At 42.2% G+C, this 127,250-nt stretch overlaps 1 protein-coding gene across 4 annotated transcripts; it reads left to right on the top strand.

Moving 5' to 3' along the window:
* Positions 1-7,071: 7,071 nt before the first annotated feature.
* Positions 7,072-44,074, top strand: LOC147624047 (uncharacterized). 4 transcript variants are annotated; one of them, XR_015269246.1, is made up of 19 exons: positions 7,072-7,392; positions 7,828-7,856; positions 8,511-8,622; positions 9,657-9,754; positions 10,719-10,815; positions 11,022-11,111; positions 11,227-11,289; positions 12,387-12,461; positions 39,611-39,676; positions 39,785-39,862; positions 41,901-42,008; positions 42,103-42,180; positions 42,415-42,534; positions 42,645-42,688; positions 42,867-42,924; positions 43,031-43,153; positions 43,259-43,336; positions 43,432-43,572; positions 43,659-44,074. XR_015269246.1 is itself a non-coding variant. In XM_086820713.1 (19 exons), exons 2-19 carry the CDS (start codon positions 7,357-7,359, stop codon positions 43,465-43,467), a joined length of 1,389 nt encoding a protein of 462 aa, XP_086676839.1. In that variant the 5' UTR covers positions 7,165-7,243; positions 7,326-7,356; the 3' UTR covers positions 43,468-44,074. The 4 variants fall into 4 exon arrangements, 2 of the variants coding, with proteins under 2 accessions (XP_086676838.1, XP_086676839.1); XM_086820713.1 differs by having other exon boundaries at positions 7,165-7,243; positions 7,326-7,392; positions 43,432-44,074; XR_015269247.1 differs by having other exon boundaries at positions 43,036-43,153; positions 43,432-44,039.
* Positions 44,075-127,250: the final 83,176 nt, after the last annotated feature.

The raw sequence follows: 127,250 nt of genomic DNA, 5'->3' as shown, positions 1-127,250 counted from the left end.
AATTCTCGAGAAACTACTTGAAGTGTTGCGGAAACTCCTCTATGTCCCATGAATGGTGGTTGGTGCATCTCTTCCAAGACAAGTTGTCTATAAAGTTTAGTAACACATAATCTTTTCTCAAAGAAAAGATAGCCATCATTAGGAGAATAATTTCCTTGAGGAGTCCAATTGTTTTCACGCAATTTGATCCATATCTCAGAAAAATCTGGATCTATTTCATAAGTTTCTTTCATAAGTACAAATGGTTCACTTTCAATAGCGGAAATGTTGTTGATATGTGGTCTTCTCCTTAAAGCATCGGCAACAACATTTTCCTTTCTAGGTTGGTATTGAATCATGGGTTGGAAACTTTGTATGAAAGATGCCCATTTGATGTGCCTATCTGAAATAAGGGGTTGCGAAAGCAAATGCCTAATGCTTTGTTGATCAGTCTTGATAAGAAATTCTGAACCCATTAGGTAATGCTTCCAAATCTTCAAGGCATGCACAACTGCTGCTAATTCCTTGTCATATGTACTATAATTTGTCAGCAGGTTTTAGCTTTCGACTTTCATAGGCAATAGGATGGTTGTCTTGCATAAGCACATCACCAAAACCTTTGCCACTAGCATCAGTTACTACCACAAAGAATGGTCTTTGAAAGTCAGGTAGAGTAAGAACTGGTGCATGAGTTAATGCATCCTCCCTTGAGTACTAGAAAAGATTTATCTTGACTTTCGGTCCAATGGAAAAATGTAGTTTTCTTGAGAAGTTCCATCAAAGGATGTGCAATATAAGCGAAATTCTTAACAAACTTCCTATAGTAACTACATAGACCTAGAAAAGATCTAAGGTCATGAATGTCTCGAGGTGTAGGCCAAGAGGCTATACACCTCGAGGTGTAGGCCAAGAGGCTATACACTCAATCTTCTTAGGATCCACACGGATTCCTTCAGCTGACACTATATGGCCTAAGTATTCAATCTCTTTTTGAAAGAAAGAACTCTTTTCAGGATTGACATACAATTCATTTTCTCTCAAAAGGTTAAACACTTGCTCCAAGTGTTGCTCATGCTCTTGACGATTCTCACTGAAAACAAGAATATCATCAAAGAACACCACAACAAAGCTTTGAAACTTTAGGAAAATGCGATTCATCATACGATTGAATGTAGCTGGAGCATTGGTCAAACCAAATGGCAGTCTGGGTTCTAAATGCAGACTCAGTCATGCATAAAGACGTTTGAACCTCTAAGCTTATCAAATAAGTCATCTACCTTAGGGATACGGTATCTGTTCTTGACAGTGATTTTGTTCAATGCTCGGTAGTCAACACACATTCGGAAAGTTCCATTCTTCTTCTTAAGAAGAAGGACTGGAGCTCCAAAGGGTGAACTACTAGGTCTAATAAGGCCTCTTTCTAACAAATCCTCGATTTGTATTTGGATTTCTTTTTGCTCTAAATTATTGACTCTATAAGGAGCTTTACAAGGTGGAGAGTTGCCTGGCAATAAGTCAATACTATGGTCTTCAGGCCTAGACTTAGGTAATCCTGGAGGTAAATCTTCCATAAAACAATCCCTAAATTTGGAGATATAAGGATCAAGTTTTGGACTTTTGGATGTGTTAAACTCAGCGCTAAGCTGGTTAACCCAAACCATATAAGTCTTCTCCCTTTTCCTAAGAGCTCGCTTTGCTTGAGTATGACTCAATAAAGGGCTCGTCTCTCCTTTCACTAGACATTGGAGGAAAATATTTTCATTGTCCTTCTTTACACAAATGCTACGTGTATCATAGTCTATAATAGGGTTGTACAAATGTCTCCAAGGCATACCCAATATTACATCTATGCCTTGTAAAGGTGCAACTAAGAAATCCCTTTTTTCTGTTAAGGAATTGATGCTTAAAGTTAAACCTTTCACCTCTTGCATGCAATTATACTTGGTTCCAGTAAATGCAGCTTTAACTCTATAATGTGTAGGTGAAGGTTGAATGTTTAAAGCTCTAATTGCCTTTTCAGAAATAAAGTCATGAGTGCTACCATCGTCATGCAAAACAATAACTTCATGCTCATTAATTTTTCCTTTTATTTTGAGTAGCGAATGAGCTTGAGGCTTACCTTCTGCTTCTGAATAGTTGGGGTCAGAGTTACCCTCTTGCTTGAGCGATTCATCTTCATTATCGTCCCCTTCAAGCATATTGACTCGTGCCGCAGGTGTCGGATTCTTTGCACGTTCTGGGCAATTTGGTGCTATATGTCCTTCTTTATGACATCGAAAACATTTGATTGGAGGACCTTTGGGCTTGCCACCGTTGACTTTATTTGAATTTGATTCGTCTTTGACTATCTCCTTGCCTTTGTCAAACCCTAGCTTATGAAAATTTCTTGAAGCATGAAAAGGTTTAGAAAAAGGTTTAGAAAGTGAGAGAGGTCTAAACATATTCACATCGGCCCTAATTGTAGACTTAAGGCCCGAAATGAATTTCCTCTTTTGGTCCTTCTCATTGACTTTCTCCACAACTTGTACCTGTAGTAATGTATTCCAAAACTTCTCCACATACTGAGACATGCTTTCTTTTTCAAGTTGATGCAATGTATCCCATTGATGCCTAGCTTTAGATTTAAATTGTGAAGGTAAGAAATGCTTTTTCACTAGCCTTTGAAACCTTTTCCATGAATCCGGTTTGTCACGTCCTTGCTTGATGACGCTCCACCATAAAGCTGCGCTATCCACCATGTGATTAACCGCACATTTGATCTTGTCCTTCTCGAAAAATTTCTCCCCCGAAAAGTAGTCAGAGAGTAGTCATCCAATTGACTAAGCCATGCCAAAAGGACTCGAGCATCTTTCTTGCCATCATAATTCTGAAATGAAAAAGCTTTACGACTGATTTTAGAATTTTTCCGTGAATTTTGTGCTTGAAGTGTAACATTGACAGCTCTTCTTATGATGTCGTCTTCGTCATCATAAGAAGGCAAAGAGTCACGCTTACGTCTTCGACTCGTGAGCTATCGCTCCAATTCAATTTGCATCTCTCTCTCTTCTACAATTTGTTATTGTAGAGATTGGAGTTGCTCTTGAATTGAAGGTAAAATAGGAAAATTTGCCATAGTGCTCATGCAAACAATGTAAATAAGTAAAATTGATATTATTTGATGTATGTAAATAAACCAAATGATTGTACTTATCTCAATTCCGAGTGATTTAGGAGACTTGGGCTAGTCGAAATGCTGAAGAAATAATTTTTTGCACCTTGAACACTGCTCAAACAATTCTGAAAACTTGGCCAAACCTCTGTAATAATTTTTGAGAATTTTTAGAATTTTTTTCAGAAATTATTTTAGAATTTTCTGGCATTTATTAGGCAATTTTAAGCCTCTTTAAGCCTTAAAAAATCAAAGTTCTGCACCCCCAAAATCTAAAAATTGAAAACCTTGGTTTCCTGGAAAAATTATATTTGTATGGTGTGAAACCTTAGGTAGAGAGTTGATGTTGACCACCTAGGGAATGGAAAAAGTGGAATTTAATTAAGCTTTTAATTTAGCTTAATTAACTATGTTAAGCTCTTTTTGTGAGCTTATGGCTTGGAAAGCACACGGCGATTATTTCTGCCCGTTAGGCTACAGTTTGGCGCATAGCTTTGGCTTCTTTTTGATTAATTAACAAAGCTAGTTGCTCATAGAACATGCAGACCGTCAATTATAGGATTTTTGCAGCTTGAACCTCTTCTAATTCTGAGCAGGGCAGGTGAGGTTTTTAGCCATGGGGAATCCATCTGTACGGTCAGATCTGAAATTCATGGAGCCTTTTACAAAACCACTTTTTGGTGAAGAAGGGTGGTTTTGCAGGTGGTGAGTGGATTTGAGAAGTAGAGCTAGTTTGAAAATTTGAATTTTTGGTCAAAGACCTCCAACAGCTCCTTCTGTCCACCGGTTAAAAACCTGCAACTTTCTTGAGAGTTGTGTTGATGAAGACCTTTCCCACCTTTCCACAAATCTCCTAGCCCAAGCTTTGATACCACTGAAAACTTAATCGTTTTCTAGGATAGCTTGTGGAACACTTGAGAAATTCAACACAAATTCAACCATGAAAACACATGCTTTGCAGGTTTCAACAAAATCAAATAAATTGAACAAAAGCATAGCAAACATAATACTTAGCTCCAAGACAAACATGCTGGGTGCAATCTTCCCCCCCCTTATGCGTGGCCTTTCCCCACACAAGAGTATTTTTATTAGCTTTCAACCAAAAATAGGCCATAGCCCCCAAAAATATACAAAGTGTGCTTTTTGAGAGCACGACACTCTTTCACAACAAAAATAGAGTGTCCCAAAAATTGAGGCTAGGGTAAAGCCTTTAGGCTTTAATAAATTCAACATTATAAATGTATTTTTCCCAATGTATCAAAATGGAAAAATCAACTACTAAGGTTATAAGCTACGCTTGTAAAAATAAATATGATGCGCATAAGAAACATTCTCCTCGACATTATTCATCAATCCTCGTAATCTTCATCACCTAAAAATATAAGCCCAATTAATAATTAAATTAATCCCACAAATATTAAACAGGCACAAACCATCACCAACTCATGACTACCAGGCGTAAGTACCCCAGGAATCACCCTGCCATACAAACCTAACTGAAATAATCATAGACGGCCCCAAGCATACGTCATATACCGCACGTATTAATATTTATAGTGGTGTCACCCACGATATTAACCTAGCCGGCATGACGCAAGAGGCGTCCCCAAATTACTCAAGAGGGAAAAATAATATTCTTAAAGAGAACTTAAAATATATTCTCATGACAAACAGTCTAGTCAGCAGTCCACCTTCACCGTATTGCTCTATAGCCATGGGTGATGCATTAATTGAAGAGAATACATCCATTGTGATTTCGTGCTAATAGCAGTCAAACACAAGGTACCTCTGGACATGTATCTCATTTTGCAGATACCATCCTTATTGCTTCCACATTACCTGAAGAGCCACCACCTATTTTTTATGCATTGGAGGAAAATAATTGGGTTACAATCATGCATTTTGCCTTCTGTTATTGACATTCAGTAGATTCAGTAGAAATTGGCCTTGATGATTTGCTCGTGACGTATAACATGCATTTGCAGTTATAGACATTGGGCCTTTGCATTATTATTTGGGTATCCAGTTTATACCACTTGTTGAGGGGGCCATCCTGCTATCTCAAAGAAGCTTTTGATGCTGCCCCTTCTTAGCGAACCGTCGGATGCTTTTTATCTCTATGCAGTACCCCTCTTGTTATAATTGAGTAGCTTTCAGCATTGCCCCATCTTTGGCATTGGCAAGTAGTGAAGCAACAATGCGTTTTCTTTATGCTTATCCACCTACACTGACAACTATTGGGCAGTGTTCTGACACTAAGGTGTCCAACAATGGTAACTGTTTTTGACAGTAGCCACTTCACATTGTGAAGCTGAGTAGAGAGTAGCATTCACAGCTATTGAGGAATGTGTATGGCTCCACCGTCTATTGGTAGATCTTGGCATTAGGCAGTGTTTGCTACCACCATTTTCATTGATAGCGGTCAGAGCACATTAGGTGTCTTGCAGAATCCAATATTTCATGCATGGACACAACACATTCAGGTGCATTATCATTATATCAAGAAAGGCTCCATGTAGGAGAGATTGCCTTGATCTATGTGCCTACACATGATAATGTAGTAGATGGGCTTACTAAGTCTCTTTCTAGGGTAGTCTACTACACCCTGTACATGTTCACACCATTCACTTCGGGGGGGTTTGTTAGCCTTGGAAGTCCTTGGTGTGAACATCCCTACACACGAGCACCTTTTACCTTGTGGTGGTAGGGGTTTTTCCCCAATGTGAACACATTCTTGTGTGTTAGCCACATCAGCCCCCTAGGGCTAGGTTTATTTGTACTCTTGTACTCCGCTCATTTCATATCATTATCATTGAGTACTTCCGGCTATCGCGTCTTGTCTCTCTCGCTCTCTGAGCTCTTGTATGACTATGTGTGCGTGTGTGTTTGTGTGAGTGTGTAAAGCATCTTCTCCTTCATCCAACATGTGTGACAATGGTATCAGAGTAAAGATTTGGCACATGTAAATCAAAACGGTATCTCTAGTGTTTCTCTTTGGGATGTACACCAATGCAAGTCTCAGGAGTGTAAGGAGGTTTGTTCCCACAACCTTCTTCAAAGCATTGAAGATACATAAACTCCCAGCTCTCTATCTTAAAATTGAAACACATCCTCCCTAGCTCTCTAGTCCCTCCCTTTCACATTAGTCCACAACGAGCCATATATTAACCACATGAGCAATATATTGGTCCACAATGAGCCGTATATTAACCATGACGAGCTTTGTGTTGACTCTTGTTATTGATGCTGAAATAGCATTGATGGGGTGGGGTGGAAGGGCATTAAGGTTGCTGCTATGCATAACTGTGGAGTTGGTGGTGTGGGTTGCATTTAGGTTGGTGCCTTACAATTGGGTATAACTGCAATGAATGGGTGAAAAGAGTTCAGCCAATGGGCACAAACATATGCAAGGCTTTTTTACCATACTACATGTGAAGGTATTAACTTTTAACCCTTCATGAACCTTGCACTAGTACTTTGTGTAGAGAAATGTTGAGAATCGATGCGAGTTGGACCCCAAAACCACGCTGTTAGAGAATGATTTGTTATTGAAATTGTTTGTAAATCCACATTAGCATAGGCTATGTATGTCTGTAGTGTGTATGTGAGTGATTAATTATCTATAATGCTTTATATTGTCCAAGGTGGAGTGACATTGGAGTTTGGTAGATACTCTAGTTTATTTATTGATTTATTTAACACACACTCTTTCTTTCACCCCTTTGTGGAGGAACACACACTCTTTCTTCACCCCTTTGCGAACCCACGTTTGGGGGCCACCTTATTCACCCGGCTATTGTCTCCGCCCCTCCGTAGATGCTCTCTACTTGCATGCTTTGATATGCAACCCTTAAAAAAATAACTTTTAAACCTTTAAAATATGAGAAAAGTTGGTCGTCCCAAGAGCGTTTAAAAAGAAGAAAAAATACACATTTGAATTGCAACGTTCCCATTTAAATCCGTGAACAGGTCGTTTATCAATGAGAAGGACAAGGCTGGTGTAAAGCTGACTGGTGTGAAGCCGGCTATTGCTGTCTCCCCCACCCTCCTCCGTCCTCCAACGACAGTGCAGGTCATGGCTGTGCTTTGATTGCCGAGCTAACCTTTGATCCGGCGACACTTCATCTCTGTCCCTCTCTCCGCATGCCATCGGCGTTACTCTCCCTCTCGCATGCCGGAGAGTAGCACTCCAAACGCGCTTTTCTGGTGCATCATCTTCATTCCAACCCATGGGATTCACTGAATTCGGCGAACGAGAGCTCCTGGTAATCTTCTCTCTAAGTCTCGTGCCCCTGTGTGTGTGTGTGTTGGGGGGCGGGTTTTCTCATCCATGGTGGAACATTCCTGTGTCGCATGCTTTTGCCCTCACTTCTCTTCGTGGAAAGCAGCACTGCCTCTGTCAACCGTGCTTTCACAAGTGCTGCAACCTGGTTTCCTGTTTTCTGTGCTAACTGTCAAACAGAAGGATTATTATGCGCAATTTGCTGCCATCCACACACTGCAAGGGAAAATTGAAAACTTTTTTTTTTTTGTTGTTGTTCTATATCTAGTCCATGAGTCCATTTAAGGCTGGACATGGCTGCTGCCTTTTTTCTAGGGTTTAGACCAAATTCAATGCTGCCTTTTTTCTGTGTAATGGCACAAATTAATTGCTTTTACTTTCTCTGTATCCTGCTGATAGAAATCTTGCATTTTTGTAGCCTTCCATGGAGACAGGCTTCTTGAATGGGTGAGCATTCTCTCAGTCACTTCCACCATTTTGTTTGAAATAACAATGTGTCAAAGAAGAACATGCATGGAACTATAGGAGGAGAATGCCATGCTTGCTTGACTGAACAGTTCTGGAAGGTTACATCTTAAGCATTACTCTACGTTGAATGCTATTAAAGCTTGCAAAAGTAGACAAGATTAAAACAAGTGAAGAGAACCTTTTTTTGAGAGTGTAATGCATTTATTAAGTGATAGGAACATATGGTGAGGTTTGAACTCCGGTACCCACTGAGAGATTCAACCTGTTACCAACTGGGCTACATGGCTGGGGATTAGTAACGACTGACTTAAGAGATTTTTAACTCCGCTACATTTCAACCATACATCCGAATTTCAGATGAAAGTGTGTCATGGCAAAAGCAAAATCGGAGAGATCGTCTAGTAAATTTAACAGCTGTCCTGTGATTTATCTCAATTTAATAAATTTTGAAAAAGCACAGCTTCATAGAGGTACTTGAATTAGTAAATTAATGCACTTAAATGAGAGAAGAATCAGAGGGTTTGACTAGTGCCAGTCCATCCCTTGGGCATAAGTCACACTTATGGTGCACTTGCTTCCAAATTTAATCCATCTATGCATGCCTCTAATTGGGTCCTGTTGCGTTCTGTGCAGGGAGTTTGCCTTTGCAGATGTCAATAATCTGGATCACTGTATCAAGTACCTTAATCAGTCTCTCGTGACGTTCGGTTTTCCTGCATCACTTGATTTGGTTTCCAACAATCCTGTAAGTCTCATTAGGTTCACTGTTATCGTTGCCAATTCTGCTGTTTTTAAATTTTTAAGTATCTGCAGTTGATTCTAGTTTCAAATTGAGAACTTGCTTCACGACAGCGTGCTCGAAGACAGTCATGTTTCTGCATAAATATTTAACATCAGATTGCTTAGGATTGAGATCGGCCATGTTTATAGTCTTTGCCATTCTGCCAGATTTCATTTGAAGTCTTTGTCTAAGTTGCACCCTGCTGGTTTGTATTAATTCTTTCACTCCAAAACGGTGCGAAGGCCCATGAGTTACCGTGCGTTCTCTGTCTAGTGCTAGCCTTCATCATGGCTGAGACTGCCCTTGGAGAAGTGATAGAAGCTCTGAAGATTTGTCTACTTTGATGACATATCTACAAGCAGGAACCTGCACCTACTCTTGGGTGTTGATGACGTGAGTGGCAATGTCCATAGCACATAGTCTATGCTAATGCATGATGGAATTGATGATATGAAGCTTTTTGAGTTTACTTTCATGCAGTCAAGGTGGCACTTTGGTTTTTGTTAAGTTTGGGAAATTACCTGAACTTTCCATTGGTTTATGAATATAGGCAGTTAGATTAGTTGGTGTGGTTTATTTAATACCACTTGAGCCATGTCTGTAGCCTTCAAATCTTACTCTCTTGCATAAGTGCCCTTTTTCCTCTTGAGTGTGTCATGCATGCCTATTTAGTGATAGTCAATATCACGTGCAGCCGCTGCAGCCAGCAGGGTTTTGACTCTCATGGAGACTTGACTCTCCATGAGAGTCAAGTCTCCCCTAACACAGCTGGGGGGACTGCCTGACTGGATTTTAAACTGGAAAATAAGACAGTCGGCATCACTGATGTCATTGATGATGAGATATAGTAGTTCTGATATTGATGAGCATAAAGGGAAACCGGATAAGCGGTTAGGAATTGTAATGTCATCTTCAGTCTTGGTACTTTTTTAAGGGTTGCAAAACTTGTGGCTTAAAACATCCAATTATTTCGACAAGAGTTATTTATGTCAGTGCAGGCTTCTGTTGTGCGCACTTGCAATTGCATATATGCTCTATTGCAACAGCGGCAAAAAGATATTGAGTTCAGAGAGTCCTCCAATGAGCAGAGGCAAAGGTGATAAGTTTTGTTCTGGTTTTTAAATCTCTCTTTTTTTTGTTGATGTCCATATGCACAGTACCATGTAACATGAAATCAATAAAACTAAAAATTGATAACTACTACAACCTGCTCATAAGTCTCAGCCATAAGTACCTCCTCATTAAGAAAATGGACAATAACCCATCTCGTAGATATAATCATGTTAGCTTTGGTCATGAGCCTCAGCTATAAGCTCCTCATCCTCCTCCTCTTCCTCTGGAGAGGATTTAACAGTGGAAGACATTAACAACACAACAAATTCCTAACCTAAGAATGGATATTTTGTGGGAATACATGAGAATAAACAGTTGTTTAACAAACTGGTTATGACTCAAGAGTAACAGGCTGAAGTGACGAGCAAAGCTGTTGTGATGATTTATCTTATTCACATAAGAGGGAGGCATGGATGTGGATGTCCAGTGTGCCTTTGCAAGCTGTCACTTGATAATACGCTCTTGCTTGGCAAACTTTTGTGATATCCTTCAATACGAGTTCCTCTTGTTGCTGTAGTTGAGCAGACTTTCAATGAGGGAATATTGACTATAGGTGATGCTAAGCTGGCCAATGAGGATACTCAACTTGTGCGATGAGATTTGTATGAAGTGATAACGGTAGAACTGATTTTTTTACCATGCTCAGTGTGCTCAATGTGTAGCTGGAGAAGTCAAGCTCGAAGTTTTGGCTGATCTCTTGCCTACTAGAGAGAGTGTGGAAGGCCATGCTAGTGAGGAAAATGTTTTATCTGGAAATTTATTGAGCTAAATTCATGGGGTGACTTTATACTTTGGGTGTGTAACCTTGGCATGTAGGCTCTCAAGGCTTACTGGATTTGTTCCCTATGTCAACATGAGAACTCAGACAGTGTGCCTTTCTATCATAGGCAGAGTGTACTGTTGAATTATCTTTATGGTAAATAACTATTAGTAGCAACACAATACAGGTTTCTTTCGGATATGGCTCGGTTGGAGGCCAAGGTGGAGCGTTTGGATGGTCAGCTTTCTTCGAAGGAACGTGAACTAGCTGCTCTCACTCGGGCAGTAGGTTTTATGACTTTATGCAAACTATATTTTTCATTGTATATTCAAGTAGAAGTAAACTTTAGAGCTATGTGTTCTTGACACCTTGGACAGTTATTGAAGTTCCTTGTGACAATCTGACATGCATTTTGGGATCCAAAACTTATACTGGAATTCTTATGTGCAATCCTCATCTTCCACTTGTGATAATGTTGGGCATGAAATAGGAACAAAAAGCAACAGCTGCATTTAAAGCTCAGATTGAAAAATTACAGCAGGAGCGCGATGAGTTTCAGCGTATGGTCATTGGAAACCAGGTACACTTACACATTGTGCTTTATGTTAAGAAATTATCACAGCTATATGTCACTCACCCTTATCCCATCTCATGTGCTTACTGCTAAAGGCATCCTGAAATGTTTTTGTGAACAGCAAGTACGAACACAGCAAATTCATGAAATGAAGAAAAAGGAAAAGGACTATATCAAGCTTCAGGTAATCCTATTGGAATCTTTCTCTCTTTCTGTATAGATCCTTAAATGTTGTGAAGCCATGCGGTGTATATGTTCTCTCAAAGGTGTTGTAACTATCTCAACTTTAAGTCATAGTTGCTTTAGAGTTTGTTATGATTAGAATGCTCACCTATGCATAACAGATTGATGCATGGAAGGGATTGGTGTGCTTAATCTTCAGGCTTTCATTTTGATTGTTACAGTTTGCAGGTATAACATGAGGCCTTTAATTGTAGCTGTAGGTCGATGTTTAAGTCAAAGGCTTGTCTGAGTTTACTCATGTGGTGTTAAAAATACCTTGGTAATAACAGTTTGGCATTGACAAACGATCTTATTATAGTTTTTGTTCCTAGAATCCCGGTGTTTCATGAGTTTTAACACCGAAGCTTACTGAGATTGTGAGATGAGGTGACACGACATTTTGCTTGAATCTGATCACCATAGGACCTGGTCATATTGGCTAAATCTTTCCAGGTGTACTAAGACCTGCTTTCTTCTTTGCCCCGTGGGTAGTTTATCATGCTGCTGATAAGCTTTAGAGCTTATATATAAAGTGATGCATGCAACTGGGATAAGTTGCAACCTGACAACAATGTCATGCTCTTGATGCTTGCTGTTTCATGCTCATGACTGATGAATATTGAAGTATACTTCATGGTGAGCTTTGAAGATCTTCACTGACAATGGTTTTTGAAGACTCAGTCACCGCTGTTTTCCAATGACTGCTGTAAATATGCTACGGAAAGGTTGACCATTCATGTAGTTCTCATCTCATTATTAGGTGGTTGTGCTGTTAAGGCAAGGCGATTACATGACAAATGATCTGTAAAGTTTTAGGGATTTTTTTGGTGTCTAAACAGCAATTTGTTCTTATTACTTCAAGTTTTCAGTAATAGTAGGCTAGATCTTCAGTATTGGGAGACTTAAAACCTTTTTTTTGCATGAATTAGGTGGTAAGCTTTCCTGCTATAGATTAAATCAATGAAAAATTTTGAACTTGATAATGTTGTTACTTTCTATTTGTTGTTAAGACATGCATAAGAAATATTTTATTTATTTGGGCAAAGTTTTGGTGGACAGGAGAAGCTGAACCAAGTTCTGATGGAGAAAAAAAAAGAGTCAAAGTCGGGGATGGAAATCATGAACTTGCTACAGGTGTGTCTGACCACACAAGTGGGGAGATATCAATTTGCATGCTTGCACAACATGCATGCGGGTGCAAGGGCATGCAGTGGTGTTGTTTTATCGGTCTAATATAAGAGCTTAAAGATTTATGAGACCAAAGTTGCTACTTTCTAAAATAATTGTGACACGTAAAATTAAATAAATGAACTTATTCAGGAACTTTGAAATGTGAAGGTTTGGGCTTAAAAAGTCAAAGGCGAGAAGGATGGTGTGCATGATTTAAACGAGACACGCTGGATTTGCAATGGTGTGTGATCTTGGTATAATACTTTATATGAAACCTAGACTATTGAAGGCAAATGCACACTTATGGTAGTGCTACGTGTGAATAGGACCTAACCAAGGGCACTTTTTCCCATGTGGTTTTCCCCCTGGATATCCAGGGTGAAAGGACACTCTATGTGGGACACAGTAAGAAGGATTGCACTAAGTGGTAGGCTGAAAAGTTTGCCAAGGCACCCACTTCCACGGTCGCGACCATAGCATCCACATCCACATTTCCACCATCAGCCTCTAATGCCGTTCAGGTATTGCCAACTTTGAATCCGGTGCCCCTAGTGGTATTTGATGAGAAGCAGTAGGGTGAGTTTGAGGGACAGAAGAAGGCTCTCATCCGTGCCTATGGCACTACGAAGGGACAATGTAACTGCTCCCTACAGGAGGCCTACAAATCGGAAGACAAAGTACACTTTTTTAGATCACTTAACTAATACAAACAATGGACATTATTAGTAACATTAAAACTGAAAATGACAAAGAACACTTGACACCATCGCTGGGGCCGGAAAGGGCCGGCCCCCCCTCAATACAGTTTGTATTTCTTGGAGTATTACCATTGTCTTTCATGCTATTTTTGTATGGATGCTAGATATTTCTTATTTTATATACATACATACATACATAGTAAAAAACGTGAACGTACTTAAAGTACTTATCTTGATGCATACTTTATGTAACCTTACCATACCGCACCGTACCTAAAGTACTCAACCACTATGGTCTCATGGATAAGACAAGATCTTGATCATACATGGGTGGCAGCAAACATGCTCCCGTCCATATGGCACAATAATGGTCACACACGGGTGGCACAAAACTGGTTCCTGTCCATGTGACACCAGATAACTAACCCTTTCACATGGGACATTGGCTTGGCCACATGTGAACATGGTACAAATCTGGCCGCTCTATGGAGTGACAATCCCATAGAAGTGGCTCCAAAAATGGAGATGGACCAAATGGTGATAGACAACTGCCCAATCCTCTTCGACATGGGCAGCTTTGAGGATGCCATCTCTTTGTAGTTGGCAAACAACATGAGTTGTACCTCTTTGTAGTTGGCAAACAAAATGAGTTGTACCTCGGTTCCTTATCATTTAGATGTGGACGGATTTACACCTGGTCTACGTACACATCTCTCAGAAAGCTTAGCAGTATGAATTTCAAGTTCAAAAGGCAACATTCCAGAGGGATTTCATTGTCTCCTCTCTTTTAGGGTATGACATAATTCTTGGGATCTAGTGGTTTAGAACATTCTTGATTGGAGGTAGGTCCACTTTCACTATTTTTTGAGCCCATAAAGATTTCGTGGCATACCACTCATTTCCCACATTCGGGCCCAAAGAGCCATAAGAAAAGGAGCAGAGTGTGCATTGATTTATGTCCTCCCTGAGTCTAATACTGTTTAGACAACACCCATATTGGAGTAGAGGATCGTTGGTCTCTTGTCTCAATACAAAGACATTATGTTGCGAGACGACCTCCCACCCAATTGTTGGAGAATGCACATGCGGAAGCATAAACAAGACGAGAGAGAGTAGAGCAAGCTTGTGGACAAGATCACCTTTTATATTCTTGAAGCTTTACAATGGCAATAGGCCAGCAAGAGAATGTTGAACTTGTGCAAGGGATTGGATGAAAAGTGAGGAATGGGGAGGACTCCTTATATAGTGAATATATGAACTAGAAGACTACGCTAAAATAGGTCGACCAGCTCATGACCTACTACATAGGGAGAAAATACATAAAATTTCAAATAATAGGTACAACCCCAAAACACTGAGATGTATAAATTCTAACACCTCCTCTTCAGCTCATAGTGCAAGATTCGGAAGAAGATAAGCCGATGAAGATGCAACCATGGACCCTCCAGCACCGCGAATACTGGAATCACCTCGGAGAGAGCACCCACCAACTTGTTTCCTCAAAAAATACCACCACAAATAGCAAGGAACTTTGCGTGGCCATGAATTCCTACACAAGTGTGTAGTGAACTCCAAGAATAGATGAAGAGCTGCAAGACACACCGTGCCCATAATCCCCAACAGTGGATGGAAAACACGTAACGTCCCAAAAGCCTTGAACAATTCGGTCTCCATGCACCAGTAAGTGGAGTGGTAATCAGCCCCCCTCAAACCCACAAGCCTCCTCTAGCTAGAAGCACATGGGGGGGAACTGCATGTGTACTAGAGAAGTACACCATCTGGGTCCTCCTGAGCCGGAAGTGCCCTGGGAGCCCTAGAAGTGGTACTAGAAGAATCTGAGTCATTAGCTTGTATATGATCATTTCCCGTCTTTGAAAACTTGGTCCTAGCCTAGGCTGTACCTTTGGGCTTGCAATCCTTGGCCAAATGAACCTGTTGTTAAGAAGAGGAGCAATGACACAATCCTGTCTGTTGCATTGTAACAAGTGCTTGATCTTGTTCACTAGGAGGGAAACTTACCTGCTCTTGAGAAACAAGAATAGATGCCTCCTCCAAGAGGGAACCCATATCCACAAGCAGGTTCAGAAGAGGAGCAATGACACAATCCTGTTTGTTGCATTGTAACAAGTGCTTGATCTTGTTCACTAGGAGGGAAACTTACCTGCTCTTGAGAAACAAGAATAGATGCCTCCTCCAAGAGGGAACCCATATCCACAGCAACAAATTACACAAATCTCAACTCTCCAAGAAAACTCCTCTCAAGTGCTTTCCAACAAAGTGAGGCTCCAAAACCAATCAGCCCCCTCTCAAACCTGAGAGAGGAGGAGGTTGGACAGCAGCAAAACAGTCTAAGAAACCACCGGGAACCTCCTACCGGAAGGGCAGGGACTCGTGGAGGAAGAAGGAGATGTACAGCCACTTGTCTGGCAACTCCACATGCAAGAAGCTCACCTCAACCGATGCAGAAAATAGAAAACGCAGCCAAGAACTCCACAACCTGCGTCTGAAGTGCAAAACGCAGCCTGTAGGCCTGGCCGACAGCAGCAAGAGGGCTGACTGGACCAGAAAACGCAGCCACTGAATGGGACTGATCTGCAGCCAGGAGGGGCTATGACAGAAAACACAAGGCAGAGAAGAGATGGTGGGCAGATTTGCAGTAGATGGAGCAGCCTGAACCTAAGTGAGTGATACCATGTTGGAGAATGCACAGGCGGAAGCATAAACAAGACGAGAGAGTAGAGGGAGCTTGTGGGCAAGATCACCTTTTATATTAGCTTGAAGCTTTACAATGGCAATTGGTCAGCAAGAGAATGTTGAACTTGTGCAAGGGATTGGATGAAAAGTGAGCAATGGGGAGGACTCCTTATATAGTGAATATATGACTTGGCCGACTGCCCTAAAACATGCTGACCAGCTCACGACCTAGTACATAGGGAGAAAATACATAAAATACCAAATAATAGGTACAACCCCAAAACAATGAGATGCATAAATTCTAACACCAATCTCCCACTCAATAGACTTGCGGGCCATCGAATAGAGTCGGTTCTTGGTTCAGAGCCTCCTAGAAAGTTCCCCTATTGCCTTTCCAAGGCATTGGAGTGCGAGCTGGAACATTGGTTATCCTAGGTACTCCAGGCTAGATTTATCCGGCTTTCCTCCTCCCCATTTTCCGCTCCCATCCTATTTATCCAAAAGAAGGATAAGACCGCACGCTTATGTGTGAATTAGGGCGCAGATAGATCTTAAGAGCGGGTACCATTAGGTTCAGATCTGTGAGGTTGACATTCCAAAAACCACCCTTAGGACCGAGCGAGGCCACTATGAGTTTGTGGTGATGCCTTTTGGACTCACCAATGCACCAGCAACGTTCAATAAGATGATGTCTCGGGTTTTTCGGGATCTCATTGGCAAAGTGGTCTATGTTGATGACCTCTTGGCTTTGAGATTTGGCAGACCCCTCAGGGAATTTTCTTTTCTCAACAGCAGTACACACGAGAGATTCTTGATAGGTTTCAGATGACTGGGTGTAGACCAGTATCTTCTCCTTTGGATACTAGTGAGAAACTCTCTCTTCTTGATGCTTCGCCAGGGATTGATTTGGGACAGTATCGGGTTCTTGTTGGTTGTTTGGTATGGTTGACCTACTCTCGATTGGAGATTTGTTTCATAGTCAGCTTATTGAGGTTTTTCACATCCAAGCCCAATCAACAGCATTGGCGGTGTGCTCTTAGGGTGCTTTAGTACTTTGGATTTTGGCATATTTTATGGCTAGGTGTGCAGTCTTCTTGGATGGACTGATTCAGATTGGGCTGGAGATTCGGATACTCGGCGTTCAACCATTGGTTGTGTTTTCTCACTTGGGTTGGGAGCCATTTCATGGAGCAATAAAAAGCAACCTACTGTGGCACTTTCCTCTATAGAGGTTGAGTATTGAGCAGCTTGCTATGTTGCATGTGAGGCGATTTGGTTGTAGAGATTATTGGGAGAACTTGGTTTTCCTCCTTCTGGATCTACTGTTCTTTGGTGTGATAATCAGAGTTGCATCGCCATCACCAAGAACCGTGTGTTTCATGCTCGTATGAAACACATTGAGATCCAGTATCACTATGTTTGTGAACGGGTTCTTGCGGGAGATTTGCGTTTGGAGTACTGTTCTTCAACAGAGAATGCAGCAGATTTGTTCACCAAGCCGGTGTCTCAAGCGTCCTTGGCTCCTCATCTTCGGCTTCTTGGCCTCTTGCAGCCGGCCCACTCTCCCAAGGATTGAGTGGGGTCGTGTGCTAAGCACGCATTGTGAGAGCGAGTGCCCAACGGTTGGCCTGGGCATCCGAAAGAGGGGGTTCCGAATCAACGACTAGTGGAGTCTCTCCTCATCAGAAGTCAGAAGCAATTGGGTTAGGATGGCTTCTGGTGACCCCAATCTCTGATCAAACTAGCTACAAATGTGTCCTGGAAGGAGGAGTTGAGGCCACTAGTGGCGGCCTCCGTGAAGATCCACCCCACACTAGGGGTCCAGGGTCCACCAGGAGCTAGGGTGTGGGCCAAATTTCGAGCACAAAGGAAAGCCTTTCAGCGCTCACCCCCTAGCTGAAGGCCTCAAATGAGCGGCTTGCCTGGAAGGGCTCTGCTTTGAATAGCTATGGGTACCATGATGGAACTTTGCTGAAGCTATTGTGGAAGAGTTATTAAACTCCACCTGGGTGTAGTGGTGCCCAAGAAAATGAGTATAGGTGATTTTTTCGAGCTCGTCAATGAGGGTTTCCTGGAGAAAATCTGGAATCTGAGCATGTGTTGGGCGGTTTCCCACGAGCTTGCAAACCAATGAAGAGGCCACGAGGGAGGAAACCATTGGTGCCAAGAGCTAGAGATCCGCTTTTGAAAATGGGCAAGGGGCGATAGCCTCGGGCGGGGATGATGGAGAGGCTATACCACAGTATCCTCTTGAGGGAGTGAAGACTAGAGGAAGCCGACACTTGCTGAAACAGGAACTACTCATATGCAAAACAAATGGGGAGGTGCAGAAGAGGATAGGGCTCGGAAAAAAGGAAAAACACGAAGCCAACTAGGACGGAGGAAGGTGTGGCACAAGGGTAGTGAGAGAAGGCGGCTGGGCAAAAGGAAAAATTAAAAATAGATAAACAAAAATAAAGACAGCCAATAGTGGGTGGGGAGGGAAGAAAGGAATGCGGGTGGTGATGAAGGTGTCCTGGTGGGCAAGGGGGCGGAAGGCAAGAGGCTTGCGAGGAGGGCCTAAGAAGAGGCGGAATGGATGGAGGAGGGAAAGGTGGGTTGGCGGCAACGATGAAGGACAAAAGGGTGGGTCTCAGGAGAAGGCGGACTTGAAGCTGAAGGAAGGTGAAGGTAGGGGGGATGCATGAATGATGGGAGGCAGGGGTGCGAGGGAGGCGACAAGATGACGAAGGGGGGGTTGTCGGGAGGAGAACTCATGAAACATTATTCAGCTCCGTAGTCCATTCCACATGCTTGTACTTATTGTACTTGCATTTCTCCACCTCTTTAGTGTCACATGCACTTTGCACTGTAGTGCATGGTGACAAGATGGCTCATCATCAGTGCTTCATTGTACAGCAGTGGATATGCCGTGGTCCCATTGTAGTCCTCAATCCAAGATATGTCAGGCTCGAGCTACATAGGTCATTCCTCAGCCTTAGAGTGTCAGTCAGTCAATCAAGTCCCTTAACCCACTTGGAGAGAATCATTCATGCATGTAGAGTCAATAGAAACCTTATGGTTTGCATTGGAAAGCATTCTGCATTTGCATAGCATTCATCCCATATGCATATACATCATTGCAGAAGCATTAGAATATTATTTAGCATTATTCCACATTTTTACCATTTTTATGAGCATTATTATCATTATTCCAACATTTATCACATAAGAACAAGTCGTGTAGCATTTATGATGCAGTCGGCCAGCTATGTAGCCAGCCGACCAGCATCCAGCCCATATAAATAGCATCGTTTTGCTTCATCCCATATCATCTCATCATTGAATCATAAGCGATTCATCTATCAGCCTTGGGAGCATCCTCGCTTGAGCATACACGCCTTCATCAGCATAAAACGCATCAACTACAATCAGCCAAGGAGGAAAGCGCTTCAGCCCTTCGTTTTTCAGCCTACAGAAGATTTCAGCATTCATCCATGTCATCGTTTGCTCCAGCCATCAAGGTGAAGGTAAACGCAGCATGTTCATTCATTCATAGTGCATATACTCAGCCTAGAACAGTCCCAAAGCAGCCCGTCTCTCAGCCATAGTTTGCAGCCTTCCTACATTCCCTTGGAAGAGTGCATTGGCATCGCAATTGGTCATCATTGGTGTTTCTACACAGTTCAGCCCAATTGTTGGTCTTCCGAAGGTCGTGTTTGGCTTATCTACAGTCCAAAGTGTCACGTGCATCCCGCACTTGGATGCCATGTAGACATTTCTGTACAAAAGGTGCAGGACCTAGGATGGTGAACTGGTCCCATGTGAGCCCAGTTTGGGACGAGTCAACCAGGGATCCATCTCAGGTGTCTGAGGTCAGGTGCACATTGTCCTGCACAGGAGTCTAAGGTCAGGTGTGCACTGTCCTGCACATGAAACAGTGCCAGTCCACGCTGTGAGTCTCCCTCTAGAATGATGTCAGTGACTCTGTGTATCGGGTATGGTACCGGATGCCAGATCACTGAGTAGTTAGTGTTTATGGACAAGGGGCCAGCCCATAGGGCTACCCCGGATCTTAGTGTGGGCATGGGAATGGTGTGGAACCACCCCCATGAGGGCCAAGAAGGCCCAGGCTGAACCCACCAGCCATGGAAGGGCTGTAGGACTGCCCTAGGGCAAGAATAAGGCAAACTCCAGGAGTAGGGCGAGTATGGGGCAGCCCATACAGGCTGCCCAGCCCTTGGGATGTGTGCAAAAGGCTTGCCGAGTCATTGGAATGCAGGCGCATCACCTCCCAGCTAGCTAGGAATAAAACGCAGCATTTATGGGATTTATTTTAGCATTTATTGCTGAATTTGCATAAGTCGTGGGAGTTTTATGCTGGCCGCCTGGATGTATGCTGGCCGACTGCTCATGAGGAGTAGTATAAAAGGCTTAGCCCACAATCCCATTCATTCATCTCATTATTCACCAAGAGCTCAAGAAAATCAAGGGCTATACAAGCCAAGGGAGTTGCTAAGCAAAGGGGTGGAGAACTGAAGGTCAAGGGCAGGGATTTCCCAGCCAAGAAAGGTCAAGAATTCTGTATTTTCTTTTCAGATTCACATCATTCTAATAAAGCAAATACACCATCCGTGGTGGGGGCCCTATAGAGGGTAATTGGGACCCAATACTATGTCCTCTCCCTCTCTCTCTCTCTCTCTCTCTCTCTCTCTCTCTCTCTCTCTCTCTCTCTCTATTTTCTGCACATCTCCTTTCAGTTTCTGCGTTAATTTCCGTCGCGAAAAGAGTGTTGAATTCTGAGTATTGAAGTTACCGATTCTTCTCGAAAGCTTCCGCATGTTACAGTGGTATTAGAGCCTACTTCAAGTACAAAGATTCAGCAAAGAAACCAGAATTTTTTCTCGCTCGTGTGGTTTTTAGACGCCGGTGGACTACCCCTTTCGAAGTGACTCCTGTCCCTCGAAGGACGGTTGGTTTTTAGCCTCTAGAAGCCTCCGGACGTCTCCCACACAGATAGTGGATGGTCAGATTGCGTTCCGGAAAGGAAGTGCATTTTCCTGCTATGGCGAGCTTCGACGACGAGAGAGACCAAGAACCATGGGACCAGAGTGCACCAGGCAGCCTAGTGTAACTTGGTTGACCACAATGCTAATCAATACACTTAAATACACTAAGATTTGAAGGACACTCGCTCATATACAAGAAGTAAATTGCTGAATTGACAAGAGACACACAATGAGCCGGAACGGCCGGCCCCTCCCTTGAGTAAATTGTATTACTATTGGAGAAATTCAATACATAGCTTCACGGGCATCCATTGCCAAATCCTCCATGCCAATGCATATGAAATTCAGCATTTAGAAAACAATGGTATGTCGATGTAGATCTCCAAGGAGCTGCCTTGATGCCCGGCCCGACTTCAGTGCCCATATTCTCTACCATTGGCTCTATGTTCTACCAAGCAAGGTAGCAACATCTTCAAGAGCACATAGGACAAGAGAAATACTACACAGGGCGGCTAAACAAGGAGTCCTGCCCTTCTACTGAGTAAGTAATGACAACACATTGTCCAATTAGCTTACCAGTCTTCATAGAAGTTGTTGCAAGCGGAAGCCTTCGCGTTGGAAGCTTTAGAAGTGTTGATATCTTCGATTTGCCGCAATCCTTCGCGACAAAAGTCTTCAAGAGGATGAAGGGAACCCTGGGAAAGCTTCTTCTATGGTTCAACTTGAGAAAGGAAGGCTGAAATTAGGGTTTTCAGCAAAAAGACCAGAAATTACAGCAAAAATGAGAGCTGTTTTGCTGAATTTCAGTCATTGGGAGTGAGTAGGAGAGTGATTAGCACTTGGAAACACTCTTGGAAGCTTGGAAAACACCCTAGCAATTTGGGTATGGCTATGGAGAGCTTGGAAATGGAGAGAGATGGTGGAAAAACAGAGTTTTCAGCCTCCCAAAATCCTCATGAAGAGAAAACACGAATTTTCTCTTAATAAGTAAGTGAATTGGGGTCCAATCAGGTGAAGGGACATGGAGAGATGCCCATTTATGAGTAAAAGGGGAGGATCAGGTCCTGGACATTGAGTCTTGTCCGCCTCGGGACTTCAGTGAGTGTGAACTTGGAAGCGGTCATAATTTATAAGTGACTTTTGGGCGCCCAAACTTTAATGAAATGGGAACGCACTCACTTATAAATATTGGTCAAGTCCTAAGGGCTATTTGAGCCTAGATTGGGAAATACTTACCACCTATTCACATGCCACACAACCATGTCAGCAGACAGTTTCACACGCACGGTTCACGGGCGGGCGTCCCCTTACCCGGAACTACACATAGGTCATGCAGGCATGAAAACAGCATGCAATTTCATTTGCAGGCAAGCACATAAAGATGCTATGCAATGCAGCATTGGCATGAGCAATTTCCGTTCATGAAACCATATAAGACCAGGCGTTTCCAGGCAAGTATATGCGATACCAAACCCAGTGGAAAGCCAATCCTCTAGGCGTTTCCGGGCATGTACACAAAGGCACAAGTCCCAGCGGAAAGCCAAGTCCTCCAGATATTCCGGGCATGATAACGTCAAGTCCCAGCGGAATATCATATCCAACTATACAGCATGACACGTGGCATAGGCACATTCCATAAGCCATGGACACCAATCCAATATGTACATAGTGTGAAAGCAAGAGTGAACCATTCGGGTGGCCAAATGGTGACATTCCCCCCCGCTTCTAAACAGTTGTCCGCAACTGAAATGCATCCAAATATGTTTGAAGTACATGCGGGCAATCTTTGAAGAACTCTTCATCTACCCATTTAGCATCAATGGAAAGATAGTTCTTAAACTTCACAAGGTAACGCCTCACAACTTTGCATGCAGCAAGCTTGCGTTCCTTGTGATACACAATCTGCTCTGGCTGCAAGATCTCCTCAAGCTCATCCACTTGTGGTGGATCCTCAATGACCATTTCACTGGACTCCGGCCCTACATACTTGCGAAGGAGACTCACATGAAAAGCATTGTGTATGTGCCAATGACTAGGTAATGCCAATCTGAAAGCCACTTCATTGATCTTCTCGATCACTCGAAAAGGTCCGTAGTACCTGGTTGCAAGCTTAGGATATGCACCCTCTTTGCCAGGCCTCTTTGCAAGTCTTGCTTTCGCAAGTTTCAGCAATGCCCAATCATTCTCTTTAACATCCAATTGCCTTCTATGCTTGTCGGCAGCCTTTTTATGCTTGTCTTGTGACCTTGCAATGGCTGTCCGCACCTGAGCAAAAGCAATATCCAAGTCTCTTACATACTCATCAGCTGCAAATATCTCATCCTTTGTGCGAAGGATGGGTGGCAAAACCACCTTACCATAAACAATCTCAAACGGGGCCTTTCCCTTAGATGCATGTACTGTGTTTTTATATGCAAATTCCACAAGCGGTAAGTACTTCTCCCAAGAAGACTTCTGATCCGCGACATAACATTTCAAGAGATCCAACACAGCTGAATTTGCAGCCTCACTTTGCCCATCTGTTTGAGGGTGATAAGCTGATGAGAAGTCCAATTTGGTGCCCATATTATCAAATAAGGCCTGCCAAAAGAGACTTGTAGTCCTGGGATCTCTATCCCCCACAATGGACTTCGGCATTCCATGATGTTTGACCGGAACCATATGCACATTAGGCTTCGGTACATTAGCATTTTCAGCTTTGTTCTTCTTATTTGGGCATGCTTTTGCCATGTGCTCAGTGCTGCCACAAGTAAAGCATTTAGTGCTTTTGGAGGTGTCTCCATTTATGCATGTCACCGAGGCGGAAAGAAAGAGAAGGTTTCAATCGGGATTGCAACCCGTGTACAAAGCGGGATTACAAATGTATCCTGGTCATACCTTACACCAATTAATCGCAGTCGCCACCGCCACCGAGCAATTGGAACTCAAATTGAGTCGATCCAATAAGGCTAAACCCTCATTTCAAGGCAAAGAGAGGGCTGTCCAAAACCTGCAAAATGATGGACAGCCACGTAAAAGGGACCAAAACCAAGCCAAATCGGGTCCAAAAGCTGAAAATAAGTTTGCTAAAAAGTGTCCTTAGAAGCCGGCAAACTTTGGTCTTAGTGCTGAGAAGGAGCAATATATGCGTGAAGGCTTCCAAAACTTTTGTACATATGCATTTACCGATTCCCCCTCATTTTGCTTTACCCAATTCCACTTCATTGTTATCTCATTCAATGCATTGGGAGGCAAGAATTGAGCATAGAACCTCTCCTTGAACTCTTCCCATGATCTAATAGGATTCGGTGAGAGCTTCTCCATGAGCCACCAATGGGCAGCAGTGCCTTTCATGAACATGCTTACATGCCGGATCATGGATTTCTGAGTGAAATCCTCATCACTGAAAGCAATATCAAACTGGGCAATAAAAGCAAGTGCCTTTGATGCATCATATTCCCCATGATATGTGTCAAACTTCACAGATCTGTCTCCGGCTATGAAGTCACGAGACTTTGATGCATGTGTGTGCATCTCAACACGTTTTTCCCCATGTTTGTCCATTGGGACAGCCCCTGTAACTGGCATCATTTTTGGACCAAAAGGTGATGCATAAGGCATAGATACATGTGTCCTGTAAGCATGAGGCATGGCTGGCCCCTCAACATGCATTGATATATTTTCAGCCATAGCTTCTCCCTCACGAGCACACTCGAAGGCATGAGTGGCATGAGAGATACGCGGAATACCTGCACCAACAGAAAATTGCAGTCCATGTTGCATGTGTTGTGCATGTACATTTTCAGCCGGCAATGGCATTTGACATACATTTTGACCACTGCCATAAACATTGTATCCTTCACTCACGGGCTACATGAGATATTCCTGCATGGCGTGAAGTCACTGATTGTTCCTCTCCCATAGCATGGAGATTCATCCTCTTAGACATAAGTTCTTGTTCGGGCACTTGTGGGGATTCCAAGACATGTGGGATGGTTGCCTTTTCTGCATAGGCATCCTCGGTACGAGCCAAGTATGCACGTGCTGCATCCCTCGGTTGCATGTGCAACTCTTGAGCAATCATTGCCATTGCATGATCCATATAAGATTCAGCTTTCTTGGCCTTCAAACGATCATGTACCAATGGATCCTCGCGGCGATAGAGATTCAATTCTTCTTGTTGTGCATGGGAGCATGCATTCGAGTAAGTTCAGCCCTCAAGACTATGGACTCTTCTTCTTGCATCTTCTCTTTGCCACGGGATGACTGTCCCACATATTCATGTTCCCTATTGTGCACCACATGAGTTTGCTCATCCTGTAAAGCATTGGAGGCATGCATTTCATTGTCCCTGCCTCTTGTATTAGCATCTCCAACATTCATTGTATGGCTGTCCATAATGTTCTAAATGTAGAGATAGCTAGTGTTTACGGTGATCGTCTCTCACGATAGAAGTGAAAGAGAACCGTATGCTCTGATACCAATGTAACTTGGTTGACCACAATGCTAATCAATACACTAAGATTTGAAGGACACTCGCTCATATACAAGAAGTAAATTGCTGAATTGACAAGAGACACACAATGAGCCGGAACGGCCGGCCCCTCCCTTGAGTAAATTGTATTACTATTGGAGAAATTCAATACATAGCTTCACGGGCATCCATTGCCAAATCCTCCATGCCAATGCATATGAAATTCAGCATTTAGAAAACAATGGTATGTCGATGTAGATCACCAAGGAGCTGCCTTGATGCCCGGCCCGACTTCAGTGCCCATATTCTCTACCATTGGCTCTATGTTCTACCAAGCAAGGTAGCAACATCTTCAAGAGCACATAGGACAAGAGAAATACTATACAGGGCGGCTAAACAAGGAGTCCTGCCCTTCTACTGAGTAAGTAATGATAACACATTGTCCAATTAGCTTACCAGTCTTCATAGAAGTTGTTGCAAGCGGAAGCCTTCGCGTTGGAAGCTTTAGAAGTGTTGATATCTTCGATTTGCCGCAATCCTTCGCGACAAAAGTCTTCAAGAGGATGAAGGGAACCCTGGGAAAGCTTCTCCTATGGTTCAACTTGAGAAAGGAAGGCTGAAATTAGGGTTTTCAGCAAAAAGACCAGAAATTACAGCAAAAATGAGAGCTGTTTTGCTGAATTTCAATCATTGGGAGTGAGTAGGAGAGTGATTAGCACTTGGAAACACTCTTGGAAGCTTGGAAAACACCCTAGCAAGTTGGGTATGGCTATGGAGAGCTTGGAAATGGAGAGAAATGGTGGAAAAACAGAGTTTTCAGCCTCCAAAAATCCTCATGAAGAGAAAACACGAATTTTCTCTTAATAAGTAAGTGAATTGGGGTCCAATCAGGTGAAGGGACATGGAGAGATGCCCATTTATGAGTAAAAGGGGAGGATCAGGTCCTGGACATTGAGTCTTGTCCGCCTCGAGAATTCAGTGAGTGTGAACTTGGAAGCGGTCATAATTTATAAGTGACTTTTGGGCGCCCAAACTTTAATGAAATGGGAACGCACTCACTTATAAATATTGGTCAAGTCCTAAGGGCTATTTGAGCCTAGATTGGGAAATACTTACCACCTATTCACATGCCACACAACCATGTCAGCAGACAGTTTCACACGCACGGTTCACGGGCGGGCGTCCCCTTACCCGGAACTACACATAGGTCATGCAGGCATGAAAACAGCATGCAATTTCATTTGCAGGCAAGCACATAAAGATGCTATGCAATGCAGCATTGGCATGAGCAATTTCCGTTCATGAAACCATATAAGACTAGGCGTTTCCAGGCAAGTATATGCGATACCAGACCCAGTGGAAAGCCAATCCTCCAGGCGTTTCCGGGCATGTACACAAAGGCACAAGTCCCAGCAGAAAGCCAAGTCCTCCAAGCGTTTCCGGGCATGTACACAAAGGCACAAGTCCCAGCGGAAAACCAAGTCCTCCAGATATTCCGGGCATGATAACGTCAAGTCCCAGCGGAATATCATATCCAACTATACAGCATGACACGTGTCAATAACATGCATAGGCACATTCCATAAGCCATGGACACCAATCCAATATGTACATAGTGTGAAAGCAAGAGTGAACCATTCGGGTGGCCAAATGGTGACACCTAGCTAGGGCACCAGGCTTGAGTGTCATAGACATGTTCCAGCAGATGATGCGAGCAATCGTAGAACAGAGAGCCAAGTTGGATGAGCAGAAGGCGCAGATCCTAGCTCTGGAGGAGCGTACCCGCTCTCCAACGTCGCGTTTTCCATCTCCTCCCTCTCCTTTCGTATCCTAGATACCAGATCCTCGACTCCATGCGACGTGTGGAACACGAGCGTTACCTCAAAGCATTGGACGCCAGATTGACACCGACGGCGCCCTCGAATCATTTTCCCGAGAAAATGAACTTCAGTAAGTATAATGGTAAACTCGATCCCACAACTCTCTATTCATGGTTACATCAATTTGAAGCTTACTTTACCGCAGTTCGCAAAACAGATACTGACAGAGTGATCTTAGCCAGTTGGTACTTGGAAGGTGAGGCCATTCCTTGGTGGACTTAGTGGGCTCATGCCCACACCAAATTAGGTATGGCAGCTTATGTGTGGGACGAGTTTGTCCGCGGCCTTAAGCAGCGGTTTTTACTGTCTCACTACCTTGAGCGACTCGAAGACGAGTTCAAGGGAGCGCGTCAGAACGCGCAACCAATCCTTCAGTTTGCCAATAAAATTTCGACGTTATGTCTGCAATTAGGCTTATCTGATACGGACAAGAAAGGGCAGTTTTTGTATGGCCTGGACACGCAAATCCAATGGGAGGTGCGTATGTTTAGGCTAGTCACCTTGGAGGACGCACTCTCGCTTGCGCAGAGTGCAGAAATGAAACATAATGGTGGCAAGCCCAAGACTTCCCAGCCGGCTTCTCCCAGGGCTCCCGCCTCGGGGGCAAAGGCTAGAACTAGACGGGGTCTTCCCCAGGACACAGCCCGGGAGCCTCTGGCTCCAAGAACTCGAACAATGCGTCTAAGCTTACTCCAGACTAGAAAGCGGAGGCAGGCAAGACAGGTGGCAAGTTGAGTGCTGAGGAGCTTTCTCATTACAAGAAGAAGGGTAGATGTTTCTTTTGTCATACAAAAGGACATACTTCTCGGGATTGTCCGAAGAAGCCTCCAAACCCCGCCACCGCCGCCTCCACAGCTTTTGTGGTGAGCTCAGCTCCCACACAGACCCCAGCGGCTACCCCTAGTTCTTCAAACCCCGGTGCTTCAGTTGGAACAATTATTAGCCGGGAGCTCGAAGATAAGCAGAAGGGCGCCCATGACCAGGAGTATGAGCGCAACGAATTGCTCAAGTCCTTTGGCTACATAGGTGGCCAGAGAGTCGTTGTCTTGTTTGACAGCGGCAGCACGGAGGATGTGGTCACGGAACAGGCCGCTAGGCGTGCCTGTTTCGAGCTGACTTCGGTGGACAAACAAGTTGAGGGTTTTAGCACATGCATGACAACGAGCGTCAAGTATGAAGCTCTAGGTGCTAAGTTAGTGATTCAAGGCATAGAGTTTGTGCGTGACTTTATGGTTGCCCCTCTTGTAGGAGCAGACATAATTTTGGGTATTGTCAAATCCCCACAGATCTTCCCTCATGATTGATCTTGGTTCGAAACTCGAATCCTGCAAACAAACGAACAACAAACAACAAAGGGGGTGCAGGCCTGACTCACCTCCCAACCATGACAGCCGTGGGCGAGCCCACAGTCTTGGCTGTCCCCACCGAGCCACGAGCTGAGCTAACTAGGTTGACGTACCGACCAATCTCCTCCTCGCGACGTCCCATACCGCCACGAAGCTGCCCTCGCAGGCCTCGAGATTGCTGCCGGCCTCGGCTGCATAAAGCAGGTGCACGTCTGCACTAGATCCAGGCTCCAAGACCATAGAGCTCTCACAAACTCGCGAGACTCTCTATATACAATAACTAACCTTGGCCACCCTTTTACAGGCTCTTGGCCGGTCATCGGGCGTCCACACTTGGGCGCCCGCCCGTCCATACTTGGGTGCCCGCCCGTTAGTATTTCCCTAACTCAGCTCGTCAATCTGCCTGCCTAGTTCCAAGCTTCCCCAAGCCTCGAAACTAGTCTTGCATGCGTATAGCACACGGTAGATACACACTGTGCACATGACATACTCCCCTTCCTCTAAGAGCTCACTCCTGAGCTCACTAAAAAGCCAGGGTAATCTCTCTGAAGAGAAGTCAATGTCTCCCATGTAGCGTCCTCCTCAACACGATCCTTCCACTTGATCTTGTATTCCGTGATAAGCGTATGACGCAATCTTCGTTCACGAAATCCAAGAATCTTTTCAGGTTCGTGCGGAACAAATGTCATGTCCTGGACATCTATAATTTCTTGAGGAGTAACTAACTGATCTGCTCCACCCAGTACTTCCTTAAGTCTACTGACATGAAATACAGGATGAACTTTCACATGAGAAGGCAAATCCAATTCATATGCAACTGAACCAATCCGTCGTGTAACACGAAATGGTCCACAAAATCTAGGGGATAATTTCGGAGATCTACCTGTTCGTAAAGTCTCGGAATCTTTCGGAACTCGCAAATACACCATCGTTCCTTCAGAGAACTCTCTGGGTGAACGATGTCTATTAGAATAAAACTTGTCTCGGTCTTGAGCACTTCTAATAGATTCCTTCGCAACTTGTAACATTTCCTGCATATCTTGCAAAAAATTACGTGCTGCATCATGCTGAAGTCCTGAGAATCCTACTGTAACAGGTGATCTTGGTTGAAAACCATACATAAGCATGAAAGGACTAAACCCTGTACTCGTATGCTTAGTACTGTTATATGCAAATTCTAACATAGGAAGATAATCCTCCCATGAACTCTGTCTTTTGGATACATATGCCCGAAGCATATCCTCCAAAATCTTATTCACTCTTTCAGTCTGGCCATCAGATTGAGGATGATCTGCGGAACTCAAATTCAAAGTTGTTTTCAACTTCTCGAAAACAAGTTTCCAAAAATCACTCGTAAACTTAGAGTCCCTATCACTGACTATGTCCTGTGGTAACCCGTACAGTCTAAACAATTGCTCGATAAACTGTCGAGCTAATTGCGTAGCTGTAATAGTCTTCCAGGTCGGTAAAAATCTAGCCATCTTTGTCAAGCGATCTACGACAACCCAAATAGAATCGTGGCCTTGATGTGTTCTTGGCAATCCGGTAATAAAATCCATGGAAATACTTTCCCATTTATTACCTGGGATTTGCAAAGGATGCAACAACCCAGCCTGTCTAAAGCGTTCAGCTTTATTTGCCTGACAAATCTGACACTTAAGAACATAATCTTCTACATACCGTTTCATCTTCGGCCAATAAAAAGTGTGTTTCACTAATGATAGCGTCCTGTGTACCCCAGGGTGTCCAGCAGAAGGGGCGTCGTGACACTCCCTCAGAATCTTGGATCTAATGTCCAGGATCTGTGGTACACAAATTTTGTCATTACGGAATAGTAAACCATTCCGAATCATCCACTGACCTCCTGCAGCCTGAATGGTAGACTGCGCAGTCACCGAGTCTTGGTCAATCAATGAGCTCCCGTCCTGGATCTTCTGCCAAAATGGACCAAAATAACTATCAGTCCTGCAAAGCCCTCTCAATGACTGAAATAAGTCAGTAGAAATCTCGGTGAACGACAAAGTATTCACCTCTCTAATCCGACTAAGCGCATCTGCAATATTATTCATGGACCCTTTCCGATAATGGATCTCAAAATCAAAATCTTGCATTAACTCTGCCCAACGAGCTTTCCTTCCTCTCAAATCATCCGCATCACACACATACTTGATTGACTGATGATCAGTCAATACCACAAACTTGGAGCCATATAAATAATGTCTCCAAACCTTGAGAGCATGAATCACAGCATAAAGCTCCTTCTCAAGGGTTGGCCAACGAGATTGAGTGTCGTCTAGCTTTTTACTTTCAAAAGCAACCGGTCTACCATCTTGAAATAAAGCAGCCCCGATAGCATAGTCACTGGCATCAGTTTCAAGAACATAAGGCCGACTAGGATCAAGCAATGCTAAGATAGGTGCTTCCTTGACTTTATCTTTCAAAAGTCTGAAGGCCATATCCAAATCGTTATTCCAAGTGATAGGCTGATTGGACTTACGTCCACGACCTTTCAATAAGTCGGTCATCGGTAGTGTGAGCTGAGAGTACTCCCGTACAGATCTCCGAAGAAAAACAACAAAACCGAGAAAAGAACGAAGTTGTTTCACTGTTCGTGGTATAGGCCAATCCAAAACCTTCTGAACTCGGTCATAGTCAATGCTCAATCCATCTCTAGTGATCTTGTGTCCCAAGTAAATGATGTCGGTCATAAAGAACTCACATTTACTCAACTTAGCATATAGTCGATTCTGTCTTAAAATAGATAAGACAATCGTGAGGTGTCTGACATGATCCTCAAGAGTACGACTATATATCAAAATATCATCCAGGAACACCACCACAAATTTTCCCAAATGTTCACGAAAAAGATCGTTCATCATTTGCTGGAAAGTGGCTGGAGCATTGGTTAACCCAAAAGGTAAAATTTGTGACTCCCTTGCATCCCCCTCTCAGCTTGTCTCCTCGCCAGCCACCTCCTCAACCACTCCTGCCTTATCATCAAGGCTATATTTCCATCATCGTGACCACAACCTCTTGTCTCACACACCCGACAACCTCTTGTCTCACACACCCGAGCCATACCTAGTCCGAAAGGCGGTTCTTTCGACATGCCTTTCATGAATACGTATCTGGTGATAGCCAGTACGTAAATCTATCTTCGTGAAATATTTCGCTCCTGCTAACCGGTCAATTAGGTCATCTGATCGAGGGAGAGGATAATGGTTCTTAATGGTCAGCTTGTTCAATCTTTTGTAATCTATATACATTCTCCAAGTATTGTCCTTCTTTCTCCTAAGCAACACAGGTGCACCCCAAGGTGATTTACTTGGACGGATCTGGCCCATCCTCAAATAATCTTCGAGTTGTTTAGCCAACTCATCTTCCTCAGCTTGGCTCATCCTATAAGGTGGAATACTCACAGGATGAGCACCAGGGATCAAGTCAATACGATGATCTATTGCCCGTTCAGGTGGTAAACCCGATGGCAGTTCCTTAGGAAATACATCTTGAAACGAATAAGTATCTTCTGTAATTCTTTGCTTTCAAACACACTTAATTCATTCACATCCATGGAAGGGATGAGAAAAGAAGAAAGTGGAATCAATACACAATGGAAAGCGGCGTACAAAGAAGAATTCATTATATTTCCAAAATCAATAGTATTTACAAGAGGTCCCTGAGAGGGATGAATACAATCACCTAAAATACTATACTTGGTGTCCCTATGCTGAAAAGAAAAAATATGACTAGACCAATCTATCTGGACGTCAAGAGTCTTAAACCACTCAATCCCTAATAACAAGTCTACATTTTCCAGATGCATAACATAGCATTCCAGAGTATCTTTGTAGTCCTGAATCTGGATTGGAAGCATCTCCACCTTGCGATCCCAAACTTGTCTTCCCGCAGGTAGGTGTACCTCATAGGTATGGTCGCTGAGTGTCGTATCAAGACTCAATTTCTGCACAAGTTTGTAGTTAACAAAATTATGCGAACTGCCAGGGTCTAAAAGAATGTGAATTTTATGGCCATTCACTTCTCCATAAACTCGGAGAAGATCATGCATGCCAAATACCTTAGAATTGAACAGATAATCAGAACAAGTACTAGGGCGAGAAAGTACAGTAATTGACGTACCTGTCAAAGACAACTGGTTAGCTGCCTTTGGCTAGGGTCCTGCGTTTGACTTGGTACCCTTTTGCTTCGGGCACTCATTACGCATGTGTCCTTTTTCTTTGCAGATAAAACAACGTCCTTCCTTCTTGAGCTTTAAAGCCCTAAGGAGTCGTTTCTTCTTCGCTGGTGTCGAACTGGAATTCTTCGAAGGTTGGTCCGAAGACTTGCCTTCATTCGTGTTAGCCATAGGTGCGGAGAACTTTCTTTTATGCTTGTTCCCCTGCTCGGTAACGGGTTTCGACTTGGAAGAGACCATCGTATCATCATAGATACGAGCTGAATGAATGGCCTCGTCCAATGTTTTACATTTGTTATTTTTAACCTGTAATCGGTACGAGTCTGGTAAACCAGCTACGAAAAACCCCAAAAGAGTAGTGGGATCCATCTTTGTAGCTTTCATCTGCAAGTCACGAAATTTCTGGAGGTAGACCTCATAAGTGACGTGCTGCGAGGTCATGGTCAAAGCTGAAAACCGGGCAACAACATCATAATCATCCTCTTTCTTGAGGAATTCTTTCTTGAAAATGTCTTCAAATTGTGCCCAAGTCGTTGGCTTTGGGTTCAGTCCCTTCCACCAAAGCAAAGCTTTGCCGGACAGGAAACCTTCTGCTAACTGTATCTTTTTTCCATCATCATATGGATGAAACTGAAAGTGAACTTGCCACTTGTGTAGCCAAGTGTCCACTATCTCCTTGGTTCGCTGCTTTTGCTCGCGCCCGAACGGTTCCGGAGTAATATTGGGGCCTAAAGCTGAAGCCAAGGTATCCATTCCCGAGAAAGTAGAGAGGGTAGTGGTCAATAGAGCGATGGAGTTCTGCAAAGCTTGCATCTGGGTTGCGATTTGTGCCTGACGTTCCGATGAAGAAGCTTCGAGAGCTACTTTGAACTCTTGGAAATCTGATTTTGACACAAACTCGTCAAAAAGATCGGCATCGGTACCTTCCGTAGCCGGCAAGCCTTCGCGTTCCACGAGGGGCTCCAACTCCGATTCTTGGGTCGACATCGTGAAGAGGGTACGCGGAGAGAAAATTCGATCTTTGCACAATGAAAGTGCGAACGAACTCGAGAGCTTGAGAGCTTAAAAACTTGAGAACTTGAGAACTCGAGAGATGTGTGGCAAGAAGCCCACTAGAGGGGTTTATAAAGGTTTCCCAAAAGCCAAAAAATCTCGAAAAGCTATGCTTAGCTTTTGTGTTTTTTTCTTTTTTTTTCTTGAATAAATAAATATATATATATATATTTTAATATATATATATATGGATATATATATATATGGATATATATATTCTCTTGTCTTAAAAAAAATAAAAACCTTGGAAACCTTAGAGAATACTTTTAATTTTTTTTTAAAAAAAAATTTAAACTAAAAAAAAAAACAAAGCTAAAAAAACGTAGCTTTTCTTTTTTTTTTTCCTCCAGGATTAACTGGCGGCGTGTGCTGCTGGCGCTGATGTCAACATGCGCTGTCTTTCTTGCCGGCGCCTGAGTGCGCATAGGTAGGCTGCGCCACCCTCGAGTACGCCTGGCCACACCTGGCTGGCTACGCAGGACCTGGCCTGGGCGTTGCCTGGCTGGCTGCGCTGCCTGGCCTGGGCGTTGCCTGGCCGGCTTGATTGGCAGGCCTGGCCGCCTGGTCATGCAGGCCTGGCCGCCTGCTTCCCCGCCTGGTCATGCGTACAAGTCCGCCTGCGCACAAGGCTTGCACACGAACGTGTGCGAATGTGCTTCCTTGGCCGACTATGTACTTGCCCGCCACAACGCTGCCCACAAACATGGTGCCAACACGAACTCTAGCACGTTGTCCAGCACGCCACCACGTTTCAACCCTTCTCTTCTCTCTCTCTCTCTCCCGTTCAATCAACGAAAAGCAAACTTGCTTTTTCGTTTTTCTGTTTCTCTCCCTGCAGGTTAAACGACTGCACAACAAACATGCCTCTTCTTTGCAAAAGCAATCAACCCTATTCAACCTACCATCTCCCATCAACATGGGGTCTTAGACGAAGGAAAAACACATACTAATCTGAAAACTGTAGTATGCACAGAAAAAACAGCAAGCTTTTTTAACACATACCGTTCTTCGACCTCTTCTTCTCTACCTACTGACTTGCTCGTTCACGAGGTATGCTCTGATACCACTGTCAAATCCCCACGGATCTTCCCTCATGATCGATCTTGGTTCGAAACTCGAATCCTGCAAACAAACGAACAACAAACAACAAAGGGGTTGCAGGCCTGACTCACCTCCCAACCATGACAGCCGTGGGCGAGCCCACAGTCTTGGCTGTCCCCACCGAGCCACGAGCTCAGCTAACTAGGTTGACGTATCGACCAATCTCCTCCTCGCGACGTCCCATACCGCCACGAAGCTGCCCTCGCAGGCCTCGAGATTGCTGCCGGCCTCGGCTGCATAAAGCAGGTGCACGTCTGCACTAGATCCAGGCTCCAAGACCATAGAGCTCTCACAAACTCGCGAGACTCTCTATATACAATAACTAACCTTGGCCACCCTTTTATAGGCTCTTGGCCGGTCATTGGGCGTCCACACTTGGGCGCCCGCCTGTCCATACTTGGGTGCCCGCCCGTTAGTATTTCCCTAACTCAGCTCGTCAATCTGCCTGCCTAGTTCCAAGCTTCCCCAAGCCTCGAAACTAGTCTTGCATACGTATAGCACACGGTAGATACACACTATGCACATGACAGGTATTCAGTGGTTTCACAAGTTTCTTCTTGATGTCAAGTGGGACAAGCACACGTTCCAGATCAATTGGAATGTGTCAAACGCCCGGGTGACCATTAAGTGTGAGCCAGGAATTCTGAACTTTCCGCTCATAAGCCACTTGCAGGCTAAGCGAGCAGTCCGGAAAGGCGCACAGTGTGCGATGATTTACATCCAGACAGCCCAAACGGTGGCCAGTGCTTCCGAGAAGCACTCGGTTCTCCACGAAAAGTTCCAGAAGATTTTTCTGGGACAGCCTCCCCCCCAAGCCCCCCTCCCCCCCCCCCCCCCCCCCCCCCGCGCGTCCAGACCGGAGGGCCACAAGATTGACCTCATCTTAGGCTCGGAACCCTCGAGCAAGTTTCCGTATCGCCTTTCTAAGGCAATGGAATCGGAGTTGGACCGCCAACTCCAAGAATTGTTGCAATTTGGCTTCATCCGTCCCAACGTGTCGCCATTTGCAGCACAGATCTTATTTGTCAAGAAGAAAGATGGGTCCTCCCGTTTGTGTGTCGATTATCGTGCACTCAACAAGCTAACTATCAAGAGCAGATTCCCGATGCCTCGAATTGACTATATTCTCGAGAGGCTGAATGGAGCAAAGGTGTTCTCGAAACTTGATTTAAAGAGTGGGTACCACCAGGTGCGGATTGTGGAGGGGGACATCCCCAAGACAGCCTTTTCCGGGATTTGATTGGAAAGTGTGTGTTTATATTATATTTTCAGCTACGGTTGAGCAGCATGACATTGATGTGGAGAAAGTCCTTACGTTGCTGGAAAGCAACGAGCTCTACGTCAATGAAAAGAAGTCGGAATTTTATCTGTTCCAGGTGCATTACTTGGGATATATAATTAGTGCTGAAGGCATTCGACTTGATCCGGCTAAAGTGGCCGAGATTGTCAACTGGGAAGTACCTCAGACAGCTTATGACATCAGATCATTTGTGGGTATATGCCAGGCATATTCCATCCACATCGACAAGTTTTCTGACCTCTCGGTAGATCTCACCGATCTGCTAAAGGGAGTGACAGCAAGAAGGCAAAAGATTTGAATGACTCCACGAGCGTTGGAGGCATTCCAGAACCTCAAGGTGGCTTTATGTTTAGCACTTGCCTCGTGGGACAACCCATTTCATGTGATCACCGATGCGAGTAACATCGCTATTGGAGGTGTATTGCAACCGAATGGTCATCTAGTAGCTTACATGTCTCGTAAGTTACTGCCCGCCGAGAAGAACTACTTAGTTTATGATCGTGAACTCCTAGCAGTGATACAGGCCTTGAGACATTGGAAACATTTTCTGTATGGCCGTGACTTCGAGGTTCGCACTGACCATCAGGCATTACGTTGGATTTAGACAATGCCAAGTGCACAGTGGAGTGATCGACAACACCGCTGGAGTCAGATATTCCAGCAGTTTGGTGGTATGATTGAGTACCTTCCAGGAAAGGCCAATCCAGTGGCCGACGCTTTGAGCAAGAAGGGACAAGTGTCTATGATTCAGACCACTAGAATTGATCTTGTTGGTATAGGACTAGAGGACATGAAGCACACGTACGCGGATTTCGAGGAATTCGGTACATAGTGGAAACAGGTATTGGATGCCACAGGACCATGCCATTTTTTGATACGTGATGGTTAGCTTTTCTACAGAGGCCGACTATGTGTCATGAAGTCATTCCGGGCAGCTCTTCTCCATGATGCCCATGACGCCATTACAGGTGGTCATAGGGGCATGAATTCGACTCTGGAGAAATTAGAACGGCAATACTATTGGCCAAAGATAAGGCGTGATGTGTTTACATATGTACAACGCTGTGACATTTGTCAGAAGGTGAAAGCTCCTCATGGAAAGAAGATAGGGTTGTTACAGCCCTTGCCAATTCTTGAGGGTCCTTTCCAAGACATTTCCATAGACTTTGTCACGAATCTGCCTCCCAGTCCGAGTAAGCGTAATACGCAGTGCTTAACTATTGTTAATAGGTTTAGCAAATTTGTTATGCTTATTCCTTGCAGGGCCAATGTGACTGTCGAGAATGTTGCCCAGTTGTTCATTCGGCGTTGGTACCCGATTGGCGGGATTCCTAGGACCATAGTGTCAGACCGAGATGCGAAGTTTACTAGTCATTTTTGGAGGACATTGTTTGATAATTTTGGTACTAAGTTGAATTTTTCCAGTGCATTCCACCCACAGACAGACGGCCAGACAGAGATATACAACCAGCTGGCCTTTAATGTGCTGAAGTGTTATGTCCACGATCAACAAGGTAAGTGGGAATCGTATTTGCCTTTAGTTCAAGCTGATTTGAATGACTCTTTTTCTTCAGCTATTGGCAAGACTCCATATGAGGCAGCGTTTGGAAGACTTTTCCAGTCGTCGTTAACCAGGACTTTGTCTTCAGTATCGGAGGCGAACAGAGTGACGGAGTCTTACCAGGAGATCTTAGAGTGAGTAAAAGACAGATTGGCTAAAGCGCAAGAGGCCTACACTCGACAGGCCAATAAAGACCGAAGGGATATGAAGTTTTCGGAAGGGGATTGGGTTTATCTTCGGATTATGAAGCAAAGATTGAAGCAGGTGGGCAAGCGGTGCCCAAAGTTGTCTTTCAGGAGCTTCGGACCTTTTCCCATCAGGAAAAAGATTAATGAGGTGTCTATGCAGTTAAAGCTACCTCCGAGTTGGACTATGCGCGATGTATTTCATGTCAGTTGGTTAAAGCCATATGCAGGTCCAACCCCTTCAGAGGTCAAAGACGAAGCGGAACCAGACATTGTGGATGAGGTAGAAGTTATGGTTCCAGAACAGATCCTTCTGCACCGTTTCAAGCATGGCTTAGGCCGAAGACTACGACAGTTCCTCACGAAGTTTCAAGACCGAGGAACTCATGAAGCGGTATGGCTCGACAAAGAGTTTTTCGAAGACTATCCGGCGTTATTGACGGATTATTTGGAGGCTATGCAGCTTCCGTCAAGTTAAGCAAAAGGGGATGTCACGTGCATCCCGCACTTGGATGCCACGTAGACATTTCTGTACAGAAGGTGCAGGACCTGGGATGGTGAACTGGTCCCATGTGAGCCCAGTCCGGGACGAGTCAGCCAAGGATCCATCTCAGATGTCCGAGGTCAGGTGTGCATTGTCCTGCATAGGAATCTAAGGTCAGGTGTGCACTGTCCTGCACATGAAACAGTGCCAGTCCGTGCTGTGAGTCTCCCTCTAGAATGATGTCAGTGATTCTGTGTATTGGGTATGGTACCAGATGCCAAATCACCGAGTAGTTAGTGTTTAGGACAAGGGACCGGTCCATAGGGCTACCCCGGATCTTAGTGTGGGCATGGGAATGGTGTGGAACCACCCCCATGAGGGCCAAGAAGGCCCAAGCTGAACCCACCAGCCATGGAAGGGTTGTAGGACAGCCCTAGGGCAAGAATAAGGCAAATTCCAGGAATTTACAGCCTTTACATGGCTGTAGGGCAAGTATGGGGCAGCCCATACAGGCTGCCCAGCCCTTGGGATGTGTGCAAAAGGCTTGCCCAGCCATTGGAATGCAGGCGCATCACCTCCCAGCTAGCTAGGAATAAAACGCAGCATTTATGGGATTTATTTTAGCATTTATTGCTGAATTTGCATAAGTCGTGGGAGTTTTATGCTGGCCGCCTGGATGTATGCTGGCCGACTGCTCATGAGGAGTAGTATAAAAGGCTTAGCCCACAATCCCATTCATTCATCTCATTATTCACCAAGAGCTCAAGAAAATCAAGGGCTAGACAAGCCAAGGGAGTTGCTAAGCAAAGGGGTGGAGAGCTGAAGGTCAAGGGCAGGGATTTCCCAGCCAAGAAAGGTCAAGAATTCTGTATTTTCTTTTCAGATTCACATCATTCTAATAAAACAAATACACCATCCGTGGTGGGGGCCCTACAAAGGGCAATTGGGACCCAATACTGTGTCCTCTCCATCTCTCCCTCTCTCTCTCTCTCTCTCTCTTTTCTGCACATCTCCTTTCAGTTTGTGTGTTAATTTCCGTCGCGAAAAGAGTGCTGAATTCTGAGTATTGAAGTTACCGATTCTTCTCCAAAGCTTCCGCATGTTACACAAAGTCAGTCATACATTCATTCTCTTCAAAGTAATAAAAGCAAATGTTCTGATTTGTGTTTGTCTAACAGAAAGAAGGGCGGCAACGTGGTACGTGGAATGGGAAGAAGGCTGATGGTGACTTTTACAAAATGATTGTAAGCCAGAATAAGTTTGTAAATCTAAGCTTTATTTTGTTTATGATTTTGAATTGCATGCTTGTGAAAGTAATACAATTTTCAAATCTGAATAAATACATTGGCTAGGTTGATGCTTATGAATCGAAAAAACATGAGCTTATGGCAGAGAACACTGATCTTCGTGCTCTTTTACGGACAATGCAGGTAGCTTTTTGTATCTCATGCCTGTAGTGCATGTTGATGTAGAAGTGAATGTTAGGACATTTTCATGTTAAATGGAGAGCTACGCAAATTATGTGGCATAAAACTTCGAATCTGTGTGTCGTCACATGTACTATATCATGAAGGTGTGCAACAGCTTGTTGGATTGCAATGCCTGATGGGATGTAGATTAGGATCGATTTGATTTGGTGCATGCTGATGCAGTTTGGTGTTAGTGTTTGATGGTAGGCATTGTTGCTTGCTTTTGGCAGTGGGGTGTAAAGAAGACACAAGGGGTAATTGATTGTATCAAAGTTGGGTAAATGGATGATTTTGGGGTCTTTTGTTGGGAAAGCATGGAGACCATGTGAAGGAGATTGACACTGTGCCCTCTAGAAGAGTAGGGATCAATCTGGCTAGCCAGTGAACGGTCTAGTAAATGGGCAAGATCTCACACCAAGGGAGGGGCTAAAGTGGCAAGGAGTTACAGAACGGCATATGAGGGGCAAAGCAGAAAATTCAGAACTGTCTGTGGGACAGTGGTGTATGCTAGCTGGAAACAGAGCCAGCGGAGGTCTGATGGACAGGAAGCAAGGGCAAGGCAATATGCCAGTGAAGACTGTAAAGAAATACACCCAGAATCCAGATTCAGAGATGGCTTTGAGGCAGCCACAAAGACAGCTGGCCGAGGGACATAAATGCACCCAGGAGAGGGTAGGGAGGGCCTAAGATGGAAGACAAAAGGGAGGCGCATAATTACGAAGGATGGATGGGGTGTAAAGAAGCCACATGAGGGAAGAAATTGTAGTATTGTCCTCAGCTGGCCAAAGTGGCCTACGGGACCTATGTGTGTGTGTGTGTGGAGTGCGTGTGTGAGAGCATATCTTGATATAGAGTTCTACACCCACTATTGGGCACTGATGACGTTAGTGGGGATGTCGTAGTATCTAGTCCATACTATGCATAATGGAGTTGATAGTTTTATAGTCTTGTGGGTTGACTACCATGGGTATATAACATGCACGTTTCTAAAAGGTGAATTTGGGCATGTTCCTGGATTCATCTAGGTATATAATTCAGTCGTATTAGCGGACATGCAGATTTCACATTGTGAAGTTTTTGTCCGAGTTGCGGGGCTAGTTGATATTGTGCTTATTCTTTCTATCTTTAGCGGTGCATTTGCCCTATCAACTACTTATTTGTTGTACTAATTCTTTCTATTTGCTACTTCCCTTAGTGCTAGGCTTCATTATGGCTGAGTCTGCCCTGCATCTCCGGATGTTTGACAGAAGCTCAGTACGAAGGGCTTCATTATGGCTGAGTCTGCCCTGCATCTCCGGAGGTTTGACAGAAACTCAGTACGAAGGGCTTTGTGTGAATATATGCTCTTATGTGTGTGTGTGTGTGTGGCGTGCGTGTGTGAGAGCATATCTTGATACAGAGTTCTACACCCACTATTGGGCACTGATGAAGTTAGAGGGGATGTCGTTGTATCTAGTCCATACTATGCATAATGGAGTTGATCGTTATATAGTCTCGTGGGTTGACTACCATGAGTATATAAGATGCACGTTTCTAAAAGGTGAATTTGGGCATGTTCCTATATTCATCTAGGTATACAGATATGGGACCTGAAAATAGAATAAAGAAAAATAAGAAAAAGCCTCTTTCCTCATGGGAAGGGAGCTGTCATGTACAAGATGCATCTGTATTCAATACAGTGCACGTGTTTTGTAAAACTTGTCCTTGGCTGATAGAAAGGATGTTCCATTAGATTAACGATGGAGGCGAACAGATCCGAGAAGGTGGAACAACTGAAATGCTAACCTTAACTACTGGGGCGTGTGTTGAAAGTGGATTATTGTCAATGCTTTTTACTTGATCCAAGTCAATTGTCTTTGCATGGGACTTTGCAATTGTCTTTGCATGGGATTTACTCTGCAATTGTCTTTGCATGGGATTTTACTTCGCTGGTACTTGGAGTTTCTCAAATGGCATCCTGTAATCCTGCGATGGTTTTTGATTCTACTTCATGTGGCAGGTTGATATGCGGGATTTCCTGAATGCATCAAATTGTGTAACAAAACATGGGTCCTCTAACAACGTACTTGATAATGAACCTCCACCCACTCCGCTTGGAGGGCGCACGGTAATTGCTCAACACACCATTTCTGTTTGCTAAATCATAACTTTCTGTTTGCTGTGTGCTGAAGTTGCCCAAGGATTTTGATTTGTGGACACAGGATGTTTTTGATCTCCCGTTTCACATGGCCAGAGATCAAATCGAGCAGAGTCTACGAGTGAAGATGGCCTCCATTAAGGTTTGGAATGGTTCATAGTTGCATCCCATACTCATACTTAACCTCGTGATCTGTACAGCACTTTGCGTACCGCACATACCATACGAGCATTCCGTACACCATACAAAATCAACAAGATTCTGTATAGATTCTGAAGTTCCTGATTCTCCTAGATATTCATTAGGTCTAGGATGCTTGAATTCCAGATTTAAGTTTCATTGGGTTATTTGAGCTAAGCGTCAGATATTTTGACAGGAGCGCATGCTTCAGCTTCAAGACACACAAAAAGGGTCTGAAATGGCATGTGAGGCCAGTGAGCGCGAGCTTGAGCTAGAGGCTCAGCTTGTAGAGGCTCGCACTATCATTCAAGAGCAGGTTTGGAATCTTTGCTATTTTTTGGTCTTTTGTCTCACTGATCCCAGTCAAGTATGTGCATTGATCTTTACTGGAGCACTGAATAGCGTTATCCTATGCGAAAATAACAGGCATCCATCATGAGTAAGCATGTTATGAAGAAGGACAATTCAAGGTATCGTGTACTTCAATCCCAAGTTAATTAGTTTACTATGAAGCTCTTTTCAAATGTAAATAATGAGCTACAAAGTACTTAGCTAGTTTTTTTTAATGCGATGCCCTCTATGCATTCCTATGGTCAGGTTTATCACTATGATCTATGCTATAGTGACAAGCTCATTCTTGCTTTGCAGAGGAGTCATAGGGCATTTGGGTGTCGAGCGAGAGGACATTCTTTCAACAGCAGAGGAGGTAATGTTGCCATTATATTGTAGAGGATAAATAAGATGCGTGTTTCTGAATTAAACGTTTAGTTATGATGATGCTGCCGTTGTTTGATTTATGATGCTCCTTACAGAACAGAACTGTGCTTCAAGAACGAGCGAAGGAGCTGGCAGCAGAGCGGTCTGCTTTACGCAAAATGGCTATGGAGCTTGACAAAGAATGTTTTGAGATTGATAAAGCGAAGCACAAATATGAGGTGTCTTGTGTTAGCTTGCAAAGGGTTGTTATTGAGACTGGTTTTCAGTAGAGTTTTCAGCCATGATAATTGTTTTGAGGCTCAGTAAAAATATGCATTCTGCAGGAAGAGCAAGCATCTTGGGCAGGCACCCTCAAGTCATGGGCCCCAGGCAGGGCTAATGGTACCTTCAACAATGGAAAGGTGAGGCTTACCTATCCTCTAAGATACTTTACCTCAGAACAAATGTTCTTTTATATCCGAAGGCTCATAAATTTATAATCTGATTCGTGTTGCAGGGTTCAGATGAAACACGGCAAGCTGCTGAGGTTTGATTTTAAAGGAGTGTGGGATGTATAGTCAATCAGGGAAGTCTAAGCATATATGGTTCGGATTTCCATCTCTTTCGCAGGGGAGAATTCTTAGCGGAGCAGGTCAAGGTGATGACAGCCCAAACACCTTCCTTGTAGATCCTTCCGAAACTCTGGAATTTGAGTGGCGGTTTGTAAACTGGTTGTTTTGACAGCTTGACGACAGATTCACTTCTTTCTTTTAGTGGGATTGAACGTCCACCAGCTGCAGCAAGGAGGAATTGAACCTCACACTTGGGGCTCCAATTCCTTGCCAACTCGGCTTCAGTGCTGGGGACAAATTCACTTCTTATTGTGATGAGGCAGCAGGAAGCATGCTGTGTAACAGCTTGCACGTACTGCCTTTACACAAGGTGGTCTTTCGTTTGTGAGATTACGTGGAAATTGCTTGTTGTAAGCCATTTAGAGGCGTTACCTCTATTACAAGATGATCGACCAACTTTTTGTTGGCTGACGAAACATACAGGTCCCTCTCAGAACTATTAGTTGTGTCGTGTTTTTCATTTTAGTATGCATGCCAAGAAGAGCTTGTCATATTTCTCCAGAAAAGAGGGAAGATCCGATTTGATAACTCCTAAGCTTAGAGGTGCTTCATGCCAGGCCTTCGTTGGTTGTGGAAGTGGTATGGACCTTGCAACACGAGGTAGTTGGTAGAAACGGTTTGCACCCTGTGTTGGGCAGAATGAGTGCTAGGTTCCCGTGGAATGATGAGCATGTGTAGATAGAGGTCTGGGACATCTTGGCACGACAGGGTATTATGCCCGAATCTTATAGCATGATGCTTAGAGTTGGTGTGTTTTTTTGACGAATACGTCAAGCAAGGTGAGGTTTTGTTGGTGGTGAATTGGAGTTGAAACAGAGGATATAGGCATGGAAGCTTGAGGGGAGGTACCTTGAAGGTTGAGAGTTTTCCAGGATGCGATGGTTCCATAGATCTCTGTTGGGATGCTCCTTTGATTTGGCAAGATAGAGGATTCTCCGATGGCATCTTCACGAAGTTCCAACATGCTAGGTACAGATGGAGAGCTAGTAGTCCTTGTGAATATGTGGACGTCAGAATTGTACTGCATGAATGGATGGAAAGAGGGCTAGACCAAGTAAGAACTAAACTCAATGAAAGAAGACAAGGCAAGACAAATGGATCAAAGGCAAGGGCATGCCGTGGCTTACACATGGTAGATGCAAGAGTGGGATCCAGTGTCAGAGTACCTTGATAAGGTGCGATGGAGATCGTGGATGTGATCAACAAAGGCATGAGTGCATGAAAGGGCAGTGGATGGACCTCAAGGTAGGAAGGATGTTTCGGTCTTGTGCTTAAGTGTCAGTAGCGAACGGATGTGAGTGAAGAGGATTGACTACAAATTGGAAACTGGGAAGGATTTTTTGAAGTGGAGGTAGGTTTGGGTTTGGTGGTAGCATGATTTTCTTGGGGTTTGTAGGCGGTTTAGAGATTGGGCTATTTGATGATGTGCTTGCAAACAATCCAGTTGTACCAGCTCTACCCACCATGGGGAGTGCTCTACCAGTGGAGAGTCAAAATATGTAGTAAGAAGAGGGTGAATTGGTTACCTACACTTATCGGGGGGTTGGGAAGAAAGTGGATATCGGCGTGATTGAATTCAATCTTTTTCTCTTTGGAGGCTTCTTACTGACGGTGGTGTTATCTTGTTGCTGGTGTTGGCCTATAGTTGCACCGGCTAGGAGGTTGGTATGCCAGCTTACATGCATGTTGATGCCATAAGCTTTTCGGTAAGATTGCATGTTTGTGGCCAACTTTAGTTTTGTTGGGCCGACGTCCAACGTCTTGGTCTCTTTGTTGGGCTTGGAGCTTTGCCGTTGACGGCTTTATAAGGAGGCTAGTTGGTGAGGTTGTCTAGTGTGTTGGTGGCGGATGGCGAGCAATAGTGTTGTAGAACCCGGTTGGCTTGTGTGGTGTGGCGGAGGTTTTGGTGAGAGTGGGTCATGTTGGAGAATGGCTAGGGGCTTTGTTGGTGAAGAGGGCGAAGCTTGGGTGGTCGGTTATGAAGTTGGAAAGGTGGGCACTCTTCTCTCTCGCTTTCTCGGAAGTTTTTCCTTCATCCTCTTCATGCCTCCCTCACACACGAATCAAGGAGCAAGGCATGTGCTTACCATGTGGACATCCAAAAAGAGTACACAGTCTTAGCACAGGTTTCTTTGGTGCATTGAGAGTGTGGCACAGTGCCGGATACTTGGGGGGATGGAAAGACAAAAAACATCATCATCACCCTACTAGGGTAAATATCTCGCAGCACCTTAGATATTAAGAGTACCCATGCTCCTCCAAGAGAATGGCACACCTAGAAGCCTCGCAAGCATTCGCACCTTAGATATTAAGAGAGTAGCACAGTGCCGGATACTTGGGGGGATGAAAAGACAAAAAACATCATCATCACCTACTAGGGTAAATATCTCGCAGCACCTTAGATATTAAGAGTACCCATGCTCCTCCAAGAGAATGGCACACCTAGAAGCCTTGCAAGCATTCGCACCTTAGATATTAAGAGAGTACCCATGTTATATCCAATACCTCTTGCAAGAGAACGACACACTTGGAAGCCTTGAAGACGGTCGCAATTCTCCCCCCCTTTGCACAACATTAAGAACAAAGTCAATGGATCCCTTTGTAGAAGCCTTGGGCTTCTAGCAGCTTCAAGGGGAATCCAATGGGGCTCGAGTTTGGGTAAAGCTCTGTTGCTTGGGATGCTTGCTTGGCAGATCTCCCTTCACTGTTGGGCTTTGGGCCAAATGGTGGCTTTGCCAAATTCTTGCATGGGCATCATACTTTCCTTGGCTAGCCAAGATACTCTTAGGTACCCATGCTTTATTGGAAACCTTCATAAAGGGTCGTTGAGGTCAAGCGTTGCGGTCCTTCGCTAGCTGACGATGCAACTTGTGGTCGATGATCGATGCATCTCCTCCCAAACTCCGCTTCAAAACAGCCTATTGGTCATAGATATGGAAATTCTTATCATAGTAATGGTTGTTGCGGATGGTGCCAGGGGTGGGTGGCCTAGTGAGATCCGTGGTCTAGTGAGATCCGCATCTCCCAAGACAATACATTTTGGCTAACCCGAATGTCAACCAAGGCGAGCCATGCAACTAGGTGGTCTCTCGAACTTAGCGAGCCGGTTCCATTATCGGGTCCATGGTTGCAAGAACTTGAATCGAGGGCTCGAAGTTGGCAGGCTTTGAGAGAGACTCGTATTCTTGGTCCTCATCTTCACCATCCAATATCTTGTTACAAGCTTTGTAGCTTTTGCATTGCATGCTCTATAAATATTGACTGAAGCGGTTTGAGCGGTGGTGTCTAACTTGGCGAGAATGCCTCGCCCCCATGTGATGAGTCTTCCCTGTTTATAAGTTTATTTTCAAGGGCTGGTTACCCTTGCGAATATAAATGTGATTGGTTTTCCGATCATGAATGAGCCTTGCGTCTCTCATGTGAGGCCTCTCGAGGATCTTTTCTCTAAAAATCCATCACCACGAATGTGTGGTGGAAGCTTAGCTCGAAGTCGTAATCTTCGCATCTTGAAGGACGCTGATGTCACGGAAGCGGTATAGCTATATATGCCTTTATAGAGTGTCACACTTCCACACACTGATACAAACACACCCAGAATACCAGACCCAAGAGTATGAACAAAACTTTATTTCAATACAAGTCCTCGTCTTTACAGAGTTGAACATCCATTACATCCTCAGAACCATCTTCATCTAGCACCCATTCTAAATCAGCCCATGCAAACCGCAAAACACCACCTCCAATCCTTGGCGTCCCTGTGTCCTCAATCTCTACACACAAGCTGCCTCATGGCCAATAGCAAACTCTCCACGGCATGCTCACTTCTACCTAGATTGTAGTCTGAAGAACCGTCATCCTCAGACTGATTCTCTTCTTTGCGCTTCTTGGCAGCCCAAGTTTGCTCCAGCTTGCATCTGCCTTTGGGCCCAACACACGCTGTTTTTCCACCTCAGCACAACGACTCCCCCCTCTTTTGTTGGAACAAGCACAATTGTCGCCTGAGAGCTTCCCTCCACATACTCATCACAGTTCAGCCTGATATACAGGCTCCCGTTGCTCTCAAGCAACGCATCCTTCTTGTTTGCCTCCTGGCCTGTAGTAACATACACGCCTCCTCCTCAACTCCTCACTTCCTACATGATTTGGTAACCCCCACACAACGCAGGGTTCCAAACACCTTCCCTCTACGTTTCCTGTCACTAGATCTTGTAGCCTCGCCTCTATTGAACCAAACCCTAGCCGTCTATCTTTTGCGTTTCTCGGTGCACAACACACGGGCTCTCGAGAGAAAAACCACACAGTCGTTGGCCTTTCTCAGAAGGCTCCCTCTCAGCAGCAACTCGCCTCCACCTCTGTTGCCCATCTCCAGCTCTCTGTTGTTCTGCTTCGTTCAGCCCTCCTCGAATCTCTTCCAGCTGCCCGCTCTCCCTTGCGTTCTACTCCTTCCGCTCTGGAAAAACCCATGGCCCGAATCGGCATCCTCCCTTCTGTCGAATGCTCCCTGCGCCATCTCTTCCCCGCCATTCACACGCCCATCACCTTCTTTTTCCTTCCCCTTCCAGAACCAGCTCATGCACACATGTAGCCATGCACAGCCACATCACCCTTCCACATGCATCCCTTTAATCTTGGACATTTTCACCCCTCATACACATTAAATTGGCACCCCCAACAACTAATTGCCCCCATGCACTTGCACATTTTCGAATACAATTTACAAGTATCCATTTTTATTTTTGGGACACGCACACATACAGTGCAACCGAATGATTGACACCATCTCAAGCAGACCACGCTTTGGACAAGTCTATGCTTCCAAGATCTCATCATTTTCCTTGCACATACACTTCCGTCAAAGCCTAAAGCTTGATTGCCACATATAACCACATATCCATGACGCCCACACTGAGTCAATGAGTGCTCCCATGAATTTACCACAATATGGAACATCACTCATGTACACATGTATAAGTTGAGTTTGGGGTTTTCAAAAATCTTCACACAATGCCCAAAGGTTTAGCTGTATTCTTGTTAGGTAAGCTTGACCACAAGGTTTGCGTGTGTGAGTGGTAGGCTTTTCTAGGCCTCCTAGCAATCCTTGGATTATGTGGATACCATCACCACCATCCAAGATTGCGGAGTTTGTTATTCACTTCATCGTTTAGAAGTAGTGTCCTAGCTTGTTCATGGGAACCTTTTGTTGTCCTTTTGTCTTGGGTACGGAAAGAGAGTGCACACTGTGGCTCATCCTCCTCTTCTTCAGGTCAATGTTCAGTTGTGTGGGCTCTTAACTTCTTCCCATTCATCTAGTTAATTGGATCTCACTAAAATTGAGAATTTCCTTGTAAAAGAAAACTTGTCGAGACTCAAACTTATGAGGATAAGAAGGTTGTGAGGCTTGTTATGTATCTCGTGTGATATTCGTACTCACTTAGCTTGTACTCACTCGCAGGTGGACTTGGACCTTCTAATGTGTAGGAGATGTGCACTAATCCCTCTCTAGGAAATGGTGCCTTTGATGGGATCGAAATGAAATCGTCACCTATCACATTCTAGAAAATGCTATGGTGAATGTGATGACCACCTTTCACTGAGTTCTCTGTCATTGTATCTAGCAATGTGGAATCAGAGAATTTCCAGGCGATGGGTTGTACCACTGACCAAGCTTTTGCCCACCATGCCCCCTCATCCAGAGATGTACCTGGAAGTTGTCGATGGTGAGGCCTTGGTGCAAATGTTCTCTAGTGTATAAGTATGGATATGTACTCATGGAGCATCTGCTACATTAACTTAGCTAAAAGAATAGTAAGCTATAAGCTTAACAAAAATGTATTGGCTATTGAAGATCGTTGGGAGGAGTTTGTGATATTCTACCATTTTTAGGTAGGCCATTTGTGTGACTCCCTTGTGTTTGTGTTTTTTGTTTTTGGTACCACCTTGCGAGTAATAGGTTCTTGTAGCTATTCTTCTTTTTGAGAGAATAGGTTCTTATGTCTGCCGCGTAGCTGCTTCACATCCAGAGGGGTGAAAAGAGCATGGTGAGTTTGTCTTTAATGCGCTCACAAGGCTTCATTGCAGACGTGGGAATTGAATCTTGAATTTGTGGTGCAATTGTTGTTGAGACGGTAGGTGAGGCTTCTAGTTGGTTACCATTGGGATTGATTGAATACACAAGCTCTTGTGCAGTGCTGAATGCACGAGAGTGGTTGAGAGAGTTGCTTGGTGTTGCTTGGGTTTCCATTCTTGTTCGAACTTTAGGTGAAGGTGTTGATGTTGGGATTAAAGTCGATGGGGTGAAGCTGTCTTCACTTGTTTTGATTTTGGCAACCATATGAAGGTATTACCTTCATAATACTCTTTTTCTTGATTTATGTGCACAGGCACCTATCTTTGATGAACATTATAAATTGGTGGCTGATGTTGGTGCTGAGATTTCTTTCTTTGTGCAACTTAGGGGACTTTTTGATGCACTTGGAGACTCAAGATTTGGTATTTTCTTGGTAGTACCCTTGTGCTTGCAGTAATCTTTTTGGTACCCACAATTGTTGAGATGTTGAAGTTCGTTGAGAAACTCGCATAGGCTTTTGTGAATAGTGTTATGGAGTATCTTTCTTTTTCCTTAGCCTCTGAGTGCTACGTTGAGGAAGAGGCTTTGACTGTGGAGGAACCTGTCTTACTGGAGTTTTCTTTTTGGTTGGAGTGGAAGGTTTAGGTTTCTCCTTAACATTGGTTGGTGTTGAGGTTATGGTTATGGTTTTGAGACTCATGGTTGTTGTTGACGATGAGGCTAGAGTCTCATGTGTAGTGGTTGTCCGATGATGAGGCTTTTGAATATGTAAACATCTCCTTTGGTTAGGTTTGTCGATGAAGAGGCGTTGGCTCTGGGGCTTTTCTTTTGAGCTCCATTTTAGAGATAGATTGTTTTGGTTGGGGATATTCTTCAGGAATAGTGTTTGATTGCATGGTTTTCGCACTGAATTTGTTGTGCTGAGGATGGAGTTGAAGAAGTAGATGCTTTATTGGAGTCGGTCGGTGATGTAGATGGTATGCCATTGTGTAGAGGGGCTTCCATGGTGGAAGAGTCTTGTAACTTTTTGCTTTCAGCATTATAGAAATCCTTTAGGGTGTTGGATCCTCTTCTTGGCAATATCGTATTGTCAACTCTATATCGTTGACTATTAGGATGACTCTTATCACTAGCAAAGCACAGTGGTGCTTGGGTAGCAATAGTCTATTTATGCTCCAAGATCAAATCTACTTCCAACATATACTCAACCACAAAAAACTTGCTTGACCTAACAAATCCCATAATTCGAGGGTTATGAGGTTTTGCTCTCGTGTTGGATAATGAATTGTGGTGATTTGTTTGGCAAGTTCTAATCCAACCATAATTCTTGGGATATTCTTAGTAAGGTATTTTGGAAGTTCCAGCTCCTCCAAGGTGTCTTCCTCCTATAAGAGCAATTGCATAATGCCTGATGGAGTGTTTATTAGGAGGGTGACTGGTTGCATGGATTCATCAATTGAATACAAGCGAGTCACTAATCCAAGTTTCACCAAGGATTTGGGATAATATGGAATCTAAATTTCACATTTCCACCGATTGTTTGAGTAGCATAGTTAAAGTATCTAGGAACTTCCATGTTTTCTTCATTGGCACCTCTTGCAAGACCATTGTCTTTAGGGATGATTTTAGGTTGTGCCATTGACACCCAAGTGTTTATTGTCATGATGTTGTGACTAGCTCGAGGGCTAAATAATGCACTTTTGTGCTTAACATCATTGCCCATAGGAAAATCTAACCATATTATGATAGAATCTTTAAGAGGAACCATGGATATTTCAGTTTTTGTTTCTGCTTTCAGATCTCATTTCTGTTTCATATTTCCATTCACTTTCATCTTCTTTTTGGCTCTTAGCTTTTTCAAGGGTGCCTAATGCATACAATGGCACACTTGATTCTCTGACAATTCTAACTGAAGCCTATTTGGAGACTTGCGAATCCTCATAGTCTTGTGTTGTGTAGCACTTTATTTCTTGGTATAACTTATGTTTAGTCTTTAAAAGTGCAAGTGTTGACGCTATGCTGGCTTCATCTGAGAGAAGAGCACTCCTTCAAATGAGGATTTAAGGGATTTCTTTAATTTCACAAGGGATTCATCAAGTTCCTCATGTGCTTTTTCAACTGTATAATTCGTGTAATCTGCCTCTCTGCCTCTAAAATGACTCTTCTAAGAGAGCACGTCTTCCTCTTGAAAGGGGAAGTGATATTCCTTCGGTTCTTGAATTTTGGTTGCTTTTTCAGGTTTGGCATTATGAGGTTCAATCACAACTGATGATCCTATATGACACTTAATAATACTAAGCATGTTCTGATCTTACTTTTTGTGTTCGCATATGTCATGTGATCATGATTTTCAATTTGGGGTGGTTGGGCGGGTTATAGTTTTTGGATTGGTCTGGGAAGTGCACTGAGTGAAGAGTCAGAACTTGTTTCATCCTCAATAAGTGGATATACTAGAACTTTTTTCATCTTCTAACTTTCTTTGGATCGTCAGGTTTTCATTATGTTTGCTAAGGTTTCGAGAACGAATTTTCTTTTGGGATTTGTCGCCCATGTGGATGTTATGGTTTATGTGGTAGCCTTTGAGGTGGATGCCTATGCATTATGTATAGCTTTTGGCTCTTTTGGATTTATGCCCTTCACGGGCTCCTTTTCCCTGTCCTCTCTTTCAACCTTGGTTTTGATAATTTGTTACCCCTTGTTTTTCTTGGGTTTAGAAGGTTCTTCTTTCTCTTTTGGTTTTTGCGTAAAAGCATGTTCTTCTATCCATTTTGAAGTGTTTTCATTTGCATTCTTTTTTATTGTTTCTCGTGCCTTGGCTTGTAAGCGTGTAAGCACATTCAAGGAGGGTACCATGGATAATTGTCCATTTTATACACTTAAGATGTTAAGAGTTATATTTTGTGAGACAGGTTGCAATGAAGCAACTCACCTTGGTCAATCTTGGAATAGGTGTTCGATGCCACATCGTTCAAATATGGATTGCAAAGTGTCAGTGGACTGTGGGCATGGAAGTATTCCAAATTGTGTAGTCTGTCACTTTGTGTGGTTCACGACAATAGAAATACTGAAGTGTTTGCTTAACTGCTTCTTGAGCAGTTTCTACCCTTTGGATCGTTTCTATTTGGTGCACGGGAGATGGAGGTTTTGAGTTATTTGTAGATGAATTGGGACATTGGGTAGTGTTATGACCAAAGGTTTTGTAATATATGCAGTACAGAATAACAGGTGCCTTGTACGCACAATGGGGATTGGGATGGTCATAGTGATTGTACTGAACACAAGGTATTTCGCTCATGACTTGGAGAGGCATTAAGGAAGTTTTGTTTTGAGGGATCTCAACGAATACACACACAAGGAGTAGGGCCATGCTATCCTCAATCTCTCATACATAAAACCACTGGACAATAAGGTGCCTGATGCTATGAGTGCATGTTCTCCCCTGTCAAGAACCCAATCATCAACATAGAATCAGTCTACGTGCATACGTGCAATCTGTGCATCCATCCTACCCATTTGAGAGGGCCTCTTGGGAGGTTTCTTTGTCTATACATGTTGGCTTGAGGATGATATTCAAAGGAGGCCATCCTCTACACCGTACCCGCTTGTCCTCTTTTGTCTGTTGGTTTCTCAACCATATTAGAGTCACCTCCCCAATGATCTGATGATTAGCATGAGGAAGAAAATCAGTGAGAAGCCTTCCAAAAGGAAATCCTCTCCCCTCTATGATTAGGTGCATACATGTTCAAAATATCGATGTCTCCCATCGGCATTAATGTGATGAACCATCGACGACTAGTATTTCCCACTAAGCATAGGTTTAACGCATGTACCTTGGTGGGACAATGGGACAATTTGGATTTCTAAAGGCTTCGCACACAGCTGTATACAAACATTTGTATGAATTGAACAGGATCAGTTGTTCCATCGTATGTGTCCATTATTTTAGAAATCTGTACTACGGTCGTATTCTTGTATGAGTCATTGAGGCCACGTGTGAGTGCTCTTTTGTGGATAAGGACTCAGTCCTTGGGCAACCCCCCTTCCTAGACTAGTTAATATATCCAAGGTGTGGGCATCCAGGGGTTGGAAAGGATTGGTACCTATAGAATTTGTGGGAATGTTAAGTAAAGAACTAAAGCTTGGTGGGATTAAAGTGACAGGGGGTGCAAAACCCGATGACATGCTTGTTGTTGGCATAGCAAATGGTATTGGGAGTTGCAACAATGGCATGGATTTCAATGGCTCGAAGATGTCAGCCCCATTGGGTTTAGTGAGAGTGTCGGCTCATATAGTCCTTCTATCGTTGCCATGTCTGATGCTGTCAATTGTTCCTTAATGAGCACGCACGTGTTTTTTTTTGGCTTTTTATGATCTACGACAATTTGTTACAGTCTCAAGAGGCTTGGCGTACCCCTCGTTGGGCCAAATGAGTGTCCGTTTTTTCTAATTAACTTAGGTGCTACACGCACGTGAACGACCTCTTAGAGATATTTTCTGGAAAAAGTGCATGCCATTAGTATCCCAAATGGAAGAGGAGGTCCTAAAAACCCATTTTTCAACCATCATTGTCCGAAGATGAAATTTTTTTCCTATTTTGTAAGCCATTTTTGAAGGTGTTTCAAAAGGAATTTAGAAAAACTTTTGAGAGTTGTATTTTTGGAGTACTACAAGTTTGTCTCTCTGAGTCTTTAGACCCTAAAAAAGTAGCCCGAATATGGTTCGCAGTCATTTTTGTGCTATTTTTGGCGATTTTTAGTGCTTTTCGGGCTGTTTTTTGCCTCGACTTTTGGGTTGAATTTTCAAGCTACTGGTTAGAGGCCAAAACGATCGATTTTACCCTTGGACGATCAAGATCAGTCTCGAAGAGCTCGATGTTGACTTTCCGATGATGAGCACTAGAGCACATTCATCGGACTCATGGTTTAGGAGATACGAGCCCCTAAACATAGCTGTTTTCTAAAGTCTCTTTTTTTGACCGTCGAACCTCCTTTCATGACATGAACTAGCAGGGTTCAGTTCACGACGTGAAACAGCCTTCACGGAATTTATTAAATTTGATTTGGATTTTTTTTGATACGGGGATTGTTTTACGCTATGAGATACTTAAGGGTTTTCATGCCGTGAACCCCCAAGGCGTGAGACGAACTTCACAAAATTTATTAAATTTGATTCGTTTTTTTTTTTTGGGCGCAGGGATTACTTTACGTCGTGAGACGCTTAAGGGTGAACCCTTAAGGCGTGAGACGGACTTCACATAATTTATTAAATTTGATTGTTATTTTTTATTTTTTGGCCGTGTGAGGCCTTAAATTGTGAGATACTTAAGGCGTGAGATTCTTAAGGCGTGAGTTGTGTTTTTTTTTTTGGCCGCTTTAGGCCTTAACTTGTGAGACCCTTAAGGCATGAGACGCTTAAGGTGTGAGATGCTTAAGGCGTGAGACCCTTTTTTTTGGAGTCTAGAGGAAAATTTGAATTTACTTGTTCGGGGGATTTTTTTTAAATTTTAAATTAAGGAGATATGAGCATTTTTCCAAAAAGGCAAATAGAAATAAAAAAAGTCAATCTTTTTATGACACCCCCTTATACCCTTCATAAATGATCCCCAAAATGGACAATTTGATAACTCATGAAAATCTACTCATTCAATGCTCATTAGTCTTAATTAATTATGTAAAAATATGATTAAGAGTTAATCAAAGATTAATCTTTTTCTTTTTTAGACTAATCAATAGTTTTAATTAACTCTTAATTATTAATCAATTCACATGATTGAGCATATCATTGGATAGAGCAAGGGATTGTTAAGCTATGTGCATGTGTAAATTAATATATAATTAGAGATTAATTAAACTCTTAATTTATCTCTTCTTTCAAGATAAAATTAAGCAAAAGAGAGTCAAATTTTTTTAATTTGATAAAGAAATTGATGTAATTAGATGTTTTGATGCATCTAGATGCACTCAAAACACTTAAAATACTAATTTCGACTACTTACATGATCAAATTAGAGCAAAAAAATACATTTTTAAAATTTTTTATCTCTTGAAGTGGATTAATTATCTTTAATGACAACAAGAAATCAATCCATTAAGAGAGATTAGTTGATTTCAATAGCTTTTTGATAGTTTTGAGGATTTTTTTGAAGAATTAAGCTACTCCTAATGCTTGCTAACACTCTAATGCATATACTTTCAACAAAAAAACACAATTTAAGCTAAAATTAATGATTCTAGTTCTATGTTTAACTCTAAAGAGTGGTCACCTAGGCACTTTAGGCTCATAAGAGGCTTAATGCTATTACAATGACTACTCTTATAATATATCCATGAAGTACATCACTTATGACTTCATCCTACATGCTACCATATGCTCTTGAAGCAAGAATCACCATAAGTATTCATATCTTGTCCATTACAACACCACCATTTACGGACGTCTGTCCAAGTTGTAGATTTGGATACCATTGCTTCATATCTTGAATGTATGACCTTTTAGTGTATCTACCTTGACTCCTTGATATAAGATAATGGTAGTAGTTCTTATTAACCCTAGTAATGGGTTAACACGCATTAGCCTAGCTTAGCTCCATTGCATTTCTCTACAGTAATCACACCATTTCTCACTCAAAAGAGGTGGTCTTTCTTGAGCCTTGGTTGAAGTGAGAGAAGGTAATTTTTTGATGCTCTACTGCGTAGCTGAGCAACCGAGTGGGAGAAGGCACTTCGTAGTTGAGTAAATAACCGGCGAAGATGATTTTTTTTGCTTGCCGTATAGCTGAGGTAAATCATTCCTTGTCGTCTACTGTCGCGTGTCAACCTTGTTGTCTGATACCGCGTGTAAACCTTGTTGTCTGCTACCACGTGTCAATTTCTTGCTGCTTCTCCTGTAAAGACAATACTCGACTCTATCTTGTTGTGTAGGGTGATAGTCTTAATCAAGGAGCCGTGTGTTAAACCCTCTAATTCAAAGGCAGTGGTGTGCAAGATCAACTAGTTGTCGTCTTCAAAAAGTGCCATCTACCACACGACTGGATAGTGTCTTCAAAGAGAGCCATACACTCTTTTCTTCTCTTATTTAGTAAGCTTCTTACACATTGGCTAATCCTTTCTTTAAGTCTAAGAGTTAATAGCAATCACTAAATCTAAACACTCATTTCATCTTTCCTTGCCATTATCACTTGAATAGCATAAATATCTCAAGACAATTGTGATTTGTATGCTTGATTTGTAAAGTAGTGCTGCCTCAAGAGTCTTGAGGTAAGACCCTGCTAGTGCAACATCATCATGGCACATACCATTGCAGTGGATAAATTTAATGGTTCTTTGGGTTCCACACTTGGCAATCCTGATAAAAAACAGAAGCAGGATGTAACACACACAAGAGAAGCAAACCCTAATCCATAATCATCAACCATAAAGAAGGAGAGAAGCCATAGTCACCATCTCTCTCACACACACAAAAGGGAACACAACATAGTGTTATGTCCACACTACAAAGTAAACCTAATGTAATGTCCACACACACTATGACCAGCTGGACACGCGGTCATTTATGTCTCACACATGTTCCTACCTAATCTGCCAGCACATAGCATAGCTGGCTCACACTGACATCGAGCTTGAATCTCAACAGCCCCTCTCAAGCTCATGATGTACTGCCGATGAAGATGTAGATGAGCTTGGGATATCAAGACTCTCAATACTCCCCCTCAAGCTCATCCCATGTACTCCCAACATAGTCCGGAAGTACTCAAACTTCTCCCTGCTAAGTGGCTTCGTGAAGATATCAGCCACTTGCTCATCAGTCTTCACATAGTGAAGATCAACTGTACCATCCAGCACCTTTTCTCTGACAAAGTGATAATGGACCTCTATGTGTTTGGTCCTCGCATGAAATACTGGATTCTTTGCCAACTGCATACTGCTCATGTTGTCACAATGTATGACAACTTTGCCATCAAGAGGCTCACATAAATCTGCCAAGAGACTCTTTAACCATATAGCCTCACAAGTAGCAATGGCTGCACCTCTGTACTCAGCCTCTGTACTGGATAAAGCAACTGTAGGTTGCTTTTTGCTACTCCAACTCACCACAGCACTGCCAAGTGTAAAAGCATATCCACTAGTAGACCTCCTGTCATATGCGCTACCTGCCCAATCAGCATCTGTGTAGCCATGTATGTCCAAGCTTTTACCACTCTCATAGAATAAACCATAATGTGCTGTGGTTTTCACATATCTCATGATGCGTCTCACTGCATCCAAATGTGGTTTCCTGGGGCTCTGCATAAACTGGCTCACTAGCCCCACTGCATAACTCAAATCTGGGCGTGTGATAGTCATGTATATGAGACTACCAACCATCTTCCTGTACATAGAAGGATCATCCAATTCCTCGCCATAATCAGCCCGCAATTTCACATTTTGCTCCAATGGTGTACTCATAGGCTTACACCCTGTCATGCCATACTTTGCCAACATATCCAAGGCATATTGGCGCTGTACTAACCAAGTACCTCCATGATCTTTCACCACTTCAATGCCAAGGAAGTATCTCAATTCACCAAGATCTTTCATGTCAAATTGCCCACTCAAAGCTTTCTTGACATGCATCACATCTGCACTATGATCACCTGTGATAATCAAGTCATCCACATAGATGACTAGTAAAACAATCCCATGCTGTGTCTTCTTCACATACAGTGAAGAATCTGCTGTAGAAGTCTGAAAACCAAGTGAGATAAGATATCTGCTCATCTTATCACTCCAAGCACGAGGTGCTTGCTTTAGACCATACAATGCCTTTTTCAACCTGCATACGTGAGTGGGATATCTAGGGTGTACATACCCTTCTGGCTGTGCCATGTATACTTCCTCTTGTAAATCTCCATTCAGAAATGCATTCTTAACATCCATCTGATGCATTTCCCAGCCATTAGCTGCAGCCATAGCAATGACTGCTCTCACTGTGCCCATCTTAGCCACTGGGCTAAACGTCTCATCATAATCCAATCCATGGGTCTGTGCATAACCCTTTGCTACCAATCTTGCCTTATGTCTTTCAATAGAACCATCAGATTTGCACTTCACTTTGTAAACCCATTTACATCCAATAACATTCTTATCCTTTGGTAGTGCAACCAAGTCCCATGTATCATTATGGACCAATGCGTCCATTTCCACATCCATTGCTTTTTCCCATACATGCTCTCCAACAGCCTCTGTATAGCATGTAGGTTCCACATGCTTCACCATAGATGTCATGTATGCATAGTGCATAGCAAAATCTCTGTATGTCAACCTGTCAACAGGATATCTGACCCTCTGGGATCTCCGCAATGCATGCGGGTCACTCTGTACACCTGTAACACGAGCATGTGGTGGCACATATCTGTCCTGCCTAACACCAGGTGTGCGTACAACCGGTATCCCGAGCTCCTCATCCAAACTCTCAGAACTAGAGGACTCATAACCTGTGATTCCAATTCCCTCGACTTTCTTCTTGCCTTTATCCATAGCACTACTCCCAGTGCTCACACTCTCATGCCTCAGACGTCCTGACCATGGACGTACACTGCTACTACTCTCAGCTTCTGCTGCTGGCCCAGACATAGTAGTAGAACTAGAACTTGCTTGTGATGGCAAGTTCACAGGCACATTAGCCTCAAGTGTGTCAATGACTCCCTCTTCTTTGGCTTTATACCAACTAGCAAGCTCATCGAATACAACATCTCGTGAGATGACTACTTGTCTAGTTTGAGGGTTATAGCATTTGTAAGCTTTGCGATCCTGTGCATATCCAACAAATACACATTTCTCTGCCTTAGGATCCAATTTCCGTCTTCTTTCATCAGGCACATGAACATAAGCTACACATCCAAAGACTTTAAGATGTCCAATGTCTGGCCTATAACCTGTGAGCCGCATCTCTGGCGTGCTTCCATGAATGGCTGCTGTAGGTGTTTTGTTCAATATATAAACTGCAGTAGCACATGCTTCTGCCCAATAGTAATCTGGCATGCTCTTTTCATTAAGCATCGCCCTTGCCACTTCACATATAACTCTATTCTTCCTCTCAGCCACACCATTCTGCTGAGGTGTATACCTGCATGTCAATTGTCTCTTTATTCCATGCTTCCTCAAGAAATGCTCAAAGGCCTTTGAGGTGTATTCACCACCTCCATCTGTCCTCAGACATTTAATCCAACAGCCATACTGCTTTTCTGCAAAAGCTTTGAAATCCATGAATTTTTCCAATACTTCACTCTTCTCCCTGAGAAAGTATATCCATGTCATCCTGCTAAAGTCATCAATGAATGTAACATAGTATAAACTGCCTTTGATAGATGGGTTTTGTGCAGGACCCCATACATCACTATGTACGATCTCAAGTGGCCTGTTACTCATATTTCCTTCTCTAGGAAATCTCAATCTTGCCTGCTTCCCAAACTGACAGGCTTCACAAACATGCATATGTCCATCATATTTGAACCTAGGCAATCCATTGACTATGCCTCTTGTTTGCATGTTCTTTAATCTCTGTATATTTACATGGCCAATCCTCTTGTGCCACATATCAATATCCTGTACCACATTCCTGCTCTTTGAGAACATGGCTGATTTTAGCTCAGGAATTCCAGCATCCAGCTTAAACAGTCTTCCTTCTTTCTTGCCTTTAGCAATCACTCTACATCCATGTTTAAAGTCTTCAACGAAGCATCCATGCTCATTGAATCTAACCTGTAATCCCTGTTCTACCATTTGACCAACTGAGGCCAAGCTTTTAGTGATCGAAGGCACATACAGCACATCTGACATAGACTTTGTCTGACCATTATGCATGACCAATGGTACACTTCCAACATGTGTAATGACATGCTGGGTATCATCACCTGTTTCCACATAGCCCTTCACATCCATTGGCTTCATGTGCTCTCCCCCTACCTCTAGGCATATGATCACTGCCTCTAGATGAGTATTCGCCTCGACCTGCATTATGATTGTCGTGCCCACGGCGACGACCAAAACCACCTCGGCCTCGATTGCCTCCTCGGCCTCGACTATGATAGAACACCTGATCCCTGTTGCTTCAGTTGTATCTTCCTGGCACCAGTGTCTGTCTCATACATTCTGCACAAGATACCCCATCTATCATCACAAGCTTTGGTTTGTACCATGGTTCAATAGCTTTGGTTGTTTTCGAGAATGGCGAGAGAGAGATGGTGACTATGGCTTCTCTCCTTCTTTATGGTTGATGATTATGGATTAGGGTTTGCTTCTCTTGTGTGTGTTACATCCTGCTTCTGTTTTTTATCATGGTATCAGAGCACAACAGTCTGGGAGTGACTAAACACAGTGGTGATGCTGAAGCATCCCTGACATTTCCCATCCATAAGGAGTTTGGAGACAGCACAATGCGTTCGCTGGAGGATGCAGTAAATCGATGACATTTGAGAGAACTATAATGATTGACAAGCCATAGTCACCATCTCTCTCACACACACAAAAGGGAACACAACATAGTGTTATGTCCACACTACAAAGTAAACCTAATGTAATGTCCACACACACTATGACCAGCTGGACACGCGGTCATTTATGTCTCACACATGTTCCTACCTAATCTGCCAGCACATAGCATAGCTGGCTCACACTGACATCGAGCTTGAATCTCAACAGCCCCTCTCAAGCTCATGATGTACTGCCGATGAAGATGTAGATGAGCTTGGGATATCAAGACTCTCAACAAATCCAAGCTTATGTAAGGAAAAACCTACAAGGGTTAGTAAAAGGAAGGCAAGTTGAGGAAAGCTTAGGAGACCTTTGGATAGAGAAACATGAGAAAGCATTAGGCACAAGTGCATCTGCATTAGGTGATGTTCATACATAATATCACGGGAATCACTAATTCTAAGGAAGCATGGGATGAGCTGGAGATGATATTTGGGACAAAGTCTAAGCATTCTAAGGTTAAGCTACTCATACAACTATATAATCTTAAGCTTAAACCTAGTGATGACATGATGAGCCACATAAATAAGCCAAAAGTATTAAGTGTTTATGTCACACAGCCTCCTCATTTTGTTCAGCAAGGTGTAGAGCATCAGGTATGCAGATTGTGTAAAGCACTATATGGCCTTAAACAGGCTCCTCGTGCTTGGTATCAGAAGATATATGCCTACATGCTCTCTTACATGTTTCAGAATAGCCCCACTGAAAGCAATCTTTATGTCCGCAAAAGATAGGGATCATCTCCTTATCCTCAATCATTATGTAGATGATCTGCTCGTCAAAGGCTTGAAGAGGGGCACATTTTGGATTTCATCAGGTTGACATGTAGAATACATTTGATGTTTCCAACATGGCTCTTCTACATTATTATTTGGATATCCAGTTTGTTCTGACTAAGGGGGACATCATGTTATCTTAAAAAAGATACATTCAGCAGCTCTTGGAATGCTTTCAAATGATAGATTACAAACCTATTTCTACTCTTGTGGAATCTAGTCTTCGCCTCTCAATTGAGGATTCTTCGGAGCCTTTTGTTGTAGCCACCTATCAGCTACTGCTGCAGTCGGGTGCCTTATGTATATGTGCAATACATGTCTAGATATTCCATATGCAGTGTCACAATTGAGTAGGTTTATGCATTGTCCTAGCATTTGGAATTGGTAAGCAGTGAAGTGTGTATTATGTTACCTTCAAGGCACTTATCACTATGCACTATTTTACAGTAGTGAGTCTTCTTTATGCTTGTTTGCCTACACAAACAGTGACTAGGCAAGATTTTCTGACACAAGAGTGTCAACCAGTGGATACTATTTCCTTCTTGGCAGCTCATGCATCTCATGGCTCAGCACACAAGAAGCAGCCAACAATAGCCACATCCACCAGCTGTGAAGTTGAATATAGGGTAGCATTCACATAAGCTACTGTGGAGTGTGTCTAGCTTCACTATCTTTTGGATGATCTTGTTATTGGACAGTAGTCTGCTACCACCCTTTACACTGATAGTCAGAGCGCATTAGCATTCGTGCAGAATCTAGCTCCGCCATCTTTTAGGTGATCTTGGTATTGGATAGTAGTCTACTACCACCCTTTACACTGATAGTCAGAGTGCATTAGCAATTGTGCAGAATCTAGTATTCCATGCAATGCACAAAGCACATTGACGTGCATTATCACTATGTTAGGGAATAGTTCCATGCTGGAGAGATAGCCTTCACCTAGGTGCCAACATAGGCCAATGTGGGTGGCAGATGGATTTACCAAGTCCCATTTCCAGGGAGAAGTTTGAAGCTTTCTGACAAGCTTTGAACTTATTACCTATACTAGGGTAGTATGTTATACTCTGTATCAGTTTCACGCCATTCACTTTAGGGGCAAGGAGGCTTATCTGCTGAGCGCATCCGCCACCACATTTTATTTCCCCGGTTGATACTTAATTTCAAAATCGAATTTCTGCAAGGTCTACATCTATCTCCTTTTGACGCATGTTGAGGTCCCTTTGGGTGAAGATCCACTGTAGACTTTGATGATCTGTCATCAAGGTGAACCTTTGTCCCAAAAGATAATGTCTCCACAACTTCAGAGCATAAACTACTAAGAGTAACTCCAAGTCATTGGACGGCATAATTTCTCTCATGTGTTCTGAGTTTTCTGGATTCATAGGTCATTGCATGACCTTCCTGCATAAGAGCACCGCCTAAGGCAAACCCATTGACATCAGTAACTACCTCAAAGGGTTTGGTAAAATCTGGCAATTTAAGGACAAGGTTGGTTACTAAGGCTGTCTTCAATATATCAAAGGAACTCTGACACATTGCAGTCCACTGAAAAAGTGTACTCTTCTTGAGAAGGTTAGTTAAAGGGGATGCTATCTGAGCATACCTGGTTATAAAGATCCTATACCATCCGATTAATCCTAGGAATCCTCTGACTTCCTTTACTGTCTTGGGTTCTGGCCATTCTACGAATGCTTGGATCTTTGCGGAGTCAAGAGAAATCCCATCTTTTGATACTATGAATCCCAAGTATTCCACTTGGTCAACAGAGAAAGAACACTTGCTCTTTTTTGCAAAGAGTTGGTGTTTCCTTAGGATTTCCAGGACCTTGCGCACATGATCTTCATGATCTGTAGCATTCTTTGATATACCAAGATATCATCAAAGAAGACAAGAACAAAATCATCCAAGTATTCTCTGAGAATATCCTACATAAGACGATTAAATGTCTCCGGGGAATTAGTCAATCCAAACGGCATGAATGTGAACTCATAATGCCCATAGCGAGTATTGAATGCTGTCTTCGGGATAATATCCTCTTCCTTGATTTTGATCTGGTAGTACCCGGATTTGAGATCTATCTTTGTGAACATTTGGGTCCCACTTAACCGATCCAGAAGTTCATCAATCCTAGGGATAGGATACTTATTTTCAATTGTTAATTGATTCAATCCTCTAATAAGAATTCATTTCTTCTTATTAGCTTTCAACAAAGCTCTGATACCAGCTGTGAGACCCCCGCCCCTCCTTCGCGGTGCCTCCTCCAAGGGCGCTGATGATGGAAGCAACGTTAGCCTCTCGCATGCGGGGCACCACGGATGTCCGAACAAGAGACTAGTCCTACGGTTCCTTCGAAACCGAGCCCAAAAAACTTCCCTCGCCTGGAAGGCACGGGTGATTCCTCTAGGAAAAATCTTCGAATGGGAGAATCAATCTAACGAGTCAAAGTATTAACTAGTTAAACTGTTCTGACCGAACCTGAAGTCACATGGTCAGATCAAAACATGGTCAGATCAAAGAAGAGACTTGCACTTGGTCCATAGAATCATCGCCTTTTTCCTCCTTTAACGAGGCACAGTCCGTTGATTCCCTCTCCCACAGAACAAGGGTCTTCTCAAGACTTAATCTAACTAACGTAACTAATCGTATCTTAATTGTTTCTTCGCAGGAATCCCCCGATCTAGCCTATGGGTTAGCCAACTGCCCGACCACCGCATTGGTAGGATTCCTTTATAAAGATTTGGTTTTGTTTTACCCGAGTATCGAGAAAAACAGTTCCCAGGCCTCCTAGCTAACTTTTAAGCAAAATTTAAAGTAGGCATAACACGTACACACCCAATATGAAAGTGCCATTTATAATAGATTAGACTGTTTTTTAAACAATCCTTCAATGAAAATCATAATATTACTGATCATCATCCTTCAAAATTCTGAGTCCATTGTATTACAAAATATGCTCTCTGGACTCTCCATTGAAGACCAGCTGGTCAATCAACGAGATCCAATATCAAAATTTGATTCACAAGTCATTCTTCTTAGTTCATTCGAATCTTTCTCGATGCACGCATGGGTGTCCTAGCAACCGCGAGCCCATGCAGCATCACATGGTCAGAACCCTCTAGGATTCTACTTAGGTGTCCTAGCACTTCCCTCAGGGACCGCTTCGTCGGCCCTCGTCCATTGTACGAAAGCGCACCATTTTAACCATACCGAGGCTGGTCAAGACCTCGAGAGGCTTTGCCGCGAGCGACGTCCCTCGCGAGCGACGACTCCTTGCCAGCTGTTAACAATGAACCTCCTCTTAGTAAAACACATGCCAAATGCTTCCTCCAGCATTCTGGCGTAAAACAGTCCTTTAAATGAAAACAGAGGTTCAATGCAAGTAAAATTCCTAGTTTGAGATTGGTTCCACACAAAACTCCTTTTTCCTTGATTTTCCAATTTCATAATGAGAATCCTTGATCTCTCATCAGGGTAATCTACCCCAACATTTGACTGATTGTCCAACTAGATTCTTGGTGATTTCGGTCAAAGGAAAACTAGTTTAATTCAACGGTAGTCTATTCTTTGTATTTAGGAACTGGAATTGGTCTCATGAAGTTTTTGCTTGATTCAGATCGAGAGATGGACAAGTAGGTTTACTGTCCGTCTCTCTCGTAGTCTAACCAAAATCATTCAGTTTAGTTCTAACAACAGATAAACAACTACTGAACTTCTAATCGTAAGGAAATTCAACTTTGTGAATTTCATTCTTTCTTTTCCATAGTAGATTAAGAAATGGTTTTATTAGAGAATATTGGGTTTTAATGAAAATACTCTTCTTCTATTTAATCTATTTTTTTGGGTAAATACCAATTGGTGATTTAACCACATAAAATATCTAAAGATATTCTTTATACCATTTAATTTCTCAACCTTAATTCCCTAGGTGGAATTATGGTGAAAATTCCTCTTTTGTCTCATTAAAAATTAATTCAAATCTTTCTCTACTTAAATATCATAAATTTTTTTCTTTTAATTAAATATAGTTATTTATTTTTTTAAATAAGCTTAAAATTTCTCTTTTTCTCATTTAATGATTAGGTTTCAATTGTCATGAAATTTTTTCTTTTATCATAAAATGAATTTGTCTAAAATTCTTCTTCAAATTAAATAAAAATATGCATTATTCTAAATCTATCAAGAATTTCTCTTTTTTCATTCAAATAATTGAATTCAAAATATGATGAAAATTTTTCTTTCATCATTTAAATTTATTCATGCATAAAATAATTTTAACTAAAATTTCTCTTAAAAATTAAATAAAAATATCCATTAATTTAAATATGACAATAATTTTACTTTTTTTATTTAAATGATTGAATTTTAAATATGATGAAAATTTCTCTTTCATCATTTAAATTTATTTATGCATAAAAATAATTTATCTAAAATTTTTCTTTAATTTTAAATATAAATATTCATTATTTTAATATACCTATGTTTCTCTTTCGCCATTGAAAATACATGGATCTCCATTATCATGGGAATTTCTCTTTTATCATAAAATTAAAATTACTAAAATTTTTCTTTTTCTTTAATTAATTATTTATGCATAAAAATTATTAATTTTTCATGGATATGATGAGAATTTTTCTTTTAGCATAGGATGACTAATCTTAGAATATGGTAGGAAGTCCTCTTTTCACATTATGCATAATAATGACTTATGTATTAATTTCTTAAAATTTTGCCATAGCTCCGCTGCTATTTTACTGATAATTTTTAATAATTTTTAAAAGAATAAAACTTAGTAATACAATTATGATAGAACATCAATAGATCTAAATCTAATTTGTGGATCTAAATCATAAGTTCATAATAATTTATGTAACATAAAAGCATTAAAAAATTATTTCTTTAGTCTCTAGCTTAACTAGCATAGAGTTTGATTTTAGAATTAAGAATTTCTCCATGAGAAGCATCATTTGAATAAAGAATTGGTCATAGGAATGACCATTCTTTGGAGGAGAGAGATATATCTAAAAAACATCCTAAATTAAGCATAAAGATATTTTTTTTTGTGATTAATCATTAGAATTCATTAGAGAGCTTTATTTGCATTGAAAAACCATTCATTTGAATACTTCTCAAGCTTGAGAGGGGTTGAGAAGTGAAAACATTTAGAATATCAGAGAAAAAACCATAAAATCACATCTTACCTCTTAATTTTCTTGCTTCTCCATTCTTAGAAGAAGCCCCCAACCAATCAATTGGTTAGTATGTTGTTGAGAGGAAAGCTCCAAGGAAGGTTGAAGAGAGAAAGAGAAGCTTCACTCTCCAAATTGTAGTGGATTTTTAGGGGATAATAGAAAATATGCTTATTCTAATGTAATACTGGCATGGTCTAGTTCACAGATGAGAATACAAAAGAATGAGGGTCAGTTTATAGGTGAGGGAGGTCACTAACTGAGTCCAACTAAGTTCTAAAATTTTTTAGCTTCAGTTTGGCTGAATTTGGACAAGATTTGGACCACTTTAGTTCCCATTTTGATCTAGTTTGATTCACGAGAGAGGAGAGATAAAAATATCTTAATATTTTAGAATTAAAAACTCATTCACATGTGTGAAATAGGCGCCTCCTTAAAGTCTTTCCCTCTCCTTATATCAAGGTGTTAAAAATGTATCATTATACCAAAATATCTCATTTTTAAAAGTAATATCTCATAGTTTTTAACTAATTGCTTCATTGTGCACCTAGTATAATGCAACAAGTGTATTCCATGCCTGTTTTGAAGTCTTATATGACCGAATATGAGGAATAATGCTTCGCTTCACAGAAAGTGCAAGCAATGCATGTGCCTATATATCTCTTCCATCCCATCTCGTTTGAGCAGCAGTGGGAGGTACTGGTGGTGCATGTGGAGGAGCCACATTTGTATCAGATTCTACTTCAAATGTACATGCAGCACCTGGTTGCACTGGTAGTTGCAAAACAGGAAAAGTTTCACTACCACTGACCACATTTGAAAGGTTTTTAGCAACCAGTACATGCCTCATCATATAGGACCACAATGGGTAGTTAGTTTGTTGAATACATCACGATTGCAAGCCATGACTGTCTACCAAATGCAAAATCTTTCAACACACTACAAGTACTCAATATTCATTGAATGCAATTCTGGATATGGTTGCCAACTGACTGAATCACTTGCAAAGTGTATGAAAAATACAACAGAGTAGAGAATAGGGTGTTACTGTGGCAAAAGTATGATGGTCGATGTTGTTGAAGACACTGTAGATGCTGCTGCACACCAAAAAGTGTGGGTTTACTTCATGAAGGAGAAAAGTGAGGTGTTTTGAATAGTCTCACTTTTACTAATGTGGTTCCTTCTGCCTTTACAGGATTGTGTTCTTTTTGAGATGATCTTATCTACATTGTTTTTGATAGGGATTGTAATGATGGATATGAGTGTATAAAGTTTGAAGTTTCTAAATTTCATTGTTCTATGCCCAGATACCTCTTGATGGATACTTGGCGAGATACATGTCCACCATGCATTGACCCTGATAGTACTCAACCTGAACATCGCGGGGATTATAGTGCTCCAACTTTTTAAACTCATTCTAGGTACTTTTATGCTCCCTTAGGTGAAATTTGCTGTGGGCATCACTTTGTCACTTTATTCTCATGTGCAAGGGTGTGACCCTTCACAGGTGTTTTTACAGTTAATGAGAGATTAAGGAGTAATTAGGAGATTAAGAGGGTTAGTCATAATCTTGACATTCCCTCCCACTTAAAATAAGATTCCGGCTAAGAAAAGATGGTTGTCTTTGAAAGAATTCCTGAAGAAGTTCTGGATATTCCTGTAATTCCATCACTTTGCCAAGTGGAGTCAGCATCATCAAGATCTCTCCATTTAACCAAAAATTTTGCAGTGAACTTATGTCGTGTTTCTTTCTATCTGACATCAAGAATTGTCTCTCGAATTAAGAGTATGTGTTCACCTTCGATTTCTGGAACATAATCAAAAATTGAAAAATCACCATCCACAAACTTCTTGAGCCAAGAAATATGGAAAGTTGGATGAATTCTACCCCAAGAAGGCGGTAATTCCAACTTATAACTGAGAGATGAGTTCTTCTTAATAATAGGAAAGGGTCCATAATATCTTGGGTGAAGCTTTAAAGACTGATTTCACTCTCTTGTATCGATGGGGAAATATATAATAATACCAAGTCTCCTTCTTGAAATTCAATATGACGTTGATGCTTATTAGCTGTGCGCTAATATTGCTCTTGTACGCTGACCATCTTATCCTTAATCTGTAATAGAATATCTTGCATCTCTTGAATGAGTTGGTCTGCTAAAGCCACTTTATGTTGAAGAACAAAGTTGGCAGGAAGAAGGGGAGTATGGCCATAAGCAGCTTGAAAAGGTGTCATTTCAATAGCTGAACGATAAGAATTATTATAAACAAATTCCACCAAAGGTAAATATTCTTCCCATGAAGCTAATCGAGACTGAACATAATGATGCAGCATTTCTTCCAGAATCTGATTAACTTGTTTCGTTTGTCCATCTATCTGTGGATGATAAAAAGAGCTAAAGAGTAAATTTGTTCCAAGAGACTTCAATATCAAAGTCCAATAATGTCAAGTAAACTTTGGATCTCGATCAAAAACTATAGATTTTGGCAACTCATGAAGTTTGAAGATATATTGTATAAACAATATTGCAATACCTGAAGCTTGGGTTGCTTTCTTGCACGGAATGAAATGTGCCATCTTAGAAAATGTGTTAACCACCACAAGAATCTATGTATTGCCTTTAGAAGAACATGGCAATGAAGTGATAAAATCCAGACTAATAATTTCTTAGCGTTCATTGGGAACTAGAAGTGGTTGAAGAAGACTAGCTGGAACTTGTCTGCTAGCTTTCATACGTTGGCACGAAAGACATGCTGTAACAAACTTAATAACATCTTGCTTCATTTGAGGCCAATAGTATGTAGCCAAATCAAAAGACGATACATCTTGTTGATGCCTGGGTGTGCAGCATAAGTGACCTTGTGATATTCTTTCACCAATACTCTTCGAACATGAGTATCATGAGGTACACAAATATGATCCTAATAATATAGTAAACCATCCACTAATGTATATGCTCCATAAATCTTTAATTCGAAAGGAGTTGCATTCTGAGAATTAAGAACTCAAAATGCATTTACAAAATCACGATCCTTTGAATAACGATCCTTGTAGAGCGGTTCTCTCTACCGTGCAATATAGTGCTCATAGAGTACTACCGATCAACAAATGTGTTAAGAAACACAATGTCAATCCGAGGACTCGACCCGATTAGTGCATGAAGGCTTATCCCTTGAGGGAGAGCTCACATACACGAACCACCACTTGACGATTCAACCATTCAACACCTCAATCAATCTCTCAATCGCTTAAATCCACTACACTAATCAAGAGAACAAGCAATGCATGGCAATCTCTTAATCCCATTCAAACATTGATTAAATCTTAGCTTTCCCTAATGCCAGCAAACCCATAAGCATGCATCTACTAACCCACAAGCTTAAGCAAGCATAGAATGTAACATTCACAAACCCACAAGCTCATAGAGAGAGTCTATCCCATGAATAACTCATTGCCAATGAAGTGGGCAAGAGCTTGCATCATTGGAGACTACACACACACACACTACAAGCATGCATACACAAGAGAAAGAAAGAAGCATTCAACTAATCATACTTCAATGATGCTAAAACAGATTAAGAGAAAGAAGTGGAGCTATACTCATTGGAGCTTGATGCTCATTAGAGTACAATAGAGAGAGAGTTAGAGAGTTACCATAGCTTGAGAGCTCAAGAGCTTCACTCAATAGCTTATGAGAATGGCCAAAAACGTCCTCTTTCTTTAGCTAACATCTCTTTTATAGAGATGTCACTAACCCTAACCCTAACCCTAGGCCTCTTTCACACATGGGCGGACAACCCCATAAATGAGCCTTGCTTAATACACGTAGAACTCTCATTTAGAACTGACATTGGCCTAAAACGATTTACATTGCACTTCGGCACAAAAATATGAAAAAATTATGTGCGTCTTTATGTTCCCATGGCTACAATCCCGCTCTCTCGCATTAATTGCTTCCAGCCTCCTTCCATAATCCGTGTTCCCATGAGTGTTCCCGTGGAACATTTTCCCCTTCCTAAATCATGCACGTCCTCGGGCGCGGTAGAAACAAAAGCTGCAAAAAACAATGAAAGACAAGTAAAGCCTTTTATTGAAAAAAAACCAGTAATGACAATCTCACACGTGAGTGCAAGTGAAAGGCCGATTAGAGTTTTAAAGAGTGCTAAAAGAAGCGAGTAAAGACTAGTCAAAGTGAGACTAAGTGGTAGATAGTTCTATGCAAAGGCAAGTGTGCTTGTACACCGCAAGTTATGACCGCAGTCTCAATGTTCTACAAGTGTTTAAGTTATTCCTAAAAGTGGCAACCCTACTCCTAAATATAAGCCATGGTGATTGGACCTTTCTTGTTTTGTTTTTTTGTGTGTAAAGAGCAGAGAATTATTATTTTTAGCTTGATAAAGAGGAAGGTTCCATCCCAATGAGACCCAAGCAATGGCCAAGAGACCTCCGCCAAGAGAATCTAAAGACTGCTAAGTATCTCAAGGGCAACAGACCCTTTTCTTTCTTTTTGACATAAGGAGTACCCCATGAAGATGAGGACATCCGTCTCGAGGGCCCATAATGTACGTAAGAGTCCTACCAGCATCTATCAAGGCGATAGAGTCCTTGTAGGTCTTCTTCTTAATCTTTTAGCATCAGTGTTCACCCCATGGAAACCAACGCATCGGCCCCAAGAGAGGTGCTAAAACAACCCAAGGTCCTACCAAGCATTCCACATGACCGTAGACACGTCATGTCTCAAGTCACTTTTATATATTTTTTAGGGCATGTGTTTCCTAAATTTTTGTTTATCGTAGTACCGAGCCCATACCTAAGAGGTAGTTACCACTAGGGATAACTAATATACTTCTAGACCATAAGAACTTGGCATACTCCGTTGGTATATGTCTTACACCGTCTTCAAATAGAAATACCTTCTACTAAGTCCTCTAAGAATCTAGAAATCACTCGCCACATAGTAACAACTAATTTAAAACTTAAACCAGCCAACTCTTTGTGAGCAATGCAAACAATATATGCAAAAGTGAAAAGCACATAAAGAACAAAAGATTATAATTTGAATACACCTGTTGTAATGCTCGTTGATGTGGCGCGTTTGTCTTGATGCATTGCTGATGTGCAGATTGCTTCTCTTTGCTCTTTGTAGGCATTGCATGTCTTCCCCCCTTCCTAATTTGTGTGCACGATATGTGGACTGTTGGAGCGTGTTTGTATGCTCTTGTTTAGCTGAGATCTCTACAAAATGTCTTATTAACAAACAAGAAAAGAAAAGAATAAAATTTGTTATTGGTGCCAATCACCGAATATAGCCGAGGAAAAAAACCCAGTGGGAGAAAAGTGCCCTGGCTTGTTAATCTTATTGTGGAGTTGATGAGCTTATCCTTGCACTGGCGGTGGATCCGTGTCCACTTCTGCTGGAAAGATTGTATCAATCACCTCACGATGCAAGGATAACCCTGTACAAAAGCCGACCTCTGGAGAAGGTGGTAGAGGAAGGAGTGCTTCCTTGCTAAAATATGGCATTGGTTCTATGGGAAGGTTAAGCAGACAATGTCGATTTTGGAATTGCTCAATATAGGTGCTCATATAGTGATCCAAAATTGACATGTTGAGGCTGGGGGGAGAAGGGCTTGCAAGATAGGTGGTTGCAAGTCATTTATGCATGTATCCCTCCATTGTTGTGCTTGAGCCTCCTCACGTAATCTACGTTGATTTGGTCCCCTCGGTCTAGTACTCTCACATCAAGAAGGTTATGGTGTTGGGGTGTAATGCCCACAATTTGTTTCATTAAGTCCGTGCCATATTGTCGAAAGTAAGAGCGGCATAGCCAACAAATGTGTGAAGCTTCCTCTAATACGAGTCGTGCACCCTCTTGACAATGTGGAAATGGATGATGCTGTTGATAGGGTCACTATCAAAGGACATGCCTATTCATTAAAGACACACCCCTCAGTTCTCATAACTATTGATTCAAGAGCCCACACCCCTACACAGGGATGTGCCTCTTCAATTGTACCTTTTCAGCCTCTATTTAAGAAAGGCGCCTCTCTCAATGCAATCATTCAGTCTTTTCTTGCAGCATTTGTCTTATGTTCATTAATCAAGTCTTAATCATGTTAATAAAGCTATAAAAGCTTTACATACCTAATGATCTATTACAAATATTTTAATTAATTCTCGCTCTAAGGTTACTCAACGAGTCCCATCATCATAATAGACATTGTTGGTGGTATGTATATATGTCCGTCACATGAAATTGCTTCTCCAACAACTAGGGTATATATGAACCTCCAGCCTCCTTTGGTAGGTGTGGATGCTATCATTGGGCTACAACCTAGAAGTTAAGAACCCCCTTCCTTTGGTATTACCTTTCTATGTTTTGTTTTAAATGGTAAAGTGGAAAAAATAAAATTCAAAGTTGCTAATATAATTTGCATTTTTATAAGATTGATTATTATATATTACAGATGCTACATGTAGAACTTTAACTTTGTCGGAAACAAACATAGTTGTTAATATAATGTCATTTTTATGAAATTTCTTGTTATATTATAGATGGTGCCACCTCCAGGTGAAGATGGTTCGAGAAAAATAGGTTCGGTTTAACCTAGATCCAATTCAAAATTTGAGAAGTCTTTGAAAAAGGTGTGTAAAGGAAAAACATATCTTCAAAACGTTCAGGTTTTAGTTATAATTGGAAGAAATTGTGAAGAAAATATTTATTCATTATCACCATTTTCTCTTCAATCTCAATGTTGAAAAGGCTTGATGTTAGTTTCACTAAATATAGTGTGGTGAAGCCCCCATAGCAAAGGTTGTGTGTAAAGGGGATAGTACCCACCATGATTAATCATGCACTCCCATTGGTTCTTTAGTAAGTGATGGATGGGTGGGCAATTTGTCAATAACGGGACAATCCCATTTGTGAATGAATGTCTATGAATCAAATGTAAGTGGAGAGGAAAGATAAGTGGGGTGAAGGCCCATATATATATCTTTGACACCTGGAAAGTAAGGTTCCTCATTGAGTTTGAGAATGCTTGTGCAGCTCACATCACAAATCACTCTTATTTCAACATATCCACTCCACAACCACCATGTGGCACCTTAACAACCAATAGAAGCAACATGAGGTAGCCACTATATGGCACCTTTTTTTTTGTAATGAGAGATTTTTATTTGTACCAAGCAGTGTCCTTACGGATCAGAGTTGGAAGTAAGCCTCGATCACGAGACATTACCCCAAACACACACACGCTTCACCAATTGCTCTACCACACTGTTGGTAATAACCATATGGCACCTTATGGAACCTAACCAACAATAGTGACTTCTCTATGTCTTTATAAAATAGATGTGTTCTCTAGATTCCAAGGTAGGTGAGTTCCTACAACATGGATATTGTGCTGAAGAGCGCACAAGTGCCCAAAGGTACCAGGGTTGATGCAACAGTTATGAGGTCTTGTGACTCCATTTGAATCGTTCATTGGCAGACATATGTGGGGTTTTGTGAAGCCAGGGTCCATATGCTGAGATTCACAAGCAGCAGCTGAACGTTTGTTCAAGAGTATTCTCGACAAGAGGCGATGCTGCAGCCTGCTGGATCTTAAAAGAAAATACTCTTCAAGAGTCTAACATGTCAAATTAAGAGGTGTTGGTACTTAGGAGATTCGGCGGAGAGTTTCTTTGCAGGTTGTGGTGTCGACGAGGCGCGGCGAGGCAAGAATGTTAGCTATAGGAGCGGCCGTGAAGTGATTTCCCCATTGGACTGGAGTTTTGGTGCTCATAAGGATTGCGGACAGCTGAGGATAGCTGTGATATAAGTCAGGGAGAATATGACACACCTATGACCCCTACAAGGGTGATCAATCAGATCTGCTCGGCTTTGGGCAGCGTTTTGGATGGCAGGAGACAGCAAGAGATGAGTGCCCAAGTGCGAACTGGATGGGCCTGCAACTGGACATTATTGGGTAGCCCTTATGAACCTTCTTGTGGGGAAAAGTACTGTTCGTCCAGCTAGCCAACTGGCCCACATAGACCCGGGTATATAAAAGAAGCATTAGGGTTAATTGTTGATTATCTCGTGCATTCCTGGGAGTTCTAATGCAAAGGAATGTTTACTCAAGGCAGGAGAGCTAGAAATGATCCGCAGTCATTAGCGTTGGGTTGAGCATTGGCATCTAACAGCAGCGTTACGCTGAGATCAGGAGAACATCATTCAGTGTTTCTTTTGGTACTTGAACATTCAATTGCAACATTCTTGTAAATGAAACATACAATAGGCGTTGAGTCTATCTTCTTGTGAGTGCTTGCATTTGTGATTCTGCTGCGCTCTCCTCTTTCTCAGAACTCTTATAAAGCACAAGTAGTCCGCAATAGAGGTGGAGATGTATCTTCATTTACAACCCGAACATTTGCCCCCCCCCCGCCCCGGGCAGAGAGGCTGGAATTTCATCAGAAGTGGAATGGTTGAGATCACAGCCAAGTATAGAAAAGAAACAGATCCTGCCAACGCAGCCTCCTCGCAAAGCATCCCAAACCAGCCAGGAGAGCCACATTGTCACGGGCCCCAGGATCGGGGTCCCGGACATCAGGTTGCAATGCGTCCCATCATGCCAATATATGATATAGCTCGGCTCCATCTGCCGTTAAGCGCGTCATAGCGCGATATAACCTTGTCGGGTCACACCCTTCTCATGTATCCCCGGCCCGAATCCATGGCTTTGTGGTCTCGGGTCCATCCATCCATCTCGAATCCATGATCCAACCGGCCCCGCCTCATCGGCCCATCGGCTCGGCAGGGCTCGCCATCTCGGCAGCTTGAAGCTTCGCCATTTCCACCATTTTTCCTTCCATCAGTTCCATTTCCACTTCGGCATGATCACCGTCAAGGTGGGGAGGGCATCCCCCGAGGCACATGGCACCTAGTAACCCCCAGGGCGACCAGGGAGGCCTAATGTGCCTACCCGGTGCGTGAGTGCGTTCTATTGTGCCTAAATATGGGTCCATGTTTCACCGCTCCTTACACTTCCTCCCCATGTAGATGCATGATTTTCGGAGATCTTAACCTTGCTTTATAGCCACCATGAGCAAAGTCAATGTCTAACCCATTACAACTGTGCATATTTTTGGATTTTTATCTATCTTTGTGGCCTGGACTTCAAGCCCCCGCTCGAGAGTCCCCCGAATCCCCAATGTGCGAGGTACCAAACTGCTGTATTGGTCCCCGCTTGACTCCTGTCTGAGCTGATCTGAGCTGAATGTAGACAAAGCAGCACTTGCCTGTTTCTCCTGAATCAAGTATGTTCTAGCCTTCTTGATCGTCGCTTTCTCAAGAGTTGCCAATGATATTCCCATCTTCAAGGAGGTCGACCCCATTGATTTTCATAACCATGTTTCCACTTGGTGTCTCATCACACCAATCTAATCATCTGTCATTCCAATCCATGTTGTGGACAAGGTTTTCCTGGTCAAGCCAAGCCCTAGCTATCTTGACACCAAGATAAGCTTTGCATGTTCTTTTTCCATTGATCCCTTGAATCTGTGGGTTGTGGTGAGCCTATAGCTCTGCTATTACCCATGTGCGCTAAGGTGTCGAATCCTTCTGGGACATGAGTTGCAGAACCTTACTAACACTAGCTCGGCCTGCAATGATTCTTGTCCTGTCTGTCTCCTGCAACCATGTGTAGGTTCTTTTGACCATTGTGTCATGATTAACCTGCTTATGATCCTGGCCATACGATCCTTGAGCTTGAGTTTGTTCTAGCCTTCATGACACCATGTTGGCCTTTACATAATCTCTCACCTTTGGAAGTTGTACCCTTATAACTATGAGCCTTGATGCTCGAATGTTTGTTTGCTCATACTACATGAGCCTAGTTGCTCGGATGTTAAAGCTTGAGGACACAAGTAGCTTAGTAGGCTAATCCCAAGTCACCTGTTTGATTTGTCTTCGAGCCTTTGAGTACCTGTTATGCATCCTATTTGCCCTTTGAACGGCTAAGTATAAATGCTGCCAACAAAAACCAAGTGTTGTCTTGGAATCCAATGAACACTCTGCCACTAAGCATTCACCCATACATAACACAATTGCCACCTTGTGCACATGCAATTTTCATCTTTGACTTCACTTGGCCCAAGTCTCCCCATCTGACTCCGATGAGAGCAATTGCCACCTTGCTGCCATCATCCAACCATAAGTACATTGCCACCTGCACTCCTGGTGGCTGTTTCCATCTTTCAAGTTCCCCTTGGTATGCATATGTGCCTTCATGGTCCTAACTTGACCTCATGTAGCACGTTGTATTCCAAAATCTGTTTGACCTCCCTAGATTTCTCCAGTTTGGTCCGGTAGAGTCCATGGATTGTAGTTCTGGTTTTGTGACCTTCTTGTGCGATACTGGTTGCACGGCCACTCATTAGGAATTTTTTGGACCCAAAGAGGGCCTCTTGGATTAACTTTTGAATAGGAATGGACCAATAGGAAGAGGGCTGGGTGCACATTTTTGACTTCTTTGACCCTAGGGGGCCTAGGCTTTGGTTTGCTAATGGGGCCTAATTACTACTCTTGTCCCCCTACCTCTTGGGCCCAAACTTAGAGGTCCCCCACCTAGAATCACCATGCAGATGAAAAACCCTAAAAATTGAAAATTTTTAATTTTTTCCCAAAAGTGTGTTTTCCCTCTCAAACTTCCCCCCAACATACTCTAGGTTTGGAAAGCTTATTTTGAGCCTGTTTCTTCCTCTTCTAAGCTCTCCATTGGTGTAGAAACTCCATACTTCTCAAGCTCTCACTCCTTGTCATCAAGCTCCCTCAGTCTCAAGCTCCCTCTCCCTCTTTCTTCCTTTTCTAAGCTCTCCATTGCTGCAGAAACTCCATCCCTCTCAAGCTCTTCCTCCTTCTCAACCTCCCTCTCTCGCTCTCTCTCAAGCTCCCTCCCTCTCCATTGCTGCAGAAACTCCATCCCTCTTTAGTCTACTCTAGGTTCAGGAAGCCTATTCTCAAACTCTAACCCCCTTTTAAGCTTTCCAGCACTGAAAACCAGCCAGGAGAGCCACATTGTCACGGGCCCCAGGATCGGGGTCCCGGACATCAGGTTGCAATGCGTCCCATCATGCCACTATATGATATAGCTCGGCTCCATCTGCCGTTAAGCGCGTCATAGCGCGATATAACCTTGTCGGGTCACACCCTTCTCATGTATCCCCGGCCCGAATCCATGGCTTTGTGGTCTCGGGTCCATCCATCCATCTCGAATCTATGATCCAACCGGCCCCGCCTCATCGGCCCATCGGCTCGGCAGGGCTCGCCATCTCGGCAGCTTCGCCATTTCCATCGTTTTTCCTTCCATCAGTTCCATTTCCACTTCGGCATGATCGCCGTCAAGGTGGGGAGGGCATCCCCCGAGGCACACGGCACCTAGTAACCCCCAGGGCGACCAGGGAGGCCTAATGTGCCTACCCGGTGCGTGAGTGCATTCTAGTGTGCCTAAATATGGATCCATGTTTCACCGCTCCTTACACTTCCTCCCCATGTAGATGCATGATTTTCAGAGATCTTAACCTTACTTTATAGCCACCATGAGCAAAGTCAGTGTCTAACCCGTTACAACTGTGCATATTTTTGGATTTTTATCTATCTTTGTGGCCTGGACTTCAAGCCCCCGCTCGAGAGTCCCCCGAATCCCCAGTGTGCGAGGTACCAAACTGGTGCATTGGTCCCCGCTTGACTCCTGTTTGAGCTGATCTGAGCTGAATGTAGACAAAGCAGCACTTGCCTGTTTCTCCTGAATCAAGTATGTTCTAGCCTTCTTGATCGTCGCTTTCTCAAGAGTTGCCAATGATATTCCCATCTTCAAGGAGGTCGACCCCATTGATTTTCATAACCATGTTTCCACTTGGCATCTCATCACACCAATCTAATCATCTGTCATTCCAATCCATGTTGTGGACATTGTTGAGGACAAGGTTTTCCTGGTCAAGCCAAGCCCTAGCTATCTTGACACCAAGATAAGCTTTGCATGTTCTTTTTCCATTGATCCCTTGAATCTGTGGGTTGTGGTGAGCCTATAGCTCTGCTATTACCCATGTGCGCTAAGGTGCCGAATCCTTCTGGGACATGAGTTGCAGAACCTTACTAACACTAGCTCGGCCTGCAAATGATTCTTGTCCTGTCTGTCTCCTAGGTTCTTTTGACCATTGTGTTATGATTAACCTGCTTATGATCCTGGCCATACGATCCTTGAGCTTGAGTTTGCTCTAGCCTTCATGACACCATGTTGGCCTTTACATAATCTCTCACCTTTGGAAGTTGCACCCTTATAACTATGAGCCTTGATGCTCGAATGTTTGTTTGCTCATACTACATGAGCCTAGTTGCTCGGATGTTAAAGCTTGAGGACACAAGTAGCTTAGTAGGCTAATCCCAAGTCACCTGTTTGATTTGTCTTCAAGCCTTTGAGTACCTGTTATGCATCCTATTTGCCCTTTGAACGGCTAAGTATAAATGCTGCCAACAAAAACCAAGTGTTGTCTTGGAATCCAATGAACACTCTGCCACTAAGCATTCACCCATACATAACACAATTGCCACCTTGTGCACATGCAGTTTTCATCTTTAACTTCACTTGGCCCAAGTCTCCCCATCTGACTCCGATGAGAGCAATTGCCACCTTGCTGCCATCATCCAACCATAAGTACATTGCCACCTGCACTCCTGGTGGCTGTTTCCATCTTTCAAGTTCCCCTTGGTATGCATATGTGCCTTCATGGTCCTAACTTGACCTCATGTAGCACGTTGTATTCCAAAATCTGTTTGCCCTCCCTAGATTTCTCCAGTTTGGTCCGATATGGACCCCGAAGTGTTTGACACACCTAAGAGTCCATGGATTGTAGTTCTGGTTTTGTGACCTTCTTGTGCGATACTGGTTGCACGGCCACTCATTAGGAATTTTTTGGACCCAAAGAGGGCCTCTTGGATTAACTTTTGAATAGGAATGGACCAATAGGAAGAGGGCTGGGTGTACATTTTTGACTTCTTTGACCCTAGGGGGCCTAGGCTTTGGTTTGCTAATGGGGCCTAATTACTACTCTTGTCCCCCTACCTCTTGGGCCCAAACTTAGAGGTCCCCCACCTAGAATCACCACGCAGATGAAAAACCCTAAAAATTGAAAATTTTTAATTTTACTTAGGACCGCCGGGGCACTTTTTCCCTCACTAGGAGGTTTTTTCCCCCGTGCATTGTATATACGCCCATTATCTTCTAGGGCTTGTTATCTTTCATTTTTTGGCACTCATAATACACTACTGTGTTGTGCTCAAGCTTCCTCATCTTCTTGAAGTTGTGTGTGCATTCCTGCAACCCTAATTCCAACAATTGGTATCAGAGCAGGCTTCCTCCTCCCGGGCAGCATCACCGGCACCTGCCGCTTCATCTCCTCCGATTGCAACGAGGTTTCACGAGCGTCTGCAGGTTAGTATATGCCGTGGGAGAGCCCGTAGGGCTTGTTTGTTTCAGAATTTAGATCTGAAGTCATTTCGCCCTCCGTTTTTGCATTCCAAGTACTGCGCAGGCAAAATCGTCCTACTGTGCAGATTTTCTGTCAAGATTAAAATCTGCAGGACAGGTGCCCATTCGTCTGTTTTGGGCTGTGCTACATAGCACAGGTCGATTTTATACAGGTTTACCTCTTACAGACAGCATTTACATCTAGTAGTACAGTCATTGGCCATGGCTGACAACAATGATGTATTCCGCATGTTGGCTGCTGAGGATAAGTTGGATGGCACCAACTATCCATTGTGGGCATATATGATGCGACATGTATTGGTAGCAAAGGGGTTATGGAACATTGTGCAGGGTATTGATGCACGTCCTATTGTGGCTGGAAATGCTGCAAACACATCAGAAACAGGTACTGTTGATGATGGTGCAGGCACAAGTGCTGTAGCAGCTGTTCGAGAACCACCACTTTCAGCAGAGCAGATTCGTTGGGATGGTAGAGATGCGCAGGCTCATGCCTTGATTGCGCTGTCTGTCAAACGTACCATTATCCCACATATTCGCTCCTGCAGGACTTCTAAGGATGCTTGGGATGTACTTGCCACATTGTATCAGGCAAGAAATGAGGCTCGTGTTGCTTATCTCCGAAAACAGTTGGAGAGTGAGCATATGAACGAAGGTGATTCTATGGATAGCTTTTTGACAAAGATCAAGGATTTCAAAGAGCAGCTCATTTCTGCAGATGAAATCCTGTCAGACAGTTCACTTGTGCAGACTGTTTTGAATGGTCTACCAGATTCTTATCAGGGTTTTGCTTCCACTCTTCGCTTGATGATGAAAGGCAATCCCAATGCCTTATCATTTGAGGAGTTAGTTTCTGTTTTGCTGCAAGAAGACCAGTCAAGGCAAAACAGGAATATTATGCGTGTCGCAGATCAAGCTTTCGTTGCTAGTCAGAGAAGCGGGAAAGGTAAAGCTGGCTTTTCTTCTAGTAAGCAAAAATCTGCAAATGCTGCGCAACCAAAGAAGGAAGACAAAGATGAGAAGAAGGGTGACAAACAGAAGACATTTTGCAAGTACTGTAAGGGAAATGATCATGTCATCAAAGCGTGTCCTAAGCTGGCTGCGAAAGAGGCTAAGAAGAAAGAGGCTGGTATGGCTGTTGCAGATGCCTCTCCTTCTAACAATGAATCTGCTAATGTTGTGCTAGATACAGAATGGGCATTCAATGCGCAGTGCAGTTATGACCCATCTTTGCATGACACATGTATGTCTGCAGTAGATTCAGATGTATGGTACTTTGACAGTGGTGCCACTAAGCATATCACCTCGCAGCGCAGTTTATTCACTTTCCTTGAGTCTGCTCCCACAGGGAATACTGTCACTTGTGCCAATAACTCCTCTTATCCCGTTGAAGGAGTTGGACAGATTGTGCTGAATGTTGCAAATGGCAACACCTTTACACTTTTTGATGCATTGTATGTGCCAGGGATCAAAAAGAATCTGCTGTCAGTCTCCGCATTTGCCAAAACAGGTTTGGTTGTAAAATTTGTGGATGACAGATGTACTGTTCATGATCTCTCTTGTGGTGACATCATTGTAGCATCTGGTTCACTATGTCGAGGGCTGTATAAGCTCAATATGGATGGCAAATGTGTAGAGGATTCAGCATGTGCTATTATGGATACGCAGGCTATTTCAAATGCAAAACTGTGGCATGCACGTTTTGGTCATCTGAATTTTGCAAGTTTGCTGCGCCTGCAGAAATCTGAAATGGTGTCTTCTTTGCCTAAGCTTGAGGCACCTGTCAAGCATGTTTGTGAGGGCTGCATATTGGGTAAAATGCAGCGTGCTTCCTTTCCCAAAGATGGATCAGTGAGAGCTGAACGCAGATTGCAGCTTGTTCACAGTGATGTTTGTGGTCCCATGCAAACTCCATCATTTGGAAACTACCTTTACTTCGTGACTTTCATTGATGATTTTACCAGGCATGCATGGGTATATCCTTTGAAGGCAAAGTCCGAAGTGTTTTTGTGCTTCAAACAGTTTTTGGTTATGGCTGAAAATGTGTCAGAAAGTAAGATGGGCACCCTCCGTTCAGATCGAGGGGGGGAGTATATGTCTTCAGAATTTAATGCATTTCTGGCTGAGCGTGGGATAAAACACCAATGTACAGTGCCGTATACACCACAGCAAAATGGTGTGGCTGAGAGAAAAAACAGGTCTCTCATGGAAATGGCAAGATGTATGGTTAAGAGTCAAAGTCTACCACATAGTTTTTGGCTTGAGGCTGTCATGTGTGCCACTTATGTACTAAACAGGTGTCCCACCAAAGCATTACAGGTTGTCACTCCATATGAGGCTTGGCATAGCCGCAAGCCATCTGTTGGCCATTTACGTGTTTTTGGTTGCCTGGCATATGCATTAGTGCCTGTGCAACATCGCAGAAAATTGGATGACAAAGCTGTCAAATGTATTTTTGTTGGATATAGTGCTGAGAGCAAAGGCTATCGTTTGTATCATCCACAGACAAAGCGCATTTTGGTTAGCCGTGATGTTGTATTTGTGGAAGATGCAGTTCAGCCCTTGGTTTCATGTACTAAGGAGACAGATATCAGCTCACGTGATGTCTATGATACATTGTTGCCTCTTTTCAGTGGTGCACAGTCAAGTGCAATACCTCATGAGGCAGTTTTTCAGCCTATGCAGGTTTTAAATGATGGCACAGATCAGCCTATATCTGATGCAGATGTGCATGATGCACTTGAGGATGAGAGACAAGAGATTGAGGGCTCTAGGAATATGCCTAGATGGCTGGTGCAGACTTTGCGTGACAGCAAGTTGGATGCCCCTTTGTCTAGTCGCACTCGTTCTGGCTCTCATGGTGCCTCTTATGCGTCAGATTGTTATGCATTGGCTGTTTCTAGTATGTGCGATGAAAGTGAGCCTGTTTCATTTGATGAGGCACAAAGTTCAGAAAATTGGATGGCTGCTATGCAAGCAGAATACGATGCTATTATGAAGAATGGTACATGGTCTTTATGTGACTTGCCCCCTGGCAAGAAGGCCATTGGCACTAAGTGGGTATACAAATTGAAGCGTAAGCCTGATGGCACAGTGGATCGCCATAAGGCTAGGCTTGTTGCAAAAGGTTATGCTCAAGAGAAGGGCATTGATTTTGATGAGACTTTTGCTCCCACATGTCGTATGACCACTGTTCGTAGCATCTGTGCATTAGCAGCTCATAATGGTTGGAATGTACATCAGCTGGACATAAAGACTGCGTTCTTAAATGGAGATTTGCATGAGGAGGTGTATGTATCGCAGCCTCGTGGTTTTGTTCAAAGAGGGCAGGAAAACAAAGTGTGCAGGTTAAAAAAGGCTTTATATGGTTTAAAGCAAGCTCCACGAGCTTGGTATGAAAAAATACATGCATATTTGTCTGCACATGGGTTTCAGAATAGTCCAACAGAAAGCACTTTGTATGTTAAACGTGTGGATGGTGTACATCTAATCATTGCTCTCTATGTCGATGACATGCTGCTCACAGGACCAAATGAGAGTCATATTGCTGATTTTAAGGCTGATTTGAATGCCTCTTTTGAGATGTCAGATTTGGGGCATCTGCATCATTATTTGGGGATACAATTTAAGCAGTGTGATGGAGGTATTGCTTTGTGTCAGACAAAGTATATTGAAACATTGTTGCGGAGATTTGGCCTTGAAGACTGCAAGCCTATTGCTACTCCAATGGAGACAGGTTTGAAGTTGAGTCTTCATGATGCTGGAGATCACTTTGATGTCACACTCTATCAGACAGCTGTTGGTTGCCTCATTTATGTATGCATTACGAGGCCAGACATTCAGTTTGCAGTCTCACAGGTGAGCAGATTTATGCATAGCCCAGGCATTAAGCATTGGCAGGCAGTGAAGCGTATCTTTCGCTATTTGAGTGGTACTCGGCATCTTGGGTTGTTTTATCCCAAGGGGGGATCATTGCCGCCAGATTTACATGTTTTTTCAGATTCTGACTGGGCTGGTTGTTATGACACACGCGTGTCCACGAGTGGTTTTTGCTTCATGCTTGGAAGCTCATGCATATCATGGTTGAGCAAGAAGCAGCCTACTGTGGCCACTTCTAGTTGTGAAGCTGAGTACAGGGCAGCTTTCACAGCTACGGTTGAGTGTGTGTGGCTCAGACGCCTTATGGCTGATTTGGGTGTTGGGCAGCCATCTGCCACCACCATCTTCACTGACAGTCAGAGCGCATTGGCAGTTGCGCGGAACCCAGTGTTCCATGCTCGTACGAAGCACATTGAGGTGCACTACCATTATGTCAGGGAGAGACTCTCTGCAGGAGAGATCAGTTTGGCTTATGTGCCAACACAGGATAACCTTGCAGACCTTTTCACAAAGGCTCTGCCTCGTGAGAAGTTCGAAGCTTTTCGCAAAGCTTTGGGCTTACTCCCTTTTGTGGATTCATCCACATAGCTAGACACTTCCCTATACATGAGTGCTAGCTCTTGTTCACCGCATCACTCCAGGGGGGATTTGTTACCATATTATAGTAGTGATGTGTGTGAACACACTTAGGACCGCCGGGGCACTTTTTCCCTCACTAGGAGGTTTTTTCCCCCGTGCATTGTATATACGCCCATTATCTTCTAGGGCTTGTTATCTTTCATTTTTTGGCACTCATAATACACTACTGTGTTGTGCTCAAGCTTCCTCATCTTCTTGAAGTTGTGTGTGCATTCCTGCAACCCTAATTCCAACAGTTTTCCCTCTCAAACTTCCCCCCAACATACTCTAGGTTTGGAAAGCTTATTTTGAGCCTGTTTCTTCCTCTTCTAAGCTCTCCATTGGTGTAGAAACTCCATACTTCTCAAGCTCTCACTCCTTGTCATCAAGCTCCCTCAGTCTCAAGCTCCCTCTCCCTCTTTCTTCCTTTTCTAAGCTCTCCATTGCTGCAGAAACTCCATCCCTCTCAAGCTCTTCCTCCTTCTCAACCTCCCTCTCTCGCTCTCTCTCTCAAGCTCCCTCCCTCTCCATTGCTGCAGAAACTCCATCCCTCTTTAGTCTACTCTAGGTTCAGGAAGCCTATTCTCAAACTCTAACCCTCTTTTAAGCTTTCCAGCACTGAAAACCAGCCAGGAGAGCCACATTGTCACGGGCCCCAGGATCGGGGTCCCGGACATCAGGTTGCAATGCGTCCCATCATGCCACTATATGATATAGCTCGGCTCCATTTGCCGTTAAGCGCGTCATAGCGCGATATAACCTTGTCGGGTCACACCCTTCTCATGTATCCCCGGCCCGAATCCATGGCTTTGTGGTCTCGGGTCCATCCATCCATCTCGAATCTATGATCCAACCGGCCCCGCCTCATCGGCCCATCGGCTCGGCAGGGCTCGCCATCTCGGCAGCTTCGCCATTTCCATCGTTTTTCCTTCCATCAGTTCCATTTCCACTTCGGCATGATCGCCGTCAAGGTGGGGAGGGCATCCCCCGAGGCACACGGCACCTACCCCCAGGGCGACCAGGGAGGCCTAATGTGCCTACCCGGTGCGTGAGTGCATTCTAGTGTGCCTAAATATGGATCCATGTTTCACCGCTCCTTACACTTCCTCCCCATGTAGATGCATGATTTTCGGAGATCTTAACCTTACTTTATAGCCACCATGAGCAAAGTCAGTGTCTAACCCGTTACAACTGTGCATATTTTTGGATTTTTATCTATCTTTGTGGCTTGGACTTCAAGCCCCCGCTCGAGAGTCCCCCGAATCCCCAGTGTGCGAGGTACCAAACTGGTGCATTGGTCCCCGCTTGACTCCTGTTTGAGCTGATCTGAGCTGAATGTAGACAAAGCAGCACTTGCCTGTTTCTCCTGAATCAAGTATGTTCTAGCCTTCTTGATCGTCGCTTTCTCAAGAGTTGCCAATGATATTCCCATCTTCAAGGAGGTCGACCCCATTGATTTTCATAACCATGTTTCCACTTGGCATCTCATCACACCAATCTAATCATCTGTCATTCCAATCCATGTTGTGGACATTGTTGAGGACAAGGTTTTCCTGGTCAAGCCAAGCCCTAGCTATCTTGACACCAAGATAAGCTTTGCATGTTCTTTTTCCATTGATCCCTTGAATCTGTGGGTTGTGGTGAGCCTATAGCTCTGCTATTACCCATGTGCGCTAAGGTGCCGAATCCTTCTGGGACATGAGTTGCAGAACCTTACTAACACTAGCTCGGCCTGCAAATGATTCTTGTCCTGTCTGTCTCCTAGGTTCTTTTGACCATTGTGTTATGATTAACCTGCTTATGATCCTGGCCATACGATCCTTGAGCTTGAGTTTGCTCTAGCCTTCATGACACCATGTTGGCCTTTACATAATCTCTCACCTTTGGAAGTTGCACCCTTATAACTATGAGCCTTGATGCTCGAATGTTTGTTTGCTCATACTACATGAGCCTAGTTGCTCGGATGTTAAAGCTTGAGGACACAAGTAGCTTAGTAGGCTAATCCCAAGTCACCTGTTTGATTTGTCTTCAAGCCTTTGAGTACCTGTTATGCATCCTATTTGCCCTTTGAACGGCTAAGTATAAATGCTGCCAACAAAAACCAAGTGTTGTCTTGGAATCCAATGAACACTCTGCCACTAAGCATTCACCCATACATAACACAATTGCCACCTTGTGCACATGCAGTTTTCATCTTTAACTTCACTTGGCCCAAGTCTCCCCATCTGACTCCGATGAGAGCAATTGCCACCTTGCTGCCATCATCCAACCATAAGTACATTGCCACCTGCACTCCTGGTGGCTGTTTCCATCTTTCAAGTTCCCCTTGGTATGCATATGTGCCTTCATGGTCCTAACTTGACCTCATGTAGCACGTTGTATTCCAAAATCTGTTTGCCCTCCCTAGATTTCTCCAGTTTGGTCCGATATGGACCCCGAAGTGTTTGACACACCTAAGAGTCCATGGATTGTAGTTCTGGTTTTGTGACCTTCTTGTGCGATACTGGTTGCACGGCCACTCATTAGGAATTTTTTGGACCCAAAGAGGGCCTCTTGGATTAACTTTTGAATAGGAATGGACCAATAGGAAGAGGGCTGGGTGTACATTTTTGACTTCTTTGACCCTAGGGGGCCTAGGCTTTGGTTTGCTAATGGGGCCTAATTACTACTCTTGTCCCCCTACCTCTTGGGCCCAAACTTAGAGGTCCCCCACCTAGAATCACCACGCAGATGAAAAACCCTAAAAATTGAAAATTTTTAATTTTTTCCCAAAAGTGTGTTTTCCCTCTCAAACTTCCCCCCAACATACTCTAGGTTTGGAAAGCTTATTTTGAGCCTGTTTCTTCCTCTTCTAAGCTCTCCATTGGTGCAGAAACTCCATACCTCTCAAGCTCTCCCTCCTTGTCATCAAGCTCCCTCAGTCTCAAGCTCCCTCTCCCTCTTTCTTCCTTTTCTAAGCTCTCCATTGCTGCAGAAACTCCATCCCTCTCAAGCTCTCCCTCCTTCTCAACCTCCCTCTCTCTCTCTCTCTCTCTCTCAAGCTCCCTCCCTCTCCATTGCTGTAGAAACTCCATCCCTCTTTAGTCTACTCTAGGTTCAGGAAGCCTATTCTTAAACTCTAACCCCCTTTTAAGCTTTCCAGCACTGAAAACCCTGAACTTTCTCTCCTCTCCACTCTTCTGTTGTAAAACAAGCTTTTCTTTTCCCTTCTTCTCTTTTCTTACCACCATGGCCTCTTCCAGTAATGTGAGAAGACCTAGGGAGGAGAAGGTGAAAGAGCTTGTGCTGCATAACACAAGAGATGAGAATGGAGTTTGGGGATTGGGTCTACATGCAGCCAAGCTCTAAGGGACCACATCGAGTGTGTCATCATCACACAAGAATGGAAAAGCTTGAAGCAAAGATTTAGTATCATCAGAATCATCCATGGACCATGTACCGCCCATAAGCTGTTCATTGAAAAAAGCATCACGATTCACAAGCACTTTCTTGGAGAACGGGTCATAGCTGCATCATGACCAACGCTACGTCGTTGTTGACGTTGAGAATACTCAATCAAAGATATGCAAGTTTGGTCAAAATCAAGACCGTCCTTGTTAGAAAGAATGGTAACAATGTTGTCATAAGACGGATCCTTTATCTTATCAAGAAGAATTGTAATAAGTTGCTTTCGTGGAACAGGATCACCCGCAGCAGCAAGTTGATTAATAATAGATTTGAAAGAATCAATATGCCCCATCATAGCTATACCAACTTCATACTGTAACTTTGAAAGCAAACCTCTCAAATAAAGTGTTTCTGTAAAACAGACTTTTTCTGAAAATTTGCTATAAGATACTCCCATACGTCATGGGAAGTAGGAAAGTCATACACATCAAGCATGAGAGAATCACTAAGAACAGAAAGAATGTACCGACGAGCTGCTTTATCACGTCTCTGCCAATCCATATAAGCAAGACGCCATGCATCAAATACCACACACTCTTGAAAAAGGAATCGCCGAAATTACTCCATCACACCATTACGGGGGCCCGTCCAAGTCGTAGATTTAGACACCATTACTTCATATCTTAAATGTATGACCCTTTGGTCTATCTACTTGACTCCTTGATGTAAGATAATGGTGGTAGCTCTTGTTAACCCTGGGAATGGGTTAATAGCCATGTACCACAATCTCCCATGCTTCACTAGCCGCATTGCCGAGCTTGCATGTTGTTATAGCCAGGGAATTACTTGTGAGAAAAGAGGGTATGAGTATATGAAGTGCGGACAATTGAATAACAACAGACACACGGACATATGCAGAGATATATATAGAACATAGATAAACATAAAGATGGACGGGTGCGACTATTTTTTATTGTAATTGCTATGATTTCATTACAAGAAGAGGCAGTTTGAGATCATACTAAAGGGAGTTCATGCTAGTATTCTTATATCCCCCCTCCTTTGAGAGAAAATATGTGCCTAAGTACGTGTGCAATAAAAGAGATTCATGAGTGTTTGATTGGGGATGAGTCCCCACCTAGTTAAGCTAAATACATGTGCAATGATCTACTTAGCTTGGATCTAACTAGGGGATGGTTGTTGCAAGATGAAGGTGCCTAGTTTCTTCCGCGAGTGCCCTCGATTGGGCTCGCCACACTAACGCAATTGTTACACGTTGGCATGCTCTCCACTGACTCTTGTGCTCATGATCTATCCTTTTCCTCTCCTCCTCAAGAGCCTCTTGGGCGGGGGGGAGTCTAGTCCTATCACGCTTTCGGCTCCTTCAACTTTGAGAACCTATTTTCAAGGAAGCTGCTAGAGAGAGGGCTCAAACTAAGTTGTGAGCTGATAAGATGGCCTTAGAGAAGTATATTTTTTTAAGAAAAATAACTTATCCACTTAAGATTTCATTTGGGTGCAAGATTGAATTTTATGTAAACAAGGCTGCATAAGAATAAATAGATGAACATATATATGGATATTCTTGATCTAATTTCAAAAAATTATAAATTATATTATAAAAACAAGGTACACACTACTATAGGATGACCCATTTTCGACGCATAGTTTCGACGGTGGTTGCACCATCAAAATAACCGTCGATACAAATGTCAGAAAGAAATGTTGAAATGACCATCGAAATAACAGGTGAATAACTGCTTCAATGGAGTTTAGACAATCTGCTTCCAATGTATTTCTTCTAATCTCCTTCTTTGATATCCATCATACCACTACACTAATCTTGTATATATTGTCACTCTTATGTCTTCACTGAGGTAATCCTTAATTGCTATTGGCAGCACGAATTGTAAGATTTTATGCCAGTCACGAAACTAAGTGATGCACTTCTTTACACGCCACTGCTCTTCTTTGGTTTAAGACCCATGGTGCTCCAGGGAGAATCAGTTTCCCACCAGCACGTCTGCTTTGTACCCATAAATGTTGCATGTGATCCACCTGCTATAGATCATCCCTTTGCACCTTGGTCTCTTTAGCACCTATTATGGTTTCTGAAAGCATATCAGTTATGTTATTGAGAATGTGCATAGGGTCAAGAAGACGATTGACTAGAAGATCACTCCAATATAAGAGTAGATGGAATATGGATAGTTGCTTCATTCCTAGAGGTGAACAAATTGGATCCACTTTCCATGCCCTCCTCCAATCACTTGGTGTTAGTACACGAGCAGCCTCCCTAGAAATTTCTCTTGCAACTCATGGTTTTTGGGGAGATACTTTTTGTGGCCCTCTCGTAGACAACCTTCCTCAAAGTTGTTGAGTATCGTGTCTCTAATCTAGGCCCACATATAGGACATGCATTATAACCAGATATTGAAAGCCCTGCCAAACATGCTAATCATTGTGATGAGATATGCAAATAATACAAAAATAGCAAAATCATGAAATTAAATCAGATCAAGAAATCTTAGCATAATTAACTTACCAGAGCACTCTCCATAGTCTGACAAATCATGCATGGTTCACGTAAGTATTCCTTGCACTGTTGCACTCCTTTCTCCAAACCACTTTGACTTATCATGATCTTGGATACCATCCCATAACATGCATAGCTCGTCAACTAATGGAGCCAAGTAGACGTCCATGTTCTTAACCTTTTACATCCTTGAAACTATTAAGGAAAGGAAAAGGTTCCCCTTCTTTATTGTTAACCATGGTGGTAGGTTAAAATTCACTAAGCACACGGACCATCCATGATGAACTTCGTAAGACAAATGGATTCAGTCCATCCATTTCTAGTATGACACGAATATGACCTCGAGAATATGACTAGGCTTTTCCCCAAAGTCAACCCACTTCTCTTTGATATATCTCCATGCTGGAGAATGAGCATGAGCACACCCATAATGTCATCTATGAATTTGGTGTTTCGATGCAAAGTCATTAAAGATGCACTGGATTTGCATCTCAACATTGTTTGAATACGTGGAATGATGGGGTGAAGTGTCGTAAGACTTTAGTAGGGACCCTTTGTCCTTGGACATTCTGCCTATATCTCGAACACTATGGACACTTGTGAAGTGTGGCATACTCATGATGAAAGAGAATACAATTATTCAGACAAGTATGGTGTATGTTATAGTCCATCCCTATGAGTGCAGCATTTATTTTGCTCGTGCATGGTCCAAAGGCATCTCATTGTCTTCTGGTAGAAGTTGATTCTACATATAAAAGAATGAATAACAAAGGAGAAAGATAAGAAATTCATGCAATCATGTGAAACATAGAGAGGGGAAGGGATACATATCCCATAAGTTTTGAAATGCTCATATCAGAACACCCATATATTAATTCCAAGTTCAATATGGAGAGGCAAGTGTGGAGAACTGAAACACTTGATCCACGATAAAGTGGTAGATGGGCAAGCCTACGTAGCTATCTCTCCTCTCGAGAAGCATGCTCCACATGTTGTCTGATGTCTTCTACTTCTTGAGCCGTTGCTGCATGCTTTGAATCATGATTATCTAGTCTATGGCTTGTGTCATGTAGGGCATCTATCATGTCGGCCATGTCATGTTCCAAAACTTGATCCGAGTCCGTAAAAGCTTTATAGTTTTCCAATCCCATCGAGGTTGCCTCTGCACTTGCTCATTTGCTCCGCTCAAGTTGAATATCCACTAGGTCATTATTGTCTGGGTGAACATTGAGGCTAGTTAAGTAGATGTTGCAAGTTCTCTACTGAAAATACATCCCATTTTTAGAATGCTCATTGCAAATTCTTCGATGTCGAGCGACTTGGTACTTGCAAACGACTGCATGGGCACAATGTTTTCTTCTCTAAATTGACAAATTTTGAAAGGTTTATAGCACTTCCGAGCTCCATATAAGTTGAATACGCATGTGAATTTGGGTCCAAATGAGGGAGGTGGAGCTTCTTTTATACTTCATGCATGGCCTAGTTGGTATATTCTTGTTTTTAATGAAAATGTGTCGGGCCACTAAAGATTCAAACCTAAATGTGAATTTGAATAAAAAATTGAATTTAAACAGGCATCGAAATAGCCATCACAAATCACCGTCAAAATAAGCGTTGAAAAGAGATTTTATCGACGCGTATTTCATCACTTATTTCAATGCCAATATCGATGCCTATTTCCACTTTAGGAATTATTGTTGAGAAAACGTGGTGCTCATGCTAGATCAAGTGTGTGGAGAGGAGAGACTCAAAAAGTACAAGAACAAAATCTTTCTTATTAAGTTGCTTATGAATACAACTAGGCCTTGCTCCATACAAAATGCCTCATGGCTCCACCTTTAAATAGGTGAGCAAGTGGACCTCAAGTCCATTCACACTCACACCCTTCTCTCACCCTTCTACATAACCTTAGTCCCTTAATACCCCCCCTCAATACCAACTATGAAAGGATGGAATAGGTGGCATTGGACATAGGATGCCTTTATAACCGTTAGGCGTACAAGGTTTGGAATATAGGTTTGATTACATTGAGAATTAAAACAAATTCTCAGCAGAGGTAGAGGCTGATACAAAGTTGGCCTCTGACTCTTTGTTAGGACATTTAGAAGTGATATGCCCCGTTTGTTTACATTTGTTACATTTCATTTTGTTGGGATATTTGATCCAACAATTATTTGCCAAGCGACCCACCTTTTTACAATGGGCACATCTTACTTTGACCACTTGATGTGACAAAGCTTGTTCAATGGTCGATGAAGTGGTTGCATTTGAAGACTCCGCTGCTCCCTTTGGCCTCTTTTCTTCATCAAGACATGATTAGATGACTCCTTCAAGGGTGGGATTAGGTATGTTCTTCAGGGTGGTGACCAAGGTGGGGTACACCTTCTTGACTGCTTTGAGCAAAATAGCCATTGCATCATCTTCATCCATTCTTGCATTCACTGATGCAAGTTGAGCCATAAGGCCCTTCAAGTGAGAGATGAAGGCTCCAATGCCTTCTCCCTCTTTGAGTTCCAAGCTAAAAAATTCGATTTTGAGTGAGATCTTGGAATTCTTACCACGAGCTCCATAGAGCTTATCAAGCTCATCCCATTTCTCCTTTGCAGTCGGAAGCTGGTCCACATGGTGGATGAGTGCCTCATCAAGATGAAGGATGATGATGGCTTGTGCCCTCTCATCATCTTCAACATCTTCAGTCTTTGCTCGATCAATTACCTTGGTGCCAGAGATGAATGGCCAAAAGCCTTTGGACATCATCTTATACTTGACAAGGACTTGCCAAGTGTGGAAGCCCTCTCTCGAGAACTTCTTGATTTGAGTGTCCTTTGACAACATTGGGTAGGTATTGAAAGAGACTATGAGAGAGTAAGGGACTGATTATGAAGAAGAAGAAACCAAAAATTTATGATATTTAGGTTTAATTATAAAGAGAGAAGCTTATGAGAGTGCAACAACCCTAAAATGAGTTGAGAATGTTGTATAAATAGGAGATTAAAAATAGTAATTTTTATGATTTAGCACTTAGGGTTTGTGCTTAATTACTGATTTTTGATGAGGGTTGGCTTGATTAGTATTAATGCACACTTTGGTTGGTGATTAAGATCACCATTAGTGTGTATAAAACACAATTCGTGCTAAAAAGCACATTTTTAGTATCAAATGACACTTATTTTGGTGATTAACTCACCATTAGTGTTTAATAACACTATTAGTGTTTAAGAACACTTTTCCTTTGTTGGATTAACAGAGTAATTAGTGTTAAACAACATAATTAGTGCTTAAAAGCACATTTTGAAAGCTTGAAAGTTGATGTTGATGATGAAGCTTGTTGAGCATGTGAATGGAATCTCTTCAAAATCAAGAGAAAGATCAGCTACACTCATTCACAACACCACTTGAATGATTAGAGAAAGGGAGGTGATTATATGAGCAAGAAAAAACACTAAAAATGAAGCTTTAATGGAAGCTTAAAGGTGAAGAAGAGGGGCGCCTGGTTTTTTGAGTGTAGCCAGCGCTTCAGTGGATGAAATGGGCTCAGGTTTGAGTTATAGAGTCCTTACTCAATGGACTACTAAAGCCCTCAAACACCATCCCTAATGGTGGCTCATAAGCGTAGAATTGTTGTACGACCAACGCAGGAACAGAAAACGACGCCGACTTGAAGTAGGGGGAATGCCGCCGCGGATACGAGAGCAATCAGCAAATTGACCATACGTTTTGATGTGCCCACGCCTCTTCTACATCTTCCTTGAAGACATCTTCACTCACGAGATCTTGCCTCTACCGGCTACTGGAAGGCCTCCAATGGAAGAGGGTTAAGCTCCACACATGAAAAGATAAGAAAAAATGGAGATATTTGACCTATTCTACACCACAAGTGGTTCTAATCAACCAAGCTTTGATACCATGTTGAGAAAACGTGGTGCTCATGCTAGATCAAGTGTGTGGAGAGGAGAGACTCAAAAAGTACAAGAACAAAATCTTGCTTATTATTAAGTTGCTTATGAATACAACTAGGCCTTGCTCCATATACAAAATGCCTCATGGCTCCACCTTTAAATAGGTGGACCTCAAGTCCATTCACACTCACACCCTTCTCTCACCCTTCTACATAACCTTAGTCCCTTAATAATTATTACCAGAACCGTGCAAGCATTTTGAAACCTGGTTTTGCTTGTCCAAACTCCCCAAAAAAATTGCAAGTTCGTTCCTCTCTCTTGCCCCGTCCCATTCTTGTTTCAATTTTTTATTTTGTATGTGTGTCTCTAACATGCAACTTCTAATTGTGTGTTTGTTTTGTAGCTTCTAATTTGCTGAGATTCCACGTAGCCCTTCACCTTTCTCTTGTTTTTGTTTGTTTATTTGCCTTACTATTGATAATTTCACCCTTAGGTGTGCTGGGGTTTAGGATTAGATGAGGTTCAAGCATGCATGCATCTAGCTTAAGGCTTATGCATAAACTTAAGTATTATGCTCATGCTCTATGCATAACCCTTAAAATAAGGCAAAGAGATTCAAGCTTATGCATAGAGCTTCAAGCTTATACAAACAGATTGAAGCTTCAAGCTTATGCAAGGGCCTTTGTTTCCTTTGTCTTACCCAGCTCTATTAATGCCATGATTTTCTTGTTGGTTTGCTTGTGTGTGTGTTGAGTGTATCTGCAGGTATGGAGTTTAAATGAGTGCTATGCATGCATGGAGTATACATAGGCACCATGCATGCATGCATTAAGATTTTCTCATAAATGTGTTACCAATCACTTTTTCTCGTGTTATATTTTGTAGGTCTTGCATTGTTGTCCTCTTCTTTGGCTTCACATTGTCGAGGTAAGCTCTTTTATTCATGTAATCGTTTAGGGTTAACCATATTGCATTCCTCTTAACCCCCTTAAGGAAGCTTACACAAAAGCCTTATGCATAAATCTCTGTGTAAGCCTTATGCATAAAGATATGGGACATTATTGTCGGCCATCTAAAATGCTGGTTAAGTCAAGGTAGGAGTGGTTATCCGTGAATAGGTGGTATAATGGAGGGGGAGCCCTTGACCTTCTCACTATCCTTCTCTTTTAAAAGATAAGTTGCCTTTGGCTTTAATAGTGGGAAGCGTGTGGGAAGTCTTTAGAAGCTATCATCCAAAGGGGCACTCTCCACCCTGCTTGTTGTCTAAGTAGTATTGTAGAAGATCTCAACAATGTTTTAATATCACAACATGCCTCTTTTGTTTAAGCTTTAAGCCGCATTCTTCTGTTAGAGAATTCTTATGTTGTTGCCTCTTTTATTTTGCAGCTCTTGCACTAATCCTCTCTTTTGACTTCACATAAGAGCGGTAAGATCTCTTCTTCTTTTGATTGCTTACAGCAAGTTTTTCCTTTATTTCACCCTTGGGTGCTAGATGTAGGTTTAGCTTAGGTTTACCTCTATGCATAGGCTTATGCTGAGTAGGGCTTATACATCAATCTCTATTCATGCTTGCATTAAGCTCTATGCATAGAGCTTCATCTATACATTAAGCTTAATCTATGCATAAATTAAGACTAAATCTATGCGTAAATTAAGACTGCATCTATGCATGCATAGATTAAGCTATATGCATAGAGCTTAATGCTTTTGATTCATAGAGCTTCAAAAGAAGCTAATATGCTTTGTTTTATTTGTGTTTGTTGTGATGGTATGTGTGTAGACCATGAATCGTACACCCGATGATGACACACCCGTATATAGCCCCAATCTCTCCACTTTGCCTACACCACAGGTAATGTCCCCGAGCTAATTTTATCATTTCATGTTGTAGATGAGCGCAAGTAAAGGGCTATGGCTCAAGCCTACTTTGTGGGATATAAAAGCACTTTTGTATAGCCACAACCTACCACTACATAGGCTATGCCCTCAGACACTCCACAACACATCACACAAACCCCGCCCATGGCTCACTCAACTACTTCCAGTCGTAGAAGGTGAGATCGTTCGATAGGTTGTTACCGTGCTGGTGACTCCACAAATGCTTCTTTTTCTCAGTGCCGCAAGCACCCACCCATTGCCAGTTTATAAGGGGACACCGTGCTCGCGCCGCTCATCCTGCCACACTTTGACACAAGTCCCTCTACCCTGAATCCAGCTTGTTTCCGCTATCAAATAGTGGATGGAAATGTGGTCTTGGATGATGTTGGCAACAACGAGATGAAGTCTTGAATCCGCGAGTTATGCCATATAGTATTTTCCCATGACTGCATGACTACATGGCATAAACTTGATAGTGCCAGCAGGAAGGAACGAGTCGTGAATCAAATCAAAAGAAAGTTTATGCCAACACCAGCTAGTGAAGAGGTCCATCCTAAATGGATAAAAGATGTGGTGAACGTGATCAAGCACTGGGGCAATGACATCACACGCAAGGTGAAGTCAAGGAGACAAAATCCTTAGAATTAATCACAAGAGATTTGGGAAAAGGAGTGTAGAAATTACCATGTGAATTCTCAAAGGTATAAGTAGCAGGAGAAGGCCGCAACAAAGCGAATGGAGAGCATAGGGATCTTCCATCTTGCAAGAGGTGGCTAGGATTCTTTCCCAGCTCGAATGCCACATGACACCACGTGAGCTGACATGGCAATTCTACATGGGATGCATGGGTTGACATGTACACGGATGATGTGGATATATGTATAACATGGCCTCAGTTGATGTGGCATGCCATGCCAATATATGTGAGGTGGCATGCAAAGGTGGTAATATGATGTGGAATTTATTGATGATGAGGTAGAAAGTCAACTAGGTTAACCAAGCTGAAGTGGATGGTGGAGGTGTGGCAAGGTGAGATGACTAAGTGCTTATGTGGATCCTCTACAAGCTAATGTGAATACAAGTTGGCATGTACATGTCCGATATGTATCCATCCCAAGGCTCACACATGCAATTAGCTCTAGGCTTGGAAGATAACCAATCCTAGATTTTCAAAGCTTACTAGGCTTGGTTTTAGACTTAAGAGAGGAGAGTAGACATAAAATAGAGATTTTTACTTGTGATGAATGAAAATGGACCTTTCCTTACTCAAATTGAGTGATTTTGTTTTCATGGATTCATGGTAACAAGTACTTCAATCCATATAGTTTTTTTAATCTATTTTAAATAATAAATCTTAAAAGGAGTTATAGGGCTTTTAACAGTCAGAACAAATATTACAAATGAGATCTATAAAAATCCAACCATTCAAATTGTAATTTTACCTTGGATTCACAATATACTGATCTTTTTCCATGTTTTAGTCACTAGATCTATACAAAATTAGCCTTGTAAGTTCAAGTTACTAGTTGATTAACGGATGAAATCTCGCTCTCTTCTCATCATTGATTGGATTAATACTGTGATTGCCGACCACTTCTAGTAACCTAGTTTCTAAATCGCCCAAAAATGATGAGCCTCTTCTATGTAATCCACTTCACTAGTATCTACACCTCTGCTCGCCCTTACCATCACTCCATCCTCCTCACGAACCATAAAGCTCGTTTCTTTTTAAAATATTCAAAAGACTACTCCATCTACAAATCATACAGTTCAGCACATCTGCTATGAGGGCATCCCCTGTCCCTCTCCATCAGCATGACCTTTGGGGCCAAAATCACTGTTGTCATTGCCGATTTCATCAGCGATGGCCTCTATATGGTATTTTTAATGCTTTCTGTGGTGTTTATGCTTGTGATGTTTGTGCTTTTGTTTAGAAGACTTACCTTCACGATCATCCCTGTGCTTGTGTTTGTCGTTGCTGCTAGAGCTCTGTGCTTCTCTTTACCGTCGTCTTCTATACAATGTTTGGTGCTGCAAAGCCAGAGGTGGCACCTGTAGTAGTACACCATGTCAAAGTCCATGTTGCTTTCTCCCCTAGACACGAGGTCAGAGAGGCACCAATAGGACTCCCAATGGCATCGCAACTCCAGGGTGTGGGATCAGAAGGGTGCTTGCACCTTTTCGAATATCAAGATTTATATAGTATAGACAAACTATAGACAAACTCTATTATTTCAACACATGTCCACGTATAGAATCGCTCGTTTATATAGTATGGATCAACTACCTCTTCTTGTAATGGAACCATAGCAATAATAATAATAAATAATCTCATTGTTTTTATCTCCATTTTTCATATGTCTGTGTGTCTATACTTATTTAATCATGCTCACTTTAGATAATCCATTGGGGTTTATATCGTCTTTTCTCACAACAAGTAGTTCGGTGGAATAACATGCAAGCTCGGTAATGTGGGTAGTGAAGCATGGATTAGTGTAAGAAGATTGTGGTGCATGGCGGCCAGACCATGCTATGGGGCATGACATCGTGACTATCCTGCATGGCACCAACTCTGAAATACTCAAGATGCATGTAATCAAGTCGCGTGTATGTTGAGTAACGCGCATGGCGATGGGGCGACAACATGCCCTATGTGAGTGTCGGCCTGCTAGAGCTAGGAGCTAGGGCATCTGCATTGTTGGGTTTGGAAAGCTTGCCACTTGTGTGGTATAGGAGGAGAAACAAGATCAGATCTCGGAGGGCTACAAGATCCCCCACTCAATAGAGAAAGATGCACCATTTCTAGGCAAAGATGAGGAAGATGACTATAGCATCTCGCTAGTAGGCAAAGGCAAGGAAAATGGTTGTAGAGTGCTCTATCAAGGGTAGAGTCACCACGGACATTGAAAAAAAGAAAAATCAACGGGAGGATCTTGTGCGTTGGTTTGATTGTGGCTTAAATCGGATAAGTGGGCATATACCACAACTCAAAAGCTAAATGTAGGAGTACAATCTCAACTGTAGCAGGACGATGAACACAACCTTCACCCAAAAATGATGAGAAAGGCTAGCAAACCCTAGCATACTATTTTTGGTGAAATATAGGAGAATGCAATCCTTCCATTCGACTATTACACCATTTTACGAAGGCATATTTGGAGCAGCAACCTGATGTCTAATATTCCCATGAGACACACAATATTCCTTGAAGGCCTTAGATATGTACTCAACGCTATTGTTTGATTTTAGAGTCATCAATCTTGTATTAAGTTAGGTGATGCTATACATAATGCAGGTGATAATGTTTAAATATGTCCAACATGTTTGATTGTTTTTAAAGGAAGAAGATAATAGTGACCTCAATGTAATCATCTATAAATGTCATAAGAAAGTAGAGAACTCAGTGTAGTCATCTATAAATGTCAAAAAGTAGAGTGAGTTGATTTAGCAGGAATGAACAAGGCACTCAAGTGTGGAAGTTGTGCATGGAAAGGTTTCTTGACTAATCACGTAGAAAACTAGCCTAACTAATCATGCTGAACATGAAAACTCACATACTTGTGCACTCTGCAGATGTTGTAGAGAAAATGTTGAAATAGGGCCAATATTCTTGATATACTGAGAAGTTTATGCCTTTAGGAAGGGGCATGCTACATGCAGTTACATCTTTAAAAGATTTATAATTATTAAATCAAATAGAAAAGTATTATAGTTGGGGCTATCATGCTCTCCTCATTGGGATTACCATCTTGCGAGGGCTCATCTATGCAAATTCATGCATCTTTATTTTAGAAAAATGAGGTTTTTTTTAAAAGATTGGTATATTTTATTATATCTAATTATAAGACATTGTTTTTGACACTACTATATCTTATTATAAGTGTTTTACCTTATCAATTGACACATTTTAAGCTTTGATGGGTTTTTTTATTATGATGCCTCATCAATTGGTAAATTTTTTTTATAATTCATTAGAAAATAATGTTTTCTAGACTAGTATATCTCATTATAAGAGCTTTCCATCATGTATTGGAAAATTTTAGACTAGTATATCTCATTATATAAGTTTTACCTCATAAGTTGGTAGATATTAAGATTCTGGTTTGCGGTTCTTAAAATTTTTCCAAAATATCATATTTTTAAAAGTTTACTAATAATGTTATTTTTTTTAAAAGTTATCATTTGCATGATTTTTTATCTCCCTTTTATGACTCATTGTTTAATTTTAATCATCTATATATTATTACTACTAGTATATATATATTTTTCAATGGAATGAATTGTTTCCTACGTAACCTCACGTGGTTTTGCAATATGTCAAAATGATTATTGTGTGCAAAGTTAGTGGTTTTCTTTTCAGGGATAGAAATATGTTTTTAGTATCATACCAACATACATGCATCACACCACACAGTCCAGAGTATTTCCCAATGTATTCTCAATGGTACCAGGATCCAATGGCACCAGAATACAAAAATACCTCTACCTCAAAAAGTGTATGCATACATGCACAAATAGAGTTTGATCCATATAGCCATGAACCAAACCAACTCTAGGACTCCTCGCAAGACTTATGCCCTCCATAGAGTTATCCATAGTTGCAGTTATAGTTCAAGGTGCGGCCGACTATGAACCATACCCAACTTTACTATCTCATGTGACTAGTACACAATATCATAGAAGTCCCATAAGCAGATGTACTGTCAACCTCAGTACCTTCGGGTGGATACAAAGATGTCACCAAGCGACTCCCTAGATGACAACTGAGCCTGTCTGTAACAAGGGAGCGGAGGTGCTACCCCCCTCTTGAGCATCAGGCAATGCTCCAGACCTATGCTCTGCTGAACCTGAATGAGTCGTAACAAGAGTCGACTCCAACTCAAAGGCATCAAAATAAAGCTGCAAATCCTGAGGTGAATCTGCTAAGTCACCCTCCTCCATCCACTTCGCATCCATCAGTGAACCTTCTCCATCCACTTCGCATCAGTGAACAGCTCATGAACTTCACAAGATAGCGACGCGAAACTTTACCTTGTACCTTTCTTTCCTTATGTGCCAGTATCTGCTTGGGAATAAGAACCTCGTCAAGTTCCTTTGCTTCCGTCTGAGCCTCATCTGATACATCCTTAGGCACCCAAAACCTGCTTGCACTCCACACCCAAGTGGTAAGCACAAGTCCTCGATGAAGCATAGTAGATCACCACTGCTAAACATAGAAAGAAACTGTCTTCCAAACCCATGAAGCCTCTATGAAGATACGACCGGTGACAAACTATCGAATGTTTTGCACCATAGCACTTCAACTGCTTCTTGTTCTCCTGGCTGACTACTTCTTGTCCTTGGTGTCTTTTCTCCTGAGCTTCATCTTCAACTCTTGCTCTTCACCTCATATAGGCAAAGACACACAACCTTGCACTGTCTCCTGCACTTCCTTTTCACTTTCCCATTAGGGCCAAAAACGTCTCAAAATGGGCTGTGTAAGGAATTTCGCTAACTTGCTAATTAGTAGAATGTTGACGGTCAAAACGGCTCCAAATTTAGCCGTTTTGGGTATTTAAAGCGTATCTATCTGACTGAATACGTATCTAAGTGCATATTTTAAAATCTTAAAAAATAGATCGTTTTCATGCTACTCTTTAATGGCTCGTCTCGAAATTTGTCCTCTTTTAGTGACTACGTGGCAAAATGACCATTCTCTCCAAACGCGCTCTTATCCATTCTCCAAAAAAATTTCACTCCTCTGCTTCTCTAAAAATTTCACAAGCTACATCTCATTCTCATTCTTCTGTGTCTCTCATGATCTAATAGCTCTGCTTATACTTTTTGCTCGGTTAGTAATGAGTGATACATCTAATCGAAAGTTTCATTTGAACATCAAGCTCAACCAAGAGTATGCAACTACACGGAGTGTCTACCAAAGATCCCTATCATGTGCAAATGAAGCTCAACATCTTCGCAACGAAGGAAAGAAGCATATTGACCTATGGACAGATGGAAGTCTATATCCACCGGATCCCAAAACAGAAAGGTATCCTTCTTTTCACACACCACATGATTTGATTAGATTTGTTGGTGATGGGGAGGATGGCTTACTTGGTTATAGTTCAAGACTATCTCAATCACATATTAATTATGTAGAATATACTACATATCTTCAAAATACTTCATCTTTGAATGCAACAAAAATTTTAGAACTTGAAAACGAAATAGTGTCTTTGAAACAAGAAAATGATCAATTGAAATCCTTAAAAGAAACTCCAATAGGATTAAGAGCACGAGTAAAACGAATGCGGGATGTAGTTAACTTAACAGAGAGATCTGGACAAAGAAAAAAAAGGTTAAAACTTGTAAGAGATCATGTTACTAACCTTCTAGGATTTGACATGTCTAATGCTCAGGAAAGGGTGAGATTTTTGAATGAGCTTATGAATAGGTCGAATATCTTGAAACTTTTAGAACTTCCTGAAAATCAAACTCAAAAAAAACTGGTCTTTCAACATCTATTAAAAGATATGGACTTATTAGTCCAGCCTTCCCAAATGCAAGAAGTTTGTGACACAGTGGGAGTGAGTAGAAAGGGATACAGAGCCATCTCTAAAACCTGGTTCAGGGTCCTTAAGTATTACAAAATCAAAGCTTTTGGGTTGCCTAGACCTCACAATGTTGGAAAATATAGAACTATGTTAAATGAGGAAATTTCTAAACATTTCGGAGAGTATTTCCATATTGAGGGAACAATGCCATATGAGAGACAAAAAAAAAAATCATCTTTTGAATACAACGTTTATAATAATGTTTGGATGAACATTAGAAAAGTCCAATCTTTTATGGTGAGATATTACAACATAAGAGAAATAGATTGTGAAGGAAAACTTGTATTTGTTTTAAAATTAGATGAAGCTCAAATCCAAAAGTGTCAAAAAATGGAAAGAATATCTATATCCCTAATGAATAAAGCATTGGACTATAGTCAGGGTAAGCTTGATTCTCCATACCACAAAACTCAATCAGAAATGGAGCTATGGTGGATTGGATCAGCTCAGGTACCAGTAGAGAGTCATGAAACATTAAAGTGGCTCTTCTCAAAAACAGACATTCCTTCAGTTATTCAGAGCCAGAATACAGGTGAACACCTTCATGTTGATGACATAGGTGATTTCATTGTGGAATGGCATTTGAGTGCCGACCTCAAGGCGTTGAAGTGTATGTTTGGTGTATGTGGAGGAGCAAATACCAAATATCCATGTCTTTATTGCATGGCAAGCACAGGGACAAAAGAATGGCTTGCAGAAAATGAGATTGGAAAACCACCATACAGAAATAATGTGAATATTGTCGATTATCCAACTTCTGTTAAAATATGGGATCCAATTCTACCAATACATTTGAAAAATGTGCATATATGTACACTGCATGCAGAGATAAGAATCTTGGACAAATTGCTCAGACTTCATCTGGACTATGCATATTCTATTAAGCCGACTAAACTTGCAGATTGTGCATAGAAAAGTGCGAAGCCTTGCTCTCTCAAATGGGTTTTCATGGTGGGGAAGTGCATCTTAAAAAAGATCCTGTTCTTTCTGGAGGAACAGGTGATGTTCTGCAAGATGTTTCAATGGGAGGAGCAAAAGCGAGAAGATTTTTGAGCAACCATGACACCAAACAAGTCAACGCAATGTGGAACTGTTGGAAACAGCTGTGTGTCATCACCACAAATGTCAAAAGTAGACCAGATGTAGCCAACAAACGTATGGAAGTTTGGAAAAAACTCGACAATTTTTTCAAAGTCCTTAGACGACAAGTTGGTTCAAATACTTATGCAGATGATTTCAAAAACGCAATAAAGCTTTTGATCAAAGCTATCACAGATGCCTAGGGAGAAAAAGACATAACTTATTACTTGGTGAGTATTCAGACTTATCAAAACAGTTATATATTGGTGTGTCCAGACTTATTACTTGAAATTTCTTAAATGTACTAACAAAAATTTTCTTTGTAGCATATTCTTTACTTGCATGGACCATATTTTGCTACAGAAGGACCACTTGCAACATGGAATACACAAGGATTGGAAAAGTCTCATTATCAAGCGAGAACTTCCTTTTTTAGATGTACCCGAAGAGGAGGAGGTGGACAAAGAAGAAGCAATGCACTAAACGAATTATTCAATTGGTTCTACAGGAGGCAATTACAAAGGATGAGATCAAAGACCCAGCAATCTGAAACTACACCAACACCTCAAGAAAGAGACTAATGATTACTAACACATTTGTACCTCTAACAAAAAGTTTTGCTGAAATAAAGTTGGTCCTTGCAAAATATTGTGTACATTAGTATTTGATTCTCTTGGGACTTCTTGGCATGTCACCTCTGTATCTCAAAAATTTTCTCCTTCTATAACCTCCAAGGAGATTGATATCTGACACCTCAGCTGCAGCTGCATAGCTAGAGTAGCAAAGAAAGTATCCTGCTCTTGAGGCATTGAAACCTGCAGCATATCCAAAGATTCTAAGAGCAGCAGCTCTCTCTAGAAGCAAAACCTTGTTAGCATTTATTTGAAGGGGAGTATATCCCATAAACCTTGACAACACCTTGAAGGCAAATATTGGCAACTCAGCATCTTCAGAGAAGTTCATGTGGAATGCACAGAACACAGCCTTATCCAATGTAGGCAAGTAGTGCATGAGAGCAGATGAAGGCCTTCTTGACCTTGTTTCTGTAGATTTCACTCTGGTGCCTCTAGCTCTTGCCAGAAAATCATCCTTATCAAGCAATTCAATCTGCAAGACAAAAACCTCAATTAAAAAAAATTACAATCACAATAACATTTAACAAAGGATTAAATGGAAGCTACCTTCTGCAACTCATCCTCAATTACTACTTTGTCTTTCATCAAGTTGCAAGAGCCAACCCTTTCCACTTTATCAGAATCTGCCTGAAGCTTGAAATCTCTGCCAAAAGACTCAATACCTAACTCAATGAGCCTGTCCTCAAAATCCTCATCACTCAAGGAAGGTTTCCCCTCTTCCATTTTTTTAAGGCACAAGGCAAGTGCATCAGTAGCAGGGATAAATGAGTTGTCAGATGTTTGCAAATCAAGTGCCAAAAACTCTTCCTTTGGCTCTACTTCTGTATCAATAAAGTCTTTGGCCACTTCACAAGCTTCTGAAATTGCTGCAATACAGTAGTCTTCTCTGATATTGAAGAGACATTGAAGATAGGAAAGAGGAATAAAATCTTTCTCATTGATATAAAAGAAAGGAAGGTTTGGAAGAGTAACAGAGGATTCAGATATACTTGCTACCTCTGAAGGCTCTTCAGTAATAGTGGAAGCCCTAAATTCTGCAACATCAAGATTTGCACTTTCTCTCTCCTCAGCTTGAACATCAATTTCTTCCTCTTCTAAAATTTCACATTTCTCTAACTTTGAAACTGTGGTGACAATTAAGTTTTCTTCCTCATTCTCTGCATCAATTTCTGGTTGTTGCTCTTTATCCTGTATTTCTGCTTTCAAAAATAGGAAGAAAAGAAAGGAGACATCCTTGGGGACAAGGTTGCAATGTTTTTTATGGATAGGACAAGAAATGGATGAAGGGCATGTGAAAGAAGTTCTATTTGAAAATCTACTGAACCTCTTTGTTACTTTGGCTTTCTCCACAGATAGCTGTGTAAAATCTGTAAGGTGACAAAAATCATGGTCTCCGACACGAAAACAATGAGCTTGAATTGACATTTCAAATTGGTTGTACTCATCTTCAAGAATGTCCTTGAGCTTCAACAAAACATCTGAAAGAGAAAACCTTGGATTGAAAATCTCCACTGCATCAAAGTATACCTTCATATCATGACCATCTTGCAAAATAGCATTCAAGAGCTTCTCACTTGGGCTTTCTTCAACAAGCTCATGTCGACCCGCAACACCTTTACTCATTGAGATATTTGACAAAAATGCCTGAAAAATTCTGATGTGCCAGAACCAAGCGAAAATGAAAGGTCCAAAAAAATTGGAATGACTCTATCGCTTGGTGCGGGATTTGACAATTCCAAGGTCTCCAAATTAATTTTGATTTTTACAAAATAGGGTTTGGAAGAGAAAACGGTGCACAGCTTAATCTGACGCAAACGAGTGGTCCAAAACTGGGGAAAAATTTTAAAAGCGCGTGACTAAAAGACATTAAATAGTGACCGTTTATGCCACGTGGCAATAATGATTACATACCACGTGCACTCAACGGTACTTTGTACGACATATCCGAGGTATAAAAACTTAATATTATTAAAAATATTCATTTTTTTCTCCGTCACTGTATCAAGCGAAACCAGGCTACCTTTTGTTTCTCAACCCCACTTTTCCCATATCAAGCGTTCTCAATTCCCTACCCGAATCAAGCGATAACGAACATCCGAGATCCTTGCATTCTCCGCATCGCCTTGTTCCTGCCCGAATCAAGCGATTACTCACATCCGATCCACTAGGATTTCCCACATCGCTTCGTTCGGGTCTTCATTTTTTTCTCCATCCCGCATCAAGCGATAACACAAATCCGAACCTCCCGGATTTTCATCATCGCTTCGTTCGGGAATTTTCTTATTTTTACTTCGTGCCCGAATCAAGCGATAATCACAATCCATAATCTTTGGAATCCCTTTATCGCTTCGTTCGGGCTACTTCCTTTTTTTGTCCTATAATACAAATTGCTTGATCTGGTCTCCTTTTCTAGCTTCAATGGCAAGGACGAAGCAGACTGCAAGGAAAGTTTACCCACCATTGGAGACTGCAAAAGCTGAAGACAAGCCAGGTCCTTCCGAACAGGAAAAGCCCCTTCCAAAGCCTCGTGCGAGGGCGACAGCAAGAAAGAGATTGAATTATCAGGTGAAGTCCTTAAGAGAGATAAGAGCAGCACAGAAATCTACAAGTCTTCTCATCCCTCGACTGCCATTTACACGGGTTGTCAGGGACATATCAGAAAGGTTGGTTGGTAAAATGAGAAACACATATCTTCAGAAAGTTCGATGGGAAACCCAGGCCCTCATGTGTCTTCAAGAGGCTGCTGAAGATTTTTTAATCGACTTTATGAATGATGGCTACATTGCTGCTGCATTTGCTCATAGGATCACTCTTATGAGCAAAGATTTTGTGCTGGTGTCCAGACTTAGATATAAGTTTGACAAAGCTTTGGAGCCTATTCCAAGTCAAGATATGAGAGCTTTTGAAATTCTTAATATCCCTCCAGCAAGGCAACCCAAGCAGTCTGTTGTTATTGAAGATATTTCTCATCCTTATGATATAAGAAAAGCTCAGGATATCAAAGAAGAAGTTGAAAAAGAGAGAGAGCAAGAGAAAATTTCAGAGGATGCACTTCTTTCTCAGCAAGCTGAGATTCTCCATTCATCCAATTCAGAGCTTTATAAGAATGTGACAGGTCAGATGATAGTAGATGTGTCCATGCCCGGAGAGGATGAGGTGTATTGTGACATTGCCCCTGAGGACACAAGCATGCTTGTGAATCCTAATATTGAGATATCTGACACAGTCCTCTTCATCTGCCTGAGGTTTGTAGGGATTTGCTTTTGTTTTCTTGATGAATTTCCCAGCAACCATATTTTATTGACATGTTTTGTTTGTGTATCCAGATGTCTAATGAGGGATCTTCATGAATCAATGGCTGTGCAAGTGACAATTCTTGATCCCCTTGTTACACAGTGCCTTTTCAATAGGCAAGGGGATCTTGCAAGTTTTCTCAAAAACTTTGATATGCTTACCTGCAATTACATTGTGTACCCTTATGTTGAAGTGTAAGACTCATTCTCAATTACCTTTTGCCTATTATAGACATGACAGTATTCATTACTAATTTCAGTACTCATATTATCACAGAGGCCATTGGAGTCTTATTATTATCAATCTATTGGATAGAGATGTGATCTTTATGAACTCTTTGGCATCCATCCATGGGAGAAGTAAAATGTAAGAATCAATTTTACCATGTGTTGACCCTCAAATTTCTTGCATGATTTCAATTATTTGGTTGACCCTCAAAATTTTATGTTTGCAGTGCTGCCAAACTTATCTTGAGTTTTCTAGCCTCTACCTATGTAGACTACAAACTTGAAGATTTTAAGTACTTCAATCAGGAAGTTCCCTTGCAGAAAGACTCAACATCTTGTGGATGGATGGTTCTTGCTAATGCTTGGAGATTTCTTGAGTCAAGATTCAGAATGACAACACTTCCTGTAAGTTCATGAATTAAAACCATTGATTGATTTAGTGAATACATTGAGTGACCTGTTTTCTTACTTTCTTATTTTCTTTTGTCTTAGTTGCATGAGTATTCAGATTCTTGGGTAAGTTGGGTAAGGGAGAAGGCAGTGTCCATGGTTTTGAGCAGATCCATCAATCCATATGATCCTGATTCTCCCTTTCCACCTGGATCCAAGGATACAACTTCAAAGAAAAGGAAAAGGGAGAAGAAGGAAAGCAAAGACAAGGATGACTCATTCAAGAAGGAAAAGACCTCTGCCAAAGAGAAGAAGAAGAGAAAGAAGAGCCCTTCCAAGAGCAAGTCTTCCAAGGGGAAAAAGAGCCATTCTAAAGAGAAGAGCCATTCTAAATTAAAGATCCCTCAGGCTACAGAGAAGATCCCTACCCCTCCTGTTAAAGAGAAGAGCCCTAGCCCACTTGCTAAAGAGAAGACCCCCAGCCCTCCTGCCAAAGAGATGAGCTCTTCACCAGCTCAAGGGAAGACAACTATCAAAGAGAAGATCCCTACTCCTCCTACCAAAGAGAAGAGCTCTTCTCCAGCTCAAGAGAAGACACCTATCAAAGAGAAGACCCCTGTCAAAGAGAGAAGTGCTGCTAAAGGTCTTCCTTTTCACTCACCAGTGAAATTTAAAATTCAGAAGCGTCGTTTGTCCAACAAAGGTAGTAAGAGGGCAAATATTGGCTCTCCATTTAATTTCTTGTTCAAGTTCCCCAAGAAGACTGCCAAGTCTCCAAGGCCAACCTCCAAAGAATCTTCTCCAAAACCAGACCCCACTGCCAAATCTCCCTCGCCAACACGTGAAGGTCTAAAAGAGGAGCCCAACTTACCACCATTAGGGGAATCCACTCTGAAGTCTTCCTCTCCAACACCTCAAGTGCTGAAAACTCCAGAACTTGAACCTCAATCAGCAAAATTTGATCGAAGCAAACAGAAGAGAGAAAGATTCTCTAAAGATGCAGGGTCATCTCATGCCAAAAGGAAAGTTGATTTTGCAGAGTGATTCCACATATTGGATTTTGTTTTGTTCATTTTGTCCATATGAACACACATTTTTTGGGTTAATTTTCTGTAAAATTCTGTATCAATAATTTGATATCAGTCTGTTAAACCTTGTTTTGTGTCGCGAACAATTTGTTAACCAATTTTGTGAAGAAGACGAGACGAAATCTAGCAGAATATATTGATTACATTATCATTTTCAACTATACAAACTTGCCCTTGCAAGTGGCTCAAATACAACTTTTTTTGGGGGGAGACATGTGATGCATGAGGTTACACTCTCCATCCTTGTACGGATAACAATATCATCTACTTTGAATCTATATTCAGGTGATATTTCATCCAGAAACTCAAGCGACTCTCTAACATGTTGAAGTCGCCAGTTTGATGTTACTATGAGTTTCCTAGGATCTATGAATGGATGGACTATGATGTTAAATTCAAACTCTGGACAATTCTCTTCAGAGTCCAAAGGGGCCCAACTACCAAGCTTGCTTTTCCATCTCCTATAGTCATAGCCCAAAACTAAGGATTGGCGACACAGTTGGTATGAGATGGACAAAGAATTTGGGCTTACTCTACAACTGATATTGTCCCCCATATGAAAAGTTTCCTTGGTACTCCATCCTTCTCCAAGTACAGTGTCCAGATCAGTCAGAGATAGTCTTCTATTAAGCCACATCGTTCTTGTCCTCTCCAATTCCATTGTTTTGAAACATGCCACAAAGACATGTATAGGCAAGAACCATTGAAGTTTAATCCTTCTTGAAATCCTCCCAGGAGACATTGCTTTAAGAATATCATCTTTGATTTTGGATTTGAAGCTTGTTATGGTATTTGGATCAGGAACTTCCCATTCTAGTGACATTATTGTGGGAATAGGTATGTCATACAATTCTCCATGAACACCTTCTCTTGATGGAACCCTGTATTCTGCAAAATACACAAATAAATCCACTGATTTGTAAAATGAAGGTGGTTTGTCTGCGTACATGACATCTGCAATCCCCTTGTGAATTGCCTTGAATGTGCCACTTAAGCTCTCAACAGGCTGCCACTCCACAGCTGTTGACGGAAAGATAACTGAAATGAAACAAACAACAAATATATGAGAAAGAGAAATATTGTGTTGTGTCAAATAGATAAAGGTTTGTTGAATTACAGTAAGAATGGAGAATTGGATGTTCATCCAAGTTCAACACCATGTCTTTGGCCATGTAGACATGTTGAACTTTTGCAAGCCAGCCATTGTCGGTCACTTTGAATGCAAGAACACGACCTTTCCAATGGGATTTCACTTCATTTCGCTTGGTTCTTTTCACCCTGTGGGCACCTTTGCAAGAGGGAAGCATTGTTACCCAATCATTCACACGAAAAGACATGGGTTTCCAAACACCATCTTCTCTCGTGTTATGAAAATCACAAGAAGTAATATTATGAGAAGGACGACGTGAGGACGCCATAGAAGCTCACAGATAAGAGAAAAATAGTAAATCTTTTGAATAGTGAATCTTTTGAATAGTGAATCTTTTGAAAGTGCAAAGAAGAAAGAATAAACCATATGCCAAAATGAAAGGAAGGCGGAAAGTAGACGTCTGATGTTTTGTCATTAATAGCGTTGTTTTCAAGGCCTGAAAAGAGGATTTCGTATCTTAATGCTTGATTTTTTGAAATAAAAAATGGAACAAGATGTCACTATTTTGGACCCAAACTTTAATGTTAGCCATCGTAAACGTCTAAATTTAGCCGTTTTAGCCGTTCGCCACTAAAATAGAACCGTTAAGAAGACATTTGGAGGAGACAAGAATGCCATACTTTTGTATACGTGTCAATTCACAATTGGACAATTTCTTAATCCTTGGATTAACAAACAGCCCTTTTCTAGCCGTTTTTGGCCCTAATGCTCATGTTGAAGCTTTTGATGTGACAACCACGGGCTCGCCTCCTTGAGAAAGTCGACGATGTCCCAACCAAAGCAACCCTGGGTTCGCCCACTTGAGAAAGTTGACGATGTCCCAACCAAAGCAACCCTGGGCTCACCCACTTGAGAAAGTCGACGATGTCCCAGCAACAGAACCTTGAAACCGGCCTGACGGCGGGCAGTGAAACAAACACTCGCACATAAAACACTTCAACGCCATTGAGGACCTAGAAAAGGAAAACAAACAGGGGAAGCTAGAGTGCTCCTGCAAACAGTACACGGACACCGATTGGCCCCAAAACGCAGTGGCGCCCCTTGTAGTATTTCTTTAAATGAATAAAAGAGCTTTGATTACAATAAGGCTGGGAACTCAGCCGTCACAATAGAACCCCTGAAGCCTGCAAAGAAATCCCATCATTGGCTTCTTGTCCACTCGGCATCCACAAACAAGTCCAGCCATTGTTCACTTCGAAAGACTCTCTCACATTGAGTTCTGCATACAAAAGTATTCTCCCATGATCAGGGGTGCCACAACCATCCATAGCCTCTCACCCTATGAACAGCATCACACCCTGACACATCCAATGCTTCTGCATCACAACACAGACTCCCAAACTGTCTCTCAAAAGAGAACTCGTATCACAGCACAACATACCATACAGTCGACACACCTGTACACCAACCCTCTCTACCTTCCAAGGGTACTATCCATCTCTGTCATGGATTCCCTGTCCAATCAGTAGCAAGGCTGTACCAAACATGTGTCCATTCGTGTACTTCTGCCTGCATGCGACCTATCTCCTGGAGAAACCCAAAAACATGTTTCCTCGAGAAACCTATGACCTGTTTCCACATGAAACCTTTAGGCCTATTTCCCTTTGAAACTTCTGCCCTGTTTCCATACAGAACCATTCATGGCACCATTCAACAATAGTGCCAACAATAGCATACATCTAGTTACCTGTTCCCTCATGAAACATCTGGCAACATAGAGATGCCCATAACTATAGGTCCCTCTGTTCCTTTCTAGCAAGAAGAAAAACAATCTGCTCCATGAGCACGCAGCCATGCGAGCTTGCATCACTCCCATGCCAAGAAACATAACCAGGTGACCTTATACTTGCAGCCAATAACCCATGTACATAGCTGAATTTGCAGCCAAACAAAGACAGCCCATAAACTGTCCTCGAACTGATCTCAAAACAGTCCCGAACCAAAGCAAAGAGAAGCTGAAAGTTCCATCAATTGAACGCCATCGACATGATGTCTATGTTCATGAAAAACCAATCCCTGTCCGCCTTTATGTCCAGAGATACCAGCCCTCTGGCCACCTAGGAGAAGAGTATGCAACCCTGAGCGCCTGCAGTCCCAACAGCCCTCCTGTGTACCAAGCGAGAGAGAGAGAAAAGAGCATCTGCCGCGCAGCTTCAGCCCTCCTTCTACTATTCAGCCCTCAACTTTTGCGCACACAGAAAAGCACCCAAAAACAGGCTGCCAGCCCCTCCATAAGCATGTGTACCCCTTCAGCACTCAGCCCAACTAGTAGCAAGTAGGGGAGAACCCCCAACTAGTAGCAAGTAGGGGAGAACCCCCACGTGCAGTTCAGCTTCTATGTGCCACCTGCAAACAGCCCGACAACCTGATATTCGACTCTCTGTTCAGTCCACGTGTAGTCCAGCCACGTGCAATCCAAGGTGACAGTCGCCACAGAGAGAGAGAGAGGTTTAGTCGGCCCTGTATGTACTACAGCGCTGCCTCTTTCCAGAGAGAGAAAACGCACACCCTCCTCTACTGCAACCTTGAAGCACACCTACAATTCAGCCCACCTCTTGTCCTGCAGCCCTGCGCAGCTTTTCACCAAAGAGAGGGAGAGACCCACACACAGTTCAAATTTATCAAAGCAATGGTTACTAATGTCGGAGCATCAAATTGATCAAAGCAGTCAGTCGTTTTACCCATGGACGGTACCAGCTCATGTAAACCCAATTGAAAACCCAACACAAGAGATACAGGTCAGGTCGCATGCAGAATCATGCAGTCAAAAACAAAGCAGTCAGTCGTTTTACCCATGGACGGTACCAGCTCATGTAAACCCAATTGAAAACCCAACACAAGAGATACAGGTCAGGTCGCATGCAGAATCATGCAGTCAAAAACAAGCTCACTGGAGGCTATGGAATACACAGGAAAATACAGGCTATGGCTGATTGCCTGGATCAATACATACATACACCGGCAAACCACAACAGCATACTATCAGCCCCCACTCTTCGCTGCTATTGGTTCCGCTCCACTTTCCCACCCGCCCTTGGTCACGCCCCCAAGGCAGTAACATAACTCTCCCTCTCTCTCTCTCTCTCTCTTTTTCCCGTTGCCCATCTCTCCTGCTACTCACATACGCACCTGTGCACTTGTTGCCCACCTGCGCACCTTAGTTGTAGGGTAGGGTTGTAACCCACCTCCAAGCAGGTAAGGGCTTGCACCTCATGGGGGTGGGGTTTGTGAAGAGCAACCTCTAAAACAGTCTAGCAGTTTGACATGGCTAGCAAGAAAACCTTCTCTGAAACCCTTATCTCCCCTCCTACCAAACCCAATGAAAAACCATCACCATGGGAGCGGTACCTCCTGAGCATGATTCAACATCTTCAGCAAACAAATTCAGCCTTGCAAAATGAACTACATCAGACAAAACAACATCTTTCAACCCTTGAGAAACAGATTAAGGAACAACAACACGAAAAAGAAAACAGGGAGGAAATCACACAGGTAAATTTACTTGATCCACAGCCTAAAGAAATTCTCATTAAAGAAGTAATATCACAGATTAATGAAGAGAACGAGCAGCAATGGATTGCAAAAGAAATTAGGGTGGGTGGTTTGTTAGAGGGTTGGGAACATGTGGAGGTATTGGAGGACGAGGAGATTGCGTTCATACTTATGTCTCGGAATGCGAGATTCTACAAAGAAAGCTGTGCAGAGCTATCCCTTTCATCGACATTGGAGATCCCTCAAAGGAAAACATGTGGTTTTGAGGTACGCTGTCGTGACGTGGGCGGTGTTGCTGGGAAAGCGCGGGACTTCTAGCTGTGAGAATAGCTTCTAATCCCAACAAGGAAACACACACACATAACTCTCCAAGGAGCATAAGACATCTCCATTTCTGATGACATATACATGTGCCAAATCACCTTAATACATCCCCGAATTCAGCCTGATGATTGCACATAAATTGTGTATCAAGAGCAAGTTCAGTTCCAAGCATAGATTTACTGACTCCTTTTTCCCAAATGCCTCAAACCAATCACATGTAGGCATAACACATTCTACAAATGATTTCCATATACATGTGACCATTCTCATCACATATACCATATAATGCCAATTCCATCATTTTAAAATGTCTCTTGATCACCTGAAAACCTGCTTTCGGATTCCAACAACTCACAAGGCAAAAGATGGCACATAGAGCATGTACAACATATTCATCTATCTTTAAAAAAAAAAAAAAATCACCATGTCTAACAATCCAAAACCAAATGCCTTTTTATTCCATGGTTCTTCAAAACCATATATTCTTTCAAAGGCTTCTTGTTAAAAAAAACTTTTATACGATTTTTTTTTAAATCGTTAATAACATCAAACAAGATTTCACTTATCTGAGTAAAAAAAAGCGAATTTTTCCCTTTGATTTCGCTATTTCTCATGCGCTGTCGTTTGCGCCAAAATCACAAAAAACATGAAGATCATCTCTTGTAATAGCTCTTCAATCACTTGTTAATTCTAATCCCTAGAAGCTGTAAACAGTAAGCGCCGTTTTGATTTAAAAATCACTGGTTAGAAGACGCCCCTGGTTCTCATTTTCTCTACACACTCACCGAAATGCGCCCTCCCTTTGGTTTTTCTTTCTTTCCCGCAAGGAATTCGGGCGCTCCTACCTTTTGCAGCTGATATTCCGTATTTCCATAGTTCCCAAAAACACTTGCGCCACCTTTCTTTTGCATTAATTTCGGATATCTCCTTTTTCGTTACTGCCACGCAAGCTGCCCCTTCATAAGCTTTCAATACATGTGATATATCTACTCCTCATATGCAAATGCATGGACCAAAGCGGCATCAAATATCATGTACTAATGCATACATCATGCTTGCACTCCCATAAGAGGTAATCATTGACTCGACCCTTCGATACCATAGAGAAGCTACCACACATCATGCACATGGGTAGCCATTTACATCATTTACTTAACCCTTTGACGAACCACCCATACCATCATTTACATAGCCACGCAGACCATGTACATAATTGAGTGTTTCCAACTTACCCATGAGGTCTGAGTAACAGCAGAACCACCACCACCACCTTACTCACAAGAGCCATCTTGAAATAGCTCTCACTAGCATAGTTGCCACTAGGTTCACCATCCATGCGCATGAAGATATTATTGAAGGGATCATTCTGCCTATGAGGGTACACAAAGACTTTAAATGTGTGTAGTATCTTATTGAAGTTCTTCTTGTTTTGCTCATTCCGAGTAAGAACTGAAATCATGGCATTCCAAGACACGATATCTCAAAAGGGTATTCTTCAAAACCAATCCTTATATCATACATACTCTCACATTTCCATACATGTTGAGAAGCGTGTTCCCTACTGCAAGGTCTACCATAAGCATAAAGCTCCATAATTCACACCACACTCATGTACAGAAACTTCGAAACCCGACTCAGCCTCAGCTCGTCTTATTGAACCTCATTTACAATATGAACATATGTACATAGGCATCATATAATGACTCAAGTCATGGCACTTAATCCCATGCATCTGGATTTGCATTTAATGGCCTCATATGCATGGTTTCACACCATAGACGTGCCATGGCACGACATCCACCCCCTCTAAACCTGCACATCCTCTGGTATGTGCCAAATTATCATCAAGATCCACATATAACTGGATGCCATCTTCATCTTCTACATTACCAGGAAGATCATCCTCTTCCTCTTCAACCATATCCATGCTATCACTGTCAAGCCTCTCATCCTGAGTCTCCTGTGAATCAAAAGGATTACTATCATGCCTTCTTTTAAACATCTTGATCCTTTTGCCTGCTACAAGATTCTTTATCTCTGTTCCATCAAGCTCACACAGGGTATACGTGGCATTTCCATGCACATGCTTGACAATGTAAGGGCCAAACCATCTTTTTGCAAACTTTCTTTGAACAGTGAACTGGTTGTCAAGGCTACTATCATACATTAGGACCCAATCACCTTCTTCAATAAGTTTTGGCCGGAGTCTGTGTCTTCTATCAAATCTTTCTTTATTTTTCAACCTTGCATCTTTCAAACGAGCTTTAGCAAGCTCTACATCTTCAGGCCTCCTCTCCAGCTGCCTTATTCGCAATGCAAGGAGGTCTTCCCTGTTCAATCCTTCCACCCAGGGCAATATATTCCAAGTTGGAACTACTTCTTCAACTGGCATTACTGGCTTCTGACCATACATTAATTCTGCAGGCATGAGTTGTACGGTCAGCCCACAAAGCATATGGTAGCAGCCTTGGCCACTCTCGCATTCTTTCTCTGCATGCCTTAGCCAAAGCTTTAATGATTGGAGGATGTCCTCGCTCACTTTTACCATTGCCCTCAGGATTGTAAGCACATGTTAGGGACAGTTTGATGCCAATTCTAGAGAAGAATTCCCTTGCTTCTTCAACATCTAGCTCACCCCTATCAGCTGTTATTTTCCCAACACAACCATACCGGCAAATCACATCTTCCAAGAGAAATTTGCATACTGTTTCCGTACTCTTTGTTCTAAGAGCACGCCCTTCTACCTGATTTGTCAAATCTTTTCTTGCAAGTGCTATGTACCGCATCTGCCAAATTCCCAAAGGCATTGTAACTAGATCCACTACCCATTTGTAGTGCATGGCAAGTGGGTAGGTTGGTTGCAAGCCATCACGATGTCGCACATTTGAGTACATTTGACATACCATGCATGTTTCCACATATTGGGAAATATCCTTGTACATTCCTTTCCACCAATATCTTTCCTTTATTTTGGTAAAGGTGGCCCACACACTTCGATGTCCAGCCCAGAGACTCTCATGGAATTCTTTCATGAGCTTCCCTTGAGTCTCTTTATCACACATGACTCTCTGTGGCATAGCATTCCTTTGCTTAGGATGCTTCCACAGGTACCCATCCTTTAGAAAATACCCATATGCTTTTCTGCGGATCCTCTTAAATTTTGAGTCAGACCAATTTTCCTGTCTTGTCAGAGTACTCAAGTATTGACCAATAAGCAACCAATCTCCTTCATACATTTCCTCAGTAAAAGACTCAAGTGCATTTGATAGGCAAGTATGGTCCCCTTTTGCATATGCAATAGTGTAGAACTTTGTACCTACATCATCAATGTCACTAATCATCCCTTCTTCATCTTCATACCTGGCTCTTGATAGCATATCTGCAACTGGGTTGTCTTTTCCTGCAATATGCTCAAACTCAGGATTTAGTGACTTGATATAGGCAATCCACCTAAGCATAGCGATATCTGGAGTGGTGCAGCTTACAATCATCCCAAGGAGTGGCAATCAGTTTCCACAAGTACAGATGCCCCAATAAGATATTCTTTTTCACATTTTAGAGCAGTGACTATTTCCCATAACTCTCTCTTGATCTGCGGATATTTTCGTTGATGAATGCTTAATACCTTTGCTCCAAATCTGATTACATACCTGTGATCATCCTCATCATCTTGCCCTACTGCCCATCCTATCCCAGTAGGACTAGTATCAACTGTAACAATCACAGGCCTGCCACACTCATAATCTGCCTTCCTTAGAGTAGGTGATGATTGGAGCAAACATTTCAGCTTCCGCATAGCTTTAATATGTACTGCACTCCACAAAAATTTTTGATTTTTCCTCAAAAGTTGATAAAGAGGATCTGCTACATGTGCATAATGTGGGATCCAAATAACATAAAAGACACATGCACCAAGAAATCTCCTCAGCTCTGTAACATTAATGCATATCTCTTTCATTCTTTGTATTGCATCTATCTTGGCTGGGCAAGGTCGGCGTCCATTAGTACTACAAAGATGCCCCACTATTAGCACTTCACCAACTCCAAATACTGATTTCGATCCAGACAAAGTAAGATTCACCTCTTCAAGCCTGGATAGAATCATATCACAATCTTTTATATGATTTGCCACAAACTTGCGGCACCCTTTTGAATCCAAATCCTCATCTTTATTTTTCTCATCACAGCCCTTTATTGGCACATCATCCAGAAAAGGCATAGTTATTTGTGGTATGAAGTCTCGCAAGACTTTATTCATTCCATTCATCATATGCGCCACTGAGTTGGTGGCTCCCTGTGGTAAGGTACACATTCTTACCAATCCCAAAGGAGTTTTCATTGTGGTCAAATCCCTGCTTTGTATATCCAACTGGAACTGATCATATATCCCGAATACAGATCACCCATAGAGTATATAGCTTTCCCTGCAAATGCTTCTGCAAACTCATCCACAATCGGACCTGCTCCCACATTCTTGATTATGACTTTGTTTACAGGTCGCATGTCTTGAATGAAGCGCAATGTTCCATTTTTCTTTGGCATGGTAAACCATCTGTTGGAATATGGAGCGCATGATGGCTCCAAAATTCCCATCCTGATCTTTTCTTTTAGTAATTCCATCAGCTTTGGCAAGAGAGCCTTTGGTACTGGAATCGGCCGTAGGTTCCAGGACATATGCAGAACAGTGAAGATCACCATTGGTGCTATTATGCTTGGATTAACATAGCCTATCTCATGCGGCTGAAAAGCAAAGGCTTTCCCATGTTTTACAAGCATCTCCTCAAAGCATTCCCTTTCAACTGGCAACAGAAAATCCTTTTCACCAATCTTCAGCTCTTTTAGGGTTTCCTGTGTAAACTTATGCCCAATTTTCTTCGGATCTCTGAGATTTGGTTGCATAGAGGCTTCATCTATTTTCTCCTTGCTTCCTGGTGGCAAGGGCAAGGCAACTGGCTTCACCTTCTTTGCAACTGTTTTGTACTTTGTATCAACATGAGCATCCATCTCACAATTCATGTTTTTACATTCCATCCCCTCAAATTCCCGGATTATATCATACATCCCCACAGATGACACCTCTATCATCTCATTTCCACCCTGTAAGCATGAACTTTCCATGGCACAAAGCTCACCCATAGTATCCACAAATGACACCTCATCAAGGACACCTGATATAAACTCATCCTTCTCCAAAAGACCACACTGTTCAAAACCTTTTTGTACATTCTGTACATATTGACGCATACCACGCTTCAAATCCTTGCTTCTTACAAAGACCAGTGACCCATGGCTAGAAAATCCCTGAAAATTTGCTGAAAATTTGGTGAACGACCTCTTAGAGATATTTTCTGGAAAAAGTGCATGCCATTAGTATCCCAAATGGAAGAGGAGGTCCTAAAAACCCATTTTCCAACCATCATTGTCCGAAGATGAATTTTTTTTTCCTATTTTGTAAGCCATTTTTGAAGGTGTTTCAAAAGGAATTTAGAAAAACTTTGTATGAGAGAGTTGTATTTTTGGAGTACTACAAGTTTGTCTCTCTAAGTCTTTCGTGATTTTATCATTTAGACCCTAAAAAAATAGCCCGAATATGGTTCGCAGTCGTTTTTGTGCTATTTTTGGCGATTTTTAGTGCTTTTCGGGCTGTTTTTTGCCTCGATTTTTGGGTTGAATTTTCAAGCTACTGGTTAGAGGCCAAAACGATCAATTTTACCCTTGGACGATCAAGATCAGTCTCGAAGAGCTCGATGTTGACTTTCTGATGATGAGCACTAGAGCACATTCATCGGACTCATGGTTTAGGAGATACGAGTCCCTAAACATAGCTGTTTTCTAAAGTCTCTTTTTTTGGCCGTCGAACCTCCTTTCATGACATGAACTAGCAGGGTGCAGTTCACGATGTGAAACAGCCTTCACGGAATTTATTAAATTTGATTTGGATTTTTTTTGATACGGGGATTGTTTTACGCTATGAGATACTTAAGGGTTTTCATGCAGTGAACCCCCAAGGCGTGAGACGGACTTCACAAAATTTATTAAATTTGATTCGTTTTTTTTTGGGCGCAGGGATTACTTTACGTCGTGAGACGCTTAAGGGTTTCATGCTGTGAACCCTTAAGGCGTGAGATGGACTTCACATAATTTATTAAATTTGATTGTTATTTTTTATTTTTTGGCCGTGTGAGGTCTTAAATTGTGAGATACTTAAGGCGTGAGATTCTTAAGGCGTGAGCTGTGTTTTTTTTTTGGCCGCTTTAGGCCTTAACTTGTGAGACCCTTAAGGCATGAGACGCTTAAGGTGTGAGATGCTTAAGGCGTGAGACCCTTTTTTTTGGAGTCTAGAGGAAAATTTGAATTTACTTGTTCGGGGGATTTTTTTAAATTTTAAATTAAGGAGATATGAGCATTTTTCCAAAAAGGCAAATGGAAATAAAAAAAGTCAACCTTTTTATGACACCCTCTTATACCCTTCATAAATGATCCCCAAAATGGACAATTTGATAACTCATGAAAATCTACTCATTCAATGCTCATTAGTCTTAATTAATTATGTAAAAATATGATTAAGAGTTAATCAAAGATTAATCTTTTTATTAATCTTTTTCTCTTTTAGACTAATCAATAGTTTTAATTAACTCTTAATTATTAATCAATTCACATGATTGAGCATATCATTGGATAGAGCAAGGGATTGCTAAGCTATGTGCATGTGTAAATTAATATATAATTAGAGATTAATTAAACTCTTAATTTATCTCTTCTTTCAAGATAAAATTAAGCAAAAGAGAGTCAATTTTTTTAATTTGATAAAGAAATTGATGTAATTAGATGTTTTGATGCATCTAGATGCACTCAAAACACTTAAAATACTAATTTCGACTACTTACATGATCAAATTAGAGCAAAAAAATACATTTTCTAATTTTTTTATCTCTTGAAGTGGATTAATTATCCTTAATGACAACAAAAAATCAATCCATTAAGAGAGATTAGTTGATTTCAATAGCTTTTTGATAGTTTTGAGGATTTTTTTGAAGAATTAAGCTACTCCTAATGCTTGCTAACACTCTAATGCATATACTTCCAACAAAAAAACATAATTTAAGCTAAAATTAATGATTCTAGTTCTATGTTTAACTCTAAAGAGTGGTCACCTAGGCACTTTAGGCTCATAAGAGGCTTAATGCTATTACAATGACTACTCTTATAATATATCCATGAAGTACATCACTTATGACTTCATCCTACATGCTACCATATGCTCTTGAAGCAAGAATCACCATAAGTATTCATATCTTGTCCATTACAACACCACCATTTACGGACGTCTGTCCAAGTTGTAGATTTGAATACCATTGCTTCATATCTTGAATGTATGACCTTTTGGTGTATCTACCTTGACTCCTTGATATAAGATAATGGTAGTAGTTCTTATTAACCCTAGTAATGGGTTAACACGCATTAGCCTAGCTTAGCTCCATTGCATTTCTCTACAGTAATCACACCATTTCTCACTCAAAAGAGGTGGTCTTTCTTGAGCCTTAGTTGAAGTGAGAGAAGGTAATTTTTTGATGCTCTACTGCGTAGCTGAGCAACCGAGTGGGAGAAGGCACTTCGTAGTTGAGTAAATAACCGGTGAAGATGATTTTTTCTTGCTTGCCGTATAGCTGAGGTAAACCATTCCTTGTCATCTACTGTCGCGTGTCAACCTTGTTGTCTGATACCGCGTGTAAACCTTGTTGTCTGCTACCACGTGTCAATTTCTTGCTGCTTCTCCCGTAAAGACAATACTCGACTCTATCTTGTTGTGTAGGGTGATAGTCTTAATCAAGGAGCCGTGTGTTAAACCCTCTAATTCAAAGGCAGTGGTGTGCGAGATCAACTAGTTGTCGTCTTCAAAAAGTGCCATCTACCACACGACTGGATAGTGTCTTCAAAGAGAGCCATACACTCTTTTCTTCTCTTATTTAGTAAGCTTCTTACACATTGGCTAATCCTTTCTTTAAGTCTAAGAGTTAATAGCAATCACTAAATCTAAACACTCATTTCATCTTTCCTTGCCATTATCACTTGAATAGCATAAATATCTCAAGACAATTCTCACACTAAATGTGATTTGTATGCTTGATTTGTAAAGTAGTGCTGCCTCAAGAGTCTTGAGGTAAGACCCTGCTAGTGCAACATCATCATGGCACATACCATTGCAGTGGATAAATTTAATGGCTTTGGGTTCCACACTTGGCAATCCAAGCTTATGTAAGGAAAAACCTACAAGGGTTAGTAAAAGGAAGGCAAGTTGAGGAAAGCTTAGGAGACCTTTGGATAGAGAAACATGAGAAAGCATTAGGCACAAGTGCATCTGCATTAGGTGATGTTCATACATAATATCATGGGAATCACTAATTCTAAGGAAGCATGGGATGAGCTGGAGATGATATTTGGGACAAAGTCTAAGCATTCTAAGGTTAAGCTACTCATACAACTATATAATCTTAAGCTTAAACCTAGTGATGACATGATGAGCCACATAAATAAGTCAAAAGTATTAAGTGTTTATGTCACACAGCCTCCTCATTTTGTTCAGCAAGGTGTAGAGCATCAGGTATGCAGATTGTGTAAAGCACTATATGGCCTTAAACAGGCTCCTCGTGCTTGGTATCAGAAGATATATGCCTACATGCTCTCTTACATGTTTCAGAATAGCCCCACTGAAAGCAATCTTTATGTCCGCAAAAGATAGGGATCATCTCCTTATCCTCAATCATTATGTAGATGATCTGCTCGTCAAAGGCCTGAAGAGGGGCACATTTTGGCTTTCATCAGGTTGACATGTAGAATACATTTGATGTTTCCAACATGGCTCTTCTACATTATTATTTGGATATCCAGTTTGTTCTGACTAAGGGGGACATCATGTTATCTTAAAGAAGATACATTCAGCAGCTCTTGGAATGCTTTCAAATGATAGATTACAAACCTATTTCTACTCTTGTGGAATCTAGTCTTCGCCTCTCAATTGAGGATTCTTCGGAGCCTTTTGTTGTAGCCACCTATCAGCTACTGCTGCAGTCGGGTGCCTTATGTATATGTGCAATACATGTCTAGATATTCCATATGCAGTGTCACAATTGAGTAGGTTTATGCATTGTCCTAGCATTTGGAATTGGTAAGCAGTGAAGTGTGTATTATGTTACCTTCAAGGCACTTATCACTATGCACTATTTTACAGTAGTGAGTCTTCTTTATGCTTGTCTGCCTACACAAACAGTGACTAGGCAAGATTTTCTGACACAAGAGTGTCAACCAGTGGATACTATTTCCTTCTTGGCAGCTCATGCATCTCATGGCTCAGCACACAAGAAGCAGCCAACAATAGCCACATCCACCAGCTGTGAAGTTGAATATAGGGTAGCATTCACATAAGCTACTGTGGAGTGTGTCTAGCTTCACTATCTTTTGGATGATCTTGTTATTGGACAGTAGTCTGCTACCACCCTTTACACTGATAGTCAGAGCGCATTAGCATTCGTGCAGAATCTAGCTCTGCCATCTTTTAGGTGATCTTGGTATTGGATAGTAGTCTACTACCACCCTTTACACTGATAGTCAGAGTGCATTAGCAATTGTGCAGAATCTAGTATTCCATGCAATGCACAAAGCACATTGACGTGCATTATCACTATGTTAGGGAATAGTTCCATGCTGGAGAGATAGCCTTCACCTAGGTGCCAACATAGGCCAATGTGGGTGGCAGATGGATTTACCAAGTCCCATTTCCAGGGAGAAGTTTGAAGCTTTCTGACAAGCTTTGAACTTATTACCTATACTAGGGTAGTCTGTTATACTCTGTATCAGTTTCACGCCATTCACTTTAGGGGCAAGGAGGCTTATCTGCTGAGCGCATCCGCCACCACATTTTATTTTCCCGGTTGATACTTAATTTCAAAATCGAATTCCTGCAAGGTCTACATCTATCTCCTTTTGACGCATGTTGAGGTCCCTTTGGGTGAAGATCCACTGTAGACTTTGATGATCTGTCATCAAGGTGAACCTTTGTCCCAGAAGATAATGTCTCCACAACTTCAGAGCATAAACTACTAAGAGTAACCAAGTCATTGGACGGCATAATTTCTCTCATGTGTTTTGAGTTTTCTGGATTCATAGGTCACTGCATGACCTTCCTGCATAAGAGCACCGCCTAAGGCAAACCCATTGACATCAGTAACTACCTCAAAGGGTTTGGTAAAATCTGGCAATTTAAGGACAAGGTTGGTTACTAAGGCTGTCTTCAATATATCAAAGGAACTCTGACACATTGCAGTCCACTGAAAAAGTGTACTCTTCTTGAGAAGGTTAGTTAAAGGGGATGCTATCTGAGCATACCTGGTTATAAAGATCCTATACCATCCGGTTAATCCTAGGAATCCTCTGACTTCCTTTAATGTCTTGGGTTCTGGCCATTCTACGAATGCTTGGATCTTTGCGGAGTCAAGAGAAATCCCATCTTTTGATACTATGAATCCCAAGTATTCCACCTGGTCAACAGAGAAAGACACTTGCTCTTTTTTGCAAAGAGTTAGTGTTTCCTTAGGATTTCCAGGACCTTGCGCACATGATCTTCATGATCTGTAGCATTCTTTGATATACCAAGATATCATCAAAGAAGACAAGAACAAAATCATCCAAGTATTCTCTGAGAATATCCTACATAAGACGATTAAATGTCTCCGGGGCATTAGTCAATCCAAACGGCATGAATGTGAACTCATAATGCCCATAGCGAGTATTGAATGCTGTCTTCGGGATAATATCCTCTTCCTTGATTTTGATCTGGTAGTACTCGGATTTGAGATCCATCTTTGTGAACATTTGGGTCCCACTTAACCGATCCAGAAGTTCATCAATCCTAGGGATAGGATACTTATTTTCAATTGTTAATTGATTCAATCCTCTAATAAGAATTCATTTCTTCTTATTAGCTTTCAACAAAGCTCTGATACCAGCTGTGAGACCCCCGCCCCTCCTTCGCGGTGCCTCCTCCAAGGGCGCTGATGATGGAAGCAACGTTAGCCTCTCGCATGCGGGGCACCACGGATGTCCGGACAAGAGACTAGTCCTACGGTTCCTTCGAAACCGAGCCCAAAAAACTTCCCTCGCCTGGAAGGCACGGGTGATTCCTCTAGGAAAAATCTTCGAACGGGAGAATCAATCTAACGAGTCAAAGTATTAACTAGTTAAACTGTTCTGACCGAACCTGAAGTCACATGGTCAGATCAAAACATGGTCAGATCAAAGAAGAGACTTGCACTTGGTCCATAGAATCATCGCCTTTTTCCTCCTTTAACGAGGCACAATCCGTTGATTCCCTCTCCCACAGAACAAGGGTCTTCTCAAGACTTAATCTAACTAACGTAACTAATCGTATCTTAATTGTTTCTTCGCAGGAATCCCCCGATCTAGCCTATGGGTTAGCCAACTGCCCGACCACCGCATTGGTAGGATTCCTTTATAAAGATTTGGTTTTGTTTTACCCGAGTACCGAGAAAAAGAGTTCCCAGGCCTCCTAGCTGACTTTTAAGCAAAATTTAAAGTAGGCATAACACGTACACACCCAATATGAAAGTGCCATTTATAATAGATTGGACTGTTTTTTAAACAATCCTTCAATGAAAATCATAATATTACTGATCATCATCCTTCAAAATTCTGAGTCCATTGTATTACAAAATATGCTCTCTGGACTCTCCATTGAAGACCAGCTGGTCAACCAACGAGATCCAATATCAAAATTTGATTCACAAGTCATTCTTCTTAGTTCATTCGAATCTTTCTCGATGCACGCATGGGTGTCCTAGCAACCGCGAGCCCATGCAGCATCACATGGTTAGAACCCTCTAGGATCCTACTTAGGTGTCCTAGCACATCCCATCAGGGACCGCTTCGTTGGCCCTCGTCCATTGTACGAAAGCGCACCATTTTAACCATACCGAGGCTGGTCAAGGCCTCGAGAGGCTTTGCCGCGAGCGACGTCCCTCGCGACGACTCCTTGCCAGCTGTTGCAACAATGAACCTCCTCTTAGTAAAACACATGCCAAATGCTTCCTCCAGCATTCTGGCGTAAAACAGTCCTTTAAATGAAAACAGAGGTTCAATGCAAGTAAAATTCCT

Source organism: Cibotium barometz, chromosome 26 (assembly GCF_041138505.1).
Source record: "Cibotium barometz isolate CiBa-2024 chromosome 26, ASM4113850v1, whole genome shotgun sequence".
Lineage (NCBI taxonomy): Eukaryota > Viridiplantae > Streptophyta > Polypodiopsida > Cyatheales > Cibotiaceae > Cibotium > Cibotium barometz.
The sequence above is the reverse complement of the archived record's forward strand: the minus strand, read 5'-3'. Positions and strand labels throughout refer to the sequence as shown.

Bases quoted from the DNA above. Each gene is read 5' to 3' on its own strand.
- LOC147624047 (XM_086820712.1), top strand. From the start codon at position 7,357: ATGGGATTCACTGAATTCGGCGAACGAGAGCTCCTG. The intron at 11,290-12,386 runs GTAATCCTATTG...TTTGGTGGACAG, and splicing joins AGGACTATATCAAGCTTCAG to GAGAAGCTGAACCAAGTTCT. The intron at 39,863-41,900 runs GTAGCTTTTTGT...TTCATGTGGCAG, and splicing joins CTCTTTTACGGACAATGCAG to GTTGATATGCGGGATTTCCT.